The following is a 144,179-nucleotide window of genomic DNA, read 5'->3' on the forward strand; positions in this document are numbered from 1 at the left end:
ATGACGCCGCGGCTTCTGACGTTCCTCCGCTCACCATGACGTCACCGTTAAATGCTTCTAAGCTGCTCCGTTCACGTGAACACACTACTGCTTTATATCTGTTCACTGACACTCTGCATTGATATTCGGGGACTTGTTACTTGAAAAGGAACAGCAGCAGTCGAACTTCATTACACACTATGATGATTACACTGTAAAAAAAATATTTTTTTAAATATTGATCCGCGGTTCACAAGTGATCCGAACCGTGAGGGCTGATCCGAACGGATCACGGATCGATCCGTGATCCGTGACACCACTACCATTCTCCCATACACTGACTATATGATGTTTGCTGGCTTGTATGCACTGTTCTTGCCGTCCTCTTGTTGTTATGTCTATGTATTGTCTCTTGTCATGCAATAAATTAATTAATAAAAAATATGTATAAAAAAGACGAGATACACAGAATGATTTGTGAAACAGTCTAAAGTTATGTTAGCTGGCTGAAACGTTCCTTTCAGAATCAGTAATAAGGGATAAGCAAACCAGCTTTTGCCGACACGACTAATAAAATGAAAGATATCCCTCAGCTTAATTTGTTTATCGGTTAATGATTAAGTAGCTTGCGAAGTTATTAGCATGTTACATTGTCTTCATTAGCTTGAATTACAGGAAGATTGCAGATATCTGCGATAATACCTGAATCATGTGAACACAAATGAGCCAAAGAAACCTAACTACATTTTAGCTCAACAAGCCAAAAGAATGTATGGTTGGGTTTTTCCTTTCACCCCTATTCCAATCTCCTGTTGTGTTTACCATTTCGTGCGGGTGCAACATGCCAGACTCGCAGCCTTCTTTTTCAAAATATATATTTTTAGTTTGCTGTCTCTTCAAATGTATTGCACAATAAACATAATATGAAAAAGGGATGTTGTTGTTTCAGTGAGATTAAATTGTACCTGCTGACACTGAGGATGAGGTCAATGATGGTATCTGCTGTAACCTGCCTTCTCCCAACCATGCGTACACATCAACTTATAGAATGGCACCCACAGTGCACAATTTCAGACATAAATATAGAAAAATCAATAAATTATTCAGATAGAAATACATTTTAAGATAGCACATAGCCGACTTCAATAACACACAAACCATGGCAACAACAAGTATGTTCTAGCTGTGTGCATCACTTTTTAGTGTCCCCTGGAAACACTTTCCGTTATGTGTTTCTGGTTGTGGTTTCTGTATTTGCAACATATTTCTGTATTTGGTTTGTGTATTTTTTTTCTGTATTTGGTTTTGCTTTCTGTATTTGTTTTTTTTGCAATGCATTAAGCTCCCAGGGCCAGCATTCCAAGAACAATTTTCAGGAAGATAATAGAAATATATATACAGCCAAAAACAAGGAAAATGAAGCAGAGCAAAAAGGTAAAACTAATCAACGATGAACAACAACATACAATATATACAAGTCAGACGGTTTCTGTACATTGCAAACAAGTGTGTGTGTGTGTGTGTGTGGCCAATCTGTGTGCCCTGGAGTAAACCATGTACTTCTCTAATAGGATTTAGGACTGTGGATGAAAACATTGTCAGGTGCACCAGGTGGCTGTGTCCGAGCTCATCTACAGCAGCTGCCCGATTCATAGCTCATCCAAATATCTACAAGGAGGCCTTGAGGTAAAAATCCAATTGGGATCTTGACTGAGGGGGCTCTCATTCTGTAGCTCAGGTGCAGTCTTGTTCCACATTTCTCCTCTCAAGCTCCTCCACATCCCGTGCTGCATCGGTCCAAAGATGGTCTTTCTAAATTAAGACTGCTAAACAGACAGAAGAGGCCAAAATTGTAGAGTTATTAAACCATGAATGTAAAAATAGCTGGAATGGTTATAACCAATTAGCAGGAAATTTAATAGGGAAGATCAGGAAAAATGAAGTAGTTTTGCAGTTTGAGATGTTCATATTGTATTGATGTTGTGTTATACAATACCATCAATAGCCAATTTAAATGAATGGTGATATTGTTAGGCCATAAGAATACATGTTTTATTATATTGTCCTACAATTTGAATTGCAGAGTCAAACAGTCAATCATTTCAATATAAGTGTCAATTATATAGAGTTTTCAAACACAAATTTTTAAAGTAATGAAATATTCAATCCATTGGGGAAAAACTGAGATTTGGATAACAGCAGACTAACTGCACATGATTCCCATGGCAGGTCTGGACCACACGTGAATTGTGTTCGACAAAAATTCTAAATACAAAAAAAATTATGATTGCAGCAAGTTCTCCTGAATTACTCGTACAAGCAACTTAACAACAAATTTGTTGGTATTAGTTCTTTCAAGAGGCCCATTGAGTGTCAATGAGAAATAAGAGAGAAAATATATGCGGCAAAGCTTAGTGGTATTGACCCAGAACTCTGATATGCATTACTATGTGATTCGACCAGCCCAAAATCTGCAGATTAAGTGCCAGGCCAAGTTGTGATGATGTTATGCTCAGGCTTCAGCCCAATGGCCTTCAGTTGTCAGAGGGATACAACTTTGGACTGTCACTTCCAAGATAATTTCCAAGATATTTGTTATACACAGCATACACCGTACATACAGCTAGTATGTACGGTGACAAGTATGACAACATTTGGGTGTCCAAATGTTGTCTGTCAGTTTGTTTCCATGAATGTGTGTGTCTGTGGAATTTGGTTAACCAACTAAAAACGAACAACCTCTTCCAACTCAAAGCGGACTTTCAAAGCAACCTTATGTCTAAATGTTTGTCTAATCTATAATGCTGACCTCGTTTCAGATGTCACAAGTGAAAGGAAGACTGTGCGGTGTGCAAACATGCTTACCTCACAAAAGAAGCCAGATTCCTGCACTACCCTTGCAGTAAACTAGCACAGCACCTACAAAAGGACACTTTGTCATGCAGGCTATTATATATACAATGTGGTGTTAATTGCGCAGATAGAGGACTTCGATCCATGACTGCCAGCTCTGGATGTTTGGCTATTCTCACCTGCCACAATCAGTGTCTACCAATAGTGGTAGAGGAATTTCTCAATCAATTTTTGATGAAAAGCAGAGAAAAGCAGCAGCCTTGAGAAGCCTGTGTTGGTATCACATCCTTGTACTTAAAAAAAACAACAAGCTGCAAACGTTACAGATGTCAAAAGAGGTCTTTGATTTGATTTCACAATGTGAAAGGTGTTGGTCACAGGGATGAACCGACAGAGAATCACGACCAACACTGCAGTTCCCCTAAGCTCTACGGTGCCCATTTTCTCAGGAGTTGTAGAGACCAAAGATAGAGCTAAAACAAGAGTTACTATTAGACAAATGCTTGAAATTCCCATTTTGGCTCCAAGTAGGGCGCCTTAAATTGATTGCAGGCTGCCGGAAACTGACTAAGGTCCAGTATGGTCCAAAGACTGGTTTGGGGGACATGCCTCCAGTTGAGCGACAGACGGCAGCCTTAACATCTCTGGGTCCAGAGTGTATGACTGTTAATCCATGTTGAAAGAGTGCGAGAAGATCGACTGGTGTTTCAGACTCACAGTGCAGCAACTCAACCAGTCCACTCAGGCAATGCATTCACCATTTTATTGACAGCTTGTCATCGTGGAGGTGGATGCTTCGGATGTGGGTATCGGGGCCATCCTCTCGCAGCGGACCAACAAGGTTCATCCATCCCTCTGCTTTCCTGTCCCGCAAACTCCCGTCGGCCTAGTCACACTATGATGTGGGGAAACGGGAGCCATTGGCAGTGATGGTCATGCTGGAGGAGTGGTGGCCCTGGTTTGAAGGAGCAGAGCAACCATTCCTGGTTTGGACTGACCACAAAAACCTGCAGTACATCCGGTCAGTCAAGCAGCTTAGCGCCTGACAAGCCAGGTGGGCCCTTTTCTTTAAACCGTTTTTATTTTACCTGGTCCTCCCGCCCTGTTTCCAAAGACCTCAAACCCAATGCTCTGTCCCGGCTGTTTGACCTTATGTCTGCTCACAGCTCTCCTTTCAGCATCCTGCCCTCATCTTGTGTGCTGGGAGCCCCTACATGGAGAAGATCAGGCAGAATCTCTTTAGAAACATGCTCCGCTACAAGAAGATGGGTGAGCGCTGACAGGCCCAAGCCCCCGACTATCAACCAGGACAGAAAGTCATTTTTTGGTATGTTGATGATGGCAATATTCAAGGTAAAGACCATGATGACGGTCATCGTTCAACCTCATTTATCCATAGTTCAATTTAGAACTTGTGTTCTTGTCAGAACTGTGAGAAAGTTTCAATCAGAACTTTGATTAATCATTTAGATCAGTGAAATCTGCATTTAGTAGGTCACTTTTTCTGTCCATAAGCTTTATTATTAAAAACTGCATATATGTATTGATGGAGCAGAGTGATAGTTTTATCAAGTCAAAATATCGACCTTTATTCATGTATTGCACACACAGAAAAGGAGCAAGAGTCCTCAGGAAATGAAGCCATTGTGAATGGATGGATGTGTGTCACCCAAATACATTTTTCAGCATACCTAATTGGCAATTTGTTACCATAGCAACACAACAAAACAGGATAATGTATGTCCAATTAACAGCGTGTACATTGCTGTTTTATAGTCTCTGCTCAGCGAGTAGCATTTTCTTGTTAGCTTATTGCAAATTGCAAAAAGCACAAGAGTGAGCTCATTTACCTAAGCGCTATGACTGACTATGTTCAAGAGACTTTTAAAGGTTTGCCATCTCTCCATGCCAGTTTAATGTTGTTTCCAGACACAGTGGGTAACAGGCAGGATAATTAAAATACCTACAAGACAAATGGAAAGCATTAACATGAATACAACTTCTATTAGCACCTGCACACTGAGCCTGATATTTTTGTGCAATGATTTATCACAACATCTGAAGCTGGTCTTTGTTCACAGGAGAAGCCTTCAATTTGGGCTGGTGAATATGCACTGTGTCAGAGTTTGTATATCAGCCAATGTACAGTATCTTTGCAAATGTGCGAAAAAGACAAATAAAGCAAGGCAATAATAAAAATGTGTTCCCCACAAGTGATGCACTTACCTCTGAGCCAACTAATAGCCAGTTTTGCATATCTAAACATGCCTAAATGTCTTAAGCAACCCCCAAAACCTGGAAGGTGAAAGACAAGGAGTGAAGAACAAATATGCAACAACCTGATAATTAATGAAACATTCATAGGTAGTTTCAGAATAACTCTGAATCTATTGTACATGAGTTACAAGAGAACAGACAGGGAAATACTATATTAATAAAGGTCTTCATGATTATCTGACCATTTCTTACCCTTTTGCACTCCACAAAGGAAAGTATGTTGTTGGTCTTTTTGGAAACAGGGACAATGGTGAACATACCAAACCATTCTCATCCCAACTCATCACATACTGACGCTCCCAACGTGTCATATACTGATGCAGACTAAGTGGCATCTCTTTCTAATGCAATGGATAGCCCAGTACTTAAAGCTATTGTGCTCCACTACAGTCACAGTAAATGTGCATTCAAACACAAAACAATTTAGTTAGTTTTAGGAAAAGGATATGTAAAATGTTGCACTTGCCCTGAGAGATAAAAATATACATGTAAATGCATAGGTATATAAAATCAGGAAAGAATCATAAAAGCCATAAACCCATTAAACATAAAACTAATTTATTAGCAATGATATCGACATCATTGATATCAACAAAATATTCATATAATTAGTGTAGCACCCCGTTGCCACAGAGACCCGGTTCAAAACACCGTAAAGGCACGTACACACAAGAAGCAGTGCTGTGAAAATATAAATCTTTTATTGGTACAAATATAACTGTGTGGAGTAACCAGTGACAGCTGGTTTAGCGGGCAGGAGGAGTTCACAGACCATGCGCTCAGATCGGCATCACAAACTATTTAAAGCAAAAGAAACAAAACAAACGACCAAGGCAGCGTCTCACTAACTAGAAAAGAAATGAAAATGAAAACATAAGCAATCACAAACAACTGCCAATAAACAGAAAACAAACCCAAAAAGATTCTACTTCAACCCACCTGTTCAGCAACCCAGCCACCCCCACTTGGATTCCCCCCCAGCTACCATTGGGTGCACTGCTCAGGAAGCTCTAAAAAAACACGAATACAACATTATATATTTCTTGATTGTACCCAGTTTCCCCAGCACACGAAATACATAAAGAAAAACCCATCCACTATAAATATATACCTGAATCAGCCATCCCCCAAACCAGTGGCGGGCCGTGCATTTTATACCTGGGCCTTCACTGCTGTCCTGCAGCTGAAATACCACCTTATAACCACATTGTGGCGCCACAGCTATTATTCATTTTTAAGGCTGTAACTATGTACTTCGTATTAAACCGTTCAGTACGAGTCGTTTGTTTAACGCTCGAGCATTTAGAAAATGCAAATCCTAAATTCAGGTAATATAATGTTCTCAGCTGGTCTGGCTGTGAGATCCACTGTCATTCCTTAATGACAAGCCGCAACCCAAAGAGATTATCATAGGATTTTACTTTCACAACTTGAATGTTGAACGTACTGCTCTGCAGTATCTTTCCTCGGCTCAGCACCCTCTATCATGGTGCAGCTCAACTCAGTCAGAATGCCCATATTTGATTGGCTGAGCTGCATCACGTGATGTGGTTCACTACCCATCAGCCTCTGCTGGCTGTTAAGTTTCGTTTCACGATAGTCACGTGCTCGCCCACTGACCAATCACAGCACACTCTGCACCTAGCGAGAAAGCTACAGATGAACACTGAGCGGCATGTAATGCTGACATCATTATAGGCCGGCTAGCAGGCGCTGATACGTCAAAGAATAATGCTCAGGGTGCAGCCGAGGATCGAACCGGTGACCTTTTGGTTGGCGGACAACCATCGCTACCCAGTAAGCCACGGTCGCCCCCAAAGAGAAAGAAGAAAAGATGTTCACTTTGCCCAATATGTAGCTTGACAGAGTTCTCCATGTGTGTCCTGGTGTTCTCATGTTTCCTTACCTCCTCATCCCTCACTCCCTATCCTGGTGTTCTCATGTTTCCTTACCTCCTCATCCCCCTAACTGTCCATGCTGGATCTGTCCCCGTAGTTTTAAAAAGCGAACTAAGTTATTAGCATGATGTCATCTTGCCAAACCTGTCTGGTGTACAGTAGAGAAGCTTCGCATGTACTGCTTCCCTTTCACGCTAGTCTGATTGTGGGGTCAGGCTGATCTGGGATCAGCTCTTTGGCCTGCAGAATCTCCGCCAAAGTTCTCCTCCTCTCCTGACGAGAACGCGCAGCGAGGGGGGCAAAATCTTTTTGGCCCCACACTGAATCTATTTGAGGGCGCTGATTGGCTAAATTGTATGTCACTCATTTATATCTTCAATCAGCAATTGGCTAAACTGCTTCATAGACCCGCCTCTTTTGGGCAAAAATGATTTGGCCCCCCCAGCTGCGCGTTCTGAGACGTGTCGTGCACACAGGCGCAGAGCACGAGCAGATGAGCACACAGGCGGAGAGGACGAGCAAGAAAAGCATATATTTTGCGCAGATATCACATTTTACACATATTACTGGGTACATTCCATAGTTCAAAAACACAAATATTGACAATTTGTATAATTTATGATTATTATAATTTTATTTTTTGTGTTGCTCAAGGTGGGGCCATGCCCCATTGCCCTCTATTGGCCAGCCGCCACTGCATTTGTGTCATGGGTTTTGTTTAGTCTGTTTCCCGTTTTATTTTAAAATCCCATTTGTCGTGTTTGGTTTTATTTCCTGTCTTTGTGTGTTTTCCTGCCTGTTTTTGCCACACCTGTGTTTCATTCATTACTTACTCCCCTATGTATAGTAGCTGTGCTTCCCTCTCCCTGTTAGTTCTAACCAGTGTACCTGCCTTGCTCCTAGTGTTTCCAGTGAGTCATTCGTTTGTGGTAAGTTTATTTCTATTACCTGCCTGATTTCAGACACTGGTTGTTGTTTTTATAAATCACTGAACTTTCCCTGCTGCCTCCTCATCAATTCATTCTGCATTTGGGTCCAAACTGCTTCCCTGACACCGTGACAATTTCATAATGAAGAGATTTACTTGCATGTCATTTAACTTCTGGACAAGTAGGTGTGGTTGGAGTGTATTAGAAGCTGAACTGAAATCTCCAAATAAAACAAGAGCATACCTTGGGACCTCTACATGCGTGTTAATCAGGCAACCACAGCGTTATCTGTGCTCCACCCGCCCCCTACATGCAAACTGAAGAGGGTCCGTACATGAAGCCAAATCTGACTTGAGCATGTTTACTATGACTCTCTGGAGACACTTCATGACTGCAGATCATTGTCAGCACATTGGGAAGGTATTTTAGGCAAAGGAATGATTACGAGCTTTTTGCCAGAGACTGGAACTGTGTGACTTTTCAAGAACTGCAAAAAACTAGGGCACCATTAAGCAGCTGGTTCTGATGAGCATTTTGTTAGCAGAAAGGCAGCCAAACCATCTGGCCCGATGATTTCCTATTGCAAACTTTACTAAAAATGGTCTGTACCTGTGGTTTAATTTCTAGCCAGTAAGAGGAACCAGCAATAATAATAGAATCTAAGGCCTCCGCCCCCTCCTGAAATAAAGTGGTGTCTCAAATCTGAGAAAAAAAGTCATTCAGTTTGTCAGCTCTGTCGAGTTCAGAGTGACAAGCTGTTTCCTGTCAGAGTTCATGTTTCTTATGTTTTTCAAACAATCCCAAAACCTTGAACTGTCCATTGAGCTCTGTTCGATAGCAGATCAATGTTTCTTTCTTGCCTTCCTCAGAAGATGATTAGGTTGTTTTTGTGCTGTGCCCACACCGTCTATATTCCTAAAAGCCTGTTATTCAGCACACAATTCAAATGATTAGCAAATGTCTTTTTATTTGAATATTTGCTTTGATTATTGGCAATATTCATTTGAATAATAAGAGCTTGTGTGAGAAAGTTAAACAGGTGATAATTCCTTCTCTAATATCTATTTTACATTGCTAAAACATCTCCTTCAAACAAATATATTTATTAAAGTTTCTCGCCAAAACTTTCATGTTACGAGATTACACCTGAACACATCATGATAATGTTACCTTCGCCCAAAACTCATTTTGACTGAATAGAACTTGAATGCATGATAATGTAACTCAATGCAGCCTCTGTCAATGATAGCTGATAGCTCTGTTATTTAGCCAAGCGGGACTGTGCTGGGACGGCAGGGTTATAGTGGCGAGCACTGACACCTCACAGCAAGAGGGGTCCTGATTTGATCCCGCCCTTTTGTGTGGAGTTTTTTGCAGGTTTCTCCGGGTTGGTGGCTGAGCTTGCCCTTAGGGACCTAGTGAAGAGCTCAGACATCCGTAAGGAGCTAGGAGAAGAACAGCAGTTCCTTTGCAAAGAAAAGGACCCAGTTAATGTGGTCCCTGCCTCTGATTAGGATGTCTCCTGTATGCCTCCCTCTGGAGGTTTTCTGGGCATGTCCATCTGGGAAGAGATGACGGGACAGACCCAGGGGGATTACATATCCCTTTTGGGGATGCCTCAGGATCTGCGAGGAAGGGCTGGAGAACATGGTTTGGGAGGACATCCTAAACCAAATACCTTGCACTGAATCACTTCATTGTAGTATTTACAAACAAATTGGGCTTTTGGTGTAAGGCTAGAGGAAGGGTCAAACGTTCACTACGACAGCATTCATCATCTTTATCATGTTGTGTGTAAAGTTGATAACTTGGCCTAATGGAGAAAATGTGTTAAATTCCATTGCAATCTGCCAGTATTTTGTTTTTACAAGTGGAAATGTTGACCTGATGGATGATGTGTTGATGGTGGCATGTGCTAAACCCAAATAGAAAAAATATTTTTCAAAATGTCTTGTTATAACATGATACAGTAAATTTGAAATTGTTTTATGCTACATTTACTCAAAGATCAGCATTAGTCCTTAAAGTCCTATATACAATATGGAATTATAATAACTTAATAATTTGCATTACAGTCATTTAGCAGACTCTTTTATCCAAAGCGACTTACAATTCAGATTCTATCACATTTCTACACCGTAGGCGCAGCTACAGGAGCAATTTTGGGGTTAAGTGTCTTGCTCAAGGACACATCGACATGCGACTAGCAGAGCCGGGGATCGTACCGCCGATCTTCTGATTGAAGGACGGCCCTGCTCTCCACTTAGCCAAAGTCACCCCCAATTTCCCCCATTGGGGCCAAAGCAACCGAGTTTCCCTGGGTGAACCTGTGCAGTTATACTCACTGTTGACAGCCTAAGCTGCATATGGGATGGGTTGGGGAATGGAGAGGAAGGTGTGTGTGACTCAAGCAGTTGAACACGCCGCAGCATATCGGTAAACACCGTTAATCACAGGTTAGCAGATGAGAACGTTAATTGCAACGGAGGAAATAACAAGACCCAGAGGATGCCTCTATTTATCGACACCCCCACTGTTACTGATAAGGGCCAGATGGGTGTAGGTGTTTGTGTGTGCACGTGTGTGCGCGTGTGTGTTCACACTGAAAAGTGAGGAGTGTCTGGAGGAAAGCGGTGACGAGGGGGATTTAATGTTAAATATGAGCTTGCCAACACGTTGCTTTGTTGTCTAGCACTCACATCTTTCTCTCTGAATAAGACACACACACACACATAACCAAAGTGACTTGCAAAACCGTCAGCCAAACTATGATTTAGACAGACAACTTCATGAGCTTTAGACAATGTCTGATTACAATAAATACTTTGGAGTGACGCTTGTCCAACTGCTTTTTTGTATTTTATTCCAGTTTCATACATTTTTAACGAAGCAACAACCTATTGGCAGTATTGGTAGAGACAAAGCCTTTTTTTCTTATTGTCAAGGCCCCAGTTTTCTCTATTGTTCTGACAAACGCAAAATTCATTGTGAATACTGTGTTAACATAAGAGAGTCAGGGATGTGTTAAGAGGACTGGATACTGTGTTGCATGATGGCGCCCTAATCATTCTAGTAAAAGGTGCTCACTGGGTGCATACACCCAAAGGTCCCTCTGGCTTCCATGTTATGGGCTTCCTCCCTGTCAAGACTTCAAAATGCGGGGCAATTTCTTTTCAAATTTTGGAAGGAATTCCTCCCGAATATTTCTAAAGATTTTACATTGTGTTAGAAAGTAAAATTCTGTGTCTACAGCTCCCTCATTACAAAGACAGAACAGCCTGCCATCTGTAGGCAGACCTTCTCTGTTGCCAGACTATGGTCACTCAGTCTGTACATCGCCAATGTCTCTCAGGTTCTTATCAGTTACTGTGGTTTGGTAGTCTGCCACAGTATACTGTATCTGTAGGGCAGGAGAGGACCGGCCATCAGGAAGTTTGGGAAGACTCGCAAGTGGAGATCCATTCCAGGCCTTGATCTTTTTTTGAAAGGTCATTTTTGTCTTCTTCATGTTAACTGTTCAGGTCCAGGTCCGACAATACTGATGGAGAAGATCCAGGCTCTGCTGAAAACCTTCTTTAGTAGGAGACACTAACTGCTGACTGCAAGGGCGTAGGTTTGCATAGGGTCCATAGGGACTAGTCACGACCAAACTTTGGGAAAGACACAATTGTCCCCACCAATATTTCCCCACCAAATTCACGGTAAACGCATTCAAACGGCACAGATCGGGAGCGAAGGACTTTGAAAGTTAGCGGAAACATTAACGTGAGACAACATCCGGTTTCTTCAGACGGACATCCGGTTTTCAGAATAAGATGCCAACAAAGTATGAATTATAGTCACATTAACTATAAAACATGCTACCTGCGTCTCGTGAGTTAAAGGGAAAATACACCTAAATTGTGGGTAAAGTGTCTTTATTCTTTGATCGCTGGGTCACCATCATCACCTCTGAGTTACAGCATTATATTGATGAAGAGTAGAGCTGCATTCACATGCTCTGACTGTCACGAAGACAGAAGACAGACATTTTTGCTGAAACGTGCTGAAACGTTTTATTCCTGTTGCACAGCAGTGGAACGTTCAAATAGCAGTACTTTTAAAATAAAAGTGCGCAATACACTACTTTTGAATTCATTATTGAACTTTGCCATAACAATGAGATTAATCGCGATTAATCGCAAAAAATCCCTGTGATTAATTGCGATTAAAAATTGTAATCGTTGCCCAGCACTATAATTGCATAAAGGAGGAAACCACTTTATTTGTAGTAGTACAGTTGAAAAGTGCTGCAGAATAGATTTATTTTCAATTTCTTTTGTCTTTTTTTGTCTGCACAACTGGGAAAAGTTTTTTATATATATTTTGGATATAGAATATACTGTTACAGTATATTTGCATTTTAGCAGAACGTTTTTTATTCATTTATTTAATTATTTATTATCATTATTATTTATTTGGTGCAGTTCCAAGTTACAGAAATGTTAATATATTTTAATAACGTTTGCCTGTTCAACGTAATATCAACCAGGGGCATCTTTAGGCCTATTTGAGGGTGCCTCAAATGTTCTTCAGCCCCCCCAAATAATTTGGCATTATTGGCTTTAAAAAAAGAAAAGAAAAGATAAATATTTTTATTTTGGTGATGTCATTAAATTAAACTATTGTTTCTCACATGGACAAGTTATTTATAACTCTAACATGCTACATATGTGAGTGCATTCTGGTTTGTATGTTTTTTCCCCCTTCAAATTACAATCCAACAGCCTCATACTTAACGATATAAAGTTGACAGTGTCAGGTCCATTCTCCATCCATTGTGTGCGGTCCCTTTAAGAATTAGGATTTGGGAGTGATGCGGATATTCTTTATTTGAGAAAGGTTCATATTTGTGTTGTCAAATTTCACTATGACCCTCAAATTCTGTCTCTTGTGTTATCACAATGAATGCAAGCAAAACTACAGAGCAAAATCACACTCTTTCTGATTGAACCAATCTATGAACAGATGAAACTAAACTAGGTTTAATATGTTCTAGCATCTCTGTGACACAGTGCCCTCCATACAGTTTAGTACTCCTTACAATGATGTATGATAAATAAATACTCACAATTGATGTCATATAAATGTATCGCATTTATTTCATGATCACAAGGTAGGTTAACTATGTCAAATAAGATTATTTATACTGTGCATTTAAATGCTGATAGATTGATTACCACAGCAAACTGCCAGTGAAAAATGCTCTATTATAAACATTGACAGAGTGAAGCAGAAAGAACATCAGTTTTTCTTTCACTCAGGTGTATTGATATTGTCCCCACACAAACAACCTGCACACAGCGACCAAAGAATCTAAATCAATCAGCGTGGCTCTATGCATCCAATAGCTGCCTAATTGATGCACTAATCCAGTCACTAAGTACTGCAGCGCTGTGGAGTCTGCCCAAAGCAAACACAACACACAAGTCATCAATGAGCTGCTTCTCAAACAGAGTGGCGCAGGACTGACGGAACATCTATGAACTATAGATCAAGGCAGAGGTGCACATCAGGAGAGCTGCACACCTTTGGCCTGACACAACTCTGCTTTCTTATCTTTCTGAACTTCAGGAAATGAAGCTGCAACACATTTTTACTTTTCTGTAATATCATTATACACATGGGACAGAGGGGTAAGCATCACCCCACACCGAGGTCATGTCCTCTGGATGTGAGCTTGGTGGAGCTTTCATTGTACAGTTGAAAATGAAGATGTGGTGGGTTTTTGGGGGTTGATTCCAATCTTTTTAGGGATCAATTAGATCTAACTGATAAGTTAGTATTTGTCCACCAGAAGGTTATTCCAGGTAGCATTCAGAATACTTTTGAAACAACATTTTGAATCTCCAAGTTGGGAAATAAAACAGTAAAAATGTATTAAGATGAGACGGGTTAATAGGGTAAACAAAATGACAGTTGATGATATCAAGACAATTCTCTTTTTGTAATACAAGTTTTCTAAAATGTTATGTTTAAACATGCTAGTTAGGTATTATCTAATATATACTCTTGGTGAATTTAGGAGAAATCTACAGACGCAAATAGACAAATTAGTCAAATAAATGTTTCCACTAGTCTGAAAGAAGACGTGTTATGCAACAGCAAACAGCTTGTTAGAGATAAAAAATACCATGTTTGAGGATTTTCTAAGTTTGAAGACTATTTTAAGTCCTTTATATTCCAGCAAAGGTTTGGTTCACCCAGGAAAAAACTCTTGCCCACATTTAGTGGCATCTATCCATGCCGAGAGTTCTCGTTTCTGAGGTTGTGAGATGTTTTTGAGATTTCTGCATGATCCCAATACAGTCGAGGTGAATAAAATAGTTTGTAGCGCTAACAACACAAAAAATGACATTCAAAAACATAGTGGCTATCTATTGCTGTCAGTTTCCAGGGTAATCCACAGTACTTGCTTTCATCATTGCAACTGTTTGTGTTGAACTTTGTGTTCTTGTTCGGGCTTAAGTGGAGACACTCGGTCAAACATTCTAACCACTAAATTTCATCATAAATCTCACCCAGTGGATTACTTACAAAGTTTTCTGAAATGTTATGTTTGAATGTGCAAATGGGGCATTACCTTATTAAATATGTTCTTATTCGCATGGCATGCAACATTTAATAAAGCCAGGTTTAAAATGTATTTTGTTGATATATTAGAGTCAAAGATTTTAAAGAGGGAATTCTGAAAATCTCGTTGTATCACTCCATAAATCAGTTATTTTCAACATTCATGAAATAATCTTTCTCCATGTTTGTAGCAATACAATGTTGTATAAATCAGGCTGTGAATGATATATGAACAAGCCTCTCTGTAAAACATAGATAGGAATGAAACTGTAAAGTTTAGTGTATATGTAAGTGCTAAGTGGAGATTTATGGCTCAGGTGAGAAGAAGTGCTGAGCTGTTACTGGATAAAGACAAGATTACCATTAAAGCTGTTCCTCAGTGAGGACTCAAGTTTACCACAGGTCCTTTCAGCATGCAGCGGAGACAGCAGAGGGGGAGGAGTGGTATTAGAAGGCAGCAGGAGATAGGAATCGATCGTGGAAGTGTATTCCTCCCCACCAACACCGAGGTTAAAGGAGAAGCCTGCGCAGAAGAATGTCCTACTGAGTAATTACAAGAGCACCTCTCTTAACACACACAAGTGACCCGACTTTCATGCCTACCCGTGTTAATAATCAGTGCTCATAATGAACAGAATCCATAGGTCTGCTGGGTTAAGGTCCTCAACAACCTTGCTCCAAGCAACAACGGCCAAGGCCCAGCATGAAGAGGTTTCCTGATGCTCGAGCTGTGCTACGCTACTGCCCCCCTGTGGACACACTGGGCAAAGACAACCTCCAGTGGATTCCCATTGTTTCACTTGACTGTTTCAGGAGACTAAACCCGTCTTTAGCAGCTTCTGAGACAGACATGACACGTTATGAGCAAAGGTTATTCACATCCTTGTATGTATTATGCAATTTAATGTAATTTAGGTTATGCTATGGATTTTATACCTGGGTCTTCAGTGCTGTCTTGCAGCTGAAACACCACCTAATAACCTCATGATGGTCCCACAGCTACGGTTATTCGTTTCTAGGGGTGTAACAATATACGTAGGCTTACGAACTGAACAATACGTTTTGAATAATACTAGCGTATTTGGAAAATGCAGAAGCTTCAATTGTGGGAAATATGTTTTCGGTGGACTGCTCTCACGTAGGAGACAACAGACTGTGACCTCTCAACCCGGAACAAAAAAAACACAAAAAAAACAGCTGATGCCCCGCACTTCTGAGAAGCTAGGCTAAACTAGCTTAACAAACAATAACTCCGTGCATGATGGTATGCTTCGTAATTAACGGACAATGCATACAGTCCAAATCTATATAATTAACACAATGACAACAGCAAACTCACAAGAACCAGTCACATATATTCATGACAACAGAGCAACAAATCAATCGAGCAACACTGCAGCGGAACGCATTCTGCTACACACTCGAGGGCCATTCAGATATTAGAAAAAAAACGTCATAATTTCTTCCATATCTTTCAATTTGAACTCTTATTACTCCGACGAAGCCTCTGATGGCTATTTTAAGTTTCGTTTTCCAATAGTCATGTGCTCGCCCACTGACCAATCACAGCGCACGCTGCACATGGACACTGAGCTGCACGTAATGCTGACGTACTTGTAGGCCAGCTAGCAGCTCTGACACGTCAGAGAATACGCCCAACATGTCAAACTAAAGATCTGATTGGTTGAAGACGATGACAATCAACAATATCGTCCCCATTCACTTAATTAAACTGCTCATGGATTCACTTGAGAGTCTGCAGGCCTCGGGCCTCTGTTCTTACCTAGAGACACAGAGGTGAGATCTGATTGGATAAAAGCTCTACTTAAAACAAGCTGCACTGGAAGCAGAGCAACTGAGGAAGACAGGAGCTGTGCAATGACAACATAAGATAATGGGAAAAATATTTTTATAAATTATAATACATGTAGTGTATTTAAGAAAAATGATTAAATGATAAAATAGCTATAACTTTGTGATTCTGCTTAGGCCAGCAGAGAAAGCCTTGAAGGCCCTGACGGCCCACCACTGGTGGGGTGCCATCCATTCATAGAGCTGCCCCAAATAAGGGAAGAAGAAAAAAACGTTTACTATTTTTTAGCTTATACTCTAATACTATTACATGTGAAATATTACCCCCCCCCCCAAAAAAAAAAGCCCACAACAACGTAGCCTATTAAACAGACCCTATCTTCCGGGGTCTTCTTAAGTGTGGTCTGCATAGCTTCATCTCAAAACTTAAAGCTGTGCAGTCTATGTGTGGGTGTATGAACAAAATGATTGGGGCTGAAATTGGCTGTGATTGAAGGGGCACCAGCTAAAATCCTGCCTGGGGCATCGGATTGGTCAGCTGTGGCTCTATGTGAGTGCTCTTACTCAGCAGTAATTTGGTTGATGCAAGTTTGACAAATGCTTCATTGACAGGTTCTCATGGGTGTTGTAACTTGGACTTGGACTGCTCTTGGTCCATGGTTTGTGCCAGTACCCTCACTTAGCAGGCCTTAATAGTACCATTATTTGTGACATGTTTATTGCTACTCTTGGGTGGTAGGACATGCTCACATTGTCCAGATAAAATCTGGCACAAGCACATCTGTCCATTGTTTGGTGGAAAACTGCACATCATGTTAAATAGACAGAACCATGACGCAATGCAGCCGATCATAAAGCAGCAAGCGCGACAGTTCTTGGTTCTCTGCTCCAGCTTTACTCACTTTGTTGTGGCTCAGGAGTGAACAAGGTGCATCACAACCAGCTCGTTGACCTTTCTTCTCAACAGCAGAGTAAGAGACACGTCTCCAAACACAGAAACCTTTATTTGTCACGTACACAAACACACAACAAATGTAGGAAGTGTTTTGTGCCTTGCTCCAGATAAAATATATATAAAAAATTGGAATAGATCAAATAGTATTGCAGAATATTATTTTACCAAAGCAGCAGTAAAACAATAAAATGGCAAGTTGAGGCCTGAATGAAGAAATTCTTCATCCTCTGTTTTGGCCACCAGAGACAAGTCTGTTGTTGGGATGATGGAGGTCTTTTCTGATCCTCTCAGCCCTCGTCCTGCACCTCCTGCTGTAAATGTCTTGTAGACAGAGTTCCTCGTCAGATGCAGGGCCATGTAACCCCTCTCAGTCCTGTACCTGAAGCAGGCGTTGATGCTGCCTGTCAGGACGTTCTCTATGTTGCAGGTGTAGAAAGACTTTAGCACCTTTAGAAGCAGCCTGAAGTCCCTGAAAGCATCGTAGGTGGTAGAGGCGCTGACAGGCTTTCTTCACCAAGGAGTTCATGTGAGAGGACCATGACAAATCCTCTGTGATGCAAAACACCTGTCCACCCTCTCCACTGGGGCCCTGTTCGAGTTCCTCTCCTGCTTCTCCCTAAAGTCCACGGTCAGCTCCTTGGTGCTGCTGATATTCACAGAGAGGTTGTTTTCCTGGCACCAATTCTCCAGGTGGAAGCAAACCCGCACCGCCTGAGGTCTGCCTGTCAGGAAGCTGAAGATCCAGCCGCACAGAGTAGCAGAGTGTGCTGTAGCCCACACAGGATTTGAACATAATTCCCTCTCCCGGTGACCAGGTGGGCCAGGGCAGTGTGGATCTGTTGGAGCTGTATGAAAACTACAACAGGTCCAGGGACTGAAGTAGTGAGGAGGGGATGAAGTCTTTGACAAGCCTCTCAGAGCAATACATCACCACAGAGGTCAGAGCTACCGGCTGGGAGGAGGTTTCTTTGAGACATATTAGATGAGTTGCATCAGCTGTTTTGGATTCATTCCTCCTTTGTCACAGTAGAAGCTGCTCCACAAAATATTAATATAGCACATTCCCTTGAATTAACTGAGAAGACGTATAGTCTCAGTTCGAAGTCATTGCATCACCAAGCTGCCAGCAGCATTTACTTCAAGCACAGGAATGAGACTTGCTGAGCCACTTTGTGGTCTGATGGAGCAGTTATCTTCCTCACACTGGACTAACATTTGAGTAAGAACACGTGGCTTTGTTAATAACTGCCATTAAATAAACAACAGGCACAAGTGTAAAGTTATACAGTTCATAGAAATAATAAAAGACTGCACTGCTTTGTGTTCACATGGTGCATGTGTACTACCATGAGAAGTACAGACCAATAATAAGCCACTGACTGTGGAGACCTGATGAGGACTCTGCTGAGGCACAGAGCGGTCACACTGGATGAGGACTCGGTCTGTTATGATAAACCGGTTAACCTCTCGCTCACTTCCCACAGCTTCTTTGCCAGGGCATCATCTCGTCCTTTGGCTCCCACCTGTTGCAGTGCACAGTTAGAGAAGTACCGTCCGCTGAGAGGCTCGATGCCCTCCTGCAGGGCACAGTACACGGTGGTCTGGGACCCCCCCGCAGGATCCAGGAAGAAGAGCTTGGCAAAGGGCGTCACGAGGTGCCGCATCCACAGGCTCATACTGCGACATAGCTCTGTGTTGATGACTCCTGGAAGAAGAAACCATCCAAATGTATGAGGATTGTGGAAGTGCTCCATGATTACTGTACAGCACAGCTTGGCTTACAGGTAGTCTGTTCTTTCAGTCTCACATACTGTTGTGATATATTAATATTTAGTGGCAGGGCAGCTGTATTTGGGACAACTAAGTCTGAGTGGTTTCCAGAGAGCTCCAGATTGAAAATCTTCCTCTGCTGAGAATAAACTCCCTCTTGAGCTTACATTAACCGTACATTAGCCTTTGCACTCACAACACTCCCCCAACACTCCTATGTAAAATGTGCAGAGGGCACTAACCTGGCTGGAGGCTGTAGCAGGTGACACTGGTGCCCTCCAGCCGGTTGGCCAGCTCCCTGGTGAAGAGCACATTAAACAGCTTGCTGTCGCAGTAGGCTCGAACGTTGTGCCAGGTGGACTGACTGGACACAGAGTCCTTCTTGGAAGACAGCAGAGTGAAGTCAGCGCTGCCAAAGCGGTGAAGAAGTGCAGCCACGGTGACCACGCGACCGGGACCGCTCTGCTGCAGCTTCTCCAGGAGAAGGTTGGTGAGCAGAAAGTGACCCAGGTGGTTGACCCCAAACGCCATGCCGAAACCATCCTCCGTGTGTCCTGGACCCATCACACCTGAAACACCGGCTCAACCACTTAGTGTACTTCCATTTTACAGCACTGTAGTGGTGAAGTCAAATGTGACTGATTTCCTTTAACAGGTGTTGATTTGGTTTGCATGAAGAAATATCAATGCACCACGGAGGGATATCACACTATTTTGAACATCATCACCTGCGTTGTTGATGAGGAGGTCCAGCTTGGCTTCAGTCTTCAGGAAGGTTTCAGCAAAGCAGCGAACAGACTGGAAACTCGCAAGATCCAGCTGCGTGAACACCACCTGGTTGTTCCCACTCTCCTGAGGGACATTAATGCTGGTAAGAGAGGCTGCAGTACACAAATATTACACTACACAATGATATTGGAAGCTGCAGCCTGTCTGTATTAGGTTATAGTGGGATGTGTTTCGAGCATGTTGTCATTGAGGCGTCCAGATTTTGAGTACATCTGGACTAAATAGTCAATAGTCAACTTTTAGATTACAACTGGCATCTGAACTGGAGTTCTTGACGTTCTTCTGGGCTTACGGAACAGTGACTATAGAGCCGACACAACAGTTATCAGAGTACTTGCTCTCCGGATGTCGAAAGCAGCAGCCTCAGCTTTGTCCTTGTTGCGGCAGGCTAGGATCACCCTGGCTCCTCTCTTTGCCAGATCCAGAGCCGTGGCCTTGCCGATGCCAGTGTTGCTTCCTGAGCAGGAAACACCAATCGCATACATCAAACTCAACAAAACACAGAAAACAAGCAGCTGTGCTGAACCCATGTTGCCTGCATTTACACCGTTTGTAAAACAGATTAGAGACAGTGTTTTTCAAAAATCATTACTCATTCATACATTTGGTGTTAAGGTCATACAATCTATATCAATCAATACAAACTCAGCTCTGTAAAATACACATTGCAGCCATCACACTGTACTTTGGTGGAGGAGCAGAGTGCTACACAAAGATGAACAGTTAACCATTCTGTGGGCTTATTGGAAGTATGCATGGCCATGCATAAGTAGACTCCACATATTTCAACTTGTATGCTCAGATTCACACTGGTGCACAGGGGTGTGTCTCTTTTAAGTTAGGGCAGTGTAAGTCTAAGTCCTGCTCTTCCTTTGTTCCTGTTACTCGGTGGGACAACCCTACCAGTATTTGAGCAACTCGTTCACATTATCTTTGGAGTGAACAGGATTTCTATAACGTCGATGCTGATTTCATCGGCTGCGGTGAGGAATGTGATGGATGATGAGATCCGAGTCAGCTTATTTGACAAGTGAAAGGTGTTAATGGAATAGTTAAGCACAAACACCTCTGCTGGTTTGAATGTTTGTGATGAGGTGGATCTACTGAACTTTATCAGGGCGGGTGAAGTGATCATTTGTGTGGACTAAAGGATACATGATGGTGAGATGAATACCTGATCAGAAGAGTTTTGTGTTTGGAGTCGGTTTTATAGACAGGTGCATTTTTTTCTTGAAATATAGTAAAGTTCTTCTCAAAATATCACATTTTTATTCTCGACTACTCAGAGAACACGTATGGGATTTCAGTTTTAAAAATTTAGCAGAAATCTTGCTGAAACACAAGAGCTGTTATAGTCCTGCAGGGGTTAATAAATTAACGAAAATGACGCTCAGAATGTTCTCTCTCACTCACTCTCTCACACACACACACACACACACACACACACACACACACACACACACACACACACACACACACACACACACACACACACACACCACTAGGAGCTAGCAACCCAGACTCGTTACCTGTAACAATGGCCGTCTTCCCGTTCAGCTTCACTGAACTGGAGCACATAGCTCCCTTGAACACACTGTAATAAACTATCATATAAAGGAAAAGTGCTCCTGCTACGAGGCACAGCAACGCAGACATCACTGCGCTGAGCTCTCTTCTTCTTCTTCTTCTTCTTCTTCTTCTTCTTCTTCTTCTTCTTCTTCCAGTTTATTGGCGGACTACAAACCAACTTTTAAGGTGCATGCCGCCACCTACTGTACCGGAGTGTGTAACATCATGACTTTATGACAGTTATCATATAAACACAATAATAATGGTATTTATAAATGAAAACAAATACACTTCATATAGAAGTTATATTCTGGATATTAAACCCGTTCCATTCAAAAATGTACACGAAGCCCTTTAAGCTGAACTTGTTTGTCCCCTATCTCTAACAGTCCTTTGACGCTCCACTCCCTTCCTGTATCTGCACTCTGCCCTTCAGTCTTTCTCTTTCCACCCTGATCCTCCACTCTATCAGCACATGTTCAACACTTTCTTTACAGTTACATATCTCACATTTATCTGACTCTGTCTTTTTCATGATATATATAACGTGTCATTGCGTCCTGTATGTCCTAGCCTTAATCTACAGAAAGTAACATCTTCTTTTCTACATTTATTTCCATCAATTCACACTCTGACTGACGTTCGAATTTTGTTATAATTTCTACCCTTATTGTCAATATTCCAAATGTCCTGCCAAGATGTAATGATTCCGTGCTGTATTACTGATTTTGCTTCTGACCTCCCAGAACAAATTTGAGGAATGCTGCTACTAATAACTGCTGGACTATGTTGTATGGTATCGAATTTGAAATGTTTCACTTTCCTGTTAATGTCCCATCCAAAGCTTTTACCAGAGAATGTGGAGTACTCCCAACAATTGTACAGGACGGATGCTATATTTCCGTTAAGTCCACCCTGAATTCTAATCCAGTGTGATAGTGCTAACCTAGTTCTCCTCAGATGTGATGGCAGTTCCCTGGATTCCACCAGCAATGCATTAATGTGGTTTTGACTGCTCCCAAGTTAAGTCTCATGGCTCTGTATTGTAGTCTAATTTAACACCTTTTTACATTTGGTCTCAATGTTTTCAATATGATTTTTCCATTTATATTTTTCATCAAACCATAAACCAAGATATTTAAAAACTCTAGCTCTATCCATGGGCTTACTGTATAATGATAGCTCCTGTCCATTACCTATTTTCCTTTTGGTAATCAGTATATAGCATCATTTTTCAACTGAAATTTTGAATCCCCAGTCATAAGACCATTTCTCTACATTGATGATTGCTTTCTGCATACTTTTCATCACATAAGCAAAATGTTTTCCCTCTTCCAGATTACTCCATAATCTGCATACAATGATGACTGTATACCTGTTCCTGTATTTTCAAATATATCATTAATCATGATGTTAAAAAGAATTGGACTGATGACGCTACCTTGAGGTATCCCGCTAATGATGTCAAAATGTTATACCATTTAAACTTTAATTTGAGTTTCGTGATTATCATAAATAATTTACTTTGAAGGTCAGTCAGTCCAACACCAACAGCTATGCATCCGGTTGGGCTTCCGGTTTAGCATTACTGAACCACCAGATGTCGCTATGTGCATTCTAAGTAACCCTCAAAGACAAATCCAAACATTATACTGTCTGTATTAAAAATACTCTCGTTTGTACTCAAACTAATATAACTGTGATACAACTGTATTGAAATGGTGTGCTTTAGTCATGGGCTGACTATAACAGTGCCCAAAAAAATAATGTAATCTAATTAGATATAATTATTTAAATTCATGAGAGTGTAGGTTCTCTTGGTTCTCTTGTAGTGTAGGTTCTTGTAGGTTCTCTTGGTTCTCTTGTAAAAGGGACAAGAGAAAGCGAGGTCCAGAGTGGCACAGCCTAAAGCCAGTATAAATCACAGTGTTAACACTTCTGACTATGGTTAATGTTTGTAATTACATTACTCATTACTGTTTTGTCAAGTAACCAGGCCAACTGTAGAGGATGTTCTTTCTTTTCATTTGACCTTTCCAGTGCAGACAAATTACTTATGGAAAAATGAGACACAAAAAGAAGGAAAGCATTAAATAAAACAAATAATAAAAATAAGGACACTGTTGGTCTTCTACAGTACAGTCTAATAACTGAGTATAGTAGTTTTGTGTGTATGAAGTACTGTGTATGTGAGTGGTTGACATGGGGAGAGTGCACATGAGTAGTAATGTGTGTATTGAATGTGTGTGCTGAGGCCTGCCTATACAAGTGTAAACTTAAACAGTGACATTCAAAGGACTTCTGTCAGCGTGGATAGATTGAGATTCCGATCACACCCTCCTTTAACTGCCACTTCACTCTTCCCCTAAAAAGATAAAAGACCAGTCGTACTTATTGGTTGTGTCACCATGACTTAGCAACTTTCACAAATGTAAAGTAGTGTTTATGAAGTCCTTTTATTTACGGTAATGTGTTGTGTTTGCGTGTAATGGCCAGATAACTCGAAATGTAAACAGGATTTCTATAACATTGATGATGATTTCATCAGCTGCGGTGTTCCCCCGCTGCTCCAGGGGTGAGGAATGTGATGGATGATGAGATTAGAGTTGGTTTATGTCTTGACAATGGAATAGTTGTGGCTCACTAGCACATACAAATACGTATGCTGGTTTGAATGTTTGTGATGAAGTGGATCTAGCCTGAACTTGTTTTAAGGGTGGTGAAGTTAACATTTGTGTGGAAGTTACATGATGGTGAGATGAATATCCGATCAGAAGAGTTTTCTGTTTGTAGTCGGTTTTATAGACAGGTGTATTTTTTCTTGAACCATAATGACTTTATTCTCATTTTGAATTGCCACCTCGCACCTGTTTTTTGTGTTTTCCTTTACATTGATAAAGACTTTTCCACGATTAAATTGATGCAGATTGCAGGAAATAAAGTGTTTGTGTGAGGATTTACGGTCAAGCCATCAGAATCCACCCTGTTTTCCATGTGTCTCTTCTCAAGCCCGTACATTCCAGTCCTCTGAACCCTCCGGCCGAACCCCCTCCACCCCCCCGACTCATCGAAGGCAGTCCGGTATACACAGTCAATCGCCTCCTGGATGTCCGCCGACAAGGTAGGGGTTACCAATACCTCGTTGATTGGGTGGGGTATGGCCCAGAGGAACGATGCTGGGTTCCACGCTCCCGGATTATGGATCCGGAGCTACTCCACACAAACTATCGCCTGCACCCCGATAAGCCTGGCGGTTTGCCGGGAGACTGTGAGGATTTATGTCTGACCCTGGTGTTTCCCTCTGTGTTTTCCCCCGATCACCTCCCCTCATGTGCGCTGTCGTTCCCCTTTCTGTTTGTTATTGTTTTGCCACGTGCTTGTGTTTGTTTTGTGTCCCTCAGTATCCTCCTCCGAGTCCCGCCCACTGCCGCGCCTCTCCCCGTAGGCACAGCTGTGCCTCATCTTCTGTGATCATCTCCAGCCGACACGACTGTCATTCTCGTCTCAGCTGTCAGTCCGTGCGTTTACCTACCTGGTACCGTGAGTTAGTCTGTTTTTCATTCTGTGAAGTTCCGGTTCTAACTACCCATTTGTTTTCGACTTACCTGCCATCCAGTGTCGAGCCTCCGGTTTCACCTGTGCGAAGAAGCCTTCCAGTTAGTTCCTCGGAGATCAGCTGAGAAGTCTTGGCGATCCTTTGTCGAGCCTCGGGTGTCACACAGTCGATCCAGCCTGCCTGCCTGCCTGCCACGGACGCGGCGGAGCCACTTTCCGGCTTGGACCCGAGCGGAGCACATGGATGCGGGAGTGTCGGAGAGAGCGGAACTACAGGTTCCCGGCACCGGTTCGTCAGCCCGTAACCACTTCCGGTCACCGGTCTCCAGTTCCACCTCTCCGCTGCAGCCCAGGCCACCAGCATTTGCCCGCTCCGCCCCTCCTCCCAAGGATCGGGATGAACCCATGCAGTTGGGACGGTTCCACCTATCTCAGGAAGAGAGGGAGTGACGAATCCGTTCCCGAGCCTGCCTCTACTGCGGCGAGCCGGGGCACCGTATCCCTGTCTGCCCTGTGTGACCAAAAGAGAGGGCTCGCCAGTAAGAGTGGGAATACTGGCGAGCGACTCCACCCGATTACCCCGCCCCAAGTCCCGTCTCACACTTCCAACTAAGTTATGCATGCCGTCCAGTCCTCTACCGGTCTTGGCTCTCATTGACTCCGGAGTGGAACAGAGCTTTTTGGACTCCTCCTTGGCCTTCGCTCATAGGATCCCCTTAGAGGAATTGGAATGCCCCTTTCAGGCGAATGCTCTGGATGGAAGTCCCTTGACCAATATCACTCACCGGTGACCAATCACCCTATTACCCTGCTCGTGTCAGAAAACCACGACACGAGATCCGTTTTTACATCTTCTCTACGCCCCAGATGACTCTGGTTCTGGGCCATCCCTGGCTCCGGGACCACAACCCACAGATAGACTGGGCAGGGAACAGAATCATCGGTTGGAGCCCTACGTGTCTCTCGAGGTGCTTCAAGTCCGCCATTCCCCGGCAGACCTCTTATCTCTGCACCCCTACTACCGGAACTAATCTCACCTCAGTCCCTTTGGAGTATGCAGATCTCAGCGAGGCATTCAGCAAGGAACGAGCCCTTTCCCTGCCACCCCACCGACCCTACGATTGCACCATATAACTATTCCCCGGCGCCACCCTGCTGTCCAGCCGACTATTCAACCTTTCCCGACCGGAACGCGAAGCGATGGAGACCTATATCACCGACTCCCTCTCTGCCAGAATTATCCGCCCGTCATCCTCCCCGGTGGGAGCGGGGTTTTTCTTCGTGGCCAAGAAGGACAGGAGTCTCCGTCCTTGCATCGACTACCGAGGGTTAAACAAGATCATTACCCGAACAAGTACCTGCTAACCCTACTCAGCTCTGCTTTTGAATCCCTACCTGGTGCCATGATTTTCAACAAGCTAGACCTCCGCAATGCTTCCCACTTGGTTCGGATACGAGAGAGGGACGAGTGGAAGACCACATTTAACACACCCCTGGGACATTTTGAGTACCTGGTTATGCCTTTCGGACTTACAAATGCACCAGCCGTTTTCCAGGCTTTGGTGAACGACGTGCTCAGGGATTTTCTCAACCGGTTTGTGTTTGTCCACATCGATGACATTCTGATTTACTCCTCGAACCTACAGGAACATTGCCACCATGCCTGTCAGGTCCTTCAGCGCTTACTGGAGAACCAACTCTTCATCAAGGCCGAGAAATGTGAATTTCATGTCACATCCGTACATTTTCTTGATTTCGTCATTGAGAAGGGTCAGATTCGCAAGGACCCGGCAAAGGTTAAGGCGGTCACCGAGTGGCCGGTCAACTCTAACTGGAAGAAGTTCCAGCAGTTCCTCGGGTTTGCAAACTTCTACCGCCGGTTCATTCGGAACTACAGCCAGACGGCGTCACCCCTAACCAGACTCACCTCCTTTAAGGTGTATTTTTCCTGTTCCCCCGAGGCCAACCGGGTGTTTAACGCCCTCAAGGAACGATTCACGTCAGCCCCCATCCGAGTTCAGCCAGACGAAAGCCGCCAGTTCGTGGTCGAGGTGGACTCCTCCGAAACCAGAGTAGGAGCAGTGTTATCACAACACTCAACCACTGACTCTAAGCTCTACCCGTGCGCTTTTTTCTCTCGCCGCCTTTCCTCGGCCGAGCGGAACTATGATGTGAGCAACTGGGAGATACTGGCCGTTAAGCTAGCTCTGGAGAAATGGAGACATTGGTTGGAGGGGTCAGTCCACCCGTTAATTGTGTGGACCGACCACCGAAATCTCAAATACATCCATTCTGCCCGGTGAATGAACTCCCGCCAATCACCTACCGCCCAGGAAGTAAGAACATCAAACCCGACGCCCTCTCTCGTCAGTTTTCCCCAGACGAGGTAGACCCAGCTCTAGACACGATTGTTCCACCCCCCTGTGTCCTAGGAGTTCTCACCTGGTAGATAGAGTCTGAAGTGCAGGAGGCTCAGCAGACCCAGCCGGCCCCAGGAGGTGGTGCTCCTAGGCGCCTGTTCGTTCCCCTTTCTGTCCGTTCCCCTTTCTGTCCGTTCCCGTGTCCTACAATGGGCACATGACTCCCGACTCTTCGGCCACCCTGGGATAAGACGTACAATTAACTGGCTCCGGCGGTCCTTCTGGTGGCCATCTCTGGACAATGACACCCAAGCTTACGTCCTAGCCTGTACCACCTGTGTAAGCAACAAGGCCTAACACAGACCCCCTGTCGGACTATTACGACCTCTGCCTGTTCCCCACAGGCCTTGGACTTCGTCACTGGTTTCCCCCCCCCCCCTCCGAGAGCAACACGGTCATCCTGACCATCGTGGACCGATTTTCCAAGGCGGCTCACTTTATTCCCCTTCCCAAGGACCCGAGCAGAGCGCGTGGACGTGCCTCCGTTTTGACGTGACTGTTTCCTGCCGGCTTTGTCTGCCGCTCTGAGAGAGATAGCGTGATCTCTCTCGGATTTGGAGGAGAAAGAGAGAGAAGGGACTTTAGGCTCCTATTGGTGCCTGGCCGCCTTAGAACTTGGACTTTGTTTGTTTCCTGTTTTTCCCTGACTGAAAGAATTAAAGAATTTGAGAAAGAACTCTGCTGTCCTGTATTTGCATTTGGGTCCGTGTACACACCACATCATAACAGTTTGACACTCAACATTTTCTTGGGGAGTGACGGTCTAAGGACAGAGGTATGCTGTAGACATTGAAAAGCCCTCAAAGGCAAATTTGTGATATTGGGCGATACAAATACAGTTGAATTGAATTGAAGTCTATGTTGTACGTCTACTTGAGATCATATGGTGGATCCCAGAAACTGGACGGCTTCCAGCAGAAACAGTGTTGTTCAGGCTGGTGATGGGGGGCTCCTCCTGAAGTCCACTGTCATCTCCACAGTTTTAAGAGTGTTTAGCTCCAGGTGGTATTTCAGTGTGGTTGGATGGCTTTTGTAAAAAAACTTGAAATAAGTGTACCAGACCGCCAACTATTAGCTGCAGCAAGTTTTTTGCCATTGCATAAACTCTCTTTAAAAAAACTCCTTTCAGAATCAGAAATAAATGTCAGCATGTCATAATGTTAGTACAGTTTCTTATTTGTTGTTTTTTCCCCATTTTTAGTCTGCTGTCAATTTAGCTCCAGGGAAATATGTTGTTACATCATCGCCATGTGCTGCCATGGAATTATGTCATGGGTCCCAATGGGTCCTTATCAAAGACCCAATGTTGTTGAACCAGTAACCTGCTCAGTGCTCAAATCATTTTCACTATATAGTAGCCCCTAATGACCCCTGTCACCTCCCACTGTCTATAGACTGTACAGTTCCCATTAAGTCACATCCCATCATATTATTGCTATACCCAGAAACTTTAAAAACAACCACTCCTCCTCCATGGTTGCTGCTAGGTCATGCTTGTCGGAGAAAAAAATATTTTAGTTTGAACCTGTCACTTCTCTTTAGTTTCAACTAGGGGTGTAACAATACGCGTATTCGTATTGAACCGTTCGGTACGAGTCTCACGGTTCGGTATGCATGACGAACTGAACAATACATTTGAATTAAAAAAATTAATTAAAAAAATGTTTTTTTTTGTTTAAACCTTTATTTAACCAGGTAGTCCCATTGAGATTAAAAATATCTTTTGCAAGATGTAAGTAACAATACTACATAACATTAAGGAGCAGTTTTTGTTTTTTATGCTTATGTGTTGCTAAGAAGACACCCCAGAAGATGAGTCACTCAGGTATAGTTCCATCATTGTGCAAAGTCAAAGAATAACTTTATGATGTTAGTTGTAATGAATAAATATATTTTAAAATCAAGTACATTTCTCTGGCATTTATAGTTTTCTACTGTACCGAAACGTACCGAACCGTGGCTCCACTGTATCGTACCGAACTGAACCGTGAATTTTGTGAACCGTTACACCCCTAGTTTCAACCTATCTTTCTGTGTCAGCAGTTTTTGCATTTCTGTAACACATGTTCTTTATATCTTAGGTAAATGTCCATAGTCCATATGTACTGGCTAACTAAACATTGATGTGAATGTACACGCTATCTCCAGCTGGATGGGGCAAGATGAGTCTCTCGGACATGTATAAAAGCTCCCCTCAACACCGAATTTGAGGTCAGACTCCCTTGATCTTCCCCGGGTGAAGGAACTCTGACCCTATCTAACTGAATAGTATCCTGTGACTCTGTTTGTACTCGATTGGCTCATATTTGTACTCGTTGGCTCATGTTTGATGACTTGTTCACGCTTCATAATTTTTCTATATCTTATCCTGTAAGAAATACTTAAAGATCATAAACTCAAAGACAATGAATATTAGAAGTATATATCTAAAAAACTATATTATTGTAATTTATCTATTAATCCACTGGGTGGCATACCTCTTGTAATATTATAAAGCTAGGCTGTGATTGCCTCTCTAAGCCACCAGATGTCAGACTGTTTTAGTACTAGTGTAATTACAGATTCGAAACACTAGGTTTGTTATTATCTAGCAGTTACTCCTCCTGGCCGCTAGGTGGTGGAGTTGCTTTCTGGCGTTTTTTTTTTTCTACACAACCCAACTTCCTGTTGACCTTTAGCCTTTGCCAGCAGCTATGCTAACGGCTATGCTAATGACGAAGCGGAACTTTTAACAAACGTTCACACACACGTTTCACCAAAATCCCACACTTTAATTTCATTCATACGCCCTTTGTCTCCTCTCACAATCCACCGGTTATTTTCTTTTATTTTACATACATAGTACAATAAGTCCGGAGCTACACGTAGCTAATGTTAGCTCCCCACACAGCGGCTACAGATCATGCAATGTTATTCATCATTTAAACGTCTTTCCACGCTGCTAAAACACAGACTAGTCACACGTATTATTGGACTTATTGTCCGGTTTTATTTAACCTTAAATCCTCTGGTTTAACAGGCTATTAGCTTCTCCAGACCCAAGCTCATCATGAATGCGACGCAAGTTTTTCACTTCCAGCAGTTACACAAACACTCCCCCAGTCCGTCTAGTTCCACCAAAAGCCCATTATTCTACTGACTTCGAATCACCCACACGATCTCTAAGTTAATGCACAGCCAAACGCACACGAGAGAGCGGAACGTGGCCTCCCCGCGGATCGTTCCTCATCGGCACAGGCAACGTTAGCTCTTGGCGGCGCTAGTCAATCAGACTTCCCCTAAGTTCCTATTAACTACCTTACAGATTTCCTGAAACGGCTCTGTGTACCATTGCTTTGGGCCCAGGATGCCTGATTGACCAACGCTGCCTCCAGCCCACGCAGCGAGACCGGCGAGGGTGTCCCATCTGGGGTGCCAACTTGTGGAAGTTTGAGTCTGTTTCACAGCTAGGAGGCCAGAGCATGTGTGTCCAGCTGCTTCCTACAGTGGACGCGCTGCAATAATAAATCTACCAAGACTGGTTTACAATTAAAAGGAATTTAATCCCACTGATGCAAGTACAATTACAGTTTTACAATGGAGTATATTACTCCTGTGAAATATTACAATATTACCCCACTTTGGAAAAAACTCTCCTCTGGTCCCATGAGACACAGCCATCTCTCGGAACCACACGCTAAAAGAGGCAGAGAAAAACACTTCCTATCCCTGCCCTCATATCCGTCCGAAACTCCTCCCCTTCCGTTTATCCCAATTCCTATTGGCTAACTTCCAGGAGTGTATTCTGTATTCTGTAGCATGGTTCCATAGATCTTTTAGTTTATCAACAGGGACTGAAATCTGTCTGCCATGTTGAATTCTCTGTGGAGGATGGGTTTGGACATAACACATTGGAACTCATGACATTGTGACTAGTGACATTGTACAAGGTGGTTTTGCAGTGAAATTTAGATATTCTCAATATGGGACGTTCCCTTGTGCCATGCTGGTCACAATGTCGTTGCCTTCCTGACTGCAGTGCTACTTACTTCTCTTGTTGCAGGGAGTGCTGCTCTCCAGGACATCAGATAGGACTTAGTGAATCTAAAAATGCCGGACAGCATTGTGGTGGAAATTTATGTATTTCCTTGTGAGAAATCAAAAGTATCTTAAGCTCTCCGTCTTTAAGCCTACATTCTGACTTTAGTTTTAATTAAGCATTTTAACTTTAGTAGTTGACTTTGGTTTTAATTCTGATGAAGCGTTTATATTTCCATTGTAATTGCAGTTCAACAGTTTGACTTGCATTGGTAATTCTGATTGAATATAGGTGTTGATTCATTTTGAATTTAATTTTGAATTTGATTATGATTTAACTTTTGAATTGGATTTTAATTCCGATTTAGATATATCACGTAGAGAGGCTTCCCTGAAGACACTCACCTATGAAAATGTTACTCCCACTCTTATGTTCAAAGAAGGTACAGCATAAGTATGAAGAACCAAAAGAGGTGCCGGTAGCCCGAAGGGAGCTTTTGATGACCAAGTGTACATAGATGTCATAAAGGTGCCAAGGGGGGTGTCTAATGAATTTCAAGCCAGAAATCAAATAGCAGCAGATTTAGAATCTGTTTTCCCTCAAAGGGTAACGATTAATAAAAATGTTGATTGGATCAACTACATTTACTATAACCAACAGCGTTTTGTAAACTTCACCAGGGACGCCATATCAGGACTGCATGCACAGCTGGCGAAGACTAGTTTAATGAAGACTAGTTTAATGACCCTGCAGAACAGAATGGCATTAGATATGATTTTAGCAGAGAAAGGTGGCGTTTGCCAGATGTTTGGGTCTGCTTGCTGTACTTTCATTCCAAATAGCACAGCTCCTGATGAATCGGTGATCAGGGCCTGGAGGACTGACAGCACTCAGCCAAGAGCTAGCGGACAACTCCTGGTGTCACTAATTCATTCACCGACTGGTTGGAGGCAGAAGCAAATACAGGGCAACCAGTTATGTGTCGAGGATGAGGAAGAATTGGAGCTTCTGATGGCCACAGTCTAGATGAGGCCACCAGCGGTGCCATAGCGGAACTTCACAAGCAGTTCCTGACCATCCTCTCGGAGATCCTGAAGGACCTGATAAGGCCCAGATGGACTTCTAAAACACATCCGGTCAGATATTGGAAATTTGGGAAATAGCCGGATTGTGTTGGATGAGTATTTTGAGATTTATTTTGTTTAATTGGGTTATAATGGGATTTTAGGGTGTAAGGATTAAGAAATGTAATTTTGTCAAGTGTAAAAGAATAGTCAAGGCTTCTCAGTATGTGTTCTCTAGCCTACAGATTGTATCCCGACCCCACCAGCCCCAAGACATGGAAGGCAGTGGACTTCAACGGATTCGACTGTTTTTGGGTTAGCGAGGCAAGCGTAGGGTGATTCAGACTGGATAGGAATACTTGAAATGATATCTGTATGCATGAATTGTTTGCCACTGTTTAGATAGATGGGGAACCTCTCCCTGGACCGAGCAGGGTAGGGGTCTCCAGGGACATTGGGGTACCTAACCCACAGTGAACTGTGGGTTAGGGGGGAATTGTAAGAAATTTGAGCATAGAACTGTGTGTTCAGTCGATATAATAAAAGTGTTTCATGATTCATATTTAATATTTCATAATTAGTCATAATCATAAGTGTTTTGGAAATGCATAATTAAGATAAGCATAAAGTGTTTTAGGATTAGTAGCTAGATGGAGAATTTGAGACATGTAGCTTTTGGCAAAAGTTGCAAAGTCTGATCTATTATATGGAATGTTTATCATAGAGGGATTAAACAATAACTGACAGTCATTGAATGTGTTAGTAAACTCAGGGACAGAAAGGCAGACAGGCGAATACACTCCTGGAAGTTAGCCAATAGGAATTGGGATAAACGGAAGGGGAGGAGTTTCGGACGGATATGAGGGCGGGGATAGGAAGTGTTTTTCTCTGCCTCTTTTAGCGTGTGGTCCCCTGAGACGGCTGTGTCTCATGGGACCAGAGGAGAGTTTTTTCCAAAGTGGGGTAATATTTCATAGGAGTAATGTACTCCATTGTGAAACTGTAATCGTACTTGCATCAGTGGGATTCAATTTCTTTTAATTGTAAACCAGTCTTGGTAGACTTATTATTGCAGCGCGTCCACTGTAGGAAGCAGCTGGACACACGTGTGCTGGCCTCCTCGCTGTGGAACAGACTCAAACTTCCACAAGTCTAAGTGCTGCCTCCTGAATTTCCCTATCCAGAGATTACCTCCACTCCTCATAAATACAGAGGAGCATAAGTCATATAGCTCCTCCTTAAACTCTCTTTCTACTGTGTCCATTTTATTGGTCGGTTCGTTCGGACAGGTTTAATGGCATAGTAAAGGACGGACCCAAATGCAGGGAGATGCGGGGAAACAGAGGGTTGAATATAGGGGTTTTTAATAGGAAAGAAAAATACACAGACACACAATTTGCGGAGCCGGAGAGTCAAAAAATGTGGGAAACAGACAAGGACAGGAAGTGAAGTTAACACAGGACACAAGAGGCAGGGAAAGTCAAAATAAAAGGGAAGAAACAAAAAAACGTGACACAGGCAGTTTAAAACCAGTATGTCTCATGTGTTCAGAGACTGTGACAATTATTAAAAGCATCAATGTGAAGTGCCACTAAAGAGACAAAGCACAAATCTTTTGAGCAAACGTACTTAAATCCAAAATGAAGGCACAGAAAATAAACCTTAGAGCCCAATATGATCAGAATCCTAACACATGAATTCATTGCCCAAAAATAATGTAAACAGAGAGGAATTGAGCTGAAATAAGTGGTTTAATAACTACAGATAAAGTCCTTGCACACAGATTTCTCTTTTTAGAAGATGAGAAGAATATAATATCGTGGCTTTCACTTACCCTAATTAACTGAATTTAAAGCTGTAGGACAATTCGGTTCCGTTCATTTTTCTAAAACTTAAATAGTTTAAGAGCCACATTTTTCAAAAGCGTTCTGTGATGTATGCCATGTGTGTTTATTAATTAATTAATTGATTTTAATTGAATACCCCTGTACTATGTGCTGTGTGCTGCATTATTCTCTGAAACGCCTGAGGACATAAAAACTAAAAGAATTGTGAAGAGTCAAAAAGACAACGAGTGTATCCATAGATATGCCCATAGACTGCAGGTGTAACCGGCCAAAAGCCATAAACCAACCTCCACCATGCTAAGAAGGGATTGTAATTTTCAGTTAACTCATATATCATATTCATGGACTACTTTATTGCCTTTGTACAAGCCCTGTAAAGAAAGAAGTCAAGTATTACATTCAGCTGAATACATGCTGGTTTAAATTGGGAGCAGAATGGGCACAAAGCTGTTTGTTGTGCAGATGCACTGAAGGCCTGTGCTGAGAACAACCTGCACTGATCTTATGATCCGTTAAAGCTCCTGAAAACTTGTTTTCTTAAGTATTTGTTGTAACAACAATTATTCTGACGAAAAAAGCAACAATCAACATTCATGAGTAATAAACTGATGTAGATAAAAAAATTTGACTTACTGATGAGTGGGTGGGGTTTTGAGTTGCTGGTTGTCATCAGATTGTTTGTCTTAAATGTAATACCTGTCATCACCTTTTCTAACACACCTCAGCAAACTCTAAACCAGTGAAACCAGAAACCTTTCATGTTAAATAACCGGTGTGGTTACAGAATAAGTTAGAATGTTCATGTAGAAAGTAAACCATTTGCTTAAAACAATAAAATGCTTTTTAAGGCCCTGTAAAAAAAAACCAGTTGTAATAATGTTTTTATTTATATTGGCCATCAATAACTCTAATACATCAAATTAAAATCTGGGGATTTGTTACATTTTAACAAGCTGTTACATAATCACTTATTGCCTTATCTTTGATGACACACCTTGTGCATACATTATGCAACCAATCACAGGATTTTTATGGATTGCGTGACGGCAACTCCCAGATAGTCAGAGTGGCAAACCTTTACCTTACATTTCTTGCCTAATATTGTCTGCAAGCCCACTTTTTCATGTTACGTGTGTGAGGATATCTTCTCATAATTAATATTTAACAGAACAAAAACAACCCAATATCAGAAATTTCATGGAAGGCTTTTTATGCGAGACCAGACAGTCTCTCACTGAGCTCCCACAGCTTCTTTGCTGCAGCGTCATCCTTGGCTTTAGCATAGACTTCTTTCACAGTGCAGTTGGAGAAGTAACGTCCGTTGAGATGTTCGATCCCCTCCTGGAGAGCACAGTGCAGGGTGGTCTGGGCTCCCTGAACAGTGTTTTTGAAGAAAAATGCAGTCACAGGCTTCAGGAGCATTTTGAATGAGGAACGCATGTTCCTTGCCAGCTCAGAGTTGATTGCTCCTGTAAAAACAAAATATTGTAGTTTAGTTGCCTAATCTTTAGCTGCTACAGCAAAGAATGACGGGTTATATACAATGTTTAGCCAAACCCCAAATCCACAAATATTTCCCCTTCATCGCCATGATCAGTAGGCAATTTTTTGGGGGATGCCATACTCTTTGATAGCAAAATGACAAAAATGCATCTGTCTTGTTAACCTGCCATCCCCGTTCTGTATCCACTAGTATCAGAGAGAGTGCGGGGGCAGAGGGGTTGTTTAGTTGAATATGTTAGTCTGGTCTGTCTGACTCATTGATCCTTTATCTGACTGAGGAGTGCAAGTTAGAATCTATGGCCCTGACCATGGCTCTGAAATATCAGTAACCTCCATCCGGTCCAGCTGTGCCCACCAGATGCTTGTGAGTCCTCCATCCCCCCTGCTAAAACTTAACAAATCACATACTGGCTATGCTAGACTAGACCAAAATGCACACCTCTATGTAATAACTGCTAACCAGTGTGGAACCAGTGTACTAAAATTCCTTGTTTAAAGAGCTCATTTCCCATTTCTTTGCATGAGTTGAATGGTGATACATTCTGTCTACTAACCCGGATGGAGGCTGTAGCAGGTGACCTTGGTTTCCTGCAGTCTCTTGGCCAGCTCATGGGTGAAGAGGACGTTGCACAGCTTGCTATCGGAGTATACCTGCAAAATTGATGAGGTCCCCAGTCCCAGAGCTTTGTGGGTGTTCAGGCAGTCAAAATCTATTTTTCCAAAGTTATGTGTCATAGACGACAGGATGACCACTCTGCTGGGTTCACACTCCTTCAGCCGGTCCAGTAACAGGTTGGTTAATAGGAAGTGACCAATGTGGTTGATGCCAAACATCATCCCCAGTCCGTCCTCTGTTCGACCCTGTAGGTAAATACCTGAGGCAACATGGAGAAAGCTTAATCCTGTTTCCAGACAATGGCAACATTAAAACAGGCAAGGCTTCACACTATCTAATATCTATAGAATATTGATTCCTTGAATATGCAAACATGATAAGATAAGATAAGATAATCCTTTATTAGTCCCACAGTGGGGAAATTTGCAGGATTACAGCAGCAAAGTGGACAGTGCAACAAGATCAGGAAAAAAACAAACAAGAAAATAAAAACAGAACAAGTGCAATAAATAGTCAAACAGTAAAGGTATAATAAATATGTAAATCGCAGGCCGACCCAGACTTCCCTCTCACCGGCAACATGTTCCAGCTCATTCTGGGGGATCCTGAGCTGTTCCCAGGCCAGCTGGGAGATGTAATCTCTCCAGCGTGTTCTGGGTCTTCCCCGGGGTCTCTTCCCAGTTGGACGTGCCTGGAAAACCTCCAGTGGGAGGCGTCCAGGAGGCATCTTCATTAGATGCCCGAATCACCTCAGCTGACTCCTTTCGACGCGAAGGAGTAGCGGCTCAACTCCATGTTCCCTCCTGATGACCGAGCTCCTTACCCTATCTCTAAGGCTGAGCCCGGCCACCCTACGGAGGAAGCTCATTTTGGCCGCTTGTAGCCGCGACCTTGTCCTTTCGGTCATGACCCAGACTTTGTGACCATAGGAGACGAACCAGAACCAGGACCCCTCCCACTGACTCCAAGAAGGCCGGATACTCCGAACTGCTGTTTGGTGCATAAGCACAAACCACAGTCAGAGCCTTGCTCCCCGCAACCCGTAGGCACATGGAGGCGACCCTCTCGTTCTCCGGGGAGAACTCCAACACAGCGGCGCTCAGCCGGGGGCTTGTGAGTATCCCCACTCCCGCCCGGTGCCTCTCACCCTGGGCAACTCCGGAAAAGGACAAAGTCCAACCCCTCTCCAGGAGCTTGGTTCCAGAGCCAGTGCTGTGTGTGAAGGTGAGTCCAACTATATCTAGCTGGTATCGCTCCACCTCCTGCACCAGCTCTGGCTCTCTCCCCGCTAGCGAGGTGACGTTCCACGTCCCTATAGCTAGTCCATGCTGCCAGCGATCGGCTCGCCCAGGCCTCCGGCCTGGCCCGCTGCCCGGTCTGCATTGCACCCAATCCCGATGCATGTCCCTGCGGGTGGTGGGTCAACAGGTTGGCTGCTCCATGTTGTTTCTTCGGGCTGAGCCCAGCCGGGCCCCATGGGCGAAGGCCCGGCCACCAGACGCTCGCCGACGAGCTCCCCTCCTGGGTCTGGCTCCGGGAGGGTGCCCCGGTTTTCCTGGTCCGCGCGAGGTGGCTGAAGACCGTGGGCTGCTTATCATAAGGGTTATTTTGAACAATAATAAATCGAATAATGTTGTGAATGTGTCCGTATGTTTGAAGTAACAGGAAACTTGGTTCAACAAGTGTTAAAGTAGTCATACACATTCAAATATGTTCAATATGAATAGTCAATTCATGTTTCATATCTTTCATATTTTGATACTCTGGATGGTTGTATTGAGTGACGTTCAACATTTCAAGGTGATCGTACTTTACTTTTGTCAGAAACAAAGCTGTACCATTTACAATTGTTGCCCACATCATACCATGTGAAATGATCCTTTATTAGAGGAATAATACAATTATCTTTCTGCAAACTTTGAATTTGTTTTTGAAATAAAACTATAAATGAGCAGGGATGACAGCTAAGCACACACAAACAGTTGTGATGGTGTGCAGGTTTATGACAATAAGCTGCAATGAACAATCTAACCTGCATTGTTGATGAGGATGTCCAGTCTGGGTTCAGACTTCAGGAAGGTTTCAGCAAAGCTACGAACAGACTTGAGACTCCCCAGATCCAACGGCATGAACACCACCTGATTACTGCCACTCTCCTGTAGGAGTAATGAAGCAGTATTTCCACTCAATGGGAAGTTAAATATAAAATAAAGATGTTTGGAATACACTTGTTATTATCATCATCTCCGTCAAAAGGATCACGCGATCGCTCGTGTGTGGGCCTGTGTGGGTGCATCTGTGAGTGAGTGAGCACTTCTGTGTCTGTCCACAGACAATCTCGCTTTTTACTGCAGCAAACAGCATAACATTTTGGGTGGCCAGTTATGGTTATGTGCTCAAGGACCTCTCATGGTTACAGTGACTCACACTTTCTCAAACCACCTTCTATTGCCTCAATATATCATAATAAGCAACTATAAGCTTATATGCCACGGGGTGCTCACAAGCTCATCAACAAGGCATTTATGACAAAGAGCGCTCTCTTGGGGGAAGAAACAGAGCATTATAGATTTCTACTCACCTTCTTGACTTCCTCAAGGGCAGCCTCTCCTCTCTGCTTACTGCGACAGGCCAGAATCACTCTGGCTCCTCTTTTGGCCAGATCTATGGCAGTAGTTTTCCCAATGCCTGTGTTGCTGCCTGGAGATGAAAAGTGAGAGACACATGTGATCCATGTTTTATGTAGAGCATGAGCATAGGATTAAACCTGGAGCCTCTGCAATGGCAGCCTCCAGTAGGATCATGTGGTCAATCTCCCCCTACTACCTTTCTACACAGTGACTTCAACTTTAGCAGCACAGGACTCCAGACCACAAGACCATGCGTCATCTGTCGCTCGACTACACACTCACTACACACACACTACATTAGGCTATGTCAATGTATAATCTGTTAACATGTAGATTCCATTCAAACCGTCAAAATGCAGAGTCAAATTTTGGGAGCAGCTTAAGTAACTCCTAAATTAAAAAGTAAGGTGCATCACTGCAACTAGGGTAAGAGGTTCGTCCGGAGCCCTAATGCATGAAAACCAAAATACATCAGGGGGCGCAAAATCGAATGCACAGAACCAACACATATAAAAGGACAGAATACTCCCCACCCAGCCTCACTGAGGTCAGAACTGACTACAAACTTTCCTACAGTATCACTGCCAGTTCTCTTTTCGGAGATATAGAACAACCACTGCTATAGGTCCCGTTCTGTGCAACTTGGCTGTCTTTCAACAGCATGACATCTCCTTTCTGTAGGTTTGCAAAGTCAGTGGGTTCTCCATCCTCCGCGAGTACAAGACTTGTTGCCAAGGCTTGTACTGAGGCTAACTGACTGAGTGGTGTCCCTTACACTCCTTAAACTGGTTGAAGCACTTGGCCAAGTGAATGAGGAATGCTACAGCTTTTACTCGTGTGCTGAAGATGGAGAAGCGCTGAATGCCTTCTGTGGTGAGATTTCTCTTCAGTCTTTTTAATGAAGGGTGAATCTGTACATCCCTTCGGGGTGGATGGAGTTTGCTGGATGGAGCAATGCATCCCAGTCACATGTCTCCGCTCATTGTTGAGACAGACACCAGAATCCTGAGCACTGGAATCAAATACAACACCCATTTGACCAGGCTTGTGCCGTCAGTACGATACAAATGCTAGTAGGTACTGGAAACCAGGAGCTGGGCCAGCATGGTACGCCTCAAAAATCTTGCCTATCAAAGTGATGAACTGCTGTCTCATCTCCGGTTCTCAGCCCAAAGTTATGATGAGGCGAGACGTGTAGATTGTGAGGGCTTGCTTGCAGTTTTTCAGCAAGCACTGTCGGGGCACTGTGTCAGGCAAGGGAGCAACCCAACTGTCTGTCTCATCCTTGTAGAGTTCCCTGTCCATAGTTTCAAAAAATGGATGTTGCGAGTTTGTTGCCTGACTTGCTCCCGGAGTCTGCCCTCCTTTAGTTGTATGAAGCTGTCTCATGGGTTCAGAATGGTTGGACGACCCTTTCCCAGCACATTGGAATTGATTGGACTCACAATTTGCCAATATGGACTTCCCAAACACACCAACACTCACCCAGATATATTTTTTCCCCAAAAGTAGCACCTTGACAGCAAGATAAGTATTTTGGCATCTGGGTGAAGCTTTGGAAAGTGGACAACTGTTTCTCAGGATAAGGATGGTGACGAGTGTGAAGTGCAAGGCTGGATTATCAACTTGGGAACACTAAAGCTCCAGGTTCATCGTGTGTATCGTTTGGGAAAATGTAATCAATTGCAATGAAAGGGATATGGACAACTAAATCCCAATATCAACTGAAATTTCAATGACTCTGAGTTCACAAGCTATTCCTCAATAAACCTGTTTGATTTGTTTCATGGTATACTATGTATTAGCATTGTCGGTTGCTGTTTGTAAACGTTGGCCCTCCTCTCTGGCTCAACGAGTGAGCGAGTGAGAGAGAGGGAGAGAGACTGGAAGGGGTGGGCGAACAAGCTACAGAGTGAACAAAGAGAGGGACCGTCGTCGGTGACAACAAAGCAGTGAATCAGAAGAATAAAAGGTTATATTCTCATAGTGTCGCGGCTATGTTCTAAAGCACAAATAAACACACCCACACCTCTGCACAACCTGCGGGAAGGTGCCGAATTTTGAATGAATGCAGCACAAGGCGCGTTTCATTCTGCTGTGGACTGTCTGCTGTCTCTGCCTGTGGCTCCGCTCGGTCACCGACACAGTTTGACAGCAGCACAAGAGAGAGACGGACAGAAGAAACACATTCACACAGAAGCACATAAGAACACAGAGGGGTGTAACAACCCGCGCACCACCGCTTTGTCTCTACAGACACTGCAGAGTGCCACTTGGTGCCGCTGTGTTTGACCTGGGAATGACAACAGGCTGCACATCCTGCTTATTGGCTGGGGGTTACAACCCCAAGTGAGGCCTAAATGCTCTATGCTGACTCCCAGAAACATCCCAAACACAGCAAAATAAGAAGCAAATAGAAATTCCAGCAGGGCTCTCTGTAGAACCAGGCACAGCCACACACTTGTGTGGGTCATAATCCATCACTGAGAGGGATTCTTTTTGTTTCAGTCCATACATTGTTTCTTTAGGAAATTGTTGCATATTATACACAGAGAGATGGTGAAGGTGGGACGGGATGTCTAAAGGGACCCATGGCAATTCTTAGTCCAGGATTTCCAGGTTTGGGTTTGCACTTAGTCTGTTTCCTATTTTATTTCGAAAATTCCCTCTACCGATGTTTCATGTCTAACTTCACTTGCTGTCTGTGTGCTGTTTGTGTTTTCCTGCCTTTGTGATTGTCAGCCGCGTCCTGATCTGTTCAACCTGTCTATAGGTGTATATATAGGTATACATAGGTGTCACCCTGCTCTCCTTTATTTATTCATGAATTTATTCAGTATGTGTTCCCTCTGTCAGTGTCAGGTGGTCTGTGTTAATTACTGGTGCTTCTTAATGCCACGCTGCTCATGTTTCTCGTGTCATTCTAGTTTGTCCTCAATTTAGTTTTTTGCCCTTTTTCCGTTGCACTTTGTTTTGCCACCAGCTTTTAGTTATGAAAGCTGGCCTTTTGTTCATTATACCTGCCTGCCTGGTGTCTTGTATTTGGGTCCACCTCTAAACTCTGAAACCATAACACAGGGTCCCTCAAGGGGGTCATGTTTGAGCTGCAAAATTTGTGAAAGCGGCACTTCTCAAATGTTTTAAGTATAACAAACTAAATGACTAAGTGTAATGAATATAAGTCACTCATAATGATGAAGCCACAGAAAAGTGTCACCAATGGATGAACCAAAACTCTTCATTGTCATTATCGTGTTTAAATAAAGACTTGATTTAAGATATATCTTTGAAAAAGCTTTTCTAGGCTGTACTTTTGTCACTCATGTTAAGGTTGGTGATTAAAACTCCTTCATATTCTAATAGTGTAACTGTCTGATTTTTAATCAAGGATATAATGACTTTGTTATGAACCTGACCTGGTACTCCTTACTCCTAATTTACGCTTGTACATTCTTTATTATATATTCATAAAGTCTTGTTTTCATACAGAGTTGCAGTCTATATCAAGCTATAAAATGTGTTGTTTCTTAATACACGATTTGTTGGAAGTAGTACACATACCCAAGCAATTGTCTTTAGAAAAAAAGTCAGTGGATATGACTACTGCCACCCTGATGACCCACAGCAGTCTATAAAAAAAAGAGCCTGTACTTACCGGTCACAATCACAGTTTTCCCATGCAGCTTTGTTTTACTTGTGCACCGCTTTCCCTTCACCACCACATGATGGTAAATGTAAGCAACTCCTAAGACAACACCCACGACCAGCAGAAGGGTAGACATTGTTAAGCCCCAGTTTCTCACACCACACTGGCTGCCAGGTGAAAGTCAGAGTGAATTTGTGCTTTGAGAGAAACTTCCTCAAACAATCACACCCATTTCCTGCCTGGGCGGGACAATGTGCTCTCTGTTATCAGGCGACAGATAAGTTTGAGCAAGTTAGGATAACGTATTTCAACTGTTCTCTACATAAAGGAAGGCTCAGAATTCAATCAAATAATACAAAAAAATTACATATTGTGTTTGTCATCATGGGCATTAGCAAATATATGTGTTGTGAATTCACAATGGCTTGCAAAAGAGTTAAGCTCTTCTCCCTCACTCAGCACCATCTAACAGGAAAGCAGCACCACCTGCAGTTTCAGACCTGCAAATGTGAATCTGCTATTTTCACTGCTTCTTATTTTATTTTATATTTAATTACTTTATATGCATCTATGTGACTCTATTTGATTGTATGATCTTTCAAATAATTCTGGTGGCATACGCAGCAGGATGGGGGATAAGTATATCAATATCCATAAGAAATCTCAGTAAAACTTAAAGCTGCACTAATCAACAGTTTGATTTTTGGATAATATGACACAAACGTTGATTGACTCTCATCGCTCTGCTCAACCATGTTTTCAGGACAAAAAAAACAAACTGCAGACAGACACATTTAGCTACATGGTGACCATTGTGGAGCATTTAGCAACTAAAGAGCTGGATATTTATTTCTCAGAAGTTGGTGTAGACCAGGGGTGCCCAATACGTCGATCGACCGGTCGATCGCGGAAGTAGTGCGGGTAGATCGCATGCCATTCAAAAAAAATGAGATGTCCTCATGGCATTTGCCACTTGATTTTCTAACACACGGGTCACCACTTTTCCGTTAGCGATTCCTCACCTGGTCTAAAATAAATCTGGAGACTTGGATTTTGGGTCTCGTTGTTAGAAGGCTATAAACAGTCACACAGCAGCTCTTTGGCATGTTGATGTCGCTTAGAAAATGATCTAAATGTACCACTTCCGGAGCAGTTCTCTGCTCAAGAGTTACAAGGTTACAAGGTTCCTTTGTCATTGTACTTTGCAGTCCGTCGTCCAATTTGGCTACATAAGAAAATACACCCAACAAAAACAAAAAAACAATATCATATGTGGAGGGAGGAGGATGGATTTAGAAGCCTCACAGCCAGAGGAAACAAGCTGCTCTGAAGTCTGGAGGTTCAGCAGCTGATACTTGTGCATCTCTTTCCAGATGACAGCAGGGTGAACAGCTTGTGTCTTTAGATATCCTTCAGCTCCTCACGTGACCAATACCACTGATGCTCAGTAGACGGTACCAATGATGTTCTGGTTGGTTGAATCACCCTCTGTAGAGCCTCCTGTCCTGAGCCGTACACATCCCATGTTAGTTTGTAATGTTTCCAGTCAGGATGAACTTGGCACAGGAATATGGCCTTCTTAAGTTTCCTCAAGAGATACGGATGTTTATATATTTTTAAGTGATGACCATGTCACGTTGTTTGTGATGCTGTTTCCCAAAACATAAAATTGTTGTGTCATATGCAAGCTTCACAACAGAGTTCTCTTCATGTCGGGGGTTGCAGGTTGAATACATGTAGAATACAAACCATACAGTGTGCCTTGGATTGTTTTTTAAAGGACAATTTCATTTTATAGATTTTTGAGACCATATTCCACCCAACCAATGAGCTCTTTGCAAGATTAAATACACCTGAAGGATCCATAGAGCACCTGTATGCGATTACCACAAAGACCCAGCAGCGCTTCTACTCCATTGTCGTCAATATGTGTGTGATTGAAATATGGAATGCACCCTGTAATATGTGTAAAATATGAAAGAAAATCATCTGCACAAAATGTATGCGTTTCCTTTCGCATCCCGTCGGCCTGTCTCTGCATGTCTCAAGTTCAGTTCTGGGGCGATGGAGGAATCCCCCACAGCAGTTTAACAAGATATGAACTTATGATATAAAATCTAGCCAATCAGCATCCTCAAACCTAACCTGAAAAGGGTGATTTTTTTGTCACCCCAAGTGAGCTGCTTAAGTATGTGGAGAATTTCAGTATTAAACACATTAGTAGGATTAAATAACCCCCCTAGTGGTGAGTAGAAGTGTCACAATAATATGTTTGTCACAATATGTTTACAATATTCTTACTTATAGAGGATATTATGTGTTACAGTATATTAACTCATTGAATGTATTAAATCATAAAAGTATAGTCACTAAAGGTATTAAAACACTAAGAATAGTTTGAGGGTCAGATAGGGATTCTGAGTGAGACATGCAGCAAATGGAGGATGTGGTCAGTGGGGAGGACAACTGACCAGAGGTGGAGCCAAGATGTTTTGCAAGGAGCCAAGATGTTTCGCTAAAGGATCGATCCAGGGAGGGGACAGAATTCAAATGGAGCCAATCACACGCAGTAGGAAGCTCGAAGCAGAAATCTCCCTGCGGCCTGCTGAAGCCTCTATCATCCTTCTGTTTAAACCCTAACAAGTACATGAATGGCAAGTGCGATCACTAAAATATCTCCTCCTAGGAGAACTTGGTGTAGAGGTAAAGAGCTGGGCCTCACAACCAGACTACAGGCTAGCAGAAAAGAGAAGCAGTAGCCTACATGCAAGGCTTCGTAGCAGGTACACTAGAAAGGTCTGGCTAACACCTGACAAAGTTAGGAAGGATGAGAGCACCATAATTCCATATGAGAGAGGTCAATTGATATTTAGAAGATGATTTGAGTTCATTTTTTGGGGAGTATTCCTCCTGTTTACTGTTTATTATTGGTTATCATGGAACCCACAATTTATTTGAAGTATAATTTCATTTAACAGGTCGATTTGAAATTAAGGTAATGTTTATATTCCAAGAATATAAACATTATCTGCATGTTTGTATATGTGTTACTTGTATGGCTTCCACCACCAGGTTGTGCCTTTGAGTAGGTTGAGAGAGTTTTGTATTGAGGGAGAGCCAGTAAACCGGCTGCACATCGGGGCAATTTGGCACAGTCAATTTACATCCCCTCGATTGTTATTATAAGTATCTGACATTATGGAAAGAGTCCTGCTGGAGGAGAAGTCTCGTTCTGAAATTTGCGGTGACATGTTGCCAAAGACAACGGTGCAAACGCAAGTGCCGGCCAGGAAGAATTTTGTGTTGGAGAACAGAAAGAGTTACTTTGTGTTATCTATAAAGACTTTTAAAGTCATGGCTAAATATTTACATGATTTCAAGAATCTAGATGAGGTCTTTCAATCTGATGGCCACCTGTATTTAGTAAAAGAGACAGAGGGGGCAGAGGAGGGAGAACCAGCTGCTGCAAGGTCGCAAAGCTCAAGAGACTGGTGGTGTTCCTGTGGGTGCTGTGACCCATGACCACAGAGGAAGAACGCTGTAAAAAGTGGGACCTGTTGCTGCCCGATAGTCACATTTCACAACGAGGCCTCTCCTTGAGCTAGACTTGGACACAAAAGCAACAGACCGGATTCAGAAAAAAATGTTTAATTTCTCTGTACTTTGCTTTGTTATTATGTTGTCAGACCCTTAAAATGACGATCTGAGCCTGTCTGTGGGAAAAACAAGCACTCAGTGAATGCAGTGTTACATTGACACTGTGCAGTGGCCCTTGCTGCTTGTTTCAGCTTCATCTCTCAATACTGGACCAATTTAAAAATGATTGTCGCCATTAGTCACGTAGACACAAAAGCATGCGAAAGGGTCCAAACTGAAAAATACTGAAGTTAACCTTATTCCAAATTCCGGGTATAAAGATTCGTAGACTGTCTCTTCTTTGGCTGACACAGCCGCTGTTCCGTTTTGTTAGCGCCAGACATTTTCACACATGCTGACATCACAACATTAGCTTCTTTAACTTCTGTACTATGTTGTATTTCACAGTGAAATTGAATATTTCAGTGGTGTACGATTACAAGAGGGATTTAAATCAAATTCTTTGCATTTGTTTTGACCGACAAAAATACTCATGTGCCAGTGCCACCTATTATGGTAACATTGGGCCTGCTCACAGAAACTAGAAAATGCATTTCCTGCTGAAAATGCGTTGGAATGCTGAAAGCTGAAATTAATCTCAAAAACATTGCTGAAAATAGATATCCAATTTAAAAAAAATTGCAAAAAGCTGAATAATTCAAAAAGTTGAAAGATTACAAATATGAAGTTATGTCACCCCTCTCCTGAAAGAGCTGAACATTTTGATATTCGAACGGTTTCTGTAGCTTAAAAGAATTCCAGCAGTAGTGATATTTGTTGTAGTGGTAGTAGAAGTATTATTCGCAGTATAAGTATGAGTAGCATTTGAATAAGTACTAGTTGTAGCAGTAGTGATATTTGTAGTAGCAGTATAAGTTGTAGTTGTAGGAGAAGTATTATTAGCAGTATCAGTATTAGTAGCATTTGAATAAGTACTAGTTGTAGCAGTAGTGATATTTGTAGTAGCAGTAGTAGCAGAAGTTGTCGTCGAAGTATTTGTAATTAGAAGAAGTAGTAGAAGTAGTAGTATCAGCAGTCTTACTAATAGCTGTAGTAGTATTAGTACTGGTTATTAGTACTGGTAGTAGCAGGAATAGCAGTATTAGCAGTTGTGGTATCAGTAATAATAGTAGTGGTAGTGGTAGTAATAGCAGTAGTGGTAGTAATAATATTGATGGTAGCAGTAATAGCAGTAGCAGTAGTAGTAATAGTAGCAACAGCAAAAGTTGTAGTAGTAGTGGTAATGCTAGAAATATTAGCAGTAGTAGTAGTTGTCGCAGTATTAGTAAGAGCATTCATTATTTCAACAAAAAAGCCTAATTTTGAGCGAAACGTTCAAATACAGTTAATTCATGAGGCTTTTATTTTGGGACTGGGTGGGGGAGGGAGGGGGAGAGGAGACATAATCATCATGTTTGACACATAAACAGAGGTTATTAAATGACAGGCTTCATCACAAGCATTTCAGTTAGGATTCATTCTGTGGGGCTTTTATTTTAAAATGGCGTGTGTGTGTATGTGTGTGTGTGTGTGTGTGGGGGGGGGGGGGTAGAGGAGGGGGGAAAGACCTCTAAAGATCTCTAAGACCTGAATGACTGTATGAGAGACACAGAGAGAGAGAGGGAGAGGAGTGTATGTGCGCGTGTGTCTGTGAGTCTGTGAGTTTATCAACATCACTAATTGGCTCAATCGCGAACACCTGTGTGCCTGATGCCATTTCAAAATATTCTCCATAGAGATCCTATTGAAAAAATAAAAAGCTTAATAATTCAAAAAGTTTAAAGGTTAGAAATATAACAAGTCATAGCACCCCTCTGGTGAAAGAGCTGAACATTTTAATAGTTGAACGGTTTCTGTAGCTTAAAAAATGAAGGAGAAGCGGTGCGACGGAAGAAATAGAAGAAGTTGAATAAAGAAACAGGATAACAATAGTTGGAATGCTTAACAGCATTCCAACAATAAAAAGAATGTTTTAACAAACATTCTGTGTCCTGTCTTTATTAACTACAGGTAATACTGCAATCATCATTTCGTCTCTTCTCTCAATTTTCGACATATGAATCATTATTACTTCACAGTTCAGTGTAATCGTCACTTCCCAGCTCCTCACCATCCTGCTGGAAATCTGTAAGTACACTGGAGTTTGTTTAGTCATATCAACATCAATTCATCGCTGCAGTAATCTCCTCAAACATGGTATGAAAGTACATTCCAGATGAACCAAACACTTTGTAGACCCCTCCTCTCTCCGCCAGCAGCACGTCTTGACCCCTCTACGTATTGTTGTCCACCAAAATAGTACTGTTTCAAACCCCGCAGCAATTTGATTTCCCCTCGGGACCCCAATGTCATCTATGTACACAGACTGACTGCAACTACCAGATGGGCTGACCTAGGGCTGGGCGATATGGCCTAAAAAAAAAATCTCCGATTTTTTTACAAAAAATCCGATTCACGATTTAAATCGATTTTTTCCCCCAAAATTTTTTGCAGATGACAGAAGCTGTTGAAAACAATTTTTTATTTTATTTTGTGATGATTTTCCCAAGTAGGTTGATAAAAATAAAGTGCAAACAAAACCTGAACATTGTAGGAAGGTGCCTGTAGTATACAAAAAGTATTTCGTCACTCTTTTGTTTCCCTGAATCATTTAAATATAAAATTAAATTAAACATAACATTAAATGGCATTAAATAGTAGCCTTCCATTGTAAACAACTGTGCAAATGTAACTTTTTTACAGTAAGCTTTTCTAACTGAATACACTGATACAAACACAGCATGAAATAAAATGTATGTGACCCTTTAACATTCACATTTTCAAAAGTGCAACATCTGATCTAACATCAACATAACATATTTTGCATAGTAAATAAGTGCATGTAAACAAAATCAAGTGCATTCACAACATAACCAACAGTATTAAACAGTAGTGCATGTTTTTTCTAAATATTTTTTGCCAGGAAGACAAGCCTGTCTACTACCTCTGGCTTCAGGCATGCATGGTGGCATGTAACAATGCCCCCCCACACACTGAAAAGCCTCTCAGAGGGGGCACTTGTAGCTGGCACAGAGAGGTATTTCTTTGCTAAAGTACTTATCCTTGGAAAGTTAAGTTGGTGACGCTTCCACCAGTCAAGTGGATCGGTGTCTGGGTCAACCTGCTGGACCACAGGTCAGTTGTTGCGGAGTAGAATGACATCCCCTCCAGCTCCGCAGAGATCCTTTGGCGTGTACTATTGTACAGCCGAGGCAAGGCAACGTCAGAAAAATGTTTACGGCTTGGTAGCACGTATCTGGGGTCCAAAGCTTTGAGAAGGTGAATAAACCCCGGCTTTTCCACGGTGTATATGGGCACCATATCTTTTGCGATATACATCGCGACTGCATCCGTGATGGCTTTCCACCGGGCACTCTTCTTCTCATGCGGAGTACAGTTGGTGAATGTCTCCAAAATGCTGGGTTGTTGTTGTGAGGTGGCGGCGGCGTCGCTTGTGCTCCCGCGGTCCTGCTCCCTCCTCAGGGCAACAACGCTTCTCCCACTCGGCGGCATGCCTCTGTTTGAGGTGCTGCATTAAATTAGTTGTGCTGCTTGATTTTGTAGCAATAGCTTTTAGACAGACCTTACATCGTGGTGCTGTTTGTTCTGTGTCAGATGACACGAACCCGAACCATTTCCAGACCACCGAAGACACATTCTTCCCTCTCTTAAGAACGAGAGCTTCACTGCTGGCCGCCATTGTTTTCGTTTGTAAACAATGCGCGCGCACTCTACTACGGGAACCCAACGGGGGGAGGGGTGGGGGCGATTTTCTCGATTTTCAATAAAACACATCGCCTTAAAGCACACATTCGAATTAATCGATTAAATCGATTTATCGCCCAGCCCTAGGCTGACCTTTGTGGTCGTGGTCTGTCTGGTGCCATCCATAGGCAATGCATAGAATGACCTCACCAACTGCGCCAACGCACGAGTTCCGCTCCACTGCTTCGCTTACCCCCACTGAACCACCAGGTGCCAGCCCTGGGCATCGTCCATATCCATCAGCTGTCTGTGTGATGTTCTACATAGTTTGCTGCATCGGGTGAGAAACAGGGTGTCATTTTGTTTAAACAGGTGGCAACATATAGTGTAGAGTGATACAGTCGTCGCTACTAGACAGTTTGAGGAGGAGAAAACAGCGTTCCCAGCGTGTAATGTTCATTTGGTTGTGTTTTGTATTTATTGATTGTCAATTTTATCTTCTCAATTTCCCGCTATAACATTGGACTAATTATTATTAAAGCAAAGCAAAAGCAAAACATAGTTCCCCTTATCCCACACAGCCCTGGCTGTCTAAATTTATCAATTTCCGCGATGTTAGGTCAACCACTGAGCCCTTTTGTTTCTTACAGACACCACTAACCCCTCTGAGCGTGTTCGTATCTTCACTGGTCAGACAAATGGCCCCAGAGGCTTTCAAATCCCTGTTGTTCCAGACTCACCCAGAGGGAACAGGTGCCCCAAGATTAAGAGTTATCAGTGCCGCTATTTTGTTGCGGACAATTGATTCACCTTTTTACAATGTGTATTTATATTCTTATATATTATTATATTGTATTATATTTATTCTGCTGTATTTTCTTAATTTTGATTTAATTGTACCATTTGTTCTTTCAATCAGCCCTGCTGACTGTGGGTGATAAGAGCAATGATATTTCATGTTTATTCCAAATACCTCAGCCAAATGTTTTATTACTTTGTTTACAAAATGTATATCATTATCACAATAATTTATTACTGGTATTTCAAAATGTTCTTTATGTCTTTAGTCAAAGCTTTTGCTTCCGTAATAACATCTCGATCAATTTAGAGTATCTGTCAATTATTGTCAAACAATATTTCTTCTCTGCATATTAGTTTAGTTAAATGAAATCCAATGCAAATATGTTGAACTGGATTATATTTTGCACATACAGTGCATGCTAGACCCAAATTGTTTTTAGTAGTTTTTGAAACCATATGCTGCAAAGACCCTCTTTATCATAGATACCTTCCCACCTGTTGAGACATGGTCCAACCCATGGCTCAAAAGAGCCGTATATCTATATAAGGTCTTAGGTAATATTAGTTTGCCCTCAGGTCATTCCCAGAAATTTTGTTTATTTTGCAGTTTTGTTTTATCAAATAGGTTTTTTATTCTTGCTGTGCAACATTTTCCTTAATCTCTTTCTTTCTCTTACTTGTGCTTTCCTTTTCCACATACTATATCCTTTCCAGTCCACTTTACTTAAACATTTCTGTCTTTCCCTCTTGGCACACATAACTTTTCTATCTCACTCTCTCCTCCATACCATACTTCCTCAAATCCCCCATCTGGTTATTATTTGTCACTACTACATATCCCGTTGCATTTTTACCATCTAAATTCTTTTTACACGAGCCATCAACAAACACAGTCAGATCTGCATCTTCAAATGGAATGTAAAACCCCCTCTGCAGTCTACTGTTTGTGTAAATGACTTGTCATAATTTGGCAATCCCAACACTGATGGACTTGTTAACATCTTATTTAATACCATTAAAGCTTCGTCTGCTTCAAGAGTCCAGCACAATTTGTTGTGTGCTGCCCTAGGTTTATCATGAATCTATTTTTTATAAAGGTTTAGCTAATTCAGCATAATTAGGAACCCAACATTTACAGAAATTAGTCATTCCTAAGAATGACATCATTTGTCTTTTTGCTTGCTTTGAGAATGGCTTCTTTTCTTTTGTATCAGCCATTCTTAGATAAATCATAACCCAAATATTTTACTTTTTCTTTCCAAAGCTGGAGTTTGTTCTTGCTTACTTTATGATCATGTTCATCCATATAAAGTAAGTTAGGGTAAGTTAGTTGCATTAATTGTTTTCAAAGCCTCTTTCTCTGCAGAGGAGAGAGAAAATGACTCACTTAGTTTGCTTAAATTTAGATAAGAGCACGGCCTTTGCTGTGACCGTGTCCTAGTTTATCGACACTGCAGTAACAATTTGGTGAGTTAGGGTTAGGTAGAAACCTCTTGCACACAACAGTCAATCGTTTATTCAAACCACTTTCATTCTCTTAATGGTAGCTACCGATAGATATTCTGTTTGTACCTGCTCCAAAATCACACAAAAAATACTACTTCACACCCTTCAATAACTCTAACCCCACAATTCTATTTGATTTTGTTCGAATATTTCTATCCATTATTCTTTACCGTCAGTTTGTGTCTGTGCATCAGTGTGTGTGTGCGTGTTTTTACATGACCTGCATCCGTTGAATATGGTGTCCAGACGTCCCCCTCCTCCGATGTCCTCCCCATGTCCACTCTTTCTCTGCATGTGCGTGCCCAATGCCCCCTCTTTCCACAGACGAAGCAAGCTCCACTCCGTCCACCTCTGCTCCCTCCTCCGAACCCTCCTCCCCCTCTGCTCTTCCCTCGTCCTCCGCTCCGTCCGCGGAAGGCTCCACGTCTTTGATTGTCTCGGAAATACACATTAGAACAAACATGATTAGACACCTCATTATTACCATCATCATAGTCAATAACCTATGTGTCAGCATTCTGTTTGCGTTTTTTTTTCTTTTCTTTTTGGTTATTCAGCACTGTTGCTGAAGTAAAATCTGATTCGTCTGACATTTGTAAAGGTGGCTTACCGTGTGTTATGCCCCTTCTGTTGGATTCTGGCTCGTAGAGCGGTCTGCCAAAAGTCTCGCGCATGACTTTTCTCAGCACCGTCGCAAGCTCAGTTGTTTCTGTGTTTTGTCTGAGAGCCTCCGGGACAGTGGGAGGCGGGAGAGAGAGGAGAGGAGTTTTCGGATTGTTGGGAGCTCGTGAAGTCTGAGCAAGCTCCGCTGCCTGTGGAAGATCTCGTGGTGAAGCAGAGGGTGGGGGAACATCCGGAGGAGGCCGTCTCCCTCACACCACCTCACAAAGGTGTACGCTTGGATACAAATCAGGAGAATTAGTCACGTTATGGTCACATTCTTTGTCATTTTCTTGTTTCCTGTCATTGTCTTGTCTCTTGTCTCTTTTTGCGCCTCTGATAACCACATTTTTGTCTAATATTAAAACCTATTTTCTTTCCTCTTTGCTAGTATTAGCCCATTCTTCTCAAAAGTCTTAATTATTATTGTCTTTACTTTATAGCAGGGGTGTCCAAACTTTTTTCAAAGAGGGCCAGATTTGATAACGTGAAAATGCCAAAGGGCCAACAGTCCCTGCTAACATTATTTGAAACAATACAAGTAGCCTATACATACATTGTTATTGAATACTTTTATTTTCAATGACAGCAAATAGCAATGTAACCAAATGTAAACATTCATGTGTGAACACATCTCAACAACTAGTCTGCCTTTCTTTCACATCTTGAAAGTCAGACAACAAAGAACAAGCCATCTAAAAGCTAATTATATAGGAACCGATCAATATTCTCACCTCAAGACAATCTTAAATATGACTTAGTGAGGGTGATGAAAAGTTGTCTAACATTTAAGTTCAACACACATGAAACAGGCTAACGAAAAAAATCAAGTTGTCCCTTAGTATCTGATGATAGCTCTTCAGTGTTACGAGCCAGGCAACCATTAGCAAACTCTGTCTTCTTCTCGGGGCAAATATGTTTTCTGCTATTTTCATAACACCGTCTTTGACAAACTCACATTCCGTAAAAGGTTTGTCATGTTTAGCAATTACCACGGCCACTCCGCAGCTTACTTTGATGATGTTTGCATGTGAAAGGGACCGCTGCTGTGTGGCCAAGTTATCTTGGAGTTGCTTCACTTTTCTAGCACGGTCGCTCTCTGATAGCTTGTTGTAGCATTAGCACGTTTGGTCTCGTAGTGTCTCTTTACATTATATTCCTTAAACAAGGCAACAGTCTCATGGCAAATTAGGCAGACTCAGTTGTTTCGGTTTTCGGTGAAAAAAATATTGCGATCCCTACCTCTCCTGGAAGCGGCGGCCCTCGTTATCGACTTTCCTTTTTTTACTTGCCGTAGCCATGACAGTTCAAGGGTCAGAGCCAATTTCAAACAGCCAGACAGTTACAGAGTGGTGCTGCCACCATGAGGTAAAAAGAGGAATTGCATGTTGAATTTGTATGATTTATTCATTCCGTTTTGACTGTGCTGGCGGCCCATAAATAATGCATTTTAAGACAGAAGGCGCGGGCCGTATAAAATCTGACCGCGGGCCGTGATTGGCCCGCGGGCCGGACTTTGGACATGCCTGATTTATAGGGAAGAAATTGAGTAGGCCTAACTCTTTTAGCTTCCTATTCATTTTTTATTTTGTAAAAAGAAGAAGACGAATCTCAAATCCTATCCTCCCCCCTTTTTTATTTTTATTTTTTATTTGATTTTTGTAGTAAAAAGAAGAAGCAACATCATTCTCAGTTCTCCCTCAATTAACTAATATTTTTTACTTTTTTATTTGATTTTTGTAGTAAAAAGAAGAAGCAACATCATTCTCAGTTCTCCCTCAATTAACTAATATTTTTTACTTTTTTATTTGATTTTTGTAGTAAAAAGAGGAAGGAGAAGAATAAATCATCCTTAGTCCTCCCTCAGTTTTACTAATTTTGTACGCACTCTCTTTTTAGGTCTAGTGTCATAAAATGAATGTGTGTGTCTCAGCGTTCAGACTCAGTTTCTTCTTTTTTAGGTCTAGTGTCATAAAAAAGGAATACCTCCGGATTTTCCAAAAGAAATGATTCTCACCAGTCTGGTTCACCAAAAAGGATCTCGTCACTCCGTTCTCTTCAGCAAAATCCTGGCCTCTCAATTTACCAAAGGATTCTCGTGTGAGAATCTGGCGGAGGTCTTCACGTGCACGGTTTCAGGTTCAAAGCTGAAGAGAAGTGGAGGTATTGAGATCCGGCTCGAAGGACCATTATGTTAGAAAAATTCACTCGAGACTGGTGTAAAAATCATTGATCATTGGACATTTATTCCTTGCAAAGAAGGAGACAGGGTTGATTCACATACAGAATGTACATCAAGACCGCTCGAAGATCTGTCTCCGAGTCTCTGGTATTTATACTCAGTAAACAACATGCAGTGGGCTGCACAGGGTAACACATACACATTTCGCGTTTCACACAGGCGTCTACGTATCTGGACACTTTAACTATTCGTTCTCGTACAAAGGTCACTTTCTATCGCAAATCAGCCCTGCGTAAGTATTGACACTTTCTACACGTTTGTTATCATTCTTATTCAGGACAAACAGCTGCAGTGTTCTTTCGGCAATCAACTGCTTCTTAATAGACTAAACATTTGCTGAAGACCTAGTGTCAGTGAAAGTTCGCACAAGGACACAGGCCTTAAACACTACAGAGGAGATGAGCTTCTGTTAAATGTATAACATTCTTTAATCATTTAAACGCATACAAATTCGTCATTTAGATTTTTCCCAACATATAGACATGCAGAATACGCTCTCAAATGCAAGAGCAATGCTGTTGCAATGGGCAAGAGTTCCCAGGCGCTAATTTTTCAGGACACGACAGCTGCATCCAGAGATAAAAATAGTTCCACTTTTGGAATGCACCACGTGTCATGTGACATGGAACAACCAATCACAGCTGGCAAATATATTTTCTTTTTGTAAATTTCAGTCTATGATGAATATATGGGGGAGAAGTTAATTCTTATAGGGCAGGATTACCCAAAGTTTCACCAACTGTCCCACAGACTATTTGACTTACTTCGGCCAAACTGACAGACAAAGCAAGCCGTAAAGCTACAGTTCGGGATGTAAAGTTAATTTATCTTTGTTTTGACTTTGTTTAGTTCAGTCAGTGAGGCTCACTGCTAAATTATCTGAACTGAATCATCATCGTCATTGCAGCATGCACATTTTGGTTGCTAAGTAACGTCCCGGCTGGCATTTGGTCAGCGATGAGAGACAAACATTACAGTAGAGAAATGGCAGAGCGTACATATTCTTTGACATCACAATTCACAATTAATCTGACATTGGCCATTGGACATATAGGCTACTTTGCATGAGACTAACCACACTTACTCATAGACCTGGAGTTATGTCCAGTAACTATTTTACATGTCATATAGAGTGGTCTCGCTGACGTCACGATCTCCTTAGATACGAGGTCTGCCGCCATGTTGGAGTACATACAGATCCTACCTGGCGGCGAGTAAACAAGGAAGTGCGGCGAAAATACCATACTTTGAATCACTGGATAGTGCATCAAAGGTTCGCTACCTGGCCAAATTGAAGGTTATTGGTAACTTGGATCCCTATACGATGAGTGCAGATCGTTTCAGTGCAGATCCTACTTATCTTCCATCGGTAAACTACGCCAACATCTACGCGTATCTCGTGAACACCCCCAGTCCTTACACGAAAGACGAGTTGGAGTGCTACAAAGGGCTCGACGCTTATAATCAGTTTGTCAGTGGATGGGTCCGAGACGTCAAAGCAACGGTCGTCGACAATTCTCATCTCGTCATTGGAAGGGTAAATATATACAGATCTGGTCCGATATTTAGCAATATTCAATGTTTACTCAGTGCAAACAGACACGTGTGTTTGTTTACATTGTACGTGCATGTCATTGTGTGCGTGTGTGTAGGAATTAACTTTAAACTAACCCCTAACTTCATCCCCCCCCCCCCCCCCCCACACACACACACACATACATACATATATATGATCTGACGTTAAACTCATATCAAGCAATGCTGAGGCTGCATCTCTGTGTTTCGCCTGTTGTACACGCTCGACACGTCTCTGGTACCGACTGCTGTCACGGGCCGATGAAGCTTCGGTAACCTTCTCATGTCCAAGTTTAATTTATATTTCCTTTATTAAATACTGTTCACAAACGAATTTGTTAATAAAATCACTGACCACTTATAAAGTGATCCGCACATACTCTAGTGTACGCCAAATTCCATTCCTTTATATCTCGAGAGATGCGTGACAGCCATTTCTCGCGACGTCGCTTGGATAGCTCCTTCGTGTCATTTCCTTGATGTGTAATGACCGCTGGCAAACGAAAGAATGATTTCTTGTCTCTATCAGCTCTGCTGCCACAACCAAAGACAGCACAAAAGTTCACCATGATCGATAGGTTATGCGACTCAGCCGTGCATGCCAGTGGCTTTGTGTGTACTCCAACATGGCCGACAGCTAAACTGTGACGTCACACGAGACCACTCTATAGGTCCATAAAAAACATTTTCCAATAACTTCTACAAGATCTACTCACCAACTTTAATTTGGCTCTTTCACAGTGTTTCATAGTGTCCTCATTTTGTGACATGATTACTGAAATTATATATGTGTATATTACCGTGATCTTAGAAGGTGCAGCTCTCGCTCTCTCTCTCTCGCTCTCTCTCTCTCTCTCTCTCGCTCTCTCTCTCTCTCTCGCTGCTGTTGCAGCCTCGATGTTGATCTAAGGGCGTTTGCGTCGTGGCGGAAGTGATGTGGACTTAGTAATATTGCCTTCTCGTTTCTGACGTAGAAGTGACCATGGCGCTGATTTAGACATGACACCATCATGTTATATAGCCATCAGATCAACGTAAAGGTGACTTTACTGCATTCTTAGTTAACGCGAGACTACAAACGACTTCAACGCCTGAGTATCGCGAGACTTGACCAGCTGTTTAGTCTGTTTTTTTAGACTGGTGCTCGTCGGTCTACACGTGGGGAAGAGAGACTGACTTTCTTCAGGGACACGTTTGGAAAAACTCACATTATCACTCTCGCTCTCATCGTGGCGGCACCGAGGGCCCTAAAGCACTGTAAGTAAATGAAAAAACTCTGCAGGCGCATGCAGCAATGAAGGGGAAAGACCATGCAAGCCTATAGCCATCTGCATCATGGTCACACAGCGTGACTTAGTTCAAATTAACTCACAGGGGTGCAACACACGCACTGTGTACAAAATCCCATTCTTGACATTTCCACTCATCTCTGCAAGCTGTCTAGGGTTTACTGTTTGATCGAATGAGCGCAGTAATCCCTTGTCATTGAACAACTAGCCAGCACATCTTTCTGTAATTTAACAGTCTGCACACTCAAGCTAGCTTCTCTCCCTGTTATGTAATTTAGATTACCATAATTCATTTTCTCGTGCGGTCGCCATGCACTAACAGGGTCATGTGCCTTGAAAAGTAATAAATGCGTATAGGTTGGCAGTAGTAAGAACGTAAGGTAGTTATCTATAATTTTCGCCAGGTCGGCTAGTAAGCTAACGCGAAGGTCTGAGGCCCATGTAGGACAGAAGCACTCCCGAAGCGTCCTTAAACCCTGCGTCAGTCTGGGACAAGCTCTCACTGGTGTATTTGGTTGCGTTTGAAGCTGTGTGATGCATTGCCTTTATGTGGTGGCTTAATGCGATGGTCAGTCAGTGAAATGAAACTCTAAAGTGGCGATATACACGAGGATTTAATTGTGTAACCTACTCATCATAGTTCAATGTGCGTGTTTATCTTCATAGACGGTTTAGCATTGTAACCACTGTGCGGGGCTAGCCTGCTTAACTTCATACTTTGTATCCTGCACTGCGGCCTCCCAACCAGCCATGCTTTATTCCCAGTAGTGTAACGTTAGCGTTAGGTCACAACCACCTCTGGTGAGTAACTGGATTGCTTTCCAGTCCATGTTGAGCCAAACTCCCGTACATCTTTCGGGCCACACGTCCAATTCTACAGGCTAAACGTTGTGCGCTTTAGTACTGGACATACGTTTTGCTGTGAGTGTTCTCTGACACCTAGCGGCACATATTAAGTTCGTTTCTGTGAATTGTTGTCATTGTTTGCAAACTCATCGCACCGCCGTTTATTTTCTCTCAAAGATGGGTTGTACTCATAGACTGTATATTATACTACAACAGCAGTGCTTGTTTGTTGAGGTATACAAATGTAAATGGTCTCGCGTGAATTATGAATAAAAAGCCTCGAGTCTTATTGGATATGCATAGTGTAATAGCATAACATACCCTCCGCTACCTCACTGAGGAAGCATTAAAATACCAGAATGCTCAGTGTAGTTTCACGTTGGGGTCTGTGTAACGGAACTTGCTAGCCAACTAGCTCACCCCATGAACCGGTCAATGTTGTGATGAAATGCTCGGAACGTTACACAACGCGGTCTTGTAAAATAATGTTAATCATTTAAACACGGCACGTGCTGTGAGCCACATTGTGCGTCTCATTGTGGGTTATTAGCACGTAACGTTAGCTAACGCTAAATATTTTTACATTAGGTGGTTTAAAGTTAGTGTTATGGCCCTCGTGAACATAAGACAACATCGTCCGTTAAAGTGAAAATGATCTTCGTGTCATGGGATTGTAAATGCATTCATACGATTCTCTCGGTCAGCTAAATTGAAGGATTAGCCTGTAGCTAGTTGTGGCTAACATCAATGCTGGTTGACTCAAACTTGGCTCTAGCAGTGGAGCCCCTGTACGTTCGGTCCTATCGTTGTCCAGACTGCATGCAACATTAGACGGCGTACTGACACACACGGGCTCCTTGAAGTGTAACTGTGGGGTAATCGGGCCACTGTACAATTTACGTCTACTGGACTGTTAAGATGTCACTAGTGCAGGGTGTTAGTGTGAAATGTATACCACCGCTGCTCCGTATCCATTGTGCAAGCTGCTTTGGTTGCCTTTGCTCTGGTTAGTGACATGTAAATACAGCCTGACCACTCCCTCTGTGAAGCAGAGGTCAGCTGAATGATGAAGGAACCTGTGGAGAGAGCTCAAGATTCGTTTGACTGCTGGACTGCTCTCGTAACCTTGACAAGGTGAACGGAGTGTGGGCCACCATTGCATAGCACATGTACAGTATGTACAGTATACAGGCTCATCAGGACCTCTCTGTTGACCTTTAGCTGTCCACATGGACCATTCAGTTGCTGATTTAATATTGAAATGTGTTACATTTGGTACATTTAACATCGCAGATATTAATCATTGCAGGACTGAACTGCTGACTTGTCAGAATGGCATTACACTGAACATGCTGCACATACAACTCACCCGTCTCACATAGATATGATTATATTCTTGGAGCTCATGGAAAGTCTATTATATATTTTTTCTTGATGAAGATATTTGCAGGCTACAGTTCTATCAATTGTTTGCTTAGGTTTTGTTTAAAGTGCCCTCCAAGTCTTATCTGAATTCATATTGCAGGACATTTGATTAAAATTAAAGCCAGAGCAGCAATTTGTAGTGAATGTGTTTTTTTAAATACAATAATTTTTTGTTACGTCTTTGATTTGTGATTGACCTAGTTAAATTGGGTTGTGCTGTAAAATAACCATCAATTATAAATATAGTGTAAATATATAACACAAATGTATTTTTAATGATTAATCAAGTATTGATTAGTGGATGTACTGATATAGCTAAATTGGGCATCAGTGACAATGGGACCGGTCTATTAAAAGCATTAAAAAGGTTTATACTTCAATGTTAAATGTGAAGATTTCTTATCAAGTTGCAGGATTTAGTATTTTAATAATAAAGAACAATTCAGTACATTTACATCTGTTAGGGTTTATATGGAGCTAAATCCAGGTCAAAAGTTCTGTTCATTTGAAAAAAGAATTTGAACCTGAAAGTTAAAATTGTGGTCTTCAACATTGAAAAATACAGCAATGTGCTCAAAATAAAAATAAGTGAATGAAAAGGTTTTTTTGGCTTGAATATAATTTTGATTCAGTTCTGGAATTTTTTTGAATACATTTTTTTTTGTTGCACCGTACATATTTTCACACGAGGAGAATCTGCAGAACTTATTTTCTTATTATTTCAGGAGTTAAAAGTTTAGTTTCCTGTGTCAAGTTTATGCGGTCAGGTTGGGAATCCATAGGTTTATGCCAATTTCTACTTGTTTCATTTAGTGTTGCTTGAAAGATGCCCGATGTGTTTTTGACTGTAGCTGAAGTTGAACCTTAAATTTCCCAGCATTGATCGGGATGGTGTGCTTCTGCTCCTGGGACAGAGTGTCTCATTTTGGGAGAAATATCAATCCCTAATATCTTTGAACATTTTGTTTTAGGAAGTAAGGAAGGCAATGCTCAAGTCAAGCATGATGTTGACTTACATGTAAAGAACGGTGACTTCCACAGAGTGAGGCTTATTAATTAAACACTGGTATCAGATCAGTACTTGGTATCAGCTGATACCAAAGCTAGGACTGGGCATATGAGACTGAATGTTGCCTGAGCTTTTGACCATCATAATATTGTAATATGGCAGAAGTGTTCTCTTTTCCTGGTTTTAAATGCTGCATTACAGTAACGTGATGTCATTTTCTGAATTTACCAGACTCTGTTAGCTGTTCTATTATTTTCCATTAACCATTTATTATTCATGATTATTCCACATTACTGATGATTATCAAAATCTCATGAATATTTTTGTGAAAGCACCAATGGTCAACTGTAGAATATTGGTGCAATATCGATATTGAGGTATTTAGTCAAAGGTATTGTGATCTTTGATTTTCTCCCTATTGCCTTTTCCTACCGAAAGCCCAGATATCGTTATCGGGACTGCAACAAGTACTGATCAAGCGTGAATCTCTCTTAGGAGAGACGGGGCTCGACATATGTCCTCGTAGCACCCTGAGGATGGTAGACTCTGTCCCACCTCTTTGGGAATGAGTCTTCATTCTTCAAGACGTGGGCCACATTCATGTGTCTGCACCTTTTTAGCCTAAATGTTGACAGGAGAGTCTCTTATTGCGATTTGTCAGCTCGTTTAGTGCTGGGTGGTTTGACCAAAAATGTGTATCGTGGTATTTTTTTAAGATTCTGGCGGTTTCCCGGTATTTCTTTTTTTATCTTCTTTTTTTCCTTGACAGTGTTTTTATTAGGTTTATCGTGGCTTACTCTACTGTCAGAAGTACATATAATATAAAAACATTTTAATGTCATGTATAAAGGCTTTGATTACTATAGGGTGTGCTCGTTTGTTCGTATAATGTTGGGATAGCAGTTTGGCTGAAGTATTGTCGCCCCGGTAAGACGTACCTTGAATCCAGTGTTTTAATCATTGCTCTGAGCCCGTCTTTCTTGACTGTCTGTAGTGGGATCATGTCCTTGCATAGATGGATCGTTATTGCGTTCGTAATGTCGCTCCACCGCTTGTTTTTCTTGTCATATGCTGCCTCGAGCAAATGCCTCTTCAAGCGATGTCTGACCCTTCGGCTTCACTCGCGTTAACGTTACTGGTTGACGGCCTCGAATCCGACGGCCGTCATCACACTCTTGGTATTCCAACACATGTTTTCTGCTGAGGTGATGAAGTAAGTTGCTCGTGTTACCACCAGCGGCAACAACAGTGGCTCGAAAAACTCTCAAAATGTCAGATTTTTAAATCCAAAACACTTCCAAACAGCAGACCCAGCTCCTCTCTTGGGCACAGACTATCGGTGCATCTCCGGTCTGTCTGTGTTCATGCTGCATCACGTATGACGGTGTGTGAAAAATTCATATCATACGGGAAATTAAAACCGGTATACCGCTCCGCACTCAGCTTGTTCTATTGTTATTTAATGTGGCAATCCTGAAGATTTCAGTCCTGGTTGATTGGGATTTCAGTGAAAACAATGGAATTAGCAGTCTGGAGTCTTGGGTATTTTTCAGAATTGTGTGCATATTAGGGTTGTCACGATACCAAAATTATGACTTCGATACGATACCTGCCATAAGTATCACGATACCAGATACTAACGATACCAGAATTCGATACAATACCACAAATACGATACTGGTATATTTATCTATACTAGTAATAAATAAAACATCTGTACGGTTCCATTTTTTACCAGCTTGTTCCTGCCCAGCTTTTTGAACACGTAACAAATGGCATTAGTATTAGCCTACAGCAAGATATTAATGAGAACTACAAGGTGCCATGATTTCTGCTGGCATCTGTCTGACTGTCTGTGGGAGTGGGGGGGGGGGGGGGGGGTAAACAATGCTTCATTTACTGCATAGTGAGTTTGATATTTTCACTTCATATTTTATCTTAATTCATGGAATAATTATTTCTCCTGAACTAAAACTAAAAATAATTAGCTGAAGATCCACCCTCAGGCTCCACCAGCATGGAGCCATGTTGCATGAATTGTGTTTCATTTAGTGCACGTTTGTGTGCATTGTGACCTCATGATCATATAGGCTTGTTGTCAAACTAGGCTAAGGCTCCTCGTGTTAGCTGTCTATGGGTGAGCTTGGGGGTGTTCATGTTTATAATCACATTTGTTTCCCCGTCATTCTTTGAACTCTTTAAAAAGTTTGGGGTGTCTGTCTGAAAGGTGCTTTGCCATGTTAGACGTGTTTCCTCACTTGGTCTGAAACATGTTTTGAAACACGTTTTGCAGTCTCTGTAGGTCAGTGGGCTTTCCTTCACTGTCTGCAATATGGAGTGGTCTCGTGTGACGTCACAGTTTAGCTGTCGGCCATGTTGGAGTACACACAAAGCCACTGGCATGCACGGCTGAGTCGCATAACCTATCGATCATGGTGAACTTTTGTGCTGTCTTTGGTTGTGGCAGCAGAGCTGATAGAGACAAGAAATCATTCTTTCGTTTTCCAGCGGTCATTACACATCAAGGAAATGACACGAAGGAGCTATCCAAGCGACGTCGCGAGAAATGGCTTTCACGCATCTCTCGAGATATAAAGGAATGGAATTTGGCGTACACTAGAGTATGTGCGGATCACTTTATAAGTGGTCAGTGATTTTATTTACAAATTCGTTTGTGAACAGTAATAATAAAGGAAATATAAATTAAACTTGGACATGAGAAGGTTTCCGAAGCTTCATCAGCCCGTGACAGCAGTCGGTGCCAGAGACGTGTCGAGCGTGTACAACAGGCGAAACACAGAGATGCAGCCTCAGCATTGCTTGATATGAGTTTAACGTCAGATCATATATATATATATATATATATATATATATATACATATATATATATATATATGTATATATATATATATATGTGTGGGGGGGGGATGAAGTTAGGAGTTAGTTGAAAGTGAATTCCTACACACCGCACACAATGACATGCACGTACAATGTAAACAAACACACGTGTCTGTTTGCGCTGAGTAAACATTGAATATTGCTAAATATCTGACCAGATCTGTATATATTTACTCTCCCAATGACGAGATGAGAATTGTCGACGACCGTTGCTTTGACGTCTCGGACCCATCCACTGACAAACTGATTATAAGCGTCGAGCCCTTTGTAGCACTCCAGCTCGTCTTTTGTGTGAGGACTGGGGGTGTTCACGAGATACGTGTAGATGTTGGCGTAGTTTACCGATGGAAGATAAATAGGATCGGCACTGAAACGATCTGCACTCATCGTATAGGGACCCAAGTTATCAATAACCTTCAATTTGGCCAGGTAGCGAACCTTTGATGCACTATCCAGTGATTCAAAGTATGGTATTTTCGCCGCACTTCCTTGTTTACGCGCCGCCATGTAGGATCTGTATGTACTCCAACATGGCCGACCGACCTCGTAACTAAGGAGATCGTGACGTCGGTGAGACCACTCCATAGCCAAAGTACTTCCAGATGATACTTCTGGCATCTTGTTTTCCAACAAGCCGAGGACGGTTGGCAAAAAGCTCCTGCATGTCTCCCCTGTGATCACTCTGTGAGTGCGTGCTGCCTGTTGCTGTGAGCGCGCTGGGTAGCCCCGCCCCCTTGCATGCCTGCAGGCAGCATGACGGGGAGCGGAGCAGCCAGTGCGCTCTGATCGCGCGCTATTTTAATAAAGTATCGATACTAAAAATATGCAAAATCATATCGTTTTTAACGTACAGGTACTGCAGTACCTTTTTAGTATCGATACACCGTGCAACCCTAGTGCATAGTTAAAAAACATTTGTGTGTGTAAAATAGAGTAAAACTGTAATACAGCGTTTGTTTTACGCGAGTGCCGCCACGGACTCCCAGCGAAGGACTTTGAAAGTTAACGGAAATATTAACGTGAGACAACATCCGGTTTCTTAAGACGAACATCCGGTTTTCAGAATAAGATGCCAACAAAGTATACATATTGCATAATGGAAATTAGATTAAATGAATTATATTCACATTAAGTATAAAACATGCAACTGCATCTCGTGAGTTAAAGGTAAAATACACCTAAATTGTGCGTAAAGGGTCTTTATTCTTTGATTTGAGGGTTGCTGGAAATGAATAATACCTGACTGACAGTCAATTAAGATATTTTACTCAGTAAAAACTCTGAACTGAATTTGTACCTTCAAATGGCACATTTTTAAAAATTAAGGTGCTATAAAATGTTTTTCTCAAAAATTCCACACAATGACTAATGCATAAGTTCAGCACAAAAATGAGTAATATCACAATATTTGAGGTGCTACAAAAATATTTTCTCAATAATTGACTGATGTATATGTAATCAAGACATCGTTGACTTAATAATTGTTATTAGTTGTTTAAAACATTTAATAATAACAAGAAATAACCACAAAGAAATAAGAATAAAATTGAATATGATTGTCTGATTTGTTTGTTTTTTGTTAAATAAATCTAAGAAAACACTTAATCTGTAGACTACTGCCTAATAGTCGTATTATTGCCATTTGATGACAATTGCTCATATATTGTAAGCCTAAATAAGTATATGTATTTAGAAGTTTCAAAAAATGCCCCCAATTTTTTGAAAATGCCCCTGGATTTCAGTCAGTGGGGGGCAAAAATTGCCCCCAAGAAAGTATGTGAATTTCCTACCCTGCCAACAGTTGATTATAAAGAGCAGGTAGGAGTGCCAGATAGATATATATATATATATTTATATATATTTATATATATATATATTTATATATATATATATATATATATATATATATTTATATATATATATATATATATATTTATATATATATATTTATATATATATTTTTATATATATATATATATTTTATATATATATATATATTTTATATCTATATATATATATATTTTATATCTATATATATATATATTTTATATCTATATATATATATATTTTATATCTATCTCTGAAAGCACGGCAGGATATGATTGCGTCATCCACATCATGCGATGCATTCCTCCTGGTGGAGGCAGGCCTGGCCAGGTTTGTTAAGGAAAGGCATGTGCACATGTCCTTTTTTTAACATGGACAGAGAGTCTCCTCCTGTTAGGCGGCACACCAAGAATTGGGTATGCAGAGGGCTGTTCCAGTGTCGTCTGTTGGGGCTGGTTTCCTAGTACACGCTGACCCTTTTGTTACTCTAAGCCTTTCAACCCAGTCTATGTTCTTGCTCCATTTCATTCTTTTTCAACATTTGATTTGTTAGTGTAAAAGCTTTAAATAAGATGAACCGCTCAACTGGAATTGATAATATGCAGAAACTAAATTTTACACATGGCAATTATTTTATCATTCGTTGCGAAGTTGTAGCAAGGTGAACGGTAGAAATGTGATGTTCATGTTACAGAGGAATCATTCGGGAATGTGGTGAAGTATTTGATTGGCCAATGCTTCGTCTTGCTGAATGACATGTTGCAGCAAACGTTGTGACTGGTTCCACTTTTTAGTGACGCTAAAGCCCTCTGCTGTGGCACCCGTGCTGCAGTCTGAACACTGCCTTAGACTGATTGTTCTGGCTGGGTTAGATTGACATGTCCCTGATTCGCCTGTTACTGTCTTTGCCATCTTCAGGGAGAGACGAGTTGTACCTTTTGTTAGTCGCCCCAGAGCGGCACTTCCAAACGGCATTTGCGTTTCAGTATTTTCGTAATGATGGAAGAGAAGTGTTATCGACTCGACCTGTAGGCCCCAGTGAGCGGAGGACTTGTTTTTAAAAATAAGCATTTTTCAAAAGGTTTTTAAGCGTGTTTCTAATCCATATATGTAAAAAAGAATATCTGATTACCAAATTGAAAAAGGAATACCTTTCACAAAGAGTATTTAAATAATAAAATATTCAGGTCCAGCCGTAGTGAAAGACTAAAGCGTAACCCTTCCATCAGCATGCAATCAACGGGCAGATCCAGACCACTTTTCCCTCACTAATACAAATATGTGTGTCTTTCAGGTGTAGCTGTTAGTGTCCTGAGGAAATGCCGCTGAGATTACGCTCTGTTGTGCCCTACACACTGCCCGGAGTCCTTGCACTGATCGGCTGGTGGTGGTACATCTCGCGGAAGAAAGAGCGGCTCATCAGCCATGACAGCCCAGACGGGGCTCCAACAGCTCCGGGTCTTAGAGCATCTCCAGCAGAGGGTAGCAACGGTTTGGTTGAGAAAGGCACTGTATCCCCCACAAATGACACAGAAAGTCCCACCCACAGACTCCCAAAGGTCAGTAACCTGAGAACAGAACATGAGAATATTTCCCAAATCCATGTCTATGGCACTGAAGCAGCACCTTCAATGAAACCCAATTCTGAAGAAGCTGCCCCTCAGCTTGACAGAATAAAACAAGAGGAAGTCCATAAACCCTCAGTCTCGACTCTGCTGTCACCTGGCAAAGAAGACAGTCTGCAGGTGTCATTGACAGACCCAGAGAAAAGCTCAACGCCTGCCTTGGTAAAAGAGCTGGAGAAGCACCTAGTCAAAGATCCAGCCTGTGCTCCAGAAGCCACAGTACAAGAGGTCATCTTGCCCTGCCAGTCTACCAAAGTCACCAGCTCCTCCCCCACAACAACGCGCCTTTCTGATGCAGAGAGGCCGGAGCCAGAAGGGGAAGTTGCAAAGCACTACAGCACTGTTAATATGCAAGATGAGCTGGTTGTTTGTGCAGCCACCCCAGCCAAAGTGCAGCGAGTGATCCCATCAGAGGGAGACTCTCTAGAGACACCCCCTTCAGCACGGGAGTTCCACCAACACATTCTAACCAGCACACCTACCTCCCTGACCCTGACTTCCACAGCCCTGACAACGGTCCAAGACATCACCACCATATCAGAGACCCAAGAGGACATCCAGGTACACAGCGGCCATGGAGAGGAGCAGAATCTGGAACGATTAGCGGCTGGACTCATAACTGAGGTAATCTCAGCAGCTACCCAGGAGATCCTTGGTGTCACCAGCTGCCAAGTCACACAGTCCAGCTGCAGTAGCAGAACACCACTGGCTAGCAGCAGACTGTGCTCCCAACAGGAGCCAATCGCAGCAGCACAGCAGCACCACCATCTACTGACTAGCCCCTCTCAGACAGGCAATGAGTCTAGAGAGGCCAGAGAGCAAGGGATGCTGAACGGATGCTCCTCGGCTCCAGTATGGGAGCCGATTGAGGTCGGTCACAGGGCTCATCAGACAAACCATGCACAGAGAGGCCATTGGCTAACACCCTCGCATCAAGCAGCACAAAGTACCCTTTTGCTGAACATGAAACTGAAAGGTGATGAAGCAGCAGTGCTGGCCGACGACTCTGCCTGCAGCACATGCCACTCTGAGGATGGCATCAGCAATGAGGACCTCCAGAACAGCATGTTCAAAAACCAAATTGATGTGATCCAGGTTACAGACTTGTCAGAAAAAGAAGCCACACAGCCTCAATCTCTGGAGACTGCCACGGAGGCAACTGAAGAAAACTCCCTGGTGGCTGTGTGCGAGATGAGAAAGAGGCTCAATGGAATGGGCCTCAGGAATGGAGCTCACGGGACATGCGAGTTGGAGACGGACCAGTCTGGAGGTGAGACATCAATCTGTTGATTCTCTGTATTGGTGTTGCAGAGTACAGCCACACTGATACTGCATTTACTTAGGCCGATACTGCTATTAGAGCGTTTTATAAATCGGACATTGACATGTCGCCCAATTGTTTAGGCCTCAAACGGGCCCCCCTGCTAAATTATTGAAGATCGTAGTATTGATACGCCCAGACGTTACTGGTGCTTTTTATTATGTTTTGATGTAATTTATTATCAAGCTGCGGCGCACATCTGCTCTGCACACTACACATACACATATACATTCACACACACACACAGACGGATACAAACATACACACATATACATTCACATAGGGCTGGGCGGTATGACCAAAAATGCACATCACGGTATTTTGTAAGACTGGCGGTTTCACGGTATTTTTTTTTCCCACGTTAAAGCATTAATGAATTAATGCCGTAAAGAACCGGCCAGCCAACTGGCCAGCGAGCGGTGGCCAGCGAGCGGTGAACAGCTGTTTGTGTGGCGTGTCTTCCGTTCTGTCACTTCCTGTTTCCTTCACCTACATTCCCCTGGGTCCTAAGCCCCTCCATTTACAGCTTCTTAACACCCTGTATGTAACAACATACATTTATAACAAATACCACACATATTACGGTAATCAGCGTTGGATATGTGTCTAACCAAAATACCTTTTGTTGTTCAGTCTTTGTTCATCCTGCATCGCTCTGTTCTGTTCTTTACTGTAACGTTACTGGAGCGACAGAGCCTCTCCCAGCTGTTACACTGTTGTTAGCGAGCTTTACCCAGCATGCAGTTCGGCGGGGACATTGTATAAATGCACAATTATTAGTGTTACAAATTGTTTGTGTCACAAACTGTTGCGTCGTGGTGCTTTGCTCTGTTAAATAGTGTTAGTTGTGGGTTGTTAATTGTTATAACCATGGATAGGGTTCCCTCTCAATACACTTAAGACAACTAGCTCCAACCGTAGCACTCTCAGCCGCGAGCAATATATTTTGCTGCCCGTAGAAGAGCGACAGAAGTTGTTTCGGCTGTGCATGTATGACAGGTATATGAAAAATTCATATCATACGGGAAATTAAAACCAGTATACCGGTTCAACCGGTATACCGCCCAGCCCTACATTCACACACACATAGACACACACACAAACGTACACGCGCACACACTAGCACTGTGATGTGGCATTCACACACGGATAGACACAGACATTCACACACGGATAGACATTCACACACAGACAGACACATATACATACACACACAGACAGACACATAGACATACACACACAGACAGACACATAGACATACACACACAGACAGACACATAGACATACACACACAGACAGACACATAGACATAGACATACACATAGACATACACACACAGACAGACACATAGACATACACACACAGACAGACACATAGACATACACACACAGACAGACACATAGACACACACACACAGACAGACACATAGACATACACACACAGACAGACACATAGACATACACACACAGACAGACACATATACATACACACACAGACAGACACATAGACATACACACACAGACAGACACATAGACATACACACACAGACAGACACATAGACATACACACACAGACAGACACATAGACATACACACACAGACAGACACATAGACACACACACACAGACAGACACATAGACATACACACACAGACAGACACACACAGACGGACACATTGACATACACACACAGACAGACACATAGACACACACACACAGACAGACACATAGACATACACACACAGACAGACACACAGACAGACAGACACATAGACACACACACACAGACAGACACATAGACATACACACACAGACAGACACATAGACATACACACACACACAGACAGACACATAGACATACACACACAGACAGACACATAGACACACACACACAGACAGACACATAGACATACACACACAGACAGACACACACAGACGGACACATTGACATACACACACAGACAGACACATAGACACACACACACAGACAGACACATAGACATACACACACAGACAGACACATAGACATACACACACAGACAGACACATAGACATACACACACAGACAGACACATAGACATACACACACAGACAGACACATAGACATACACACACAGACAGACACATAGACATACACACACAGACAGACACATAGACATACACACATAGACATACACACACAGACAGACACACACAGACAGACACAGACATACACACACAGACAGACACATAGACATACACACACAGACAGACACATAGACATACACACACAGACAGACACATAGACATACACACACAGACAGACACATAGACACACACACACAGACAGACACATAGACATACACACACAGACAGACACATAGACATACACACACAGACAGACACATAGACATACACACACAGACAGACACATAGACATACACACACAGACAGACACATAGACATACACACACAGACAGACACATAGACATACACACACAGACAGACACATAGACACACACACACAGACAGACACATAGACATACACACACAGACAGACACATAGACACACACACACAGACAGACACATAGACATACACACACAGACAGACACATAGACATACACACACAGACAGACACATAGACATACACACACAGACAGACACATAGACACACACACACAGACAGACACATAGACATACACACACAGACAGACACATAGACACACACACAGACAGACACATAGACACACACACACAGACAGACACATAGACATACACACACAGACAGACACATAGACATACACACACAGACAGACACATAGACATACACACACAGACAGACACATAGACACACACACAGACAGACACATAGACATACACACACAGACAGACACATAGACATACACACATAGACATACACACACAGACAGACACATAGACATACACACACAGACAGACACATAGACATACACACACAGACAGACACATAGACATACACACACAGACAGACACATAGACACACACACAGACAGACACATAGACATACACACACAGACAGACACATAGACATAGACATACACATAGACATACACACACAGACAGACACATAGACATACACACACAGACAGACACATAGACATACACACACAGACAGACACATAGACACACACACACAGACAGACACATAGACATACACACACAGACAGACACATAGACATACACACACAGACAGACACATAGACACACACACACAGACAGACACATAGACATACACACACAGACAGACACATAGACATACACACACAGACAGACACATAGACATACACACACAGACAGACACATAGACATACACACACAGACAGACACATAGACATACACACACAGACAGACACATAGACATTCACACACGGACAGACACATAGACATACACACAGACAGACACATAGACACACACACACAGACAGACACATAGACACACACACAGACAGACACATAGACATACACACACAGACAGACACATAGACATACACACACAGACAGACACATAGACATACACACACAGACAGACACATAGACACACACACACAGACAGACACATAGACACACACACACAGACAGACACATAGACATTCACACACGGATATACACACAGACATTCACACACGGATATACACACAGATATTCACACACGGATATACACACAGACATTCACACACGGATATACACACAGACATTCACACATAGACACAGACAGGCATGAGCAGAGACACCGCTGTGGTGAAGTATACTTGAGTTGACGGTAACTACACTTGTTACTGTGCGTGCAATAAAATGGTACAAAGCCAATACTTTATCAATACATCTGTGAACATGTAAATAAGGGTGAAACCTACCCACCGCCGATATGTTTACACAAGTGACTGTGGCTCAGAAGGTAGAAGGTGTCGTCCCTCAATTAGAAGATCGGTGGTTCGATCCCCGGCTCTTCCTTGGGTAAGACACTTAACCCTGAATGCTTAGGAAATCCTGATGGGCAGGTGGCACCTTGCATGGTAGCCCATGCCATCAGTCAGAAGACTAGAAAAGCGCTATGCAAGTACAGTCCATTTACCATTTATCAGCAAAGCATGCACGACTGGCCAAAGGTTTTTTTGTTGTTGTAAATGTCTCTGCTGGCTGAGACAAGCAAGACATGGGGACTGACCTTGAATCTTGAGAAGTTGAAGCATTAATTTACTGACCAATAAACTGTACACGCACTGCTATGTTCACAGCTATAACGTTACTGTTAATACTACTACTACAACCATTAGTAATGCGGAGCTTGCAACACACTAGCTGAAACCGTGACAGAGTACACCAGGCAGACACACAGCTGACAACCTCACAGCTAATCCAGTTAATGCAGGGGAGAGTAGTTTTACGAGTACATGAGCACCGTATCAACCAATAACGCTATCGATAGCGGTGCATCTCTAATCTAAAGCAGTTGTTAGGGGATGGAAAGCTTCGATTGTGACGTAGTCACACAGATTGAATGAAATGATTTCATGTGATGTAAAAGTGTAGATATTGTTCTTTCCAGTGTCATGCTGATGTTTCTCAACTGGAGCGATGACTTCTGTCAATGATGCACCAGACGCGCTGTAGAAAACGTCTAATGTTGCTGTAAATATTAAAGGTGGTGATGATTCTGTGTCTAGGATCTGATGTGAACAGTATGGACTCGGTGGACAGCGGCTGCACTATGGGTGCTGGGGAAAGCCAGACCAACCACGCTGCCTCCTCGAGCTCTGAGCTGGTCATCTGGGAGATTGAGGTGCCGAAGGTGAGTCAGTACAAAGGGCATGCAAAGTAGAACTATAAGTTATCAGTGTGATATGATATCATGCTCCTTTCACGCCGTGCACCAGTTCACCGGAGAAGTCCTGTCAGTGTGAACTGGAACCAAGCAGCTTCCTCTGTCAGTGGAAGTACATTTTTAGAACAAATGAATTCCACTGAATTGCCCTGCAGCTTTAAATTCAGTTCATTCAGGGTGAAGTGATGTCAATAAAAAAAAAATAAAAAAAACCCACAATATTATGTTCTTCTAATAAGAGAAATAAGTGTGCAGGGACTTCATCTGTGGTTATTAAACCGCTTGTTTCCTCTCTATTCCTCTCTGTTAACATCTTTGTTGGGCAGTGGATTCATGTGTGGGAACACTGGATTTAAACTGGTTGTGGGAAGAATTACATGTAAGAGTCTATTAAAGACTGGTCTCTCTGTCCACGTTTCTCTTTTTGGAAAAGCTGTGCCGGTTAAAATAGAAGCGCTCTATCAAAATGTAATGGTCCTCAATTATCTATTGGTTTGAGGTCCAGGTCCGGATACAACGGCATCTGGGTTCAGATCCGGACCGCGGTCCACCAATCAGTGACCCCTGATCTAAAGTAACGCCAGCCTCATCCATTTTAATAGAATGTAATAGCCTAGAATCTGTCTCTGAAAGGTGGAAAGTTGTTCCTGCATATGCGGACTCTTGCTAGAAATATACCCGGAACTAATAGTTTTCCAGAGTTTACAGCATTATGGGGTATGTAGAGCCAGGGCTGTTTGTGAGAGTATGCAGGTGTATCCACACTGAACTCTAGAGTCTCTCAGAGTAGCCTTTAAAGGAGCCGTGTGGCTTCCGTGTTTTCCTCTCAAACACAGGATTTAGATTTTCTTTCACGTTCTTATAAAATGTTACCACTCCAGTTTTGTATGACTCAACTGTTATTTTAACCATGTTCCTGTCATTTGTGCCTGTCTTCCTGTACCAGCATCTTGTGGGGCGGTTAATAGGGAAGCAGGGAAGATATGTGAGTTTCCTGAAGCAGAACTCTGGCGCAAAGATCTACATCTCCACCCTGCCTTATACACAGGAGTTCCAGATCTGCCACATAGAGGGTGAGTTAGGGGGTTTAGATCCCCACATCCCATTTGTGGGAGGGGGGTAAAAATCTTGATGTATTTCAAAGGAGCTGTTGACCTCCATGTTTTTTATCAGTGCTGTTCTGAACAGCTTGTGTTTCTCTCCAGGTACACAGCAGCAGGTTGACAAAGCCCTGTCCTTGATTGGGAAGAAGTTTAAAGATCTGGACATGACCAACCTATATGCACCGCCGCCGCCCCCACTAACATTGCCATCGCTGCCCATGACCTCCTGGGTAAGGGTGGGCTCTCTGGCTGCTCTGTGCCACCAATGCTGAAGTGGACAGATTTTTAGCCAATGATATATTGGCAGAAGAATGAGGCTAAAGATCAGGGCAGATGTCCACCCAGGCTTCAAAGACATGATAGCCACATCACAGTGCTAGTTGGAGTTTATCACGTACTAGTTTCTCAGCAGTTAGGTTTTTTGCATCTCTTTATTTGTCCTTCTGCAGAGTGAACTTGTCAAACACTCAAATGTGATAAGAAGTGTGAAGTGTTAACCATGCCTTTAGTTACTTAACTTCTTAAATAGCCTCGGTTATGTGGTAGTCTCGTGACGACTGGCTTTTGAATCATTTATCCACAATTGAAGGATGATCGACTGGTTTTTCCTACACTGATTACAATGTCATTTTAACAGACTATCAGAACAAGATGTTTTCAAAAGTCTCTAGAATGATTCAGAGATGTTTCTGGTGGAGTGGTCTGTCTCCACCGCTGAGCCCCAGATCAGCACCAGTGAATCTTCAATCCTTTATTACAAACCAGTTTTCCGTCTCTTTTCCATGGAGGTGACCCCACATCTCTGTTCTCCATATGTCTGCTCACCAAAACTTGGTAAGAGATGTTAACGTTATGGAAATGTACCCAAAGTCTTTGTATGTCTACATTCAACGCTTTGAGGTTGTCAAAGTTATGAATGAAGCTTTGCGCTATTCAGTACAGTCCTAGTGATTGTGATAAGATAATGTTACACAGAACATGATGCTCTATGTTGTGGCACCACGCACAACCACTGTCATTTAAAGGGAGCAGCCAAAGGAGGAATGAGTCGGGATAAGGTTAATGAAAGCAGCTATATCCCCTCATCCTGTTGGAATCCATCCGGTTTAGGTCTGATGCCCCGAGAAATAAATAGTTCATAATTGTCTTCATTACTTGTCTTCCTTCCTCCCCAAACAAACCTAAACGATTTTGATTATGGGATTCAGCAGTATTCTGATTCGGTAAGCGGACTCTGACGTCCCAGAGTAGACACATGGCAAAACTCCACAGGAGTCTGCTACAGGGCCGTGGTGAGAAGAGTTGGTACAACCCAGAACGTCCAGTTCCAAGGCTCATTAGAAACAAACACACACTGCACATGGCTTTAGTCTCATTTCAGGCAGGACTCTACAACCACTAACAGTGAAATGACCATAGCATAACGAGCTACATCCTGCAAGGTGTTCTTCCTGGATAACGGTGCATTTCACGGCAGAAAAGGTTCAGCTTGTTCTGTGCACTCTGGCACTGCACTGATCTCATTAATAATAATTTAGGATGCAGTATTACTTCTCATTGATGAAGTGTAGGTTTTAGCCAAAGGGAATGCACACTGGATCAAGGAAGAGTAACGCTTCCTCTGGTGTCATTTGTGTCCTCAGCTCCTGCTCCCCAGTGGAGTGACCGTTGAAGTGATCGTGGTGAACATCGTGTCAGCCGGTCACGTCTTTGTCCAGCAGCACACCCATCCCACCTACCACGCTCTGCGCAGCCTTGACCAGCAGATGTTCCTCTGCTACTCGCAGCCGGGCACCCCTGCCCTGCCCTCCCCTGCTGAAGGTAACATGGCCACACTGATGATGTGTCTGCAGTTCAGTAAACCTTACACTCCACGGGCAGCTACAACGGCATCTTCAGCCACGTAAACATGCCTAGCTGCATTTTTCTTCTATCGAATCGTGAAAATTCGAGAGAGAAAAATGAAATTGCACCTATATTATATTTTTAAGGAACCGGCGTTTGAGTCCTTGCTAACACCACAGTCATATCTCTGTTATCCACACTACAGCTAAAGGCAGTATGGTTGATGCACCCGAGCTTCTTCAGAAATCTCAATGAATACATCAAAAGCTTTTTGGATTGAAGTAAATGAACAACGGTAAAACTATAGGTTTGTGAAGTAATGAGCACATGATGGATAAATGACATGTGGGTTATACTGCAGCGTTGTGTAAGAGTTTGTAAACGGATGTGTTGATGTAGGTTCGGTTCACCAAATGCTGAAGAAAAATGTCTGAAATATGCAACAAGTTGTGGCCCCATAAAGAAGGTCAGCGAAACAAAACTAATCTCAGCCAAGGGACAGTTGCTGATAATTCTATTTTGGACATGAAATGCAGCAACAAAGGAAAATGTGTCTTCAGTGTGAATATTTTAACAATCAACCAATACAAAAGTAGAAAACAATATCACTGAAATAGGAATCGTAATCCCAGTTAAACTTTATCATTTTAATATGTTTTTGAATTATTTTTGAATTTGCATCGTCTTTGTGTCCGTTCGTCCTCCAGTGGGTGTGATCTGTGCAGCTCCTGCGGCAGAGGAAGCCTGGTGGAGAGCTCAGGTCATCACCTTCTATAAAGAAACTAATGAAGTGGAGATCAGATACGTAGACTATGGAGGCTACGACCGAGTTAAGATCGACTCTCTACGGCAAATACGGTGAGTGTCGGAGGTCTCACCATTTACAATGCAAACAAACAGGATCAAGTGCTTCTCTGACAATAGTTTCCTTCTGCTTTGTGGCGCTCGCTGAGGGAGAAGTATTCCAAATTCTTCCACCAGGGGCCTTCTCTGGAATTAAGACGAGTTCTAGACCAGATATGTTTCAAATAAATATGTCTATGGAATTTTGTTTCAGTTCAGGACCAAGTCTAATCTTTGTCCAGGTAACCGCTGCGTATGTATTCACACAACTTTGAGTAAATTAACTCTATCACGCATATTGTAATATATCTCACTTAAAACATCAAGTTTTAAAGACAGATGTTTGAGACCCCGGGGTTGTTGGTTGTTGTTGGTCCTCATGCATTTTGAGCCAATTCACTATCGTGCTGGTAATATTCCAGAGACTGAGAGCTGTACGCACTTTGTGCTGCTCCCTGGTCTCCATCCTCTCCCTGTACAGCTCCGGTGTGTCTGCATTCTGTCTTGTCCCTGGCAGCGAGCTGTGTAGCTGTGGTTGTGCTCTTAGACTCAGAACTTTAGTGTCCAAGTCAGTTTATTTCCACAAAGTCAACCAATAACAATGTGTTTCCTGAGGTGCAATCATACCGAAATATTTTTGTTTTGGAATTTCAAATGCAAAAATATATCGCACTTCCAAACATCTTCTCTAACTATATGTGATTGTTGCAGCATTGACCAGTGTACCCTGACCTTCTCACTACTGCCACCATCAGTTGTAATTGACCCACCAAAGTGTGGAGGAGATGCACTGTGGAGCTGGTGAAGGCAGAGCCAAAGCAGTCGTTCTGGTGGTTCAACAAAGTGCTGACTAAGGCACATTGTGGATGAGAAGATTTGTGGAAGATTTTATTTTACTGATTCCGCCGTTTTATTTTCCAGGTCTGATTTTGTAACACTACCATTTCAAGGGGCTGAAGTATTGCTTGACAACATCGCTCCACTTCCAGGTACAACATTGTTTAAGACACCGTTTTCAAACTTACGTCTGCAACAGCAGTGCTAGTAGTTCTAGTGTCTTAATGTCTGAAATGTCTGAAAGCTGCAGGTCGTGTATAGCTGGAACTATTGTTCCTCTGTGGTGGTTCTCACGTGTGTTTGAAATGCCATGTTACCAGGAGAGGATCGTTTTTCACCAGAGGCCACAGCAGCGCTGGAGGAGATGACCAGAGGAGTGGCATTGCTTGCACAGGTTAGACACCTTCCTCGCTGAGCTGAACTCCAGAGGGTCGGTCTACTGTAACTGACTCCCCATGTCTCTCTCTCTCTCTCTCTCTGTGAAGGTGTCAAACTATGACAACAACACAGGCCTCCCTCTGGTCCACCTGTGGAACATGGTCGGAGAAGAGGTACGATGCTTCAATGCACCCGTCTTAGACATGTACTTGTAGTTTTAGGGGTATTTATGTTGTATAACTGTACTGGTAGTTTTAAAGTTGAGGGTGTCGGTGGCAAGGCCTTAACACACAGAGGGAGGTTTTACTTTGTGCGATTAATTCACGTCAGTAGATGTTTCTGTACACAGAACGTTAATGTTCTGCTGTGAAAAGCCCACCTTTTCACCTTTTTCTGAGCTTCCGCACAGCGAATAAAGGCCTGAACCAACCCCATTGTGCCCTAAATATCATCGTCTTCCCCCGCGGTGTAAAGCCCTTCATGTTCAACTTTGGGTGAAACGCTCCGCTTGTCTCTTTTGCTTTTTACCCAGCCATCCAATCACAGTGGAGGAGGGACAGATAGCCTAGCATGGAGACGTGATCAAATGTGTTTTATTCCATGTTTCCTCACTCAGCACATCTCATTAGCATAGACTGTCAGGTCTGTCCTCTCTCCCTGCGTGCTTCATCCAGAGCCGATGTTTTCACGTATCGTAGCAACCAAAGCGTCTCAGCTGAAAGAAGTAGCACCTCCAAAGTGCATTCTCAAGAGTCTGACTTCTTCCGCTGGAGAAAAAAAAAACAGTCCCTGATTATGTCAGTACTATCTCATGAATGGAAAATGTAGGTCCATTGAAAAATCAATGAAAATCAACAGGGATCTGAACAATTGGACCAAAAAAAAGCCAACAACTCTAAATGTTATCCCAAGGCATGACTCGCCTCATTGGACATTCATCAACTGAAGCTCCTACGGACTCAACATGCCAACACCAAAGAACAAGCTGTGGAAAAGGTCGCTATTCAGGCAACATTGTTTTATAATATAGATTGCCCTCAACGCCTTGATGTGATAAAGAAAGTTTAGCTAGACAATGTGAAATTGTCATTACACGATCCACTAGACGAAAGATGTTGGAGTTGTTGGGACTCAAAAAACGACTGTGTCCACTGGCTGTTGTATGGTGGTGCCACAGAGTGAAGCTGCTGTCACCTCAGAAACAATCTTTGAGTACAGACTGAGTCCTGCAGAGAGCACACAAACCAGCCATCAGGTTACAGTTTACGGGAAGTATTGACCGCTGATGTGACCTGCTGCTGGTGACATTTGTCATTTCAACCAGTGAAAGTGACGCTTGTAGTTTCTTTACTACAGTATCTCCTCTGGGGGAAAAATGTTGAGCTTTTTATTTCTTTTAGCTCTCTGCAAGCCGATACTGTGGCTATTTTAATGTTTGCTATGATTACATTCTTGACATTAGTAGTTTCTCCTGTGTATAATAATCTGTTCGGAAGTTAAACAGGTCATCAATCATCTCTAATGTCTATTTTATGTTGCGGTGAAAAAACATCTTCACGCTTTATAATTTACTTCATTCAACACTTTTACTGAATAGAGCTTGAACACATAATAATGCACTTCAATGCATCCTCTGTTAACGTTAGCCGTTAGCTCCGTTATGTAGCCAAGTAGGACTGTGCTGCCCCCCGGCTGCTAACGGCTAATGTTAACTAGCTCTCCTGCTGATTTCAACACGGATTTTAAGTTCAGTGTGATTTTAAGCATTCTTGACAATCTCCCAATGGCATATTTTTACTGAATATTGGTCCCGAATAAAGATCACATTTATTTTTCTGTTGCCCAAGCGGCTTGCTGATCACAGAGCCTTAATGTCGAGCCCTGACCAATTGCATTTCTCCTCATTTCAGGTGATTTCAGTGAACCGTACGCTAGCAGAGAGGGCCCTGGGTGTTTGGGTGGATGGATTTTGAACTCCCTCATGCTCTGAGCTCCACCCCCTTATTCTCTTGTGAACAGCTGTCTTGGACCAGGGTCATCCTGAGGTCCCAGCCCACCAGACACGCCGGTGGATCTAAGAAGATTGTTTTTTCTTTCATTGCTCTTTTTTGTCCAATTTTTGTTTTTCTTTGAAAAGAAATTAAAAATAGTTTTCAGGCAAAATCTACAAGAACAGCACTGCTTCAAACTAAGATGACCTCCCCTCTTGTTCTTGTACACAAAAATAACTGAAAGAAGGAAAGGAACAGGTAGTTGTTGAAAAATAAATAATAAAAAAACAAAAACATTTTTAAATCTATATTGTAACTAAATAAAGGTTCAACCAATATTTTTTTCCTCCCACATCCCAACTTCATTTTTGCCCCGGGCCTTTGCTCACTGACTGTGGATCATCATGCTGTGTGGAAGGACTAACGCCTCCATCAGACTTGTCGACACTTGAACAGTTTTGACTTTCATTGACTCCTCTGTTATCGTCGTCTGTAGCTCACTACATTTCAAAGAAGATTTATCTGATATTTTGGGGTTCTTTTCTGGATAGACTGTGGGGGGGGGGGGGGCAGAAAGGCTGTAGAGACTGATGAGTAACAGCATAGCACAGAGGAGACAAGGCCAGAGGCTGATCCCTGGTGGAGCACCCAGCTGGTCTGCCCATCAGTGTTGCATTAAGAGACATGGACTTCTCTGGGGTGTACGTCCAGAGCTGCTGCGCCACCTCCAACCAGGACGGAGGACAGAGCGGGTTCCCTCTGCCTTTCGCCACCAACTTGCACTGCGTTATCGAGGAGCCAGGGATTTCAACGTACTAGACAAAATGCAGTTGACCAGTTTTTCGTATTTGAGCTCAAAGTTGGGCAAGATTTCCTTGACTCAAGATTTCCAAGATGCATTTTTCAGACAGCATGTTAGCAAGGCAACGTACGGCTGACGGTGCAGATCATTACGGAGGGGCTGTTTGTTAAAGACTGACAGAACTGTAAAGCTCCACTTTCATTGTGTCATGGCACCTCTAAATTAAGTTGACAGTTGAGATAAAAAATCATAGTTAAAAGACAATTCTGTACGACAAAAACTCCTTGGAAAATGTTGCTAATTAACAGCACCATTACTGAGTTGGCTTTTTTCTTTTTTCTTTTTTTTTTCTTTTTTTTTTTAAATCTATCAAAACTAACAAATTATCAAATATTTCAATCTGAAGGGAAGCGAAGCGGCTAGGGGTCTGTGTTGGTCAATGTCTCATGGTTGTCCTCTGGTTTCATAATTCCAAAGAAAAGGATGCCACAATCATACGGTTAGTGAGGGAACCACCAAACTGACTGACATGGGAAGGAAGCACTACACGAGTTAGTTTCCAGTGCTGCTCGTCAGTGTGGACCTGATATTAAGTGTTGGTCCAAATCCAGTTTGTGTCATTAGAGCGCATGGTAAAGCAGCCTCACTGTCCACCTGTGTGTCGCCACAGACAGCGGGGCCTTGTTCTTCATGTGGATGAGATGATTCATCACTTCTTTGGCTTAAATATGATATGGATCAGTTGTCATAGCAACAAGTCCTAAACCCAAACCTGAAACGTTGACATAATTCAGATTTTAGGGGCTTGTATCAACAAGCTAATTCAACTTCCACTGGCTTTCTTTGAGAGAAGTGATGTCACTGAAGCTGGCTCATCACACTGAAGTATTACGAAAACACTTTACAGTTGAAACGCTGACACGTGTGAGGATAGTGGCTTATTGAGGCAGCAAGAAATGTTTATAGTAGAAATTCACTACTTGAAGAAAACACGATTTAAATATTAAAAATAAGGATATAAATACGTGTTGGAATGATGGCTTTCGAAATTATGTTTGGCTTTTAACATGTAGTTCTCCAAGATAAACCTCAAATCTGGTATGTGATGCACATGAAAAGTAATAACAGCTGATCAGGTCGATCTGACCAAAACATTTATAATTGAATGGGAGCTAGTTAACAGTGTGTGGTTATATTTTCTAATAAAAGACAGCAATGTATACGTCATGTTAATGTAGGCCGGAGTGATGGAATAAGTGTAAACGCATCAACGCTGTCTGGAAACAGTGAAAGTGCAGATGAAGTCAGTTAATTACATTTAGTGAGATCCACACTGCTGTTTGTTAGAAGCCCTGTTCTAACCCACAGTGATTCAAACGGCCACAGTAATAAGAGCGTCATGTTTCTATAGGCCAGGAGAGTCAGTCAGCATCCTGGGGGAGGGATGACTCCTTTTCTAGTGATCTGATTGGTTTGGAGGGCAGTTGACAGATTGTGATTGGATCTCCTGAAGTAGCAGTGCAGCATATGTTACCATGGTAATCTCTGCCTCTTCAGATGTGAGCCAGTCAGACACTAATCTCGTTTTGTGATACAGGCCCCTGATGGAAACCTTTCTAGTTTTTGAGAATGATCACAATGTGGGTGTAATTCTATATTTCTTCAAAAGCATGTCTTCATTCCAAAATAAGAGCACGGTGTCACTCATAATGTAATCCAAGTTTAACAAATCACTTATTTTACTGTTTGACAAACCGAGTCTTCTGGATGAGACCATTATAGCTGTCTATCGTCTGATTGCTGTTTTTAATGAAAAGCTTGGCTTGAGTGAGCCTGACAAACCAGGGTTGAATTTTCTTCTAAACAACCCAAAATGAATTAATCGAAACATGGTGATAGAACACAGACATGACGGATCACCTCAATTCAACACGCCGAAGAGAAAACAGTGATAATTATGACTTTATGAAACTGTAAATGAGCGTGATCTATTTCAGCTGTCCTTGTAATGTTTTGATGAAACACCCCTCTGGATTAGCTCAACTACGTATGAAGAACAAGGTCCTGCTGAGCAGGGAGACCCACAGTCCTACAAGTTTCTCTTCAGTCCAGTCTTGCTACTGTAGTATAGATCACATTATTTTTCAGACATTGAATCATAATATTCTAAATAATAACAATAATGTAATTCTAAATAACATAAACTCTGTTTCTTATTTTCTATTAAGTCTCTTTTCAATGAAAAAAGAAATCACTGTTATCCAAGCAATAAGGCAGCTTTATTTTGAAATTGAAGGACAGAATGTGGAAAGGGGTGGGCTTTAAGTGCTCCATATAACACAACTACAAACGGAGCACGTTCTCTGCATAACATAACACATGTAAACGACACTTTAAAAACTCAATAACACATCTTGTCAACAATGTATCTCAGGAATGGTTGGTTAGGGACTCAACAGGCCTGAGGGCAGCTGATGGAGGAAAGGGGCGTGATTGTGCTTGAACGGAGAGAATTCCGATGTAAAGGAATTAGGCATTTTGACGAAGAATAACATAAAAGACATTTATGAGTTCTTGAAGGTGTCCTTATGTTGGTGCTGGAATCGGAGCAGTAGCCATATTGTCTCTTGTTGGCTTGTGTGCATACGTCCTCTTTGTTCCATACAAACTGTCTAATCCCGTCTGTCCCCCTTTTTTAAATCCAGATAAATAACCCTCACCACACCTTAAAACATTGTTTTAATCGAACTAGAGTTTTGTTCATTTCTCTGTAAATAAGATGTTTGACTGTACTTTTCTATAACACTGGAGAGAAAGAGGTATAAAGGGAACATTATTGGTATTTTTTTCTGTTTGGTTTGTTCTGGTTCATCCTGCCTCCTCTTTTTCAATCAATGTTCTCACGCTGTGAGATAAGTGTTTGCATAGCTAGACAAGTCATCATTTGATTATTTAAATGAGTGTTAAGGTCGTCTGCCCAAAAGCATTTAACATGTACAGACCAGTTTTGCTAGGCTCATCTTAAGTTTGATTTGTTGATTGTACAGATCTATTAAGGGACAAAAAATAAAGTTATTGAAAGTGTTTATGGTACTTTTTCCCCCACATGTTCATTAAAATGAAAGGATTCATGGCAAGTCTTGGTCACATAGTTTTGTTGGCCAGAGAACCGTTTTTTGTCGTGTTCGGAGGCCTTATGTTCACGGGTTGTCCCTCCGCTTCATTCTAAACACGATATCTCAGGAACTCCTTGAGAGAAATTCTTTAAAATTGGCGCAAACGTCCATTTGGACTCTAGGATGAACTGATCTGATGAAAATAACTTGTTGTCACATGTACTCAAACCGTCACTATATCCTGAGATGGATAAGATATGAATCTGGTTCCTCTGCGTCATTTTAGTGCTCCTAATGGCATTTGCAAGATTCTGCAGCAACGGCAGGAAACCATCCAATCAGTGCCAACGGGTCTGTAATGCTGCGTTCACACCGGTCGCGTTGATTTTTTGACGCGCGTCGAGATTACATACAAAGTCTATGCACAGACGCGATGAGACTGGCGCGCCGCGATTTTGCGATGGCGCGGCGCGTTGGACGCGTTTTTGCGTTGGACGCCGCAAAATCGCCAACGCGCGAGTTGAAATTTTTCAACTTCTGCGAAATAATCGCGTGACGCTGTGGCGCGATAGCCTATCAGCGTTGAGTTGCTGGTGGCCGGTGGCCGAATAAACTGTTTGGCATTGGCAGAGAAGATTTGGCAAATTGTTCATGGGCGCAACCCACATACTCAGCTGTGCTGCTCATCCCAGAAATGCATGATCCTTACAAATGGGGCACCGTTTGAAAGGTAAATAAACAGGCTTTCCAACGGTATAACATGTATTGCCAAGAAGCATCGTTACAACAGAGAAATAATCTTCCAAACACTAATTTCCGAACTTTTTCATATCTACATATAGATAGAGCCTCTCTCGCTCTCTCGCTCTCGCTCTATCATAATTTCATTCAGTCACGTGAGGCTGTTCATTCCTGATTGTCGGGTTTGATGAGTTAAAAAATTTCAGAGAAACAATAATCATATTCTGGGTTATTTAATATCGACGTCACAATCTGAATTTCAAAACGTACAGACGCAAATAATTCATAAATAAGACGATCACATTCCGCCGGTAGAAATCGATCCTGCGCTTACAAACAGAACACAAGACACAGTTTGTTAACAGACTACAGAGAGAAAACACTCACATTTTGTGTACTTCGGACTTTATTGCGTGTTTGTTTGGAAGCTATTCGAGCTTCAGTGGAGGTCCAAAGGTACCTGGGTGACCCAAACATTGGAAGATTGGAGAACCCTGTGGAGTATTGTTAAATAAAGCTGAATCAGAATCGATTCTGATTCTGAGTATTAGGAAGGACATCAAAATGTGTATCCCAACTTGTATAAACTTGCTGTTGCTTTTCTCTGTACCCCAGCTTCATCTGTGCCATGTGAAAGGGTGTTTTCTAAAGGAGGCAAAATAATCTCAAAAAAAAGAAACCGCCTGAAGTCCAGCACTGTGTAAAAGTTGTTATTTTTAAATAAAAATTAATAAAATGTTTTACGTGTTACGTGTTGTCCCTACTAAGATAAGTCACATACCAAGTGATTGCAGTACATTTGGCCGTGGCTCAATGGGTAGACATGGTTGTCCGGTAGTCGCAAGGTCGGCTGTTCGATCCTTGGCTGCTACATGTTAAATGCAGAAGTCAAATTTCGTATATGTATATGACAATAAAATCACAACTTACACTTTTCTTTTTTTTTTTACTTTTCCCATCACAACCCTCTCCCCAATTTGTTTCCACTTTCGCTTTTGACCCCGCCATTGTATCATAAAGACAGACACCATATTAATATGTTCATAAGTATGTATCACACATCACAAACATCATTCATTCATTTATTCTATTCAATGCTTCACACACCAAAGCCATGGTGTCGTTATAATCACTCTGCCTGTTTTACATTTATTGTCCACTTGATGGCGCAGTAGAGCAAATGAAGGACCATGAAGCTTCGACCCATGAGTGAACCAATTGGATGGAAAGCTTCAATGCTTCATAAAGCTTAATCTCGCCATCACGACTGAAATCTATGAAGGTAGATTTGTGTCTTTATTTTTCAAAAGCAAAAATAAAAGTTTTAAAATCAAAAAAAAAGTTTCAAAAGCAAAAAAAATGAGTTTTAAAAGCAAATATTTAAACTGAGAATAATTTATTTGTTAAAAAAATAAAAGCTTTGGTTTTGAATCCAAAAGTTTTGAAACTAAAAGTTTTGAAACTAAAAGTTTTGAAGCCAAAAGCTTTGAATCCAAAAGTTTTGAAACTAAAAGTTTTGAAACTAAAAGTTTTGGAACCAAAAGTTGTGAAACCAAAAGTTTTGAAGCCAAAAGCTGAGTTGGGTGTAGTGGGCGGGGCATACGCTGCTGAATGTATCAGGAGTTTCTATTGGTCCGTTTGACTTGCGTCTCGTATCTGCATCATCGACACAAACGGGAGGTTACGGGACATGGAGGTAAGTTGACTGCTCTGTTTTGTCAAAATGATTGTAAATATAGCAGCACTTCACTTTCTTCTCATGTTGTTCGTGTCGTGGAGTCTCTTTTTAAGAACGACATGGAGGGCTGCTGTGTTGACATGTAGCCCCACTGTGGGCGAACGTTACATGCACCTGAGGCATCTATGTTAGCTAAGGTTAGCTACACATGTATGACACAATTTAAAACAAATCCTATGAGCTTGCTTCTCTCTGACCGAGGTAGGTACAGATGACGACGCTGTATCTAAAAACGACATGCGTCTTATGACTACACTGGTCAGACACCGAAGAAAACCTTTACTACTTCTGCCACCTCTGCTTGAAACGTCCCTTATTTGTTCAAACGCACCACCTTGTGGCGGAACTGTGCAGTACACACACATACATGATAGTAGATAAATTGGCAATTATGAACGCAGGCTCTGGGAAAATACTTTAAATCTGTGTATTTTAGATCACATATATGCTTCGCATGGAAATTAACATGCATGTGCTACAACTCCATTCTTTTTATTCATAGGTTCTTGTGTGCAATTGTAAATAAACCTATTAAATTAGTTGAATTGATCAACACAAACATATTAAGTTTTGGGTTCCTGCTAACAAGTACGAATCATGTAACAGTAAAAGGTACCCAAAACATTATTATTATATTATTAGTTGACCCCATACAAAGGTTTGTATCATTTTATACTTGATAATTAACAAAATTGTACCACTTGTGCCTTTATAATAAGCTCCAGAGAGTAAAATAGTGACACAAAACGCATTCAACTTACATTTAAACATGTCTGTGTATTATGGAGGGGTTCTGTATATTTGTTAAATCATTCCATTGTTTAGTTTGTTGGCAATGACTGGCTTTTCTTGTTATACGATATGACTCTATGGTCTGTGTATTTATAATAATCCAGTGTGGTCATAATTCCCTTTTCTACAGAATGGAACCTCTTCCACAAAGAGCTTTTGTTCAGGTATGTTGACCTCTCGCCTCAAAATGTAATTCATCTCTATATACACATATAAACATGTTTTGATACCACTGCTCGAATAAATTTCTATTTTGCTAAATTCCCTCTTACAGGAATCCATTAGCAGGCGGCTTTTATGCAGGGTCAGGGATCGGCTTTCTGCAGTAATCACAAGGGAGCCAATTGATGTTGATTACCTGCACATGGTTATCTCTCAGGAATTGCAGTTTCTTCGAGCAGGGGCAGTCTATATGGATATTCCTCAGTGTGTAGTAGATGGTTTACAAAATCTAAGTGAAGTGATCAAGTCTCACATTTCAAACAGCACTGTTGCTCCATTACTTGACAGTGTAGCTGTAGTTGAATGGAATGGTACTGTGGGTCGACCAAAATTTAGCATTAATATCCAAGTCCTTGAAAATCTTCTAAGCATGAAACTACCAATGACCACTCTGGCTACTGCCCATGGCATTTCAAGATCCACACTTTACAGGAGGATGAGGGAGCATAATCTCTCAGTCAGAAACACCTACTCTGATATATCAGACATTGTACTTGATCAAAAGGTGAGATCTATCAAAGCCAGAATGCCTGATGCAGGATATCGGCTTGTAAAAGGGTCTCTACTGGCTATGGGATATCGTGTCACATGGAGTAGACTGAAGCTGTCCATGCAGCGTGTCGATGCCGCTGGCATTATTTCAAGAATGGTCCAGTTGACATGCATTGCCAGACGGACATACTCTGTTCCAGCTCCATTGTCTCTTGTCCACATTGACACCAATCACAAGTTGATCAGGTATTGTTTTAAAATGAATTACCATACACATTGATTATTTTAATCAAGAATTTTATATCACTGTTATAATGTCAAATCTTCTGAAAATTTGAAGGTACAACATAGTGATTTTTGGGGGTATTGATGGCTTTTCCAGGAAGGTAAGCCTGATCTGTTTTCTATAACTATTCTTTACATGATCACATCTTGTTTACATTATCAGTCTTGCTCAGAATATAACCCAAGTCATCTTTAAATCCTATTCCTGAACAGATTTTCTACCTTAATGCAGCTCGGAATAACAAAGCAGAGACTGCTCGAGGATTTTTCATGGATGGTGTGCAGAAGCATGGATGGCCATCAAGGCAAGGACCTTCTCTTTCATACCAGGCGTAAATAGTTTAGCCATCCAACCCTTGTCACACTACTCTGTTTGTCTCATTTAGAGTCCGAGCTGATCAAGGGGTGGAAAATGTGGACATTGCGAGATGCATGTTTACTGTGAGAGGAACCGGTCGTGGCAGCTTTATTGCTGGCAAAAGTGTCCACAACCAAAGGTAAAAATTGTATGTATTACTATATATGTTTACATTATATAAAACATTAATATCAAATGTAGCCACTTCATCATGTCATTTGCTTCCAGAGTGGAATGCCTTTGGAGAGATGTTTGGAATGCTGTAACATCTCAGTACTACAACTTGCTTCACATCTTAGAGGAAGATGGCTTCATTGACCTTTCAAATGCGGTTCACCTCTTCTGTGTGGGGTATGTCGTCATTCCCCGTCTACAACAAGATCTGCAAAATTTTGTGGAGACCTGGAATTACCACCCCTTAAGCACAGAGGGAAACTTGTCCCCGAATCAGCTTTGGAGGATTGGAACGCTACAAGTACCTGTGCCAGAGCCAGATCTGCAGGAGGTACTGTGTGTACTATACATTTAGCACAAGAACAAAGAAATGCAATTTAAAGTATGGTATTCATTAATTTGCTATATCACTCGAACCTAAATGAATAAATATTAACATTAGATCGTCTACAGTATGTGTATAAACGAGGCAATGGCTATATTCATAATTAATGTATGTGTTTGGTCCATCTCAGATCCTGCAAGCAGAACACTGGCATGATGAGGAACCTGATCCAGAGCATGGGTCACTGTAGCAGAGATGCCGTGCCCCTTGTCAGCTGAAGGTCTTGCTGCAGTGCAGCAAGTAAACCCCACCGTCGAGTCCTCTTCTTTTGGACGGGACATCTATATGCATGTCCTTCAACTGGCCTCATTTTTTGGATGAAGTTTGATTGATATACTTGATGCACATCTCATGTGCTTATTCTAAAACAAGTATGCACTTTTAACTAATCACAAATAAAGCACAGTAAATACTTATGTGTTTATTTTGCTCACTCACATTATAACAAGGTGGCATAAATAGCTGCAGTTTAAAATGATTCTGGAACATTTTGTTTGTTTCACTAAAGAATAGAAAACATAAAGAATAAGCACAAGTGAAACACAGAACCATGCTCTTGCCAACAACTATTTAACACATTTATCACACTCTATCAAATCCTGCACCAGACTTAATGGCAGTTTGCAGGAGTGTTTTAAAAGATTCATAATCTTTAATGTGGGCTACTGGGAATGTGATGGTGTCTGTGCGAGCACTGACACTTGGGTAACACACAGCGTGGTTAGGCATGGCGTTCAGACACCAATGATCAAATTTCACTGTGAGTTTGAATGTTTGCCGATCTTCCAAAAGCAGATGTCTGTGAGCTTGACCAGTCATCCACTGCATGACTGAGGATACAGTCAAAGCCTCTCCTGCAGTGTCGCCATCAGTTTGTGCATCTTGAAGAGAAATACAAAGTGTAGACCAGAATAAATCTCTCCAGTCATTTTATATGCAAACAGTTAAATATGATGCTCATTAAGACAGTTCTATGGTATAGAATTAGGGTGGAAATCTAAACTTTCAATCACAAATAATTATTTTAAATGAATGGTTGGCCATACCGTCAAGTTCTAGGAGGAAATCTTGGAAGCGCTCCAAGATTTTTGATTCCTTCACTTGCTTACTTGAACCACTTACACTCAACTCCAGGGCCAGATGGGTCATGATGTAATGTGAGTCCACCTACATTTCAAACATAGTGATACACAATGAGATTCCTCAAAACTTAGCTCGTTAAGAAGCAGAAAGGAAGTTATGGAAATACTATGTAGTACAACTAGTACAACACTCAAAGCAATACTCGTGCAAACTGAGTCGTCGTCTCTGAAGATGAAGAGACTGCGAGACTCTTCTGGCTTTGTCTGCATCACTTTGATGAGGTCACACACTTTCAGGCCCTCACACAGTTGCTGAAGCATGGGCATGCGCTTAGTCTTCACATGAAGTCGAATCGCCCTGAATACAGAAAAAATGATTTCAAGGAAAGGGAAATAATCTCCAAGTCAAGCTGTCCAGGTGTAGTAGTTAAGACTTTCGGGCAGCAGGCTGAGGAGAATGGCCTTGAACAAGGCTTTGCTACTACATGTAGACAACGATATACATTTCCTTTTAACCCGACATGGACATGTCAGTAAAATACATTTTGAGCATTGTAATTGGAGTGCCTTGGCCTCTAGCTCATTTCTCTTTACTCAAAATAAATGTTTCACATTGAAGCCAAAGAGCACCCTAGAAACAATAACCGATTATCATTATCCTTAAATTTCTCAAAGAAAAAATAAAACACAAGGCCTATGATTATCTGAGGCCACACTACAATGTGTTACATCAGCAGTAATATTTGATATTGTGTGAATAGCTTAATATGTTTTCTTTATGCTCCATGTCAACTTTGCCTGTGTAGCCACAATCCAGAATGGCTTGGATGTGAGGAGTCATGTCAGAAGCATCTTCAATCTTAAATAATCATACCAAAAATATTAAATTGTACTTTAATGCTTTGCATTCACAACACATTATACAATTTCCCAGGATACCACAGTCCATGGTTTACAGCTGAATAGACCAACATGAAATTGTTGCATCATTCGTCCTGTAAAGTGCCATAATACAATATGAACTGTTTTGGGCATTATATAAACAAGTAATTAAAACATTGTGTTGTGATGAAATTAATCTGTGTATGTTTTGCTAAAAAAATTCAACTTACCATTGTTATTAATGGTGATAAAGTAGAGTCATGGACGCCCGTAGATGAAAGGTTCTCAGAGAAAAGGTAGTCATTGCACCATTCTTGCATAAAACGTGGTGCTGGTCCTCCTTGAGCTATGCTGACAGCAAATACTTCACCAGCTGTCCTACAAACAGGAACAGAGGGTTTAAAATACTCAACATCAGTGCAGGGGGAGACCTCTGCTCAATTTTGTAATCATTAGGGGGAATACCTAAATAACCCTTCATCCAAATCATTCAAGGAATACTTTGGCATCTTCCCCCTTTCACTTTCTCCTTCAAAAAGTCATTTCTCGATCCCAGCCACCATTGCTAAAATACAAAACAAAACAATGAAAAGCATTACACAAGCTGAATTTTGTAGATTGTCAAAAAAGTAATTGAGCTCATACATTGACAAGTGCATTATTGTACATATGTTGTTAGCATCTTTAGCTGAATGGTTCTTCAATTCATTTCCCCCTGGGGCAAATAAACTTATGATGCTCAACTACTCACTTGACAGAAACTCCTTCTTCAGGGCCCCGTATCAATCCCTGCTTCTCCCAGGAATGTGATCCTCAAGGGATTCACAGGACTGACATTTTTTTTTACGCTTCCATAACTTCAGACCTCTTTCCACCATGTTGTCTCTGGATACACAAATCTCAAACGTCTTGCTGGAGTCCACCTGTGATCTTACCCACTTGACAACATCTTCCTCGCTGTAAAAAGTTTAAAATCTTGAAATTAGCCTCACATTGGAATGTATTTAATACCAACATATAAATACAGTACATTTCATAATAAATTAATTCTGTTAACTTTTATCAAGGACTAAAGTTCTACTGGTATTTAGTCTTGTGGATCAATCAGATGGTTAAATATCATTAAAATGCACAATTCATGTTTGGCAACATATTCAATAATTTGTTGACAGCTTTTAAATACGATATATTAAACAGAACATTTTACTTGTTCATAAAATTACAATCTGTACTTATTTTGATCATCCTTAACCCTAAACTGTAAGGCAATTCACCTCTGTTTCAGGGCGTGAGTGAAGACAGTCATTGACATGGAGTGCCAGCATCTGCAGAGGCATCTCTATTTTGCACTGTTTGCAGCTGGCTTTCGGCATCAGTGCAAACTCTGGTGCACTTGCAGGAAGAGGTGTTAGATCTAGTTCATCTTGGAGAGGAACAACATAGAACATGGTCTTTCCTGCAGCAGAGGAACATCTCAGTACGGACCCAGTGTAGCCCTCAGCCTCCAGAGGAACAGCAGAGAGTTTTCTCCTTCCATTTCCACCTGTGAAAACACAAACAAATGAAAATGACTGATTTTGGGGATGACCCCAAAACATGATGTATTCCTCCTCTTTTGGTTGTTTCAATTTAAGTACAGTAATTATGAACCTGTTGCTTTGTAAAGTAGCCATCTGTCCTCGAGATGTGCCATCTTTGGAAAGTTGTTTTTTAGTAGACTGGACAACTGCATTAAAATAAAAACAATTTGGAACAGTTTTATCATGTGAAAAATATTAGACAAAATTCTTACTCTTGACAACACATTCGCCATTGTGCCTGCTTCAGCCTATAAAATACCTCTGCATGTGTAAAGTCAGATGTCACTGACAAAGTCCTCTTTCCCAAGCCTGCCTGCATGAATGTCACCTCATCCGCTGAGGACGGAGTCATTTCAAGTTTTGATGCCACTAAAAAAAAAATCAGCTCAAAAGGCTCCACATTTTCAAAACCTTTGCAGGCATGTGACCTCTGGTTTGAAGTCGTTTCTTGCCCCTAAAGAATCCAGGGAAGGACCTGTATGATTTTAGAAGAATAATATTACTTTTGAATTATTATACTTCTCAACCAAGCGCACCACATCCAAGTATTCCAGAGTAAAGAACACAACAGTTGCCCTTAACCAGATAACTTTCTAAAAAGCTCAACAGAACTGATTTGGGTAAATAAAGGCATAATTAATGTTATATGACAGTTGCGTAATTGTACTGCTGCCAACATGGTATAAGACAGACTAATGACACATTTAACTGGCTCATTGACATGAGTGCATGCCTGTCTACCTGGCCATTTCAGTTTGCACTGACGATCTCTCCATAACCTGACTCTGTCCCTGCCTTTGTCCCTGAGGTTCTTCAGGTATGGCCCTTGAAATCAGGGACAGGAGATGTCGTGCAGCCTCCGTGGCTTCACGTGCATCATGCTGGAAAGGGATTTGAGATGTATGGACACGGTAAAAGGACGTTACAGTGTAATGCATTACTGTCACACAGGCAGTTTCGAAACAAATTATGCAATTACCTGAGGTCGTGTTTGTTGTTGGTTTCCATTCTGACATTAAAAGAAAAAAAGTAAGTATTACCATGACAGTATCAATGTAATGTTTGAGTGTAATTATTTGATTGAAAACACCAAGCAAATTATGAATAACTTGTGCCTCAGCTTTACTACATGTTGGGATCTAAAGGAGCGTGTTTGGGTTATCAGCATTTAAGAAACTGAATTCTTGACATCAATAGAATTATTGATGTATGTAACAATTATTAATGATTATTAATATAAACGGGGCACCACCCTGCGAACAGGGACCAATAACCAAACGATAAAACTAAGTCTCATAATTAGTAGTCACTCATAATGTCAATAGTCTGCGTATGACTATACATTCAGTGACAGTGAAGGTTTAAGTTCGAGCACAGGCTACTACATACAGTCTTATCAAATACATATGCACAAGTAATCACAGACGACTGCTCCTTAAAGTATAACAGAGTTTATTAAATCAAAATAATAAATGATCAAATCAATTAATATTGCAACCAACAAACGTTATCATACAATTTTATATGCCTAAACTAAAGAATGAATAAAATGGATGAGGGTGTATGTCTGTGTGTGTATGTGTGTGTGTGGGTCTGTGGGTGAACAGGAAGGAGAGTCTTACAGCTACCGCTAAAACTACAAAGATGGCGGCGTCGAGTGACGCTGGCCAAAAGGGGAGGGGCCTTAAGAACTACAGCTAAAAACTACAAAGATGGCGGAGTCGAGTGACTCGGACAAAATGGCAGTTAGGCTGCTGTATGTAATCACGTGTGCCTGGGCAGCACGTGATGTGAGGCGATCGTTTCAACGGGGTTTCTCCCGGGGCAGAGAGAAGAAAGAGAGAGCAAAGGTGGGGGTCATGAATCAAGCTTCTGCGTGCGGTCCGCGTTGTAGTGATAATGGGGGTGTCTGGCGTAACGTACACAACGTGCCGTTGTCGGTAGAACTGCCAGCAGTTATGTACGATAGCCGAGATTCCACACTTCACTCACAGAGCTGATTTAATGAGGAGAGCATACTACACGAAGTGTAATAAAACAAATGAAAAGAAATCAAATAAATCCCAAGCAAACAGTCATAGTTAATACACCAATACAGCGGAGCTTCTCTGCTCCGTAAAGAGTTGCATGATATCTCGATATCACGCGACAGTAACTTAAACACACAAAAACACGGGAATATCAACATATAAATGAATGACCTGAATTAAACTTACGTTAATTTAAGCTAAGCTATGCCCAAATGCCAAGACTCTTACTTGTCGATGCTTCGTTGCAACGTTGAAGTGTTCGTGAGCAAAGCGGTCCGTTTTCCTCGTCGGGAAGGGGGACAGGGGGGAGCTTGCGGGTCGGCGCGGCTTTGCAGCGGGCGCTGTGTGTCGCGCGGCGTTGAGCTGGCGCTGTTTCGGTCCGTCGTGGCGTGGCTCTGGAGCAAACGCAGACGTGAACTATCCTCGCTGCAGGGAGGACAGTGTAACTTCGGCTGAGACGACGTGGTCCGTAGGTCTCCCGGTAATCATCGGTCAGGAGAGGAGCGAGGCTTCGTCGGGCTCCTCTGTGCCGGTTTTTGCACAAAATAAAAAGAAACAAAAAGCAGCGAACGGATCGCGGATGCGGATTCGTCTCGCGGGCTGAGTGGAGCTGTACTCAACGTGGAACACTGTCGTTTCGTCCAGCAAAACGGCTCGTGACCTGTCAGGGTTTGAGTAGGGGAGAAGGGCCGTTGCTTCCTCGTGGTCTCCGTCGTGCTGGAGGGGGGAGGAGAGGCCGATGTGTCTTCATGCGTCCAGGACGAAGGTCCGGGCGAATTGAGCGTGGTGTGCCCCCTGTTCGACGGAGGTCGACGGGAAAAAGCGGAGAAGTGTGAACCTGCAGACAGTTTTGTAGAACAGGGGTTGAACCACAGGGGTCCTGGGGTCTCTTGGCTAATGTCAAACGGACCAATAGAAACTCCTGATACATTCAGCAGCGTATGCCCCGCCCACTACACCCAATTCAGCTTTTGGCTTCAAAACTTTTGGTTTCACAACTTTTGGTTCCAAAACTTTTAGTTTCAAAACTTTTAGTTTCAAAACTTTGGGATTCAAAGCTTTTGGCTTCAAAACTTTTAGTTTCAAAACTTTTGGATTCAAAACCAAAGCTTTTATTTTTTTAACAAATAAATTATTCTCAGTTTATATATTTGCTTTTAAAACTTTTTATTTTGCTTTTGAAACTTTTTTTTGCTTTGAAAAATAAAGACACAAATCTACCTTCATACTGTACCAAAATAAGACCGGATACAAAAGAATGTGGTCTTCAAAATAAACTTCAAAATGTGTCCAAAAAGAACAGCAATGTCGTGAACATTACGTTTCTATTTATCTTTTAAATTCTCGATTACTGTATACAAAGACTTTTCCACACCAGTGACACTAGATAATCAATTAGTAATTAGTAATTAATAATTCAACCTCAGGATGCTATGGCTATACTATACTATTCTAAATAAAAGTATAATATTCTTAATATATTTGTCATCATGATACCAACTGCCCCAAAATTCACATTTGGTGTGTTTTAGAATTGCATAACCTGTACCATAATTTAAAACAAATTAAAACAAACACGAGCATACCACAATTGAATCAGTGGTCCTAGCTTGCAAGTTAAATCGTTGGTTCATCATGTTAATGCACAATTGCAAACAAGTGCTCTCAAAGCCGTGGTGTTTTGATTCCCAGTGATGCCCAGGATGCTACATGCTATAAGCTAGCGGGCAACAACATGAGTAGAATTCCACTCTACGATGACTGATTTCATGTTGGAAGCTGCTACTCCTGCTACTCCCGCAACAAACTACGGTGGTGACGAAGACCAACACCAGTGGATCGCTAGCGAGTTAGTGAGCTGAGGAAGTGTTGACCGTTGTGCAGCACTAGTTGGCTAACGTTAGCTATAGCTAGCCACCACACCATAGGATTGACGGAAGCCGAGAGAGCGCAGCATTAGCATTAGCGTTAGCATTAGGGAAATCCTTCGCAGCTGTGTGCAAGCTGTCTGTGACGCTGAACACACCTCTACCTGCCTCAGCGGCCTGTGAAAGGCTATTTAGCATCGCAGGACTAGTCTTCAGCCCAAGAAGAGCGAGACTGAATTCTCGCAATTTTGAAAACCAACTTCTTTTGAAGATGAACAGGACATTTTTCAGTTTCAAGTAGTGATGGCGAGATGAAGCCTCATGAGGCCTCGCAACACTTCAGCCAATTGGTTCGAGAAAGGGTTCATTACTCGAAGCTTCATGTGCACACGATACCACCTACTGGCCAAGTGTATAATCACAGGCAGCTGTATCTGAACCACATAATGTGATGCATTGAATTTTTGTGTCTGTTATGGCTGTTGGGAATGACGGAATTACAAAAATGTATGACCAAATAATTTCTGTACATAAATTATGACATATGTGCATAATAAAATATTTTTTTTATGTATTCTGTGTGTGTACATTTTCCCAAAATGGTAGTATCATATGATATGGCAGGTTGTGTAATAATGTTATTATGTCACTTTAGGAAAATGGCATGGGCTTAAGCAGGCAGAGGACAGTGAACGTGCTTGTGGAACTAGGAAGAGGGGACTGAATATGCTTGTGTAACTTGGACAGTGATGTACAGGACACGGGACATTTTATTCATTTCTATTCAGAAATAACAGTTTCTCAACAGTTTTTGGTTTTAAACGATTCCTTTTTTTTGACACAACCTCTCCGGCCTTTGAAAACACCCTTTCACAGGGTACAGAAGATGCTGGCGTGCACAAAAACGCAAACACAAATGCCCTGAACCCAACATCATCCACAATACTGAAGGGCTGTGTGTTCTTCACTATCATGGAGACGAGGGCTTCATCCAGCTCTTGTTTTTTGGTGGCTGGTTAAAAGAGAATAAATACAGTGTCTGTTACCTGTCTTTATTTGCACAATAAACAAAAGTGAACAGGGAAAAATTGTGATGGTGCATTTGTAATATTGTAATGACTTACAATGGCTGGGTGAAGCTCCAGTTTCCTCCTTATTCTCATGCAAGGCACGGTAATGCCTTAACATGGATGAGGTGTTGTTATTGTACCCCAGCTCCTTGGAGCACAATAAACACCTCACCTTTGAATAAAATAAGAAACTGTGAAAAATACAGTTCTTGATAAGCAAACCTAATGTGTCTGAAATAGAGTTAGATTTAGCTTACCTTATTAGGAGTTATCAAATCAAAGTGTTCCCACACAGGGGAAATCCTCCTCTTCCTAGCTGGTTCCATCTTATCACCTATCCTTCTCTCCTCACTCTAACTCTCCAAACTATCTCTCTCTCTCTAAACTCTCCAAACTATATAAACGCTATCCACACTATCCAAACTCTCAACTGACCGCAACTCTCCACCAACAACCCACATTTTGAATGGAGCCTGAGTGGTTTATATTGCTGTCGAACCTCCCGGCAAAATCTGAACCACTTCCGGAAGCAGTCACGTGGTACAGCCGGGCAGCGAGGCTTCGGACGTCATCATTTGTGGCTCCTCCCCTACATGAAGCAAGCCTCGATACGCGCTTCGAGGAAACGCCCCCTCCATTACTCGACACACGCTTCGAAGCGTCGGCACATCTCGTAACATCACTAGTTTCAAGTAATGACTGGGTTACTTTCGCTGCTGCTTTAGTATTGATCATGTTTTGATATTTGAGTCATGTTGTGGATGATCAGATGGAGTTATGATGGTAGCAGTCGCCCAATTGCAGATTCAGCTTGAGTGCATCAAGGTTCGCTACCTGGCCAAATTGAAGGTTATTGGTAACTTGGATCCCTATACGATGAGTGCAGATCGTTTCAGTGCCGATCCTACTTATCTTCCATCGGTAAACTACGCCAACATCTACGCGTATCTCGTGAACACCCCCAGTCCTTACACGAAAGACGAGTTGGAGTGCTACAAAGGGCTCGACGCTTATAATCAGTTTGTCAGTGGATGGGTCCGAGACGTCAAAGCAACGGTCGTCGACAATTCTCATCTCGTCATTGGAAGGGTAAATATATACAGATCTGGTCAGATATTTAGCAATATTCAATGTTTACTCAGTGCAAACAGACACGTGTGTTTGTTTACATTGTACATGCATGTCATTGTGTGCGGTGTGTAGGAATTAACTTTAAACTAACCCCTAACTTCATCCCCCCCCCCCACACACACACACACACATATACATATATATATATGATCTGACGTTAAACTCATATCAAGCAAAGCTGAGGCTGCATCTCTGTGTTTCGCCTGTTGTACACGCTCGACACGTCTCTGGTACCGACTGCTGTCACGGGCCGATGAAGCTTCGGAAACCTTCTCATGTCCAAGTTTAATTTATATTTCCTTTATTAAATACTGTTCACAAACGAATTCGTAAATAAAATCACTGACCACTTATAAAGTGATCCGCACATACTCTAGTGTACGCCAAATTCCATTCCTTTATATCTCGTGAGATGCGTGACAGCCATTTCTCGCGACGTCGCTTGGATAGCTCCTTCGTGTCATTTCCTTGATGTGTAATGACCGCTGGCAAACGAAAGAATGATTTCTTGTCTCTATCAGCTCTGCTGCCACAACCAAAGACAGCACAAAAGTTCACCATGATCGATAGGTTATGCGACTCAGCCGTGCATGCCAGTGGCTTTGTGTGTACTCCAACATGGCCGACAGCTAAACTGTGACGTCACACGAGACCACTCTATTGTGTTCAAATCAGGCCCATAGGAGTGTTGGGGTCTGATAAATGGCTTCAACATGTGCTGTGGACAAAGACAATCAGGCCTTCACTTTGTCGAGCAAAGGGTTCATCCTGATTTGTAGTTGATAAGAGCAAAGGGATTTCACACTAGGGTGTGAATTCCCCCCCCCCCCCAAATAACCATGGTAACCGCGGCAATCTCATTGGCCGAGAGCCAAGAGACCCCAGGACCCCTGTGGTTCAGCCGATGTTCTATAAAACTCTCTGCTGCCCCCACCTCAAAGCTTTCCCCCTTCGACCTCGGTTGAGTTAGGAGGCACACAACCGCTCTCTTCGCCCGGACCTTCGTCCTGGACGCATGAAGACACATCGGCCTCTCCTCCCCCCCCTCCAGCACGACGAGGCCACGAGGAAGCAACGGCCCTTCAACCCTACTCAAACCCTGACAAGCCGTTTCGCTGGATGAAACAGCCCGCGATAACGAATCTGCTTCAGCGATCAGTTCAGCGCTTTTTGTTTCTTTTTCTTTTGGTGCACACATTCCGGCGAAGGAAAGACGACAACGCCTCCCTCCTTCACCGACGATTCCCGGTAAGACGCACGGACCACGCCGTCAGCCGAAATTAGATCACCCTCCCTGCCGCGAGGACAGATCACGTCTGCGTTTGCTCCAGCCGAGCCACGCCACGACAGACCGAAACAGCGCCAGCTCAACGCCGCGCTGAGAAGCACCCCCCCCCCCCTTCCTCTCGAAGAAAAAGGACAACTTTGCTCACGAACCCTTCAACGTTGCAACGAAGCATCTACAAGTAAGATTCTTGGCATTTGGGCATAGCTTATCTTAAATTAACTTAAGTTTAATTCAGGCCATTCATTTATATGTTGATATTCCCGTGTTTTTGTGTGTTTAAATTACTGTCGCGTGATATCGAGATATTACGCAACTCCTCGCGGACGAGAGAAGCTCCGCTGTATTCGTGTATTAACTGTGACTGTTTGCTTGGATTTATTTGATTTCTTTTCATTGGTTTTACTACACTTCGTGTAGTATTCTCTGCTCATTAAATCAGCTCTGTGAGTGAAGTGTGGAATCTCGGCTATTGTACATAACTGCTGGCAGTTCTACCGACAACGGCACGTTATGTACGATACGCCAGACACCCCCATTATCACTACAACGCGGACAGCACGCAGAAGTCTGATCCATGAGCCCCCACCTTTTTTCTCGTTCCTCCTTTCACGAAACACACACACACACACAGCTCCTAATTCTACCCCTGGGGAACCTCGTTCAAACGAGCGCCTCACATCACGTGCTGCCCAGGCACACGTGAGTACATACAGCAGCCTAACTGCCATTTTGTCCGGGTCCCTCGACTCCGCCATCTTTGTAGTTTTTAGCTGTAGTTCTTAAGGCCCCTCCCCTTTGGCCAGCGTCACTCGACGCCGCCATCTTTGTAGTCTTTAGCGTAGCTGTAAGACTCCCTCCTTTGCACACACACACACACACACACACATACACATACACACACAGACATACACCCTCATCCATTTTATTCATTCTTTAGTTTAGGCATATAAAATTGTATGATAACGTTTGTTGGTTGCAATATTAATTGATTTGATCATTTATTATTTTGATTCAATAAACTCTGTTATACTTTCAGGAGCAGTCGTCTGTGATTACTTGTGCATATGTATTTGATAAGACTGTATGTAGTAGCCGGTGCTCGAACTTAAAAACCTTCACTGTCACTGAATGTATAGTCATACGCAGACTATTGACATTATGAGTGACTACTAATTATGAGACTTAGTTTTATCGTTTGGTTATTGGTCCCTGTTCGCAGGGTGGTGCCCCGTTTATATTAATAATCATTAATAATTGTTACATACATCAATAATTCTATTGATGTCAAGAATTCAGTTTCTTAAATGCTGATAACCCAAACACGCTCCTTTCGTCCTAAACATAATGGTGCCCCGTGTGAGGCTACGTTATTCCAGTTTTGTTACAGTATATATGCACATTAATCCATAATTATTTTTGAATAATTAATTTTCCAAAAAAATATTTTTTTCGAAAAATTATTTTTTTTCTTCTTTTGAATGATCCAAATTCCTGAAACTTATTTCCCAAAATAGGTAGGCTTTGATCTTCAAAATCTTGTCTTGTTGTAATTAAATTTTTGATTTTAAATCCAGATTTTTAATCTTAATCTTTAATTCCCTTCTCGAAATTTTATTTCGTTTCCAGGTTTAATTATTTGTTTCATTTCTTAAAACTAACAGCCAGCTGTGTAGTAGATTTGATCGTTTATTTGTAATACCTTGCTTGCTTTCTTAAATCCCTCCAAAGAAGTTACACACAGCTGTCACAGGCCCAAAGTGCTAAACCACATTAGCATTTTCGCACCTCTGGCCGCAAAGCAGTAGTGATACCTCAGAGCAGCAACAGTAGAAACGTAAGTCACAGAGCTAGACATTTCACTGTGCGCCTGCATGAACCGTAACACTAACAGTAATTAACATCTAACAGTAGAAATCCTAAGTTACAGAACTAGACATTTCACTGAGAACCGTAAACACTAACAGTTTCCGTTCTAACACTAGGGAATTAACAACTACTGGGAGTCGCGCTCATTAGAGAGAATGAGCAACGAGAAATCCCCCATTCCTGGAGCTGTAGCTCCAGAAGACACCGCATTACGAGATGCGGTGGCTGATGTCCTCGGACTCACAGCAAAGGAAAGAGAGTACTTTGTAAAATACACTGCTGTCCTATGCGACGAGCAATTAGAGCAGCTGGTGGCTTATGTAAATAACCCAGCAGGTAACAGAGAGCGCCTGATTCAGAACGTAATCGGCGAAATACTGCTCATCTACCATCAGAAAATGCAGCTGCAAGCTGCCCGAACCCGGGCACAGAGCAACGAGCAGCAACGCGAGATCTGGACACTCCGAACAGAGGTTCAGGAGTTGTCACGTGACTGTAGAGCCCTACAGTCAGAAAATAGTAGCCTGCGCAGTGACCTCAGAGAGGTCAACCTAGAACTCTCTAAAGCATCAGAGAGTGGTGACAAACTGAAAGCGCTTCAAGGTGTTCCAGCAACCCCGGTAGGTACTGCTACCCCCTATCGAGCCTTTCAGCCCAGTCATTTCTTGGTCTCGGCTCCCTCATTCCCCGAGACCCGAACCACCTTGCATTTCTTGAAAGCGACATCCCCAACCAGGAGTAGAGAGGACCAACACCAGGTCCTAGTCGGCCCAGGTGGCTTCAAAACCACCTCAGGCGAACGCAATCCTCCACGCAGTTCACGCGCGCGACAAGAACTGACCCCATCCCCCTCAGGGAGGGAGGATGATAGTCGTTACCACCATCGCGAGTATGGAGACTCAGACGACTCGGACGGCTCAGGCCCCATCAACCTTGGAGGCCTGCGTACTCGACAGATTGAGTCTCTGGCGAAAGACGTAGAGCGCTTCAACCCCGATAATCACGACTCGGGCATCGATGACTACCTAAGGGAGATCGATCGCTGCCTCCTCGACCTATCGCGCCCCTCATTGCGCGAAAAGCTAAAGCTAGTGTGGAAAACCACTGCGCGAAGCGTCCACGCTTTCGTGGAAACGCTCCAGCCGAGCATCCGCGACTGCTATTCATCCCTTTGTCACGCCCTTAGGGAGGAGTACTCCCTGTACACCAACCCAGCTTCTGCCACCCTCGGCGCCTTTGCCATTTCCCAGGAAAGGCTAGAGTCTCGGAGAGACTACTTCAGGCGCTTGAGATCTGCGTACTTCCAAGGACGTAACGCCCCAGGTCTAGAAGACCATGCCTTCAAGTCGCTATTCTTGCACAATCTCCACGACAACGTGAGATACGATGTTACTATACACTGCAGAACAAGTAACCTCACCATGCCAGATATTAGGAAATACGCGCAACTTGCATGGGAGACACGCGGACGGCCGACAAATCGGTACGAAGACACCGCCATAGTCTTAGGCATCCAACAGTCGGGCGACTCCGACCTAGCGTCGGAAGACGACGAGAGGACTTGGCCTAGCGAGCCCTGGTCACCCCCGAGGAACAAACAACCCTGGCGGTCGAAAGACCAACAGAACCAGGGGGGTGAAAGACGCCCTCAAGGGCAACCCATCAGGTAACGCTGACTCGCAGCCCACCTGACTCAGCCAAGTGACCTTTCCCCCTGCTGCCAAGTCGACGTGGTAGGGGGGGGGGAAGAGAACTCAGCACACTTCCGGAAACGACCACTCCCATTTTCGCACCTCGTTCTTCAACCTTCTTGGGCGACCTTGTTCGCAAAGGCAATGCCCGGTATGTATAAATCTATACATATTTTTCAGTCTTACTGGGGGGTCATAACACTCTTGCTCTACCCGACTCCGGGTCAGAAACGAGCCTCATGTGTTCCCCCACCTTTTCGCATACACCTCTAGGGTGCCACAACCTTAGAGGCCCTTTCGAGCACCCTAGCTCGTAAGATATTTCGTCAACTAAGCCTTGTTCTCCTGCTCTGTCAGCATGATCCACCTCCAGCTTGTTCAACGAAGCCACCGCCTTCTTTCAGCCGAGTCATCGCCCGGGCCTGTCAAGTCGCCAGTGCCGTAGGTAACTGAACTTGACCTGTGCGCCGGACCTGTCTCCATCTCTAATTAGGAGGGTGGGGGGAGGGAGATATCACCAGCCCGCCATGACACACTCCAGAGTGAAACTGTTCGCGACGTTTCCCTGAGTGCTGATGGTAACGTGGGATATCCGCCCTCGCCACTTGAACAGCGCGAGGGGGGTGGGATCTCTGACAACAGAAACTTAGAGAGATGTACTTCACAGGAAGTACACTCTAATCTCGCCAGTGCCGAACCCAACCGGCAGAATGGCAGCTTACTATTGACTACTGACGTTTAACTGCATGCTCCAACTCACCCTGTAGACATGCACTAACCGCTAACACATCCAACTTCAACCAGAACAGTTGCATGACCTGACAAACCATTGTGACTGTAAACTGATGCTCCACTCTCATAGAGAACCCTTTGCATGCTTTATAGACTCTACCAGAAGTAACCAAAGAAGACATAACCTCTGCCGTAGCAGTCAGATTTAACCCAGGACCTCATCCGAGAAGGCTCAGCTGTCAACAGCTGAAGCAGCGAGAGACCAGCCTAGCTAGTCACACTAGCCGTGCTAAGAAATCTGTAAATCTGCTACCACTACTGTTATGCAACCCTCACAGGTACCTCTGGCCTATAGTCTTGGCAACGCAACTCCAATATCGATAGATTCTAAAACTTAGACACAGGACTCGCTCTAAATCTACCGATTAGAGAGAGATAGACGCACATATCATGTACTAATAGATCCAGAAGCGACAGACAAACTGGATTCCCTCCTATTCATAACACCACGTAGCCAACCTACGACTGCTCCGCCGACGGACTCCAGTCCTGTCTAGGAGTTGAACCAGTAACCACTGTTTGCCCCTCACCTGCTTCTTGTCTTTCTATTCTTTCCTTCTCTCTCTTTTGTTTTGTTTATTTGGGTTGGTACTTTCTTTGACACTGTGCCACAATGCTAGAATATCACAACATCATAATAGCGATTGAATTATTTGGGAATAATGTTTTGCTCACCTATGATATGAATTGTGTATGATAGTAGATGTAGGTAGAAGTAGTTAAAGTCATCTGCCCAGATGCCACCTTAGTCATCTGCCCAGATGCCAATGAACTCTGAACTTGAACACCATGAACTTGACCACTATGAACCTTGAACTCTATGAACAATGAACACTGCCTGTTTTAACCACTGCTTTTGGTCTCAGGAACACTTGGACTGTCTCACCTCTTCAGGTTTCCCCACCACATGGATGCACACGCCAGCCCTTGGTTTGCTCTAAAGACCGAAGCCAACATCTCGCTCTTCAGAACAAAGGGGGGATGTTGGGGTCTGATAAATGGCTTCAACATGTGCTGTGGACAAAGACAATCAGGCCTTCACTTTGTCGAGCAAAGGGTTCATCCTGATTTGTAGTTGATAAGAGCAAAGGGATTTCACACTAGGGTGTGAATTCCCCCCCCCCCCAAATAACCATGGTAACCGCGGCAATCTCATTGGCCGAGAGCCAAGAGACCCCAGGACCCCTGTGGTTCAGCCGATGTTCTATAAAACTCTCTGCTGCCCCCACCTCAAAGCTTTCCCCCTTCGACCTCGGTTGAGTTAGGAGGCACACAACCGCTCTCTTCGCCCGGACCTTCGTCCTGGACGCATGAAGACACATCGGCCTCTCCTCCCCCCCCTCCAGCACGACGAGGCCACGAGGAAGCAACGGCCCTTCAACCCTACTCAAACCCTGACAAGCCGTTTCGCTGGATGAAACAGCCCGCGATAACGAATCTGCTTCAGCGATCAGTTCAGCGCTTTTTGTTTCTTTTTCTTTTGGTGCACACATTCCGGCGAAGGAAAGACGACAACGCCTCCCTCCTTCACCGACGATTCCCGGTAAGACGCACGGACCACGCCGTCAGCCGAAATTAGATCACCCTCCCTGCCGCGAGGACAGATCACGTCTGCGTTTGCTCCAGCCGAGCCACGCCACGACAGACCGAAACAGCGCCAGCTCAACGCCGCGCTGAGAAGCACCCCCCCCCCCCTTCCTCTCGAAGAAAAAGGACAACTTTGCTCACGAACCCTTCAACGTTGCAACGAAGCATCTACAAGTAAGATTCTTGGCATTTGGGCATAGCTTATCTTAAATTAACTTAAGTTTAATTCAGGCCATTCATTTATATGTTGATATTCCCGTGTTTTTGTGTGTTTAAATTACTGTCGCGTGATATCGAGATATTACGCAACTCCTCGCGGACGAGAGAAGCTCCGCTGTATTCGTGTATTAACTGTGACTGTTTGCTTGGATTTATTTGATTTCTTTTCATTGGTTTTACTACACTTCGTGTAGTATTCTCTGCTCATTAAATCAGCTCTGTGAGTGAAGTGTGGAATCTCGGCTATTGTACATAACTGCTGGCAGTTCTACCGACAACGGCACGTTATGTACGATACGCCAGACACCCCCATTATCACTACAACGCGGACAGCACGCAGAAGTCTGATCCATGAGCCCCCACCTTTTTTCTCGTTCCTCCTTTCACGAAACACACACACACACACAGCTCCTAATTCTACCCCTGGGGAACCTCGTTCAAACGAGCGCCTCACATCACGTGCTGCCCAGGCACACGTGAGTACATACAGCAGCCTAACTGCCATTTTGTCCGGGTCCCTCGACTCCGCCATCTTTGTAGTTTTTAGCTGTAGTTCTTAAGGCCCCTCCCCTTTGGCCAGCGTCACTCGACGCCGCCATCTTTGTAGTCTTTAGCGTAGCTGTAAGACTCCCTCCTTTGCACACACACACACACACATACACATACACACACAGACATACACCCTCATCCATTTTATTCATTCTTTAGTTTAGGCATATAAAATTGTATGATAACGTTTGTTGGTTGCAATATTAATTGATTTGATCATTTATTATTTTGATTCAATAAACTCTGTTATACTTTCAGGAGCAGTCGTCTGTGATTACTTGTGCATATGTATTTGATAAGACTGTATGTAGTAGCCGGTGCTCGAACTTAAAAACCTTCACTGTCACTGAATGTATAGTCATACGCAGACTATTGACATTATGAGTGACTACTAATTATGAGACTTAGTTTTATCGTTTGGTTATTGGTCCCTGTTCGCAGGGTGGTGCCCCGTTTATATTAATAATCATTAATAATTGTTACATACATCAATAATTCTATTGATGTCAAGAATTCAGTTTCTTAAATGCTGATAACCCAAACACGCTCCTTTAGTTCCCAACAGGAGTTTACAAGGCAGGTGTCCTTTCTCACAACACTGACCTGATGCATCAAGTGGATATGTTTTGCTGAACACAATATTATGCGTTTGCCCTCTACATCCTCTAGTTGGAATGAGCAGACTTATAAACGTACTGTTACAACTCCTTCATAGTGTCATATTGCTTTTCGGAGAATTATGATGATAAGTTCATAGTAGATGCAAAAGTATACTTATGTACAATATATTGTGTTGAACATTGTTGCTCCTGGATGGATCACAGCCAACCCAATTATGTTCAACACAGCTCCATGTCCTTGGTCATGGTGCCACAGCACTTAAAAGAATAAACTTCATCATTCTCACAATTCTGACCCTTTGCTTTTTTATTAACAGCATTTACTTGTACTTTTACTTTCAATGAACAGGTTATGATGTTCATTTCATGTTCAGGTTATGATGTACATTTAATATCAGAAAATTACTTTTGATACTTAAGTACTTTTGTACTTAAGTACAATAAATATCAGATACTTTAAGACTTTTACTCAAGTAGTATTCTAATAGGTGACTTTTTACTTTTACTGGAGTAGTTTTCCAGTAAGGTATCTTTACTTTTACTCAAGTATGGCTTTTGAATACTTTATACACCACTGCTGATTCACCAAACCTGCTTGCTAAAGATAGATTTGATTTTGTAGCGAGTAACGAAGGTTTCAGGGGAAATGTATCGGAGTAAAAGTATCAGTTTTCTTTGCAAAATGTAGTGAAGTAAAAGTAAAAGTCAACAGAAATATAAGTAGTAAAGTAAAGTACAGATACCCAAAAAAACTACTTAAGTACAGTAACGAAGTATTTCTACTTCGTTACTATACACCACTGATTACATGTATGTATGTACATCTGTGTTCCTATTCTGGATTTATCCATAATGGCGAAATGCAACTGAATATGTGCAAAACAAAGTCCTTATCACAGCAAATGATCAGATGAGTGTTCAAAATGTCATTCAGTATGGTTAAATAAACCCAAACTCAACATTCAACATGCAGGATGGATTTCCCTACAGTAACTACATGCTGATCGTGTTGCATATATTTACTGGAATGCATGCATACTTAGTATGTATGCACACATTGATCTTTGATAGGCGTTGATTATTTTTTTAATTAAAAATAGAAAAATATCATCCAAATAAGATGTAGAAAAATGTCCATTATTTTGAAGCTTTGAGTGTGTTGTGGCTGACCTGAAACATCCGGTTGCCAGCTGAATTGAATGGCATATCTGTTGGTGTGTTGTTGAGGAACGCTATCTTTGTGGTTCCCATTAGAATGCTCTAACCCGCAGTCTCGCTGTTCGGCTGAGCTTCTGCGGGTGTTATCGGTTCTGCTGAACCCTGTGCGCCTCGGTGAGTACCGCTAACATTGCTCCGTGTTTGACGATGCACCGCTTTAACTAACGTTACTGGCTTAACGTATGTGTGGATATTGTATGCCAGTGTCGTTTTCAATAGCAGGCATTTGTTCCACTCCAAGCGGAGCATTCGTGCCTCGTATTCGATGACATATTCAGACAGAGCTCATATGCTGCAACCGAGAGTCACTGGCCGAGGCCTTGTAACGTTAACGGTCTCTAACAAGCCTCTGTCCGCAGGACCGTAACGAGCCTGCTTGTGTTTAGTTAGCTGGAACCGTATCGCCGCTAACCGTTGGCTAACTAAAGCTCGCTGCTAACATTAGCTATTGTAGCATTCAGTCAACATTGTAATATTTTATGAATTCCGTTCGCAACATCACCGTTATTCACGGTATTTAGACCACTACTGAGTTGGCTAATAGCTGAACAGTACCGTTAGCCAGTTAGCAGCGACCTGTTCCCGATACGAGCACATGCACAAGAAGCAAGTTGAAAAAACAATGGTATTTTAATGTAGCCCTGCATGTTGACACATACAAGTACATTATGCTTTGAGCTTTGACCCCATATGATCGACGTATTAATTCAGCATACATCCGATGCACTTGAGTATTTAAGTAAAATCAACTTCTTATTTCGTCAGCTGTTATTCTCAAAATACCCTCCACCTAAAATACACCGGGCTGGCAGTGTAGCAGAGATTACATTAATCTCTTGTGCAAACCACCGCGGAGTCTCCATTACTGTATAGTAGGTATTCTGATGACCTGTTACTGTAGCGCTGGTTTACACTTCATGGCACACTGTTTGGGGAACTGCTCTTAAAATCCGTAACACTGTTTGAACTCCACGGGATCACCTTTTGGTAACGGACATCATGTTATGCTCGATGACTGTAACACACGCATTTTAGGTTGCAATGCATAAACATGTCATATAAAGGTGCAACAGCAGAAACTTCTGTATCCTTAATGTGATCATCAAGCTGCCTCTTGTGTGCATGGCATGTAATCGGATCACAGATCAGCGTCCAGGTGACCACGGCCACAGTGTATGTGGGGTCACAGTTCTGAAGTCAGTGGTTCTGTTTGTTGAGGGACCAGGGCCTATTAGGTTTAGAGCCAGACAAATACTGGGTTTTTGAAGCTGATACTAATATTGGTGTTTGACAGTTAAGAATTTCATATTGGCTATTATTATTAGGGCCCGATCCACCGAGCGAAGGCCCTATTGAAATTGTATGGGGTATTCTTTCTATGATTTATATTTTTCTGGGGATGGAGCTTGTAGGGGTACTTGGAATTTATGAAAACTCACCATTTTTGCACCCCTCTCACATCTGGTGGAGAAACTCTGCTGGCCAAATTTGCATATTTGTGTGTAAAGAACTGGCTCTCTAGCGCCCCCTAAAAGTCGGACCGGCCACGCCCCTCGGCCAGTATGTCCGATTGACTTGAAATTTGACCCACATGTCCGAATCCGCTAGATCTAAAAAAAAACCTCTCAGACTCCTAAGCTCCGCCTACTTAGATTTTCCGCCATGTTGAATTTAGTGTAAAACCCATTTTTGCTATCTCCTCCTACATGCTGGGTTCGATTGCTACCATATTTGCTGTGGATTATTATTGCATCTACCTCATCAAAAGTTATCAAAAGCTTTCTGATATCTCTTAGCGTTTACAAGATATGGACCAATAAACTTCTTAGGGGCGTGGCTTAATATCAATACACATAACTTCTCAACCGTTTGTCCTAAAATTCCAAAATTTGCAGTATATGTGCACATTGCATGCTGTAACATACCCTGAGAATTGTTTTGCATTCAACCACTAGGGGGCGCTACAGAAAACCCGCGAAGTTGGCCTTTTTGCCACTTTTTGCAGATTTCAGCCTTCGCATTTTAACGAACTCCTCCTAGAGAATTTATGCGATCTTAAGACCTTTGTGATTAGAAGTTATCAAAATCTCGCGCTTTCATCGAAGAACCTTGACGTGGCGTGGCGGCCATTTTGCCTCATTGTTTTTGAAAAAATAAGTTCTTATAAGTTCTAATAACCCCAAGGTACATTATCCAATCCGCACAACTTCTTATGCATGATGCTACATCAAGCTTGAACATATTTCAATTGAAAAAAATTCAGTAACTCATAGCGCCGCCTACTGGCTAAAGGAAATGTCATATTTTATACCTTTCTTTATTCCTCCTAGCCTGATGACCTGATGAGTCTCAAATTTGGTACGGACAGACTTAAGACATTGATGATGCATCATCATGAATATTGTGCGCTTTCGTTCAACGCTGTTGCCGTGGCAACGCATCGTTCGCCATGAAACAGGAAGCTGATGGTTTAGTATGTTGGGATGCTCAGAAACTCATGAAACTTTGTAGATGTGTCATAGGAAGACATAGTGTATATGGTTTTTTGGCTTGGCCATTTTAAATTGCCTCTATAGCGCCCCCTACAAGATTTCAAAAGAGCAGCCCCAGCGCTACGTTTGAACTACATGTATGGAAGTTGGTACGCATATGTATCCTATGGAGACTTAAAAATAAGTCTCTTGGGTCCATGCTCTAAAACCCTACCGGAAGTCGGCCATTTTGATTTATGTGTCATTTTTCCATCGATTTTGGCCTATTTCTAGTTGCTATACTTTAACGAACTCCTCCTAGGGACTTCATCAGATCCACTTTAAATTTTGCCAGTACCATGTCAAGACCGTTGTGATTAAAAGTTATCAAAAGATTTACGTTTGACCTAATCGTTTAGCCGTAGTGGGCGGCTACTTTATGTGACTCCCCATGAAAAAAGCTGACGTAACTCAGCTGCACTTCTTCCAAACAGTCTCAAATTTCACATGCTTGATAACACTCATGGCCTGAGGATGTATACAAGCTTAATTTCACTCGTACTCACACCGCCACCTGCTGGTGAAAGGAAATCTGCGTTTTCTGACAAACTGCATCCGATTTACGTGACTTTTACACAACGTAGTTTACGCTTGACGCGGAGCAACACGATGCACGCGTTCTGTAGCGCCAGGCAGCGGACACAGGAAGCATCGGACTATTTGCAAAGCGTCATTTCTGGCGTCAGGTGGTCCACGCGGGATTAAACACGTCTCGCTCGCGGACACGCCGTCCGACGTTCTCGGACGCGCAGGCCGGAGTCCCGCCGGCACCCTGACGCGCACATGGCGAGGGCACGTTCATCGCTGCTCGCAGCTTTAATTATTATTATTATCCTTGTCATTATTACATGCTCAAAATCCCTTTTCTGATGATGAGGCCCTACATTTGTTCAGTACTCTCTGGTGGACAAGATATGTACTAGTAGTGAGCCATTTCAAAGGTGTCAATTAACATTTGCTTTGGACACTTGCACTTAATGGCATTTTCATACTTTAGAGCCCCAAAAATCCCATAATATTAAATGATTCACTGTTAATGAATACATTCATTTTATATGATTTTTTTTTTTCCCTATCTGTTTTCATACAGTACATAAATGTTCAGAATGTGATGCTTCGTAGCTTGGGAGTTCTCCCTGCTATAGCTGCCTTCATGTCAGATAGCCAGAGCTGATTTTTAGAATAGAACAGATCAATTTTCTTCCATGATCTTTTATTAATACAACATTAGTAACAAACAGAAGAGATGTGTCAACTGAAGGCTTACATTTTCCAACATATTTCCCAGCGTTGCAAAGAGAACCAACAAAAAAAAGGTTCTGAATCACTTGAAATAAAAAGTTGCCCTTATTGGCAAATAAATAATACAGACTCCTCTTCAACCAAATCCTCCTATTATGGTAACAGTGACACAATGGATGTCCACATATCAGTGGCGGGCCGGGCATTTTATACCTGGGCCTTCAGTGCTGTCCTACTACAGTTGAACCTCCTCCTAATAACCTCATGATGACGGGATGCTGCGTCATTAACGGGCAATGCATATTGTCACAATCAATGTAATTAACCCAATGACAAGAACAAACTCACAAGAAGCAGTCGCATATATTTATATGACAACAAAGCATGTAGAATAACAGAAACCCAAATAATACGACTCAACAGGCCCCTGCACATTCCAGCAGAACTGCGGCGCTAAAACCCGCATTCCACCACACACTCGAAACGTTTTCTGTATCGAGACATAATCTTTCAAGAGAGAGTCACGATGCATCTTGCACCTTGCTTTGAGAATATGTGGCTGTAGTGTTCCCAAGGCAGGTGCTTTGAAAAGTGCTGCTCTTGCACTATGGCCACTATTTGCCTGTTTACTGTACCCTCAACCGAAGTAGGATGGCTGTTGTGATGGACAGCCTGTTTTGTCTCAGACTTGAGGAAGATATTTGTGCTCTTTAAGTGGTCTTTTACAGTCTGTCTGATTTCTGCTTTGACTAAAATACCGTAGTGTCCAGCTGTACGGGCTCTTGTCAAATGAAATAAAGGTTAGCTTTAAACTGAGGTCGTTTTCACTACTCGGGGAAATCAATTTGTCCCAAAACTTCTCAACAAGAAGCCATTGTAATCTCTATTCAAATCCTTCATATTCATTTAGTCAGTACTTGCAATCAGTTGAGAAGAGATCAGTAGCCTATGCTCACATAAAACTTAAACAAATGCATTTGACACATTTGTTAAAATGTAAGTATTAATAACATATTTCAACTGTTGTTAAAGCCTTTATTTCAAGCCGATGTTGTAAGCGCATTGGAACATCTGTCTGTCCCACAGCAGGATGGGATCCTTTGTGTTATTTCTATCATGTGCAGCTGCAGGAGCTGAGTGCTGACTCTGCATGTGTCTGTGTAAATCCAGCTGATGTGATCTGTGTGTGTGAGACATATAGTGCTGTACCTGTGTCATATATCTAGACAAACAAATTGACAAAGGGCCCTTTAAAGTGCTCTGGCTCCTCGTGTGCTGCTGTGTCCTCAGGTTGAATGTGGATCTTGACGTTTGCTTCATTCCCGTTGCTTAGAATGGCCGTTGGTGATGATCAAAACAAGGTGGACAAATAAAAGACCATTAGAGCTTTTCCATTAACAGTTTTGGCGTGCAGAGTAGTTGCACACAATTATGTACTGGGACTATTTTCAATTCCTGCATCATCCAGTGTCTCTTGTTCTTTGTGCGCACGCACACACACAGCTTCACTGTGGCAAGAAGGCATGGCTGTTAGGATGGGCAACTTGTTAACATCAAAGCCAGCCTCTTGGTGAATAGGAGGCTGAGAGAGGGGCTCTGTTTACAGGCTGTTGATGGGCCCTGGCACTGCCATGTGGCACTGGGCAGCTGCCAGCTACAATGAACCCCAGTGAAGCAGGGGGAGGGAGGGAGGGAGGGACAGGCAGCCATTGCAAATAGATTAAAGAAAGCTACAGCCAGCTTCTCCCTCCAGAACTCTAACATATTTGAATCTATTTCTCAGTTGTCTGGGTCCCAGTCATGAAGCAATGATGTAGTTTCATTATAAGATTAATAAGAGAAGTCTATAGAGTTTGTGCTGCTAACACACTGCCTTTCTTCTCTCTGTAGGTGCTAATGACTGTGATGTAGCGATGCGTGTGCCCTGGCAGAGTTTGACTGTAATCTCTACCTGGTGACAGACCCTTGGGCCTTTTTCATTTCTGTCACCACCGGACTGTTCCAGCCCCTGCACACTTATAGTAAAGTCAGCCATGCTGGATGCAGCTGATTAACGAGTAGCGTTTGGAACTCAAGTTTAAAAGACTGCCATGTTTGTGTTAGAATGAGAAATTGAGCAGAGGAGAAGTGGAAAGCGAGTGAGACTGAAGGGGCCAGAGTGCGTGTGTTGGTGACAGAGAAGAAGAGCCATCCTTTCAGTGGGTTGGCGGGACCTGAGGATGACGAGCCTGTTCAAGCGCAGCAGCAGCAATGGAGGCTCCGGAAGCGGTGGTGGGGGCGCCAGTGGCCAGGGGCAGCTCAACAACAGCAGGCCCAACCGGCAGGTCCGACGCCTGGAGTTCAACCAGGCCATGGAAGACTTCAAGACCATGTTCCCCTCCATGGACTATGAGGTGATAGAGTGCGTGCTGCGCTCCAACAACGGAGCGGTGGACGCCACTATTGACCAGCTGCTCCAGATGAGCATCGACGGACAGGGCTCAGACGACAGCTCAGACTCTGATGACAGCATTCCACCAGAGGTCAGTGGAACAGTCCACTCAGTCTAATGCTGGCCCAGCCTGATAAACCAAACTTATTTCAATGATTACCAGTCGGGTCTGTGACAGATAGACATGTTGAGATGATGGGGAAAAGAGTTAACATACACCGACTACTTTTGGGCCACATTGGTCTGCGTGTGCTGTAACCATGATCACTATAGGTCGTTTACGCCGAATACTTTTATGTTTTATTTAAGATTTCTTTGTTTGCTCATAGTATACGATCACAGACCCCAAAAACCTTTGGTATGAATAACCTTTTTGACAGCAAATGTATCCCATCTACAGGAGAAGTGGCTGTAAGCAGTGAGCTAACAAAAGACCTGTTGCTATTTTCTGCAGATTAAGACAGGCTGGTTCTTTCTATTTTGGGAGTTCCTAGCGTTCTCCTGTTGCACATCACATGCGCGATGTCGTACATTACCTTGACTTATAAATACATGTGCTGACTCTATTCAGTCACAAGACATTGGCCCAGGGCTTCATGACATGAGGCTGAGCCAAGCACTAATTGATTTTGAAGATTGAATTTGATCCCAGCGAAGACGGGTTAATGAAACAAGGCTTGTGCTGCGCTGTCTGTTCCTCTCTAGATCCTGGAGCGAACACTGGAACCTGACAGTTCAGATGAGGAACCACCTCCAGTCTACTCCCCACCAACGTATGATATGCACATTTATGACAGGAAATGCCCAGAAGCCCCACCAACTCCCCCGCCAAGGTAAGGAAGAGGGACTAAACATTCACATATAAGGAGCTGAGACCCTTTTTTGTTCTCTTTGGGTTTTCGTATCACAAATGAAGTGTACCTCTGATTTTGTTAAATGGATGGAGAGTTTGTATGTGGGAGAGTTTGTGTTTAATAGTGTTGCTTCTGGTTTAGAACATTACAATACTCTCATTACAATGTTCCTTGCGGTATTCTCAGACGCCAGAGAGCGTCCAAACAAAGTGTACTGTGAAGAAGCAAGAAGACAACGAGTGTAATTAAAACAAACAAACAAACAAACAAAAACACTATAAAAACCATAAACCAACTGCCACAATGCCTCGGAGGAAGTGTAATAAACTGTAATCTCATATTCATGGATACTTTATTGCCTTTGTACAAGCCCTGTAAAGAAAGAAGTCAAGTATTTAATGCATTATAATGAAATGAAAGTTGAATATCATGTAATCAATTTTGATTTGGCTGCAAAATATAAATACTTAAATGTATACTTTCTGGCGTGTGAGTATAAACCAAGCGTAACAGCTGCATTGTGTATGTTTTGTAGGTGTATGGTTTACCATGTTCAGTCTTACTTTAGCATGGTGTTATTTTGCTAACGCAAAGTAGTAGCTAACACACATTTTTGCAAATATTTGGTGGTGAACCTTTGACTTGAACAGGTAGGTGTTAATCCTGCTAGGCTCTAGGACCACAGTTCTAAGAGGTTTCGGCCCTTACCCCGGAACATCACCTGGTGAACCGGGATGTCTCGCTGATGTCCTCTGCAACTAAACTACTTAAGGAGTTGCTAGCTCCCCATGTCTTGTCCCGCCTTCTTAGCCAGAGCTTGCCTTCTCTGCCTCTGTGGATACCTAACTGGTGGCCTGTGGGTGCTGGTCTCTCCTATCCTGAGGAAGCCACTCCTCTGACTCCCGTTGGAACCTTGTGGCCTGCCTTATATCACAAGTAGATGTTGCGATTAGGCTTCATCCTCCAGAGACTTTGGACATTAGTGTCAAATGTCATGGCAATGCATCCAATCGCTGTTGGGATATTTCACTCAAAATGGGAAAGGTCCCTAGTGTAGGATTCATCCTCTGAAAACCACACAATGCTTCATGGCAGTCCATCCTGTAGCTGTTAGATACAGATCAAAGTAATGGCTCGGCTGGCTGACATTGCCATCCGTACAGCCATGCAGCTTGTGTGGCTAAAATAGAGGGTAGACCACACATGACAATGCATTCTGTGCTCACTTGTTAACATTATAACACAATCAAAATACACTAATTGTTAGATCATTCTTAAAATGTAATCAACACTTTTCTTTGTAAGACATTGTTCCTCTGAGTGACTCATCAGTTGTTTCCTCTTCTATAAGGTCCTTTTTTCTGTTGATGAAATATGGGAACTGAATAGATGTTTATCTTGTCAGACCATTTTGTGAGTGGGCAATTTGAAGGCCAAAATAATGAATCGTATTTTGAGATGGGTCGAGGTAAGTTGGCATGTACTTAATGTAGTTGGTAGAATTTCTTATGTGTCCTGTTACTCCATGGGCTCCCATAGATTTGAAGCCCAGCCCCCACCAGGTCACCAGCAGGTCAGAAGTTACCGCAACTGGAACCCTCCTTTACTTGGAAACCTCCCTGATGATTTTCTGCGGATCCTGCCACAGCAGTTGGAAAGCATAAAGGTAAAAAATGTCCGCATATACAGTGGATGTTAAATGGGTGCATTTGGTTTAATTCTTCTTCAAAATGTACTTTCATTTTGTCATAAAATATACATATGCATTATGAAATGTAGTCTAGAAAGCAGTGTTGGTTGTAAAAACAAAGTGCTTCGTAAACAGAAAACACGAACAATACTGACCAACACTCTAACTGCCAGGCTTCAGCAGCTACATTAATTCAAGCACAGTAGCTTATTCAAGATGGCCAGCCAATGGTACTGTACAACCAGGGATATCCTCATCAATCACTGATGACTTTTAGTTTGTGTTTGCTCATTTACTGCCATGAGGTCACTGATCTGGCTGTCTGATCACCTGGGCAGCATCCTGCAGCTATGTCTTTAAATAGACTTAAATGATCGGTTTTGCTGTAGGAGGTCAAAGGACTATTTTTGTTTCCACAAAGTTAAGCTAATGACTTTTACTCGTTTTCATTCTTCTTTTTTCTCCAAACATTCCAGTTTCCATACATTACAGAGATCAGTTGGAAACATGCTGGAGTTAAGTAGTCAATTAGTGAACATCAAGTGCAAAAAAAGAATATTTGTCCGTGTTACATTATGGTAATGCATGCGAGAGCAGGTTGGTTTGAGAGGTCTAAAGTGCATTAAACAATCATCTACCGTTAGACATGAGTGATTACACAACTCAAACCTGGTTTTAAGCATTTTCCAACCACGATAATATGGAAAACAATGGTTTGAAGTATGGATCTAAAGCTGGCAGTTGATTAGCTTGATCTAGCATACAGACTGCAGATAGGACAAGTGTAGCCTAAGTTTAAATATGCTGAAAACTGAATGAACAAATGAAATGAGTTTGTGCATGGATTTAACAAACTAGATCAGTCAGCTGTGTTTAAATGAGAATCGGTGGTTTTAGGGGCGCTACGTACTAGAACTAGTTAATCTACCCGCCCAACACTTCAGAGTATTCTGCTACAGCGAGGGTTTCCAGACAGGAAACGGTCGTGAGCTCAGCGATTAGTATACATGTTACTTGGTCAGGTGATGAGGTGCTTTCCCCCTGCCTCCAGTCTGGATGCTACTCTAGGCTAACCCTCCGTGCTGACATCAGCTCTGTATTTAACACACCGACATGATGTCTCCTCATCGCACTGTCAGAAAGAAATGAATATTCTCCAACATGTTTACCAATGCCTGTACAGTATTAATGGCAGGAGTAGTCCTGATATTAACCAATAATCTCTCCTGTCTTTACCTCAGCAAAGCTCTCAGAGCAGTCTATCCCAGCCTTCATCGTCATCGTCTTCCTCAGTTTCTTTAATAAGCCAATGGACGGCCCAGTCTGCTTCTCAGTCTGGAGCCGCGGGGACCTCTGGAAGTCCAGGTCTGACAACAGGAGCTACAGAGCAAGACAAGAAGCTGAAGCAGTACCTGGAAGACGAGCGCATCGCCCTGTTCCTGCAGAACGAGGAGTTCATGAGAGAGCTGCAGCGCAACCGCGAGTTCCTCGTCGCCTTGGAGAGAGGTATGACTGTCTGTTCGACCCATTATACACCGAGAAATTCTGCTCACAATGTCGCCATGAAGTCAGTGTCAGTAGCTGTACTGTAGGATATTTAGTCACTGGTAATAATGTATAGATTTGATGTGGGAGGTTGTGAGATATTGAACAGATATTATTGAGATATTGTCCTTTTTTAATAGTTTCATCATCAAAGGTTCGCTGTGGAGTGTTGGACCTCTGGTGGTGCTGTGGAACTGTTCCGTTTGTCTCATGCATGCGCACGAGGACTCTTGGGTGAAGCAGTACACACTCCTACCAGTAGTTTCACACTATTCTGCTGATCCATAGGTGTTGGTAACAGACCAAGATATGCTGCAATGTGCCAGCAAAGGCAGGAAGAAGAAGACTGCCAGCTGTAAAACATTTAACAATGCTGGATTTCAAATATAAAACACGGCGTAGCAAGTGTTTTGTGAGGGAGGAAATACTTTCAACCCATTTGTTGGAGCTCAATGATGCACACGATGGGTTTTAGTGAGCAACACTGACTGTTACCATGTAAAACTCCACAGGGCACCTTTTTAAAAGATTTTATTTGTGCTGTTATCCCCATAATTTGCCTTGATGCTCAAGTCCTATGCCTGTCTCTTTGGAATTATTTGGTCCAAGTATTGAAATTTAAATGTATGATTACAAACTAGACCGCAATATCAGCATCCCAAAGCTGGTCCAGTGCACGCAGACGCACGCAGAATACACGTGACGTTGATTGATGCGTGGAATCCAGATTCAAAAGCGCAGGTTCCGCCCAGAAACTTTTAGTCGTATGCCGTTTGAAACGTGCTGTGGTGAGCACAACGAGCTGATTTGGCATGCAAGGCAGTCACACTATGGCGAGTGCAAAGGAAACGGCGGCGCTGAAAGATCAGCTAGCAAAAGACCAGCAGCAACGGAGAGAGAGTTGTGTAATAGCAGCGTGTCGGCGGTGCTCATTGCTGTCGAGGATGCGAATGGATAAAGTTTAAATATAGTGCTGTACTACATGAAACAATTCTAATGGTGAGTTCAATTTTGTATTATTTGATTTATTTTGTATGGATCGGTGAACCATGACTCCTAACAGCGATATGAACTAACCCGTGACGTGTACTACTGTTACATTCATACTGAAGAATTTAAAATCTTAAATGTGGAATCCCAGTCCGGGTGTGAACGCATTCCTTTCGGGTTCTAACTTGTGTTTTGTGAATTTGGTTATATGAGCAGAGTGGAGGTTGGTTTTTCTATTGGCCAAATGAACTGCCATTCGTAAGGCGTGGCCAAGCCAGCATTAATAACCTATGAAGTTTCAGATTAAATCATTACCAGTGAACGGATTTGCGATCAGGTGACTAATATTGACTCACAAGGGAACAAAGGCCCTGAGACGAACAGCTCTATTGACCCCTGGCTCTACACTGCGTGCACAATGATTAGGCAAGTTGTATTTTTGAGGATTGATTTTATTATTGAACAACTACAGTGCTCTCGGTCAATCCAAAATGTTAATAAATCCTCAAACCTGAATATTTAAGAAAGTAAAAGTGAGGTTTTGACTTTCTTAGGAGAATATCTGTGCGCACAATTATTAATTGTGCGCAACTAAATGAAAAACGAAAATGTTCCCATCTCACTTGTTTATGTGGTATTAATTCTTAAAATATTTTCAAGTCGCATATCACATGACATGTTTAAGCTAAGTCAAATAATTGAGGACTGCCCGTGCCCAAGCACGAGGGCCAATGGGGAAACGCAAAGCATTGAATTGTGTAACTCGGTCACTCACTCAGTCAGGGGCAGGCTTCCCCTCTAGCTCTGTTCAGTATCCAGCCTACTGTACAGCCATGACTCTCTCGTTGATTTTAGCATGTTTCCTGAAATGTGTTGTGTTAGTTTAAACTGTGATTCTCCATTTCAAAAAAATCCAATTATCTTGCTTTTCCCATATAGGCTCTTGTCATGTTTAGTTGAGTAGTTTTGGTTTTCTGGTGTTTATTTTCTCATTGCTTTTCTTTACTTGGACAAAATTAATTCCATATGTGTCCATTTGTCGTAGTCTCACATCCCTCAGCTTATGATCAAGGCCCTCGCGTCCATTGTGTTAGTAGGTATATTATTAAGAGGTCCAGTTGGGCCTGAACCATGCTCAAGGGTTTTTAGTTTTTAGTTTTTTTTACATTCTGAGACAACAATAAGACTTTGACTTTAATCTCAAAGTCCACTCGAGAGAAATGTTACTACCATACTCCCTTTTTAGCGCTTCTCAGATTCCGACTTTGCTGAGACAAGCTAGTTAAGACAAGGTTGACACTAGTCGACATGAATTGACATGGAGGTTTAGAAGTCTGGCCATTATACCAGAACTCATCACATCTTGATTCCTCACATCAGTGGTCGTAACATCTGCTCTCTGTTTTTAGATCGCTTGAAGTATGAATCAAAGAAATCAAAGTCCACTCATTCATCTAGTATGGAGAATTCCACAGGTAGATATCACTCATCAAGCTTCCTCTGCCAAACTATTTGCAACTGTCTTTGCACACTGAATTTGACTGAATACTGGTCTGTGTGCATTCACTGTGATATTTGCTGGTTGTGTCAATGTTGTGTGCCCCAGACATCCTACTATAAATACTGTTTGTGTGCCAGTACATACAGGGCCTCGGGAGAGTATTCACAGCGCTTCACTTTTTCCACATTTTGTTATGTTACAGCCTTATTCCAAAATGGATTCGTTTTTTCCTCATAATTCTACACACAATACCCCATAATGACGAAGTGAAAAAATTTTGTTTAAAATGTTTGCATAGCTATTAAAAATAAAGATGGAAAATATAATGCGTACTCTCAGCCTTTGCTCAATACTTTGTTGAAGCACCTTTGGCAGCAATTGGAGTCTTTGAGTATGATGCTACAAGCTTGGCACAACTATTTTTGGGCAGTTCCTCCATTCTTCTTTGCAGGACCTCTCAAGCTCCATCAGGTTGGATAGGTAGTGTCTGTGCACAGCCATTTTCAGATCTCTTCAGAGATGTTCAAGTGTGGGCTCTGGCTGGCCCACTCAAGGACATTCACAGAGTTGTCCCGAAGCCACTCCTTTGTTTTCTTGGCTGTTTGCTTCGGGTCGTTGTCCTGTTGGAAGATGAACCGTCGCCCCAGTCTGAGGTCCAGAGTGCTGTGGAGCAGGTTTTCATCAAGGATGTCTCCATACATTGCTGCATTCATCTTTCCCTCGATCCTGACTAGTCTACCAGTTCCTGCCGCTGAAGAACACCCCCACAGCATGATGCTGCCACCGCCATGCTTCACTGTAGGGATGGTATTGGCCCGGTAGGGGTGTAACGATACGCGTATTCGTATTGAACCGTTCGGTACGAGGCTCACGGTTCGGTACGCATGACGAACCGAATAAGTTTGAATAAAAAAACTAGGTAGTCCCATTGAGATTACAAATCTCTTTTGCAAGATGTAAGTAACAATACAAGATGTAAGCAAGATGTAAGTAACAATACAAGATGTAAGCAAGATGTAAGTAACAATACAAGATGTAAGTAACAATACAAGATGTAAGTAACAATACAAGATGTAAGTAACAATACAAGATGTAAGTAACAATACAAGATGTAAGTAACAACACTACATAACATTAAGGAGCAGTTTTTGTTTTTTATGCTTATGTGTTGCTAAGAAGACACCCCAGAAGATGGGTCACTCAGGTATAGTTCCATCATTGTTCAAAGTCAAAGAATAACTTCATGATGTTAGTTGTAATGAATACATATATTTTAAAATCAAGTACATTTCTCTACATTCATAGTACATTCATAGTTTTCTACTGTACCGAACCGTGGCTGTATCTTACCGAACCGTGAATTTTGTGAACCGTTACACCCCTATGGCCCGGTGATGAGCGGTGCCTGGCCAAAGAGTTCAATCTTTGTTTCATCAGACCAGAGAATTTAGTTTCTCATGGTCTGAGAGTCCTTCAGGTGCTTTTTGACAGACTCCAGGCGGGCTGTCATGTGCCTTTTACTGAAGAGTGGTTTCCGTCTGGCCACTCTACCATACAGGCCTGATTGGTGGAGTGCTGCAGAGATGGTTGTCCTTCTGGAAGGTTCTCCTCTCTTCACAGACCAACGCTGGAGCTCTGTCAGAGTGACCATTGGTTTCTTGGTCACCTCCCTGACTCAGGCCCTTCTCCCCCGATCGCTCAGTTTGTCCGGGCGGCCAACTCTAGGAAGAGTCCTGGTAGTCCATTTACAAATGATGGAGGCCACTGTGCTCATTGGGACCTTCAATGCTGCAGACATTCTTCTGTACCCTTCCCCAGATCTGTGCCTCGATACAATCCTGTCTTGGAGGTCTACAGACAGTTCATTGGACTTCATGGCTTGGTTTGTGCTCTGACATGCACTGTCGACTGTTTGACATTATATAGACGTGTGCCTTTCCAAATCATTTACAATTAACTGAATATAAATGGACTCCAATCAAGTTGTCGAAACATCTCAAGGATGATCAGTGGAAACGGGATGCACCTGAGCTCAATTTTGAGTGTCATGTCAAAGGCTGTGAATACTTATGTACATGTACATGTACATGTACATGTACATGTACATGTGATTTCTTTTAGTTTTTATTTTTAATCGATTTGCAAAAATTTCAAAACCTTTTTCACGTTGTCATTATGGGGTGCTGTGTGTACAATTTTGAGGAAAACACTAAATTTAATCTATTTTAGAATAAGGCTGTAACATAACAAAATGTGGACAAAGTGAAGCGTTGTGAATACTTTCCGGATGCTCTGTAAGTGTACAGTGGGGTAGTGTTGCTGTGTCTGTGTGCAGGAGAACGGTACCCTGCAGCTTCAATGGAGGCCGTCTCAGATGACGCCCTGTTCAGAGACAAGCTCAAACACATGGGCAAATGTAAGTCTCCTGATTTACTAGACTACTGATATTTCACAAATTGCAATTACAATGGCATTACCCTTTTTACGGTCATTGTCCATGGCCTGGAATATTTTCTCTCCTTCAGCAACAAGAAAGAAGCTGTTTGAAATTGCCAGAACATTCTCAGAAAAGACAAAGCGGAGAAAGTCGAAAAGGAAGATGCTCCTGAAGCACCATTCGTATCCTTTGCTTTACCTTGGTCACATTATCTGGCTATTTATATTTTGATCTCCGATAGTAAAGCAGCCAATGTTTATTTACCCCGAACATATGCACCATCGAAGTGGGCGTACTTTACGTCAGCAAATAAAATCATTTTGCTTCAATAACACCAAGTGATTCAGCAGTGACTCAACTCGACACACTCTTGTCCTCCATGAGTGCAACAAGCAGACGTGAACTGCAGATGTTTTGTCTTAGTGCTGTTTCTTTAATGCTGACGGAACAAGTGAAATCTATATGGAAGAATGCTAAGTCATTGCCATTAGCCTCTTAGTCTTACATCATCTACATAAAGCATCGTCATACTCCATCAACACCATAATTAAGCGTTCTGCTTCACACATACATCAGCCAACCTCCCGAACTGATTTCTGTGAGTCCATGAATTGTGTGACTGATACATGACCAGGGTTTTGGTGTTCTTAACTAATATCCTTTCCAGATTGGGCACAACCAACTCTACGGCCAATCTCCTCGACGATGTAGAGGGAAACCCCTGTGGTAAGAAATGCATGTTGCCCACCCGATGTTAAACATTTTATTGTTGCCACAGTGTTCCAGTGCTTCCTAACTAATCTAGAGTCAGGGTGCAGATGGTCCATCAGACGTCGGGTCACTGTCCACACAAAGAGCAACCTGAGAGCCTTTCACTACTTTTCCATCCATCCATTCTTATTGGGAGGAGACCGAGCTGACCACTGAGCTGTGGTACAATTTGAATTCACAAGATGAAAACTATGACTTCTAGAGAAAATTTGCCGCCACTTTTTTTTATTTTTATATCTGGATGTCCAATCAGCTTTGAAGGTAAATGAAGTTGACTGGAGCAATACATTCCTTAGTGTGTGCTATATTGACCCAGAAAGAGGAGTTCACTGCTGCAAACTCTGTTGTGCTACCGTGACGCTCACAAATGCTTCACGATTTATTGTTAATCATCGAGTTTACAATGTGTGTAATAGTCACGTGATGACGGCAAATTAACTCAAACACACGTCGCACTAAAACTTATTTTGCTGCTTGAGACAAAAGGAAAACTCACTGGCAGGGTTACCGTGTGTGTGTGTGTAGCAGCAATGTTGAAGCCGTGAGCGTAACGATCTGAATAAATGCTCTAACTCCTCAAGACCCACGCCATGTTCCTGCAAGGTGGACCAGCTATTCTCATTGTAGTAGCAAGCCGCTGCTCCATTGTAGCCGTAAAATACCGGATCTCCTGGATCCCTTCTAGACGCTGTGGTGGAAAAGAAATCTCTTTAACCTCTCTGTGAGAAATAATCATGATGGAACTTCTTAAAGTACTAAAAACATATTTAATGAACAGACACTTCAATCATAATTCAGCTGAATGGATAGAGCTCTTTCCCCACGGATGGTTCGGAGATCTAACAACAATAAAAAGACAAAGCAGAGTATATATGCACGTTATCTCGTTTCCTCTCCCTTCACCCTCCCCCTCACAGATGTTGTCGGCCGCTTCACCCACCAAGGCCAGCTTCCCAGCCTTTTCGTGGGAACAGGGTTAGGCTGGTATATGCAGGTTTAAGTGAGACAAGTTATAACTAAAAGAACCATATGATAAATTTCCACCACAGACGCCTTTTGTCATTCACAGATGAGCCCCTTATCTAGAATGATTCATTCATTCCAAATGGAGCTATTCAAGCCATCAGTTGAAGAATCCTGTACTTTTTACGCATCACAATATATAAATGTATATAGTTTTTTCCGATTAAATTCAACACTAACTGTGACGTAGTTGGAACTACAGGCTGCTAGTTCAGTCTGGGCCTCAGGGTGTGTTCTAAATGTTGCTCAAAAATAGAACTTCCTTGTTTTCTTTGATTGTATTGCAAAATAGCTACATTTCTGCAGTGAGAACATAACCAGTAACATGTTAAGAAAAACTCACTTTTTCAGTCCGTGCACATAAATATGTCTCTGCTGTGACTTCAAACCCACAACCTGAAAGGTTTTAGAAAATTAGATTTGGTAAGCCATTTATGTTTTCCTCCCCTTCAAGATCGGCATTTTGGTTGTTTTTTGCTACAAGAAGTGACTGGAGAGGATGGAACGTAGTACAGCTATATTTTAAAGCGACCAGAAGGATTACAATTAACATTGACGTGAAAACACAAAATGAAAAGTTAGATGTGAAAATAAAAATATCCCCATGGTCGAAATTATGAGATAGCATGTGCCGACATTAAAACTATCACAACAGGTGGACAGGCGATGCAACAGTGATCGTGCCTTTCTCAACATGCGTACTTGTGAAACGTCATCAGTCTCAGCCCAAGTACTGTTCCAATTCAAAGTTCACATCGAGCCAAGCACGGTCCTAATGCCCGGATGTGGCTCCGCCCATTTTACTGGGGATGCATCGGAGATGACATGTCTGTACTTGGGACAGCCAAATATCCCAGAATGCATTTTGCAACAGGAAACAATGGCGGAGGAAAAATCACACAACTGGAAGTTGAAACTTTCGAAATACTACTGTTGTCACAGAAAGTAATTTTAGGATGTTTTGAGGCGAGACGTTAGTTGTTTAGTCTGTTTGTCAAGATTCAGCCGATTTAAAAAAAAAATAATAATAATAATAATAATAATAATAATAAAAAAATGTCTGTCTGTCTGTCTGTCTGTCTGTCTGTCTGTCTGTCTGTCTGTCTGTCTGTCTGTCTGTCTGTCTGTCTGTCTGTCTGTCTGTCTGTCTGTCTGTCTGTCTGTCTGTCTGTCTGTCTGTCTGTCTGTCTGTCTGTCTGTCTGTCTGTCTGTCTGTCTGTCTGTCTGTCTGTCTGTCTGTCTGTCTGTCTGTCTGTCTGTCTGTCTGTCTGTCTGTCTGTCTGTCTGTCTGTCTGTCTGTCTGTCTGTCTGTCTGTCTGTCTGTCTGTCTGTCTGTCTGTCTGTCTGTCTGTCTGTCTGTCTGTCTGTCTGTCTGTCTGTCTGTCTGTCTGTCTGTCTGTCTGTCTGTCTGTCTGTCTGTCTGTCTGTCTGTCTGTCTGTCTGTCTGTCTGTCTGTCTGTCTGTCTGTCTGTCTGTCTGTCTGTCTGTCTGTCTGTCTGTCTGTCTGTCTGTCTGTCTGTCTGTCTGTCTGTCTGTCTGTCTGTCTGTCTGTCTGTCTGTCTGTCTGTCTGTCTGTCTGTCTGTCTGTCTGTCTGTCTGTCTGTCTGTCTGTCTGTCTGTCTGTCTGTCTGTCTGTCTGTCTGTCTGTCTGTCTGTCTGTCTGTCTGTCTGTCTGTCTGTCTGTCTGTCTGTCTGTCTGTCTGTCTGTCTGTCTGTCTGTCTGTCTGTCTGTCTGTCTGTCTGTCTGTCTGTCTGTCTGTCTGTCTGTCTGTCTGTCTGTCTGTCTGTCTGTCTGTCTGTCTGTCTGTCTGTCTGTCTGTCTGTCTGTCTGTCTGTCTGTCTGTCTGTCTGTCTGTCTGTCTGTCTGTCTGTCTGTCTGTCTGTCTGTCTGTCTGTCTGTCTGTCTGTCTGTCTGTCTGTCTGTCTGTCTGTCTGTCTGTCTGTCTGTCTGTCTGTCTGTCTGTCTGTCTGTCTGTCTGTCTGTCTGTCTGTCTGTCTGTCTGTCTGTCTGTCTGTCTGTCTGTCTGTCTGTCTGTCTGTCTGTCTGTCTGTCTGTCTGTCTGTCTGTCTGTCTGTCTGTCTGTCTGTCTGTCTGTCTGTCTGTCTGTCTGTCTGTCTGTCTGTCTGTCTGTCTGTCTGTCTGTCTGTCTGTCTGTCTGTCTGTCTGTCTGTCTGTCTGTCTGTCTGTCTGTCTGTCTGTCTGTCTGTCTGTCTGTCTGTCTGTCTGTCTGTCTGTCTGTCTGTCTGTCTGTCTGTCTGTCTGTCTGTCTGTCTGTCTGTCTGTCTGTCTGTCTGTCTGTCTGTCTGTCTGTCTGTCTGTCTGTCTGTCTGTCTGTCTGTCTGTCTGTCTGTCTGTCTGTCTGTCTGTCTGTCTGTCTGTCTGTCTGTCTGTCTGTCTGTCTGTCTGTCTGTCTGTCTGTCTGTCTGTCTGTCTGTCTGTCTGTCTGTCTGTCTGTCTGTCTGTCTGTCTGTCTGTCTGTCTGTCTGTCTGTCTGTCTGTCTGTCTGTCTGTCTGTCTGTCTGTCTGTCTGTCTGTCTGTCTGTCTGTCTGTCTGTCTGTCTGTCTGTCTGTCTGTCTGTCTGTCTGTCTGTCTGTCTGTCTGTCTGTCTGTCTGTCTGTCTGTCTGTCTGTCTGTCTGTCTGTCTGTCTGTCTGTCTGTCTGTCTGTCTGTCTGTCTGTCTGTCTGTCTGTCTGTCTGTCTGTCTGTCTGTCTGTCTGTCTGTCTGTCTGTCTGTCTGTCTGTCTGTCTGTCTGTCTGTCTGTCTGTCTGTCTGTCTGTCTGTCTGTCTGTCTGTCTGTCTGTCTGTCTGTCTGTCTGTCTGTCTGTCTGTCTGTCTGTCTGTCTGTCTGTCTGTCTGTCTGTCTGTCTGTCTGTCTGTCTGTCTGTCTGTCTGTCTGTCTGTCTGTCTGTCTGTCTGTCTGTCTGTCTGTCTGTCTGTCTGTCTGTCTGTCTGTCTGTCTGTCTGTCTGTCTGTCTGTCTGTCTGTCTGTCTGTCTGTCTGTCTGTCTGTCTGTCTGTCTGTCTGTCTGTCTGTCTGTCTGTCTGTCTGTCTGTCTGTCTGTCTGTCTGTCTGTCTGTCTGTCTGTCTGTCTGTCTGTCTGTCTGTCTGTCTGTCTGTCTGTCTGTCTGTCTGTCTGTCTGTCTGTCTGTCTGTCTGTCTGTCTGTCTGTCTGTCTGTCTGTCTGTCTGTCTGTCTGTCTGTCTGTCTGTCTGTCTGTCTGTCTGTCTGTCTGTCTGTCTGTCTGTCTGTCTGTCTGTCTGTCTGTCTGTCTGTCTGTCTGTCTGTCTGTCTGTCTGTCTGTCTGTCTGTCTGTCTGTCTGTCTGTCTGTCTGTCTGTCTGTCTGTCTGTCTGTCTGTCTGTCTGTCTGTCTGTCTGTCTGTCTGTCTGTCTGTCTGTCTGTCTGTCTGTCTGTCTGTCTGTCTGTCTGTCTGTCTGTCTGTCTGTCTGTCTGTCTGTCTGTCTGTCTGTCTGTCTGTCTGTCTGTCTGTCTGTCTGTCTGTCTGTCTGTCTGTCTGTCTGTCTGTCTGTCTGTCTGTCTGTCTGTCTGTCTGTCTGTCTGTCTGTCTGTCTGTCTCACCCCCGCCTTAAAGCATCCCCTGCTTCATGGTCTGTTTGACTCTAAATGGACCATAATGTACTAAATGAACATCATGCTGTATTGAAGAAGAAAACTAGAGATTGAGACCATAAACTCATGTTTACTGAGGAAATAAATCAAGAGAGAAGTAGTCATTTTCTCATAGACTTCTATTCAACCAGAGGAGTCGCCCCCTGGTGGACACTAGAGAGAATGCAGCTCTTTAGCATTGTCCAAAGCATTGATAGTGGTCACAAACTCCACAGGGAACCTCTGACCACACGCCTGATCACAGCTGGGTGTGCTGTAATGCACCTGTGTTCACATCAGCATTAATGTGAAAGCGTGTTTTTTTTCTCTTTTTTTTTTGATTAAAATTATTTTTACAGTCCTGATTGTAGCGTTTAGCTGGCCTCTTATGAGATTTGAGCTGATAAAAGTTGTGCCTGATGTAGGAGATACCTTGGTGTCATACCTAAAGAACGGCATTCCCACAGTGTCTAATGACAATGACCACAGAACACAATTAATAAAAGAAAATGAAGATGATCAAATGTGACTAAGTCAGGGCACATCTAGCTATGTTCATGTGTTTTTGTGTCTGTGTCCAGAGGAAGATGGTCGTCCCAGAAGAGCAAACACTCAGGAAGAAAACGAGCAACGCAACGAGCCAATATTGTGGTAAGGTACTCCTCAGTCATACTAGTGTATATGTACCAACAACACACTGCCCAACACTGTGGGGGAAACGTGTGCTTAACTCAGTCAAACATGTGTAAGCAATGGAGACAAAATGTCATGAACAAGAGTGTCATCTTTTGGGCCAGAGGTTAGTGGGGAGAATACATGAGAGGTGTTTGTTACATCTAAGAATAATGTTCATCATATATACTAAATGGTCAGCAGCTTCCCCTGAGATCTGTCAGTGGGCCACAGTCTGATTGATTAGTTTTAATGAACTCATTTTGTCTGAGTTCTAAAGCTACAGGGATTATTCCCATTAACGTAGTATTTTCTCTTTATTCTATGTAGTATAAAGTGTAATATATGCTGTGGACGTCGTAGTTTTACAGGCTGCCAGTTTATCACATTTCGGTTGAGTAAATGCAGTGGTAGCTATTTGAAATCGGTGGGTTTGTGCTGGATGTCCGGTATCGTGCTTGTGATGATTCTCGCTGACCAGTCAGTGGCCTGCAGTGTTTTAGCTCCACCTTCTTGTATCTGCTTCGCTCTCTTGGAACCTCCACCGAGGTGGTACCAGGTTGAGTAGAGCCGTATCATGCGGGGGAAATGCAGCATTAGAGGAATGTGTCACATCGGATTCGTTACCTTTCAAATGTGACTTGAATAAATCCTACATCCACTTGATGTGTGTGCAGCAAGTGTTTAATCTTCTAACTAGCCATGTGGATGACTGTCATGGAGGAAGAACGAGCCTTGAAAACAACAAAGATAATAGATATAATCTCTGCAGTAAAGAAATGCTGAGGCAATAATTTATCTATTATACAAGATCCTCAAAACAAACGATCGTTGTCCATAGTGGTACTATGCAACAGGACCCGAGAAAAGCTGGCCAAGTACGGCCATGCTGCCATTCCATAAGAGACAGAAAAGATCTTCTCATCCTTAGTGCATGCACAAATGGATCTAGCTACATTTTATCAAGAGATAAATGAATATTGTTGTCTTATTGTTGCCACTTTGATGGCATTGGTAATCCAGTAAGAGTCATCATGGCTGGCTGCATTTAGTCTGGTGTGTGGCATCTTGTAAGAGAATCTAAGATGTGGACAGATTGGAATGAGGTGAACGGTTGTTAAGTTGGGGAACAAAGGGCTGCGGCCATCTTGTCTGAAGGTTACACACACCTCAATTAAAATAATACAATTTTCATATCAATCAATCTGTCTGAATCTAATGTGTATATACTGACCACCGTCTTCTTCTGTTTCTGCTTTCCTCCTCTCAACTGAGCTCAAAACAGATGTCCTACGTGATCACTGTGCCTTCTGTAGTTCTGTAGTCCAGCATTTTCAAGAGCCTTAAGAAGGCGCAGACAACGTCTTCATAGTTTTATTTTGGGATGCAAATCCCGAAGCATACACACTCTGTCCTGCCTTTCAGATCCTCTGATGCTGCACCACATCAGGGTTGCCATGGCGAAGGCAGCATGACTCACGGGTGGTGGCCTTGCAGCTCTTCCTGTCTCCACCTGCTCAGCCCACCCTAATCCAAACCAGCCAATGTAAGGCTCAGCAATGAGACCCCTCCTCCCCAGGGAGAGGAACGGGACTGTTCCCAGCAGTGGCCTAACAGTCAATAAATGCATTCTCTCTGTATTCTAACACTTTCTTAATATATAATTGTAAATGTAAAGGGAACTGCATAAGTCCTTTCCAGTATTTGTTAACTACTTCCCTTAAGAGAGAGGAACACTAGAGTAGTGATGATCTTGCCATATGAACCTTTGTTACTTTTCCAGACTGTATTCTGATTGGTGCCCCTCAGGCTTGCCATTTCAGATTCTTTCGATACAATAAACCATGTAGAGCTTTTTTTACCATCTTTTCTTATCAGATTGTAATATTCTGCTGTTTTTGAAAGTAACTGAAATACTTATGTCTGAATATTGTGGTCATTAATATTGTGGCTGCCCAAATGTCGACACTTGGCCAATGTAACCAGCTGATCTAAAGGACTGTCAGTAGAAAGCATGTTTGGAGCAGTTCACCAGTTTTCTTTTCGTGGCAAGGTGGAAACGATGTCATTCAATCTGTTGTAGCACCCTTTAACAGCACAGTGGTCCGAATATCAATCCAGGATGACGGGACATGGGTGTCACCTGAATGATAACATCATTTATCTAACGTAATGCTACAGATGTGATGCGACATAACAGCATATTGTTGTCACCTTCAGACTCCGATTAAATAAATCCTTCAGTTGTTTTCCCACGCAGCAATAACATGACTTTGATGAGCATGAGTCTGAGCATTATACCTTCCTCCGTTTCTTAATATCGCGGTGGCTGCAATTTGTAATGGGAGCGAACCAGTGGTCTCCTAGAAAAACGGACACACTACTGTTAACAGTGGCAAGGTTCAAAGTGAATTGGGCACTCCAATTCCAGATGTCAATATCTACCTCCTCCTACCCATAAACCCTTGCATGTTTGAGGTAGGGCTGGGCGATATGGCCTAAAAAAAAAATCTCCGATTTTTTTACAAAAAATCCGATTCACGATTTTAAATCGATTTTTTCCCCCAAAAATTTTTGCAGATGACAGAAGCTGTTGAAAACAATTTTTTATTTTATTTTGTGATGATTTTTCCTCGTAGGTTGATAAAAATAAAGTGCAAACAAAACCTGAACATTGTAGAAAGGTGCCTGTAGTATAGAAAAAGTATTTGGTCACTCTTTTGTTTCCCTGAATCATTTAAATATAAAATTAAATTAAACATAACATTAAATGGCATTAAATAGTAGCCTTCCATTGTAAACAACTGTCTGTGCAAATGTAACTTTTTACAGTAAGCTTTAACTGAATACACTGATACAAACACAACATGAAATAAAATGTATGTGACCCTTTAACGTTCACATTTTCAAAAGTGCAACATCTGATCTAACATCAACATAACATATTTTGCACAGTAAATAAGTGCATGTAAACAAAATCAAGTGCATTCACAACATAACCAACAGTATTAAACAGTAAACATTAAACAGTAGTGCATGTTTTTCCTAAATCGCAGAGTCCAGTTGTCATTGATGTAATGCACCGTTAAACTTAGATAAGGCTGCATCACTCTGCTGGACCACAGGTCAGTTGTTGCGGAGTAGAACGACATCCCCTCCAGCTCCGCAGAGATCCTTTGGCGTGTACTATTGTACAGCCGAGGCAAGGCAACGTCAGAAAAGTGTTTACGGCTTGGTAGCACGTACCTGGGGTCCAAAGCTTTGAGAAGGTGAATAAACCCCGGCTTTTCCACGGTGTATATGGGCACCATATCTTTTGCGATATACATCGCGACTGCATCCGTGATGGCTTTCCACCGGGCACTCTTCTTCTCATGCGGAGTACAGCTGGTGAATGTCTCCAAAATGCTGGGTTGTTGTTGTGAGGTGGTCGCGGCGGCGGCGGCGGCGCTTGTGCTCCCGTCCTGCTGCCTCAGGGCGCAACATTTCTCCCACTCGGCGGCATGCCTCTGTTTGAGGTGCTGCATTAAATTTGTTGTGCTGCTTGATTTTGTGGCAACAGCTTTTAGACAGACCTTACATCGTGGTTCTGTTTGTTCTGTGTCAGATGACACGAACCCGAACCATTTCCAGACCACCGAAGACACATTCTTCCCTCTCTTAAAAACGAGAGGTTCACTGCTGGCCGCCATTGTTCTCGTTTGTAAACAATGCGCGCGCACTCTAGTACGGGAACCCCACGTGGGGGAGGGGTGGGGGCGATTTTCTCGATTTTCAATAAAACACATCGCCTTAAAGCACACATTCGAATTAATCGATTAAATCGATTTATCGCCCAGCCCTAGTTTGAGGTCATGTCCTGTTAGTTTGGATTATGTTATCAGTCCTGCCACATCCAGAGCAGAGAGACAGACGCACTCTGAATACCTCGCCTACAGGAGGGAAAACAATTAGCAACCCAGGGCTGGAGTGGCTGGAGCCAGCTACAGAGTTCAGCATCTGAAAGGGTTCATTTAGCACCCTATGTCTTCCAGGGGTGCAGTCTAAAACTCCAACGGTAACGGGACACGTTAGCAAGCTAATGTCGTTGGCTAAGGCACTTGCCAACATAATACAGCATAGCTTTGTAATTGATCCATATTCTGCTGTAAGACAAGTTGTATACTGTCATCGGGCTTTAGCTTAATATGCAGAAATATACCGGTAGTTCAAACTGATCCCACAGTTCTTCTCATTCTTCCTGCTGATGCCTCTTTCGGTTTGACAGCTTCTAAAAACTTAGTTCTGTATTTGATGTGTTGGTAGAGCATTGAACCGTACGCCAGCTTTTAGCCATTTATCTGTTTTCTAGCGATGGTGACGAGGAGGAGCCTTCACACAATACAAAGTCAATGGAGAGTGGTGAAATGTTTTCCCTTCCAGTGTGGGCGGGACTCTGGCTCAGACCTGCGTTGTTGGGCCTCACTGTAATGTTTATTTTTGGGGAATGGCATTGATCGCACCTCCCCCATTGAACCACACTTGAAGTCTGAATCCACTGCTCTGGACATGCTTGAAGTGAGCATGCCCATAGAGCTCCATTCACTGCTTCACTAAAACTCTGATAATATTCTGCCAGGTTCCCAGAACTCTTGCTTTAAACCTGGGAGATGTTTGCAAGATGTTATGGAAATGGCAAATATCACCTACTTTGTCATACCGCAGCTCATCCTTGTAGCAAATCATGTCTTTGTTGATGTCATCTCCTTGAGTGAAGGGAGATCCTGGATCCCACAGTTAATGAACAGTTAAACAATGGCATCATGGCTTCCACATGGAAGTGAAGACTGAAGTTGGACAAAATGCAAACACAAAAATGACCCTTTTCTACTGCGCCTCCATTTGTATGTGTAGATGTGAAACTAGCATGGGTTCAATAAGTAGTGAGATGTTGCCTGTGTGAACAGAAGGTGTCAGGAGAGGTTAGATCATCAACTCTTTTCTTTCTCCCTCTGTGCATAACATGTTTTTTTATCACTTCAGAAAATCTCCACAAATTAACTTTTCTGGATTGTTTTCTCAATTTTGTGTGTTATATATCACGTATCTATCCCCTTTGATTAAACTGCTTCAATGTGCTATTTGCTTATTAAGTGATGAACAAAGTTTGGATGACTGACTGATGTTAAAAAAGGAATTTGTTGAATGCATGTTTTCCACACATATTACAAGTCATACATGACATCACTTTTAAAGCCGCTCTGATAAAGCCTCTGTGCTCTACTGCCCAGCACCAAGCAGCACACACACACAGAGTGAGAGCCCAGCAGGTAAACAGAGGAGCAGCTAGCAGCTACAAAGTTTCGTCTCACAGTTGTGCTGCTACCAGGTGGCTGAAAAAAGAAATGACTGCAGCTTTAATAAATGGGCTGGAACCAAAACGTAGATGGGTTAAAGGGTCATCATGTTCAGGTGTTTCCTTAAAGAGTGCAGAACGTTTGTCTTCCCCCTTGGCACTGACAGTAATTACACAAACAGCTTAGACGTATGCTTGCAGGAGAGATGTGAGCTCGCCACATCAGCATTAGTTCTGATGAAGTGAGAAATACAGAGAGCTGCCCTGACTGTTAATCAGCAGTGCGTTCACTCGTTTGGAAGACGCTTGATTGGAACAAACCAGACGTTCATATGTGAAAGTCCTGCACTCCAGTTTTAAGGGACAGATCCCTAAATGTCCCCATCATCAGAAGGGGAAAACGTCACTCATGACCGTGTGCTGCGTCTCTTTTCTCAGTCAGAATATTTACTGATGACTTTAAAGTCCCATTTGAGCAGCTTGTTTGAATGTTGAACTTTAACAGAGAACTCAGTGTCAAAGTGGAATGAATTCATATTAAACAAATCTATAAATGATTTACCTTTATTGGCTTTTTGGGAAATTTCATTTGCATAATGAACCTTGAAAACGTACACAACGAAAACAGACACTCCACCTGTGTAGTAGGGTCAATTAAAATAACCGTTTTAAATTGATGTAATGGTTTAAATTGGAAGGCAAAAGACACAATGTCATACTCGGACAGAAGCCAGTCAACACGAGTCACAGGAAGCATGAACAGATGGTGGGCTTTTGTTTTTAGTCCATGACCTTTCACCCAGCCACATAAACAATCCAGATCCACAATATAGCCAAATACTCTCAGACATTAGTCCAGAATACTATGACTGGGAACTTGGATTGTTGTTTATTGAACTGTAGCGTAATGAGAGTTGTTTCAGGCAGCTTTTGTCTAGTTGTTGTTGTGAGTTGTCAGCAGGTTGATGATGGATTCTTCTTTTTGCAAACTTTAGTTGATGTCTTCTCCTCTCAGGGACCCCCCGCCCCAATGATTCTCCGTTTTGAATTTGATGCACCATACAAGCACCGTACAAGTGAAGTCCTTATTGTTGTGTGGAACTGATCAGATATACTGTAGATCACATGATGCCACGTACATTACAGCCACACCATATGTTGTAGCTTGAGCTTTCTTTTGTTTATTAACCTTTTATCAAGTATTCAGTGTCCATTTCATGTTCTTTGTATTTGACATACCTCTCTTTAATTTTAAAGTGTGTATGAAGACATGATTTTTACTTGACATACTGCATGCACATCTTTAAATGTAAAATAGGAAATGCTTCCTAAACTGTATTTTTCCAATTCAATTCAATGTTATTTTTCAATGTGGAATTAATCTAATATTTTTAAAATGTTACTTTAGTTTTTTCATGCACAGTTTCAATGCAAATAAAATGTTATATATGTATTATATAATTCAAAGTCAAAAGTATTAATTGATTATAATTGACCACTGTAAAAGATTTGTTCCCATTGACAAACTCAAGACTCGATATAAATGAGTCAGGCTAAGGAAAAGTGTACGCTGATGTTTGGGGGGGATTTTTTCTTCTCTTTCACACCCACGTTCTCAAGTGGTCATTAAAGCTGGTCAGAAAACAGAGTGTCTGTTGAGGAGAACTGAGCAGCTGGATCATCAAACACTGCTAACAGAACACTAACGTCATGAATGTGCATGAACTGCAGTGGAGCCGTTTAGCAACATGACCATTGTTTACAGTGACATGTCTTCAGAATGTAGGAAGCACACCCAGGGCTAGACACTCTCCAACCCTTTTATACGGAGCTCACCTCTTCATGTTGCTGCTCGTCTTTGAAATGCCCAACAGGAAGAAAACATTAGCCCTCGTTAGATCTGAAACTCTGACTTTCTGATGAAAGTGAACATTAGACATGTTTGCTTCTCCAACTATTTGTAGTGATTGTTGTGTTTTCATTTTCATTTGTAAGTTTTCTTGTACGCAAGGAAATGTCTTAGTCCTTAATGTCATTTTGTTGTACCCTGTCTGATTGGTTTGTGAGTTTGTGAGTTATATTTGTAAATACAATAACATGATCGTTAAAGTTTTTTCTATAAAGTGAAACTTTTTGAACTTGATGACTCTGTCCTCAACCCGTACCAGTTTATCCTCACATAGGAACCTCAGAATCAGCTGTAAACCCTGATATATATTGAGATGGCTTTACTCCCATTGACCTCAACCAATTGACTTCAACAATGCCTACGTCTGAACCTTCTACCCGTCTCTAGACCCCATCTCGACCAGGCTACTTTAATAGCTTTTAGCCTTTGTCCTGATGATAGACACTGTAGATATTGCAATGCTCTCTGAAAATACTGTCAAAAGGAATGGTGCAAGCAACCATTGTTTTTAACATTTTAACATTAACTTCCTCCTGGCTGATTGAATGTACTGTCCAAATAATTACAAAAAGCTGACATGGCATCCCCATCAAACTTAGTTTTGTATAAAGTAGAATAACATTCATGACACAACTTTGAGATATTGTTCTTATGATCAGTAACCAGTCACATATTGTGCTATGATTTGGGAGAAGTTTAGACTTTTAGTTGCATCATTCAACAGAGATAATCATCCTGAAAGTGCTTTTCTTTCGGCGAAACTGAAACTTTTCAATTTGAGCTGTGTGCCATCTTCATTTACTCTTAACCAGTAACATATATAAAGATATATACACATCTGAACAAATCTCATAAGTGTTCCCTTTATTATAACACAAACATTATTCAAATATACCTTTGTGGTTGCAGAGATATACTCTTTAGTATGGGGATGCAATTTTCGAGCAGAGGCCTAAAAATAGGGCTAGGGTTTAACAGGTCAAAAACTGTTTGCTCCCTTCTGTTCAGCAACACCTGTATCCAATGACCCCACTGATTTTATTACCTGTGCCCTGATTCACACCGGCACTACGCCCCCAAGTGGTGGGAGGTTGTACAACAACAAAACAACAAAATGGCTCTTATGATGATTTTCTTCAACAACTGCAGTAAGAAAACGTGACATAAAATGTTGACTCTGATTTGATTGTGTCTGTTAATATGGTAAATATAAGATAGCCTGTTGACTAAAAGCCACTGGTACAGTTCACTCGTACTCAGTGGCAACAGGACGCCGACACCAATATAATACAATACAATACTATTTAAGATTTTTGTCCGCATAAAATAAAAAAGTATCTTTCAGTATAAATAACTGCCGGTGGCTGTATCTGTACAGGTAAAGGACAGTATAGGGCTGTAACTACACTATCAGTGAACTGCCTCAAATTTGAAGAAGATTGGACAAAGTATGACCATTCTACAGTGTTTCTTCCATGAAGAGATCCAGGCGGAGTTCTAAAAGGACATTTGGAGACCCAAATAGACACATGGTAACCACATGATATTCTGACACACTAAAGGTGTTTCTCCCTTTATATTTTGATTTTATATTATTTTCCTTTTATTTTTAGCCTTTGCAAATTGCAAAAGCTATGTATATATGGTCGAAGACATGGTGTGTGAGTAGCGGACTTGCTGTGCTTAATGGCTGCGACCGAGCGCACGATCGAGTATGAGAATAGCTCAGTTACGCAAACGTTGGTTGACGGCTTATGGAAGAGTAGAATACGGTTTGTACTATAAGTACTAGCGTTTTCTGAAGTCAGTAGCTCCATGGTAACATCCGCTAGCACGTTGTCGGGTCTGTAATGTGTATTTTTCCGTCGAAATGCTGCAAGATACGACTTGCAGCGGTTATGGCGACTTTGGACAGTGTGTGTGTGGGCTCCTTTTGTGGAGAAACGATAAGAATTTTTGCGCAAACAAGCCGTAGGAACGGAAGGGGATCGAGGATGCCGGTGTTGAACAGGCAAAACCCTTGTTAAATAAATGAGATGATACAATGTGATGATCACAAAGACATTTATTATCATGTGTATGTAAACCTGCATACACAACTAGAAGCCCAACAGACGTTCCCACGAGCGTTGGATGTTTCGTCGCTACGTGTCACTTTATTTTTGAAGGCTTCAGTGCTTCGTTTGATAGCATTAGCTCACATTCCACACACTGAGCACTCGGCTCTGCCTCGTTGCCTCCGTTCACAAAGCCGTACTTAAGAAAGTCAGGGTTGTACTTGCACACACATTTAGACTTTTGGGGGGTATGGCACCACTGTCGTCTTCATTTTTTCTTTTTAATAACTTATCCATAACTTTCGCTACAGGCTAGCGGCTAGCTGAGTGTCTTCTTCTGCTTATTGCAGCTTGTTAAACAACTGACTGACGCATTACCGCCACCAGGTGGTGGGAAGCTATATTGTAACTGAGCGTCTCATGGATAACAGTAATATCTCTGGTGTCTTCAATTGATAACCTATGCAGTCCCGCGGCCCTCGCGGCCCACAGGTGCAAAACTGAAAGTTTTTCGCGGCCCTCTAGGTGGCGCTCGCGGCCCAATCATGGGCCGCGGCCCTATGGTTAAGAATTACTGGTTGAATGACCGTGAGACGACAGAGCTCCTCTGTCGTCATGTGACAGAGCAGTGATTAAAACCTGTACCGTTCATATGAGCACGTTAATATCCAGGAGCTTTACGTGGAAGTGAATGATATTGTAAAGGCGACCTCTACTTCCACTGCTAACATAAACGTTAGCTGTCCTGTAAGACTTGACGACGAAGGAAACAACGAAGCGTTTTTCTATGTCACACGGATTTACATCCATGTCCACTGGGGAAACATCAGGAGGAGAGAGATGTGTCCAGTAGACGTCTAGTGGAAGAAGACGGATCTCAAGGACTAACGCCGTCAGACAAACAGTCCAGTGTTGACATCTGTGCTGCAGCCTCAAGACCTTTCAACGCCAACATCGTCTGTGGACTGGCTCGCGGGTGTTGGCTAGCTTTATAGGTTGCTACGACTTGTAGAAGCAGATTCAATTATTCAGTGTCGCCAAACAGCGTGACGTTATTCCCGTATTATTGTTAGCATGTTAGCAGAGAGCAGCTACAGCAGCTATGACGCGAGGTGGTGCCACAGTGTTATGTCACTGTCAGGCTAACCGATAGCTCGGTGTCTGCAGCTGCTTTCAGCCTTCGCATGGTCATGTCCAGCGGGGTTGGCATCATGTAGACTGTCCCTCTGAACAGGTTCGGTGACCGGGCACACAGCGTGTTAGCGAGCCTCCTTGGAGAGGAATGCAAAGCTGGATTGCAGCTATCGAACTGGGTCAAAGACTGACTGGCGCTGATACCGTTTAGCTCCGGATTGCTGTTTGCCATGCTCACAGCTTCTGTTCTGCGTGATATTACAAACTTCGCGACCTATGTAGAGGGCATCTGAATGCGTTATGTCCTGACGGCATCTCTTATTTATGCAATAAGGCGCATCACAGCAGCCCGCCATGAAGTAAATCCGCGGTGCAAGAAGCAGCATCACCAGGATTGAGAGCATCATTTGCTCCAGGAGTATTTTCTGAAGAGCCCAACACATTTAGCAGATCCACCAGCGCCCGGGATCAAGCTGGACCAGCAGCCTCCCACAATGGAGGCAGTGGGAGACTTTGAGTACAGCAGAAAAGACCTGGTTGGACATGGAGCCTTTGCTGTGGTGTTCAAAGGGAGACATAGGAAGGTAAATAAACAGTGTGTAGTGTGGTCTTCGCCTCTTCTCTTGCAGGGTGGAAGGAGGTAAGTAGGCAGCGTCATTCTGAAAATATGGGTCAGTCAGTTGCAGCAGAATGCAGCATATGTGGGCTGTCACAGCTTCTCTAAACAGACATTTTGATCCAGTCTGGTGGTCCGATCAGTCATGCTGTGACCGCTGATTTCAGTGTCATTTCACCATCCTGATGTTAGTTGTGTAGGTGTATGGAGGCCGCCTGGTTCATTCATGAAATGGATGAGTCAGGCAGCAGTGAATGACTTGCTGACATACTGAGGCAGGAGGGAGGATGGGGTGCAGTGTTTTTCCTTTTGCCTTTCTAAATATACAAGCCTCCCTTATATAAGAGCTGCACTAGGTTCATTCACACTGAAGCACTGGATGCATGTCATTATTAACATATTGCTCGGAAATAGAAGTCCCTCCGTACACTCCATGCAGTTTGTTTATATGTGACAGAATGAAGGAGATGACGTCATGTTGCACCCACTGCTTCTGGTGTGAAACAGATGGTGCTGAATTCCTCAATGAAAGCCACATTAGAGCAGGCCGAGCGACCATTGATAACTTCAGCCTCACAGGCTGGAAACCGGCGCTGAATGTAGACCTGCAAACAATCACCTCATCTAGCTGCACATCTGTCCACTGCATCTGTTAAAAGTCCTGTCATCTGCCATTTAGTCTATTTATAGGATCATTTCCACCTCTAAGGAGCGGGACGGTTAGAGCCACCTGACTTCAACAAGCGTGATGGGTTGCTTCATGCTTAGGCAGTGTTGGATGCTACATAGGGTCTCCTGTTACACTGTAATGTCAAGCAATTATTCAAAGGATCACCAGAGATGAGGCAGGACCATAAACTGATCACAGAAGCAGTCGTGTTTTTGAATTTGTTAGGAAGTTTCCCAGTACACCGATTAACAAAAAATACCCAAAATGTAACAAATCTTATTAAGATGTAATTTTATGTCTAAATCCGAATTACATAAACATCCTTTGAAAACTGTGTGTTTCCCAGATTATTGCAACAGCTGGACCTCTCTCTGCACAAATATATAACAAGTTAGTCTTTAGCAACATAGCACATGGTCTGTTTCATTTCCCTCAGTATGAATGTGGGTGAAATGTATTTAGTATAAATAATCTAGGATGTAAAAGGATTAACAGAAGAGCTGCATCGAACGATTGTCTTCATTGCTGATTAATTCTCCGAGTATTTTCTTGATTCATTGATGAATCATTGAGCGTTACTAAATGTAGTACGAGACAAAGGTTGGTGCTTTCTTTCCAGGGAAGAGAAGCTTTTAAAAATATTATGGAGCTGTAAATATCCCCAAATATATTAATAGAAGCTCCCAATGGTATATAAACGTCTCTTTCTGAATGCTAATCAGGTTTACTACACTGGATAAACTTGAAGAAACTGTATGTCATGTTTGATATAATGTCAGGCTGAAGACTATAATGAGATTACAGGAAGATGAATCAGATATAAACATATCAACTGATTTATGGACGATTACTTTGGGAGACATTCACACCTGTTCTGTTAATGCCACACCAGATGCATTACCTTACTCAAAGGTTAAACTCTTGTGGATTTTTAAGTCTTCTCTGTGTTAAAAATGCCGGTCAGCTGAAGCTACATGCACTCTATTTTAACATTTCAGAGGGTCATATTGGCTAGAGTCAATCTCTTTAATTGCCTAAACGAGATATTCAGTATGTTGCTACTCCTTTGTTGTCCTAGTCCTCTGCTCTATCTCAACCCGTTGGGCCAACTTCTGGTTGCAGTGTTGCAGACACTAAGCTCTCCGTTGCTCACACCTCTCCAATGGGCTCTGATTCATCCATGACCTCATGCGTTATTTTGGAACATGACATGGTGCTTCTGTCTTTGCAGCGTGACTCTGAGCAGAGGACAACTGCTTACTCTGCACTGCTTATCTTTCCATGCTGCGGTGCACTACCTAGCCATTAGTTACGTCCCCCCTCCCTTAGTTGGGTGTTTGCGTGTGCAGCACATGTCCTGAGAGCCTTTAAATACCTGCTCCAGGAGCTCCTGCACAGTAAATTTGTCGGAGTAAATTTTACTCAAATTGAATAAAATTTTACTCAATAAAATACAACATTTGGTCCCAGTCTATATAGAGTAAAATCTACTCTTGCCTCAGAGTTAATGATTCAGAGTATTTTTTACTCTATTCAGTGTTTGTATTTAACTCTAGATGATGATAATTTACTCTATGTAGCATAAAATGAAAACAACTC

At 42.5% G+C, this 144,179-nt stretch overlaps 7 protein-coding genes and 2 long non-coding RNA genes across 12 annotated transcripts in view; 6 read left to right on the forward strand and 3 right to left on the reverse strand.

The window, feature by feature from the left end:
* Positions 1–17,345: 17,345 nt before the first annotated feature.
* On the reverse strand, positions 17,346–21,554 carry LOC306779925 (dehydrogenase/reductase SDR family member 13-like). The gene is made up of 5 exons (XM_079272030.1): positions 21,404–21,554; positions 20,213–20,331; positions 19,814–19,937; positions 19,328–19,654; positions 17,346–19,020 (listed from the first exon to the last, which is right to left on the reverse strand). The coding sequence occupies exons 1-5, from the start codon at positions 21,528–21,530 to the stop codon at positions 18,761–18,763; spliced, it is 957 nt and encodes a 318-aa protein (XP_079128156.1). The 5' UTR covers positions 21,531–21,554; the 3' UTR covers positions 17,346–18,760.
* A 4,644-nt stretch (positions 21,555–26,198) lies between these two features.
* Positions 26,199–27,451, forward strand: LOC306780108 (uncharacterized protein; the record flags this gene model as incomplete). Its single annotated transcript, XM_079272317.1, has 4 exons — positions 26,199–26,326; positions 26,645–26,663; positions 26,768–27,070; positions 27,431–27,451. 4 exons carry the CDS (start codon positions 26,199–26,201, stop codon positions 27,449–27,451), a joined length of 471 nt encoding a protein of 156 aa, XP_079128443.1.
* A 7,870-nt stretch (positions 27,452–35,321) lies between these two features.
* Positions 35,322–52,722, reverse strand: LOC306779926 (dehydrogenase/reductase SDR family member 13-like). Its single transcript, XM_079272031.1, has 5 exons — positions 52,650–52,722; positions 39,048–39,166; positions 38,499–38,622; positions 36,405–36,725; positions 35,322–35,816 (listed from the first exon to the last, which is right to left on the reverse strand). The coding sequence occupies exons 1-5, from the start codon at positions 52,702–52,704 to the stop codon at positions 35,557–35,559; spliced, it is 879 nt and encodes a 292-aa protein (XP_079128157.1). The 5' UTR covers positions 52,705–52,722; the 3' UTR covers positions 35,322–35,556.
* Positions 52,723–58,044: 5,322 nt separating this feature from the next.
* On the forward strand, positions 58,045–86,246 carry akap1b (A kinase (PRKA) anchor protein 1b). Its single transcript, XM_079272016.1, has 11 exons — positions 58,045–58,163; positions 67,495–69,095; positions 73,829–73,953; positions 74,933–75,059; positions 75,192–75,319; positions 76,733–76,910; positions 77,642–77,792; positions 78,699–78,766; positions 78,935–79,008; positions 79,100–79,165; positions 80,903–86,246. The coding sequence occupies exons 2-11, from the start codon at positions 67,520–67,522 to the stop codon at positions 80,963–80,965; spliced, it is 2,556 nt and encodes an 851-aa protein (XP_079128142.1). The 5' UTR covers positions 58,045–58,163; positions 67,495–67,519; the 3' UTR covers positions 80,966–86,246.
* Positions 86,247–88,300: 2,054 nt separating this feature from the next.
* LOC306779928 lies at positions 88,301–89,476 on the forward strand. The gene is made up of 4 exons (XR_013772127.1): positions 88,301–88,336; positions 88,447–89,132; positions 89,227–89,272; positions 89,385–89,476. It is a non-coding gene; the product is annotated as an uncharacterized lncRNA (long non-coding RNA).
* Positions 89,477–89,561: 85 nt separating this feature from the next.
* On the forward strand, positions 89,562–90,504 carry LOC306779929. The gene is made up of 3 exons (XR_013772128.1): positions 89,562–89,668; positions 89,758–90,034; positions 90,219–90,504. It is a non-coding gene; the product is annotated as an uncharacterized lncRNA (long non-coding RNA).
* A 19,032-nt stretch (positions 90,505–109,536) lies between these two features.
* On the forward strand, positions 109,537–138,326 carry cuedc1b (CUE domain containing 1b). 3 transcript variants are annotated; one of them, XM_079272022.1, is made up of 12 exons: positions 109,537–109,675; positions 115,225–115,856; positions 116,471–116,598; positions 118,159–118,285; positions 119,551–119,815; positions 122,254–122,319; positions 124,660–124,761; positions 124,871–124,964; positions 125,450–125,508; positions 130,769–130,838; positions 132,285–133,337; positions 134,711–138,326. In XM_079272022.1, coding segments are annotated over exons 2-11 (1,215 nt in total). In that variant the 5' UTR covers positions 109,537–109,675; positions 115,225–115,553; the 3' UTR covers positions 132,286–133,337; positions 134,711–138,326. The 3 variants fall into 3 exon arrangements, with proteins under 3 accessions (XP_079128148.1, XP_079128150.1, XP_079128149.1); XM_079272024.1 differs by having other exon boundaries at positions 124,681–124,761; XM_079272023.1 differs by having other exon boundaries at positions 132,285–138,326.
* Positions 138,327–141,371: 3,045 nt separating this feature from the next.
* ulk2 (unc-51 like autophagy activating kinase 2) overlaps positions 141,372–144,179 on the forward strand; it is a 57,929-nt gene continuing 55,121 nt past the window's right edge. For both annotated transcript variants that reach the window (XM_079272014.1, XM_079272015.1), the window contains exon 1: positions 141,372–141,878. In XM_079272014.1, coding sequence (XP_079128140.1) covers positions 141,789–141,878 — 90 coding nt within the window. In that variant the 5' untranslated portion in view covers positions 141,372–141,788. The remainder of the gene's footprint in view (positions 141,879–144,179) is intronic.
* The window catches only part of LOC306779919 (uncharacterized protein), an 8,354-nt gene continuing 8,226 nt past the window's right edge, over positions 144,052–144,179 (reverse strand). Inside the window, exon 11 of the mRNA XM_079272020.1 lies at positions 144,052–144,179. This exon is cut by the window's right edge and continues 3,207 nt beyond it. The gene's annotated coding sequence lies outside the window, so the exon portion shown is untranslated.

The sequence above is a fragment of the Melanostigma gelatinosum genome (genome assembly GCF_949748355.1).
Source record: "Melanostigma gelatinosum genome assembly, chromosome: 7".
NCBI lineage: Eukaryota > Metazoa > Chordata > Actinopteri > Perciformes > Zoarcidae > Melanostigma > Melanostigma gelatinosum.

Bases quoted from the DNA above. Each gene is read 5' to 3' on its own strand.
- LOC306779925 (XM_079272030.1), bottom strand. From the start codon at position 21,530: ATGTCTGCGTTGCTGTGCCTCGTAGCAGGAGCACTTTTCCTTTATATG. The intron at 20,332-21,403 runs GTAACGAGTCTG...TTTCCTGCTCAG, and splicing joins GAAGACGGCCATTGTTACAG to GAAGCAACACTGGCATCGGC. The intron at 19,938-20,212 runs GCAAGTACTCTG...AATGTCCCTCAG, and splicing joins CTGCTTTCGACATCCGGAGA to GAGAGTGGGAACAACCAGGT.
- LOC306779926 (XM_079272031.1), bottom strand. From the start codon at position 52,704: ATGGGGAGGACATCGGAGGAGGGGGACGTCTGGACACCATATTCAACG. The intron at 39,167-52,649 runs GTCATGTAAAAA...TTTCATCTCCAG, and splicing joins ACCATATTCAACGGATGCAG to GCAGCAACACAGGCATTGGG. The intron at 36,726-38,498 runs GTTAGATTGTTC...ATGTTGCCTCAG, and splicing joins CATCCTCATCAACAATGCAG to GTATTTACCTACAGGGTCGA.
- akap1b (XM_079272016.1), top strand. From the start codon at position 67,520: ATGCCGCTGAGATTACGCTCTGTTGTGCCCTACACACTGCCCGGAGTC. The intron at 76,911-77,641 runs GTAACATGGCCA...TTCGTCCTCCAG, and splicing joins CCTGCCCTCCCCTGCTGAAG to TGGGTGTGATCTGTGCAGCT. The intron at 79,009-79,099 runs GTTAGACACCTT...CTCTCTGTGAAG, and splicing joins GAGTGGCATTGCTTGCACAG to GTGTCAAACTATGACAACAA.
- cuedc1b (XM_079272023.1), top strand. From the start codon at position 115,554: ATGACGAGCCTGTTCAAGCGCAGCAGCAGCAATGGAGGCTCCGGAAGC. The intron at 116,599-118,158 runs GTAAGGAAGAGG...GGGCTCCCATAG, and splicing joins CCACCAACTCCCCCGCCAAG to ATTTGAAGCCCAGCCCCCAC. The intron at 119,816-122,253 runs GTATGACTGTCT...CTCTGTTTTTAG, and splicing joins CCTCGTCGCCTTGGAGAGAG to ATCGCTTGAAGTATGAATCA.